General features: G+C 42.0%; 2 protein-coding genes across 2 annotated transcripts; one reads left to right on the top strand and one right to left on the bottom strand.

The window, feature by feature from the left end:
• Positions 1 to 30,446: 30,446 nt before the first annotated feature.
• Positions 30,447 to 58,836, top strand: LOC132392179 (NXPE family member 3-like). The gene is made up of 7 exons (XM_059966025.1): positions 30,447 to 30,502; positions 32,447 to 32,641; positions 33,210 to 33,270; positions 42,704 to 43,491; positions 52,017 to 52,090; positions 56,356 to 56,565; positions 58,283 to 58,836. Exons 1-7 carry the CDS (start codon positions 30,447 to 30,449, stop codon positions 58,834 to 58,836), a joined length of 1,938 nt encoding a protein of 645 aa, XP_059822008.1.
• Positions 58,837 to 59,758: 922 nt separating this feature from the next.
• Positions 59,759 to 128,334, bottom strand: LOC132392178 (uncharacterized). The gene is made up of 5 exons (XM_059966024.1): positions 123,714 to 128,334; positions 110,513 to 110,796; positions 73,544 to 73,774; positions 69,527 to 69,567; positions 59,759 to 59,807 (listed from the first exon to the last, which is right to left on the bottom strand). Exons 1-5 carry the CDS (start codon positions 128,098 to 128,100, stop codon positions 59,759 to 59,761), a joined length of 4,992 nt encoding a protein of 1,663 aa, XP_059822007.1. The 5' UTR covers positions 128,101 to 128,334.
• Between the last annotated feature and the right edge of the window lie 15,845 nt (positions 128,335 to 144,179).

Here is a 144,179-nt window from a genome sequence, read left to right as displayed (position 1 = left end):
TCAGTGAATATTACACTAATTATGGAACGGTTGCTTCTGTATTTTTCTGGAAATTCATACTTTCAATGCAAGGTGTCACACTTTTGACATTATTTTTATATTTGTGAAGTTCATAGCGAGTTCACTGCAATTATCTTGGTAGCTGTATAGATCACCCTTCCCCCCACCCGGCTAATGCTGACAAGACACTGCATGAGGTCTGCAGTGCCATCAGTGACTTTCAAATAAAACTGGTGATTTTAACCATGCGAACCTAAAGACAGTTCTGCCTCAAGTCCACCAGCATGTTGATTTAGCTACCAGAGGTGAAGATGCATTACCTGGTTTACAGTACCATACTAGGTGATAGGAATCAGTCCTCCAACCCCACATTGGAATCTCAGATCACTGATCTGTGACGTTATCATTCTAGATGGCGCTGCGTACGGCGGTCGTGTTGCGAGCTCTGTTCCAACTTTACAGTATGCTGCTAATTTCTGTGATTTCATTCGCATTTCTTGTTCAGGATGCTGATAGGCACATCAGATATCATAAACCGATTCTTCAAAATATCCGGAAGAAGGCGCTTACCAACCATGTGATCCTTTTCTACATTGGGATCCCTCCTGGAGCGATCAACGGGAGGCTCAGATGTTAGGACTGTATCACTGCCTGGTATGAGAACTGTACCTCCTTTCATCGCAGGGCTCTGCAGAGTGTGGTCCGGACAGCCCAGCGCACCTGTAGTTGTGAACTTCCCTTGACTCAGGACATTTACAAAGACAGGTGTGTACAAAGTATCATTAGGGACCCAAGTCACCCCAACAACAAACTGTGCCGTCTGCTAGCACCCCAGAAACGGTACCGCAGCATAAAATCCAGGACCAACAGGCTCCGGGACAGCTTCTTCCACCAGCCCATCAGACTGATTAATTAATGCTGCTACAACTGTACTTCTCTGTTATATTAACTGTCCAGTTGTAATATTATTTATAATAAATTGCACATTGCACATTTAGATGATGTAAAGTCAAGGTTTTTACTCCTCTTGTATATGAAGGATGTAAGTTATAAAGTCAATTCAATTCTATAATTCCAGCATGAAAACCAGTGAACGAATGGGACAAACGAGTTCTAAAGGAGGTGAAAACCTGGCCTGAGGGTGCAGTCTCTGAAATGCAGGTCTGCTTCAATAATATGAACTGGAGAATATTCGGGGAGCCTGTTACCTTTGGCAGCCTTGTTAACATCGAGGAATATCTGGATTTTGTGACCAGCTACATACATAGAGAAGTGTACTGAGGATGTTACTATCACAAAACGCACACGGGTGAGGGCAAATCAGAAGGCATGGCTTTCCGCAGGGGTCTGTTCATGGCTGAGGGATCGTGATGTTGCTTTTAGACTGGGAGATGTGACATCTCTCAGGGAAGCAAGAACTGTGCTTTCCCGCTCCATCAGGAAGGCAAAACGTGAGCATTCTAATAGAATTGACAACCACATCAGCAATACCAGAGTCTCGTGTGGCACGTGGCAGGGAATTCACAGGATTACGGTCTACAAGTCTACACTGCACGCCAGTGACCAGGAGGCTTCACTCGCTGAATGGCTGAGTGACTTCCACGCCCGGTTTGATGTACAGAACAAAGTGTTGGCGAGGAAGGCACCCCTTCCCCAGGGGAGCAGAAATTCTGTCCGGCTGAAACTGCGGTGAGGAAGACCCTGGCCAGAGTCAACCCTCGCAAAGCTGCAGGGCCGATAATTGGGTTCTGAAAGACTGCGCGCCGCAGTTGACGGATATATTTCACATCGCTCTGAAAGAGTCCACTGTCCCCTCGGTTTTCAAAGCAGCAAGCATTACTCCAGCACCAAAGAGGAAGGCAGTAATCTGCTTAAATGGCCGTTCTCTAGTGGTATTAACAACAACCGTTATGAAATGCTTTGAGCGGCTGGTCATGGAGCACATTGAAGCTTTTCTCCCGGCAACACTGGACCCTTACCCGTTCGCCTATTGCTCAATTTATCCCCTGATGATGCAGAAGCCTGTCCCCTCCATTTACCCTGTCCCACGTGCAAAATGCGGTCTCATATGCCAGACTGATGTTTATAGAATAGAGTTCCGTGGTCAACACCATCATACCCCAGAAACCGGTGGGGAAACTGCCTTCGCTGGTTCTCAACACCTCCCTCTGCAATTAGATATTGAACTTCTCAACAGTATGGCCACAGTCCATACTTGTGGGAGAGATGTCGCTTGTTGCTTTACGCTGCTCTCTAGCCGCATTTACCCAAGGTTGTGTGCTCAGCCCACTGCCGTTCACACTGCTGACGCGTGACTGTGTCACAGGATTCAGCTCAAACCGTGTCATCAAGTTTGTGGATGCTGTAACAGTGGTTGGCCTTCTCAAGAACGTTGACGGGGTGGAGTAGAAAGAGGAAGTAGAGCGGTTGGTGGATTGGTGCGAGAAGAATGACTAAATCCTGAATATGGAGAAAACATAATAAATCATTGTGGACTTCAGGAAGGTGCACATAATCCATCCACCCCTGTGAGTACATGGCTCCTCCGTGGAGAGGGTTAAGTGCACCGGGTTCCTGAGAGTTCACATCATGGATTACCTCACCAAATTCCTCAATAATATTTAATTATTTGGTATGATTAACTTATTATGATTTAATTATTTATGGTTTTATATTGCTATATTTCTACACTATTCTTGGTTGGCACGGCTGTAAGGAAACCCAATTTCCCTCTGGATCAATAAAGTGTGTCTGTCTGTCTCTCTTTCTGCCTGTCGGATATCACCTTCATACCATCGCAAGACTTTGGAAACTGCACCCCAATCCGCTCATTTCAGTATCGGGAGACTTCAACCATATCTCTCTTTCAACAAACCTACCCACATTACATCAGATTGTCGAGGGTTATACAGAGGAAATAAAGCACCAGCTCCCTTGTATGCAAATCATAAAGATGCATAGAGCACCATAACCCTCCCACAACTGAAATATCAGATCACATTCCGGTTCTCTTCCTACCCTTGTCTAAGCCCGAAGTACACCAACTGCTGCCTACTATAAAGGTATTAAAGAAATGGTCTCCAGAGGACACCAAGGCTTTGAAGGGCTGCTTTCAGGTTGCTGACTGGAATGTGCTTTGTGAACCTTATCCGGAGGACACCAGTGGACATTAATGAACTTACTGGTTGCATCCCTGGCTACACAAACTTCTGTTTGGACACTGAAATACCATCAAGGTCTGTTTGCTGCTTCGCCAACAGCAAACCATGGGTCAGCAGTGATCTGAAGGCTTTTCTCAATCACAAAAAAGCCTTTCGATCAAGAGAGAGTTGAAACATTTGCTGGGAGAGTCGAAGGAGAAGATTAAAGTGGCTAAAATTCAATACAGGAAAGAGCTGGAGAACACGCTTGGTCAGAGTAGCAAAGAAAATGTGTGGTGGTGGGTAGCTGTTAACAATGACCAGGCGAACATACTAGGTGATGGGAAATAGTCCCCCAACCCCACATTGGAATCTCAGGTTGCTGATCTGTAACGTTATCATTCAAGTTGGTGCTGCGTACGGCGGTCGTATTGCGAGCTCCGTTCCTACTTTACAGTGTACCGCTAATTTCTGCGATTTCCTACGCATTTCTTGTTCAGCTAGCTGATAGTCACATCAGATGTCATAATCTGACTCTTCTGAACATCAGGAAGACGGCATGTACCCATCATGTGTTGGCTTTTCTTCACTGGGATCCCGTCTTGCATGATCAATGAGAGGATCAGTTATCACACCGCCACCACCTTGGAATCGGCATCGGAGGCGAGGGTAAATGGCCGGCGTCCTGGTGAGCTTGAGATGGCGTGCTAATTGGCTGTCGCTCCCTATACTACTCCTGGCTAACGTTCACACCCTGGGCAATAACTTGTGCAAACGTAGAGCCAGAAACTCCCATCAGTGTGAAAATTAAAAAAAAAATGTAACATTTTGTGCTTCGTGGAGACCTGACTGATGGATGTGATATCTGATCAAGCTACGAGTCCTCTGTGTTTATTCTCTTCCGGGAGAGCAGGTCAAAAAACCTTTCTGGGAAGAGTAAAGGGGGTGGGATATGTTTCATAGTCAATACTGCTTAGTGTGACCCCCAGAACGTGCATCCTTTGTTCCCTGGATCTGTAGTGCCTTGTGCGACTGTGTAGATAGACCTTTCTGGCTAGCTAGGGAGTTCACAGCTGTTATTATCACAGCTGTGTATATTCCACCACATGCTGATACTGAGGTGGGTCTCACGGAACTGTATAAGACCATCGGCATCCTGAACATCTGCAGGCTGCCTACATTGTCGCTGGAGACTTTAATTGAGCGTCACTGACTGAAGTCTCTCCGAAGTTTTGCCAGCATATCCAGGTGAGAACACGGGGAGATAGCATACTTGAGTACTGCTACTCTCCCTTCCACAATGCTTACAAAGCACTCCTCCACACACTGTTTGGAAAGTCGGATCACTCCTCCATCCGGCTACTGCAGAAGTAGAGGCAGAAGTTGAAACAAGAGGCGGCCACAGTAAAAACCGTTCACTGTTGGTCCAACCAACCAGCCTCCATGCTACAGGACTGCTTTGATGACATCGACTGGAATGTCTTCCATGATGAGGATATCTCTGAGTTCACGGACGGTTCACGAGTTTCATCCAGAAGTGCGTCGAGGATGTTGTCCCCCAGAAATCAGTCAGGGTCTATCCAAACCAAAAACTATGGTTTCACATTTACGTGCGAGCAGCACTTATTGCACGACACGGAGCCTACATTGTCAGTAACCAACAGGAACTCAAGAAATGCAGCTACGATATGCGCAAAGTCATCAAGGCAGTGAAACAACAATACAGGTACACGATCAAGACACAACTCTCCATTAACAGCACACACAGCTTATGGCAGGGTCTGAACACCAACGCAGTCTTCAAAGCTAACCGCAGTGGAGTTTCAAAAACCACTGCCTCTTTCCAAGATGAGCTTTCCTCTTTTGTTCTCAGTTCTATATTCCCAACGCTGAGCCCCCGCGGGGAGCCGCTGAAGACACCTGCAGCTTATTCATCTCTGAGGCTAAAGTACGTAGGTATTTCCAACGAGTAGACAGTCACAACGCTGTGGGATCAGACAGCGTCCCAGGGCAGGTACTCAGGATGTTCGCGGCACAAATGGCAGATGTGTTTACAGACATTTTTAATCACTCCGTCTCCCAGTGTAGAGTGCGCTCCTGCCGCAAAACTTCCACCATTGCACCTCTTCCTAAAAAACAGCAAGGTATTGTCTCTGAGCGTCTGGCCTACTGGGGTACTCACCTCAATAATAAGCAAATGTTTTCAGCTTACAGCTGCAGCATGCAACCACCCACACTGGACTCCCTACAATTCAACAAAACTGATCAACAGATGACACAATAGTTTTCATCTTCTTCGGTTGTCTATCGGAATCCGTTGACAACTTCCACTCCTTTAACGGTGAGATCTTTGATGACTATCCAGTCCTATTCTCGCCCCACAAGTTCTATTGCAAATGGGACAAGTATATGTGGTAGTGGTTCTAGTGATGGCAAACATGGCGGCATTTCTCCTCTCGTCTGCTGTCTTCTGGTTGTTTTTTCCATCTCCAGAATACGAACCCCGTCCCTACACAGCTGTCGCCAAGTGTTATGGTCGGCAGCAACATCCTCCAGGTCCTCAGGTATGATCTTGGAATTCATTAAAGCATTCTTCATCTGATCCTTATAGCGATTATTCTGCTCTCTAGCTGAGCGACGACCATGATGTAGGTGGCCGTATAACACTCTGCGGGGTAGCCAACATGAGGGCATCCGTATCTGGTGCCCCAGCCACTGCAGCTGACGCTGGGTGATCATGGCCTCAATACTTCCGCAGTTGGTCTTTATAAGTATTTTAGTGTGAGGCACCCGCTCACGCCGGGTAATTCCCTGAATGCGCTGAAGGCAGCTTATGTGGAAGCGCTCCAAGGATAGGATGTACCGGCTGTGGGTTACTTAAGCTTCACAGCAATAAAGGAAGGTAGTGACACAGACCGCTTTGTATACAGCGACCTTTGTGGAGGGACGAAGGCTCCTGTTCTGAAAGACACTACGCCGAAGTCTCCCAAAGGCAGCTGATGCCTGTTTAATGCGGCTGCAGATGTCGCGTTCAATGTCGCTTTCCTCAGACAGAATGCTCCCCAGTTATTCGGAAGATGGCACTACTGACAGCTTTTCATCACCAACCGTGAAGGCAGATAGGATAGGTGGGATAATGGTACTCCATCCTCAGGAGTATGGGCTACAAGAGTACAGTCATCTGCATACTGCAGCTCCAGGACCCGTTCTCCATGGAGTTTGGTGGTTGTATGAAGACTCCTGATATTAAAGAGTTTCACATCTACTCTGACGTCCACTGCCACACCGCTGCAGTCTTCAATCTCTTTGTGGAGAAGCTTAGTAACATTCAAGATGAAGTTGTTCAAGAGCACTGGCGCTAGCACACACCCCTGCCTCAGCCCCATGCGTACACGGAACTGCTCGGACTCTTGTCCTCCTCTGGTCACCCAAGCAGTCATCCCATCGTGGAACTGGCGGAGGATGGTAACAAATTTATTGGGACAGCCCAACCTGAGGAGGACATCCCATAAGAGCTCTCTTTGCACAGTGTCGAATGCTTTGGAGAGGTCGACAAAGGCCATAAGCAGGTCTTGATGCTGCTCGCGGCACTTTCCCTGAAGCTGCCGGGTAGTGACGATCATGTCGATGGTGTTCCTGTCCTTCCTAAATCCACACTGCGATTCAGGCAGCATTGACTCGGTGATGTTGATGATGAGCCTCTGAAGCATCACCTTAGTCTGGATCTTTCCAGCAACAGAAATGACTGACATGCCCCTACTATTTCTCCCTTTTTCTTATAAATGACAACGATGTTTGCATTTCTCCATTGCTGTGGGATGTCCTCATCAGTCCAGGCCTTGGTGATGTACTGGTAGAGGTTAAAAGTACAATAGCCACAGCTCTACACACCATACTTACATATCTGGAGAAGAAGAATGCTTATGTGAGAATGCTGTTCTTGGACTACAGTTCAGCATTCAACACCATAATTCCCTCTAGACTCCACAAGAGGCTCAGAGACCTCAGTCTTCACCCTGCCTTGGGCAGCTGGATCCGGGACTACCTGTCAGATTGCCAGCAGGTGGTAAGAGTGGGCTCCCTCAACTCTGTCCCTCTGACTCTCAAAATATTTGGCCCTCAGGGCTGTGTCCTAAGACCCATTCTTTACTCTATGTATACCAATGACAGTGACGCCACTCACAGCTCCAATCTGCTAATTAAATTTGCAGATGATACTACATTGCTTGGTCTGATCAGAATTAATAACAAGGCAGCCTGCAGACAAGAAGTCATCACCCCAGCACAGCGGTGTCAAGAAAACAACCTCTCGCTCAATGCCGCAAAAACCAAGTAGCTGGTTGTTGACTATAGGAGGAATGGAGACAAGCTAATTCCTATTGACATCAATGGATCTGGGGTTGAAAGGACGAGCAGCTTTAAGTACCTTGGTATACACATCACCGAGGATCTCGTGATTTGCACATACTGGCTGTGTGGTGAAAAAAGTACAACAGCACTTCTTTCAACTCAGGAACTTGAAGAAGTTTGGTACGGCCACCAAATTCTAATAACTTTCTGCAGGGACAAAGTTGAGAGCATCCTGACATGGCTGCATCGCGGCCTTGTATGGGAACTGTACCTCCCTTAATCACAGGACTCTGCAGAGACTGGTGCGGATCCCAGTGCATCTGTGGTTGTGAACTTCCCTTGATTCAGGACATTTACAAAGAGGGGTGTGTAAAACTATCTTTGTGGACGCATGGCACCCCAACCACAAACTGTTCCAACTGCAACCACCCTGGAAATAGTACCGCAGCATAAAATCCAGCTCCAAAAGGCTCTGGGACAGCTTCTTCCACCAGCCCATCAGACTGATTAATTCATGCTGATACAACTGTACTTCTCTGTTATATTGACTGTCCTATTGCAATACTATTTATTATAAATTGGACATTGCACATTTAGATGGAGATGTAACATCAAGATTTTTACTCCTCTTGTATATGAAGGATATAAATAATACAGTCAATCCAATTCAATAATTCCAGCATGCAAACCAGTGATCAAATGGGTCAAATTAGTTCTAAAGGAGGTGAAAACCTGGACTGAGGGTGCAGTCTCTGCATTGCAGGACTGTTTCGATAATTTGAACAGGAGAATATTCAGGTCGGCTGTTATCTGTAGCAACCTTATTAACATCGAGGATAAAATGGATTCTGTGACCAGCTACATAGAGAAGTGTACTGAGGATTTTGTCATCACAAAACGCACACGGGTGAGGTCAAATCAGAAGGCATGGCTTTCCGCAGGGGTCTGTTCATGGCTGAAGGATCGTGATGTTGCTTTTAGACTGGGAGATGCGTCATCTCTCAGGGAAGCAAGAACTGTGCTTTCCCGCTCCATCAGGAAGGCAAATTGGGTGCATTCTCAGAGAAATTACAACCATTTCTGGAAAACCAGAGTCTCGTGTGGCAAGTAACAGGGAATTCATAGGATTACGGACTACAAGTCTACTCTGCGCACCAGTGACCAGGAAGTTTCACTCGTTGAAAGGCTGAGTGTCTTCCACGCCTGGTAGAAACAAAGTGCTGGCGAGGAAGGCACCCCTTCCCCAGGGGAGCAGAGATTCTGTCCGGCTGAAGCAGAGGTGAGGAAGACCCTGGCCAGTGTCAACCATAGCAAAGCCGCGGGGTCGATAATATGCCAGGTTGGGTTCTGAAAGACTGCGCACCGCAGTTAACGGATATATTTCACATCTCTCTGAAAGAGTCCACTGTCCCCTCGGTTTGCAAAGCAGCAAGCGTCATTCCTGTCCCAAAGAAGGAGACAGTGACCTGCCTAAATGACGGTCGTTCAGTGGCATTAACAACAACCAGTATGAAATGCTTTGACCTGTTGGTCACAGAGCACATTAAAGCCTTTTTCCTAACTGCACTGGACCCTTACCTCTGCCTCTGCCTCTGCCCTCCATTTGCCCTGTTCCACATGGAAAAAGGTGTCTCATATGCCAGACTGATGTTTATAGACTAGAGTTCAGTGGTCAACACCATCATACCCCAGAAACCGGTGGGGAAACTGCCTTCGCTGGTTCTCAACACCTCCCTCTGCAATTCCATACTGAACTTCTTAACAGTAAGGCCACAGTCCATCCTTGTGGGTAGTGATGTCGCTTGTTCCTTTACGCCGAGCTCAGGCCGCGATGTCTCTTGTCGCATTACACTGAGTACTAGCGGCATTCCCCCAAGGCTGTGTGCTCAGCCCACTGCTGTTCACACCGCTGACGCGTGACTGTGTCACAGGATTCAGCTCAAACCGTGTCATCAAGTTTGTGGATGCCGCAACAGTGCTTGGTCTTATCAAGAACGTTGACGGGTTGGAGTAGAGAGAGGAAGTAGAGCGGCTGGTGGATTGGTGCGAGAAGAATGACTAAATCCTGAACATGGAGAAACAAAATAAATCATTGTGGACTTCAGGAAGATGCAGATAATCCATCCACCTCTGTGAATACATGGCTCCTCCATGGAGAGAGTTAAGTGCACCGGGTTCCTGAGAGTAGACATCATGGATTACCTCACCAAATCCCTTAATATCTCCTTCATACTATCGCAAGACTCTGGAAACTAAACCCCAATGCGTTCATTACAATATCGGGAGACTTCATCCATGTCTCTGTTTCAACAACCCTACCCACATTCCATCAGATTGTCGAGTGCTATACAGAGGAAATAAAACACCATCTCTCTTGTATTCAAATCCTATAGATGCATAGAGCACCACAGCATTCCCCCCGCCCCCACACCGCAGAAAGATCAGATCTCATTCCGGTTCTTTTCTTGCCCTTGTCTTTTTTTTTTCAATCTTTTTATTGAATTTCATATATATATATAAAGAGAAACATAACATAATATAAATTGGTTATAAATGCATTAAATTTAAAGTTAAATTTATAATAGGATAACAATATCTTATTAAATATCAACCAAAGAAAAAACTTAGAATAAACAATCAAACCTATTTTGATTGAACATGAAAAAGGATAAAAATAGTCATCAAAAGAAAAAAAAGTAAAAATGCACGAAGAAATGTATATTAAAAAAAAAACTAAACCTAGACTAACATGGGCAATAATACCAGTTTATATGAGTATGATAGTGTCAAAAACTCCGGAACTCCATACCAGAACAAGAATATAAAGAGAAAAGGTCTGGAAGAGGCCAAATTAATTCATATGAAATTGTCGAATGAACGGTCCCCAAGTTTCTTCAAATTTAATTGATGAATTGAAAATAGTACTTCTAATTTTTTCTAAACTCAGACAAGAGATAGTTTGAGAAAACCACTGAAATGTGGTAGGAGGGTTTACTTCTTTCCATTTTTGTAAGATAGACCTTCTGGCCATTAATGTTAAAAAGGCAATCATTCGTCTAATTGAAGGGGAAAGTCGACTATCATCCTCATTTGGTATACCAAAAATTGCAGTAATAGAATGAGGTTGTAAATCAATATTCCAAATTGAGGACATGGTAGCAAATATGTCCTTCCAATATTTATGTAAAGTGGGACATGACCAAAACATATGGGTCAATGAGGCCACATCTGAATGACATCTGTCACATTGAGGGTTAATATGAGAATAGAATCGAGCAAGTTTATCTTTAGACATATGAGCTCTATATACGACCTTAAATTGTATTAAAGCATGTTTAGCACATATAGAAGAAGAGTTAACCATTTGTAAAATTTTTTCCCATTTTTCTGTTGATATATTATATTGAAGTTCTTTTTCCCACTCTTGTTTAATTCTACCTGATATTTCTGGTTGTATCTTCATAATCCTATTATAAATAAAAGCCACTAATCCTTTCTGACAAGGATTCAGGGTAAAAATCATGTCTGAAAATCTATCAAAGTTGAAATGGGAAAGGATGGTAAAACTTTATATAAAAAATTTCTAATTTGTAAATATCTAAAAAAATTAGATTTAGGTAAATTAAATTTGTTGGAAAGTTGGTCAAAAGACCTCAAACTACCTTCAAAAAAGAGATCACGAAAACATATTATACCTTTCCTTTTCCATATGCTAACAGCTTGATCTGTTAAAGAAGGTTTAAAAAAGAAGTTAAGTAAGATAGGGCTATCAAGAACAAAGTTTTTCAGAGTAAAAAACTTACGAAACTGAAACCAAATTCGTATTGTATGTTTGACAATAGGATTGGATATCTGTTTATTGAGCTTAACTAAATCAACCGGAAGAGAAGAACCAAGAATGGAGAATAAAGAATATCCTTGTGCAACATTACATTCTAAATTTACCCACTGTGGGCACAATGGTGAATCCAAATCTAGTTTCCAATATATTAAGTTTCGAATATTATTCGCCCAATAATAAAATCTAAAGTTAGGTAAAGCTAAACCACCATCTTTTTTAGATTTCTGTAACTGTCTTTTACTTAACCTAGGATTTTTATTTTGCCACACAAATGAGGAAATTTTTGAATCAATGTTATCGAAGAAAGATTTAGGAATAAAAGTTGGTAAGACTTGAAATAAATATAAAAATTTCTGTAAAATCATCATTTTAATAGCATTAATCCGACCAATTAATGATAAGGATAAAGGAGACCATCTAGTAGTAAGTTGTTGAATTTGATGAAGCATGGGTAAAAAATTCAATCTGAATAAATCTTTATACTTCTTAGTAATTTTTATACCTAAATAAATAAAGTTATCAGTAACAACTTTAAATGGTGTCCTGTCATTCAATAAAGTTTGCTCATTTAAAGGAAATATTTCACTCTTATCCAAATTTAATTTATAACCAGAAAAACTACCAAATTGAATCAACAAAGATAGGATAGCGGGAATAGACCTATCAGGATCAGAAATATATAACAACAAGTCATCAGCATAAAGTGATAACTTGTATAACTTTTCATTACAAATAATACCAAAAATATTAGGAGATCCACGAATAGCAATGGCTAAAGGTTCTAATGCAATATTAAATAATAAAGGACTTAAGGGAGAACCTTGTCTCGTACCACGAGATAATTGAAAAAAAGAGGATCTATAATTATTTGTAAGAACAGAAGCAACAGGTTTATAATATATTAATTTAATCCATGATATAAAATTAGAACTAAAATTAAAATTTTTCAAGGCATTAAATAAGTATATCCATTCAACTCTATCAAAAGCTTTTTCAGCATCTAATGAGATAACACATTCTGAGATTGTGGGTGAAGAAGTATAAATTATATTAATCAATTTTCTAACATTAAAAAAGGAATACTGATTCCTAATAAAACCAGTTTGGTCTTCTGAAATAATCTGTGATAATACTTTTTCTAACCTAATAGCTAAAATTTTTGTAAGAATCTTAGAGTCTACATTTAATAGCGATATAGGGCAATAAGATGCACATAAAGTAGGATCTTTATCTTTTTTAAGAATTAGAGAGATAGTAGCTTCATAAAAAGACAGGTAATCTCTTCTTAGTAAATGCATCATTAAAGATTTCACATAACCAAGGGGAAAGCAAAGAAGAAAAAGTTTTTAAAAATTCTATAATATAACCATCAGGACCAGGAGCTTTCCCTGAATTCATTGATGAGATAGCCTCTCCTACTTCGGCCATAGAAATAGGGGCATCAAACACACTTCGATCTTCATCTGTCAGTTTGGGAATAGTTAAATTGTTAAAAAAATTATCCATCATGGACAGATCGCCATCAAATTCTGATTGATATAAAGATTTATAAAAATCTTGAAAAGTATTATTAATTTCTTTATGATCAGTAGTCAGATTACCGTCTTGTTTACGAATTTTAATAATTTGTCGCCTAGTCGAAATAGCTTTTAATTGGTTAGCTAACAATTTACCAGTTCGATCACTATGAATATAAAATTGAGCCCTGGTCTTGATTAATTGATTCTCAATTGAAGAAGATAATAATAAGCTATGTTCCATTTGAAGCTCAACTCTCTTTTTCTTTGGTAGGAGTAACGGAATAAATCTTATCAATTTCTTTAATTTTATCCACCAATAAAGCTATATCTAAATATATATTTTTTTTCTTTTACCAACGGAATATGAGATAATTTGTCCACGGATAAAAGCCTTGAAAGACTCCCAAAGTATTCCTCTGTCAATCTCTTCGGTATAGTTTGTTGAAAAAAATAAGTCAATTTGTTGTTTTATGAAGGTAATAAATTCTGGATGTTGAAGCAAAGTAGCGTTGAGTCTCCAAGATCTAGTATTAATGGAAAAGTCCGAAATCTTGATAGATAACTTCAAAGGTGCATGATCCGAAATGGCAATAGAATCATATTTACAATCAGTAAAATCTGTTAATAAACGATGATCAATAAGGAAATAATCAATTCTAGAATAACTATGATATACATGTGAAAAAAATGAAAATCCTTTATCCTTAGGGTTCAAAAACTGCCATATTTCAGTAATTCCCGAATCAACCATAAAAGAATTAATAAGTAAGGCTGATCTATTCGGAAGAGTTCGAATAGGTTTGGATCTATCCATCAAAGGATTCAAACAACAATTAAAATCTCTACCCATTATCCACATATATTCATTTAGATTAGGAAGGGAAGTAAATAAACGTTTAAAAAATTCAGGGCAGTCAACGTTTGGAGCATAAATATTAACTAGAACCACTTTTCGATTAAAAAGTGAACCAGTAATCAACAAAAATCTGCCCTGTGGGTCAGAAATAATTTCATGATGTGTAAACGAAATTGAGGGGTCTATAGAAATAGACTCACCCCTAATTTTGGCGGTGCAATTCGAGTGAAATTGTTGACCCTACCAGAACCTAAAAAAACGTTGATTATCCTCCCTCCTAATATGGGTCTCCTGTGCAAAGATAATATTAGCATTCAGTCTATGGAATACTTTAAATATTTTTTTACGTTTAATTGGATGATTTAAACCATTAGTATTCCAAGAGATAAAATTAATAGACTTATCCATTGTGTATATCATAAAAGGTTAAGAAGACACATAACCCATAATTCAGGAAGAAGAAAAAATGATTCAGGAGCAACTGGAGAAAATGACACCTCAACAATATTAATAATTTAAAGTTGGCCCATAAACTAAAAGCAAAAAAATAAAAAGCAAAAGCATGAGAAAAGATCCCTACCCCCTCCCCCAACCCCTCGAAAAAAAGCCAAGCGGCAGGCGCACAAACTAATACTAATATTACCCCCATTTCAAGATGGCAACTCCATGAAAAGATAAAAAGAGATTATAAAACACCCAGATTTAAATACAGGGTTGCAAAAAAAAGAATATATATCAATCAAAATGAAAAAAAAGTATTTTAATAAAGTAAAATATCGTTAATTAAAAAGGATATACGTTAAAGTTTGAACAGTGTAATATGTCTTTAAAAAAAGATTCCATATTGAAATACAGAAAAATGACGTTTCAAAAGCAAAGACTTATGGGAAGAAGAAACAACATTTTGAAAAAGCCATATTACAAAATATAAATGTAAATTCACCAATCTATTAAAAAAAAGTTTAAAAAAAGGTTATCAAAATAGAATTAAAAAAGGATTCAATAATCACTACAATATAAAAAAAGGGTCCAAAAATCCAAAACCTTCGTCCCATTCTCAAGTACAAGCAAACAAATGAATGCTTACAGAAAGCAAAGTCTTATGGGAAGAAGAAACGACATCTTAAAAAAAAGAAATCATTATTATAAAATATAAACATGTATATCCAATTCAGAAAAAAAACTAAGAAAGAAGACATTATAGTAAAATTAAAAGAGCATCTATAAACGATGATAGTAAAAAAAAAACAGGTCTACAGACCAAATTAAAAAAAACTATAACGCAGCTTCACAAGTTAAAGCCCAAAACGAAATGGCATCTTCTCTCCAAAAATTCTTCAACATAACACATAGTTCAGCTTATACTGGAAGATCGATGTTCTTCAACGAATTTCTTCGCTTCTTCCGGAGTATTAAAAAAGCGCTGAGTGTCGTCACTCAGCGTAACTGAGATTCGCTGGGTATCTTAAAGCTTGTTTAAATCCAATCGAATGAATCTCTGCCATCACCGGTTTAAAAGCGATTCTTGCTTTCATTACTTCAAATGAATAATCTTCAACAATACGAAATGTGTTGCTTCTATAAGAAATCATACCTTTCTGACGAGCTAGTCGGATTAAAAGTTCTTTCTCCCGAGGATAATGGAGACAAACAATCATAGCTCGTGGCTTGTCTCTTGCAGCCGAAAATCTCGAAACTCTATGGGCACTATCAATAGTAGGTTTAGCTTTCAAAACATCAGCGCCAAAAACTTCCCATAATAAGTTAGAAAAAAATTCAGTTAAGTCACCAGATTCAACATTTTCGGGAAACCCGATGATTCGCAAATTCTGTCTGCGAGATCGGTTTTCAAGATCGGTGATTTTAAACTTATAATGCTCTACGGTTTTAGCAGTCGACAGTACCTTCTTCTCCAGTGTTTCGATTGTACGTATTTTTTCTCAAATTAACTTATCAAGAGCTGAGAACTTTTCTTCATGTCGTTCAATATCTGCTGCCTTGGTAACTTGGTATCAAACGATCTAACGACTTCTTCGAGCCCAGACGTTTTTGCAGTAAGCTTATTTATTTGCCCTTGTCTAAGCCCGAAGTACTGCAAATGCTACTTACTATCAAGGTAGTTATTAAATGGTCTCCAGAGGCAATCAAGACCTTGAGGGGCTACTTTCAGGTTGCTGACTGGAATGTGCTTTGTGAACCTTATCCGGAGGACACTAATGGACATAAATGGACTTACTGATTGCATCCCTGGCTACATGAACTTCTCTATGGACACTGAAATACCATGAAGGTCTGTTTGCTGCGTCGCCAACAACCAACCATGGGTCAGCAGTGATCTGAAGGCTCTTCTCAATCACAAAAAAGAGCTTTTAGATTAAGAGACAGGGAGGAATTGAAACGTGCAGGGTAAGTTGAAGGAGAAGATTAACGTGACTAACAATCAATACAGGACAGAGCTGGAGAACACGCTTGGACAGAGTAGCAAGAAAAATGAGTGGTTGTGGGTAGCTGTTAACAAAGACCAGCCTTCCCTTTCCTACCCAGCCCCTATCTGATACACATACCTTGAAATACTGAAACCAAATATCCCTGGTTATTCTGATTGACAATAATTTCCTGTTCTTTTTCATTTCTTTAGGCGTCTGTCATGGCTGGATAAGTAGGCAGTGAGGTGAAGAGGAAGGAAGGATCTGTACCAGCAAGAGTCCAATTTGTTCTAAATAGAAGCAAACAACCTCTACAATGTTTGATGTGGGTACATAAGCCGGAAGACACAGACTCTGCATTTCAGGAACAACTTCTTCCCCTCTGCCATCTGAGTCCTAAATGGACATTGAACCCTTGAACACTACCTCACTTTTTAAATATATATTATTTCTGTTTTTTGCATGATATTTCATCTATTAAATATACGTGTCCTGTAATTGAGTTCCTTGTTTTCTATTGTCTTCTTTCTCTTCTTTATTATGCTTTCTGTTGCACTGCGCTGCTTATTTAACAAATGTCACGAATAATAAACCTGATTCTCATTCTGAGAATTGATATATTTCTTCTAACTTAACTTCCCAACGATTGCTTCTGTTGCTTTCTAATTGCATATGTTTGGTTGGCATCCGTCTGTCTCAAAGGAGAATGAGTGATGACGATCATCATCACAAGCCTGAGTGGAATGTATGGAGATCCCGAGATACCCAATGTACAAGATCCCTCTCTGTCTGTCTCACCCGTGTAGTCCAAAGGAAACCTTATGAAGCAATACGTTTGGCACCAGCTTGTACGCAGGAGCTGCCCATTTCAGGGGTTTCATTCCATATTTAATGTCTAGGTTTACTCCTATAGCTTTCGTCACTCCCGAGACTGCCACAATGCAATTGCATATATACGTGAATTGTTAAGTGAATATTACACTAATTATGGTACAATTGCTTCTGTATTTTTCAGGAAATTCATACTTTCAGTGGAAGGTGTCACACTTTTGACATTTCTTTTATTTTTATGAAGTACGGGCTGTTTTATGTACAGAGGGAGTTCACTGCAATTATGTTGATAGCTGTATATATCACCCTCCCCGCCCCCCGCCCCCCCCCCCCCGCATGAGGTCTACGGTGCCATCAGTGACTTTCAAAGGAAACTGATGATTGTAACCATGCAAACTGAAAGACAGTTCTGCCTAAATTCCACCTGCATGTTGATTTAGTTACAAGACATGAAAATAGTGTGACTTTCGTGTGTACCGCTAAGTTCTGCGATTTCCTTGGCTTTCTTGTAGAAGTAGCTGATAGTCAATCATGAACTGATTCTACTAAACATCAGGAAGACGGCATGTACTCACCATGTGTGGCCTTTTCTACACAGGGATCCCCACTTGCGCGATCAATGGGAGGCTCAGTTACTACACCACCACCACCTTGGAATTGGCGTCGGAGGCGAGGGAGAAGGGCCGGCGTCCTGGTGAGGTTGAGGCGGAGTGCTAATTGGCTGCCGCTCCCCAGCCTACTCCTGGCTAATGTTCACTCCCCGACAATAATTTGTGCAAACTGAGAGCCAGAACCTCCCATCAGTGGGAAATAAAAGAATGTAAAATTTTGTCCTTTGTGGAGACCTGACTGATAGATGAGATATCTGATCATGCCACGAGTCACCTGGGTTCATCCTGTTCCGGGCAGCCAGGTCAACAAACATTTCTGGGAAGAGTAAAGGAGGTGGGGTACGTTTCATGGTCAATAATACTTGGTGTGACCCTCAGAACAAGCATTCCATCAAATATTTTGTTCTCCGGATCTGTAGTACCTTGTGCTAACGTGTAGGCAGACATTTCTGGCCGCCTGGGGGGTTCACAGCTGTGTACATTCTACCACATGCTGATACAGATAGGCAGACAGACAGACATACTTTATTGATCCTGAGGGAAACTGGGTTTCGTTACAGTCGCACCAACCAAGAATAGTGTAGAAATATAGCAATATAGAACCATAAATAATTAAATAATAAGAAGTAAATTATTCCAAGTGGAAATAAGCCCAGGGCCACCCTATTGGCTCAGTGTGTCTGACAATCTGAGGGGGGAGTTGTAAAGTTTGATGGCCACAGGTAGAAATGACTTCCTATGATGCTCAGTGTTGCATCTTGGTGGAATGTGTCTCTGGCTGAACGTACTCCTGTGCCTAACCAGTACATTATGACCTGGATGGGAGACATTGTCCAAGATGACATGCAATTTGGACAGCATCCTCTTTTCTGACATGGTTCTCACGGAACTGTATAAGGCAGCGGCACCCTGAAGACTGCACACCCAGAGGCTGGAACGTCTTCCACGATAAGAATGTCTCTGAGAGCACGGAAGGGGTCACGAGTTTCATCCAGAAGGGCATCGGGGATGTTTTGCCCCAGAAATCGGTCAGGGTCTATCCAAACAGAAACCCTGGGTCAGCATTTACATGTGAGCACACTCATCGAACGACACAGAGATAATATTGTCAGAAACCAACAGGAACTCAAGAAATACAGCTACCATCTGTGAAAAGTTATCAAGGCAGTGGAACAACAATACAGGGAAAAGACCCAGACACCACTCTCCACCAAGAGTACACACAGCTTACGACAAGGTCTGCACAATATCACAGTCTTCAAAGCTAAACACATTGGAGTTTCAAAACCCACTGCCTCTTTCCCAGATGAGCTAAATCTCTTTTGTGCTCAATCGGATATTGCCAACGTTGAGCCCCAGTGCAGAGCCACTGAAGACACCTGCTGCTTGGTAATCTCTGAGGCTGAGGTACGCAGGAGTATCCAACGAGCAGACAGTCACAACGCTGTGGGATCAGACAGCGACCCAGGGCAGGTACTCAGGATGTTCGCGGCACAAATGGCAGATGTGTTTACAGACATTTTTATTCTCTCCGCCTCCCAGTGTAGAGTGCGCTCCTGCCGCAAAACTTCCACCATTGCTCCTCTTCCTAAAAAACAGCAAGGTATTGTCTCTGAGCGTCTGGCGTACTGTGGTACTCACCTCAATAATAAGCAAATGCTTTCAGATTACATCTGCAGCATGCTACCACCCACACTGGACTCCCTACAGTTCAACACAACTGATCAACGGATGACACCATAGCTTTCATCTTCGGTTGTTCTTCGGAACCCGATGACGACGTCCACTCCTTTAACGGTGAGACCTTTGATGACTATCCAGTCCTATCCTTGACCCACAAGATCTATTGCAGGTGGGACATGTATATGTGGTAGTGGTGGTCGTGATGGCAACTACGGCGGCATTTCTCCTGGCTCTCTTATACTGTCTTCTGGTTGTTCTTTCCATCTCCAGAATTTGAAATCCATCCCTACACAGCTGTCGCCAAGTGTTACGGTCGGCAGCAACATCCTCCAGGTCCTCGGGTCTGATTGTCCACTTCCTTAAAGCATTCTTCATCTGACCCTTACACCGGTTCTTCGGCACTGCAGCTGAGCGTCGACCGCGATGCAGCTGGCCGTATAACACTCTGTGTGGTAGACTACATGGGGAGGCATCCTTAACACATGCCCCAGCAACTGCAGCTGACACTGGGTGATCATGGCCTCAATACTTCTGCAGTTGGTCTCTACAAGTATTTCAGTGTGAGGCACCCGCTCATGCCAGGTAATTCCCAGGATGTGCTGTAGGCAGCTTATGTGGAAGCGCACCAAGGACTTGACGTGACGGATGTAGGTTACCAAAGCTTCACAGCGATAAAGGAAGGCGGTGACACAGACCGCTTAGTATACGGCGACCTTTCTGGAGGGACAATGGCTCCTGTTCTGAATGACACTACGCCGAAGTCTCCCAAAGGCAGCTGATGCATGTTTAATGCGGCTTTGAATGTTGTTGTCCTCAGAGAGAACGCTCCCCAGATATTCGGAAGATTTCACTACTGACAGCTTTTCGTCACCAACAGTGAAGGCAGGTAGTGTGGGTCGGACATAGAACATAGAACATAGAACAGTACAGCTCATTGCAGGCTCTTCGGCCCACAATGTTGTGCTGACCCTCAAACACTGCCTCCCATATAACCCGCCACCTTAAATTCCTCCATATACCTGTCTAGTAGTCTCTTAAACTTCACTAGTGTATCTGCCTAAACCAGTGACTCAGGCAGTGCATTCCACGCACCAACCACTCTCTAAGTGAAAAACCTTCCTGTAATATCGCCCATAAACTTCCCTCCCCTTACCTTAAATCCATGTCCTCTTGTACTGAGCATTGGTGCCCTGGGGAAGAGGCGCTGGGTGTCCACTCTATCTATTCCAATTAATACCTTGTACACCTCTATCATGTCTCCTATCATCCTCCTTCTCTCCAAAGAGTAAAGCCTTAGCTCCCTTAATCTCTGATAATAATCCCCTAGTACTCAATTGGCAAACCACTTCTGTGTTGGTGTATTGACAGTCAGTCCCATCCTGCTGTACGCTCTTACAACCACAGCATTTACAGTCTGAAGATCCTCTGCAGTATGGGCCACAAGTGCGCCATACTGCAGCTCCAGGACCTGTTCTCTATGGGGTTTGGTGCTTGTGTGAAGCATCCTGATATTAAAGAGGTTGCCATCTAATCTGACGTCCAGTGACATACCGCTGCTATACTCAATCTCACTGTGGTAACACACAAGCGGAAGATGTTAAAGAGAACTGGCGCTAGCACACACCCCTGCCTCACCGGTGTGCGTACAATGAAGGTATACGGTGACCTTTCTGGAGGGACAATGGCTCAGTCATCCCACTGTGGAACTGGCGGAGAATAGTAACATATTTATTGGGACAGCCGAACCTGAGGAGGACATCCCATAAGAGCTCTCTTTGCACAGTGTCGAATGCTTTCGTGAGGTCGACAAAGTCCATTAACAGGTCTTGATGTTGCTCCCGGCACTTTTCCTGAAGCTGCCGGGCAGTAAAGATCACGTCGATCGTGCTCCTGTACAATACCGTACAAAGTACAATAGCTTCAGCTCTACACGCCATGCTTACACATCTGGAGAAGAAGAATGCTTATGTGATAATGCTGTTCTTGGACTACAGTTCAGCATTCAACACCATAATTTCCACTAGACTCCACATGAAGCTCAGAGACCTCAGCCTTCACCCTGCCTTGGGCAGCTGGATCCTGGAGTATCTGTCAGATTGCCAGCAGGTGGTAAGAGTGGGCTTGCTCAACTCTGCCCCTCTGACTCTCAAAACAGTTGCCCCTCAGGGCTGTGTCCTAAGCCCCATCCTTTACTTTCTGTATACCCATCACTGTGTCGCCACTCACAGCTCCAATCTGCTAACTAAATTTACAGATGATACTACATTGATTGGTCTTATCTCAATTAATAACGAGGCAGCCTACAGAGAGGTCATCACCCTGACACAGTGGTGTCAAGAAAATAACCTCTCCTTGAAAGTCGCAAAATCAAAGGAGATGATCGTGGACTACAGGAGGAATAGAGACAGGCTAATTCCTATTGACATCAATGGATCTGGGTTTGAGAGCGTGAGCAGCTTTAAGTTCCTTGATATACACATCATCGAGGATCTCGTGATCAGTACAACAGCACTTCTTTCAACGCAGGCATTGGAAGAAGATTGGTATGGGTCACCAAATTCTAAGAATTTTCTGCAGGGGCACAGTTGACGATATCCTGACATGGTTGTATCACTGCCTGGTATGTGAACTGTACCTGCGTTACTCGCAGGACTCTGCAGAGAGTGGTGCGGAGAGCCCAGCGCATCTGTAGATGTGAACGTTCCATAATACGGGACATTTGGAAAGACAGGTGTGTAAAAAGTAACATTGGGGACGCAAGTCAACCCAAGTACAAACTGTTCCAGCTGCTATCACCCCGGAAACAGTAGGGCAGCATAAAATACAGGACCAACAGGTTCCGGGACAGCTTCTTCCACCAGCCCATCAGAATGATTAATTCATGCTGATAAAACTGTAATTCTCTGTTATATTGACTGTCCTGTTGTAATATTATTTATTATGAATTACACATTGCACATTTAGATGGAGATGTAATGTTAATATTTTTACTCCTCTTGTATAGGAAATATGTAAGTTATAAAGTCAACTCAATTCAATCATTCCAGCAAACAAACCAGTGGTCAGGTTGATCAAACTGGTGTTGAAGGAAGTGAAAACCTGCCCTGAGGGTGCAGTCTCTGCACTGCAGGACTGCTTCAATAATATCAACTGGAGAATATTCAGGGAGGCTTTTACCTTTGGCAACCATGTTAACATCGAGGAATATGTGATTCTGGTACCCGCTACATACAGAAGTGTACTGAGGATGTTGCCAATGCAAAATGCACACGGGTGAGCACAAATCAGAAACCATAGTTTCTGTGGGTGCCTGTGCATGGCTGAGGGATCGTGGTGTTGCTTTCAGACTGGAATATACGACATCTCTCAGGTAAGCAAGTACTGTGTTTTCCCGCTCCATCAGGAAGGCAAAATGGGAGAATTCTCAGAGAATGTAGAACCAATTCTGCAAAACCAGAGTCTCATGTGGCACGTGGCAGGGAATTCACAGGATTACGGACTGCAAGTGTACTCTGCACGCCGGTGACCAGGAAGTTTCACTCGCTGAAAGGCTGAATGTCTTCCATGCCCGGTTTGATGTACAGAACAAAGTGCTGGTGAGGAAAGCACCGCTTCCCCAGGAGAGCAGAGATTCTGTCCGGCTGAAGCTGAGGTGAGGAAGACCCTGGCCAGAGTCAACCCTCGCAAAGCTGCGGGGCCGGTAATATATCAGATTGGGTTCTGAAAAACTGCGCAATTTAACATCTCTCTAAAACAATCCATTGTCCCCTCGATTTTCAAAACAGCAAGCATCATTCCAGTGCCAAAGAAGGGGACAGTAACCTGCCTAAATGACCATCGTTCAGTGGCATTACATCAACCATTATCAAATGCTTTGACAGGCTGTTCATGGATCACATTAAAGCCTTCCTCCTGGCTACACTGGACCCTTACCAGGTCGCTTAACTAGCAAATAGATCCCCTAATTATGCAGTCGTCTCTACCCTCCATTTGCCCCCTCCCAACTGGAAAAAGGTGTCTCATATGCCAGACTGCTGTTTATAGACTAGACTTTAGTGTTCAACACCATCATACCCCAGAACCCGTTGGCGAAACTGTCTCCGCTGGGTCTCAACACCGCCCTCTGCAATTCGATACTGAACTTCTTAACAGTAAGGCCACAGTCCATCCTTATGGGCAGCGATGTCTCTTGTTCCTTTACGCAGAGATACTGCTGACGCGTGACTGTGTCACAGGATTCAGCTCAAACCATGTCATCATGTTTGTGGATGCTGCAACAGTGCTTGGCCTCAAAAAGGACTGACTGTGTGGAGTAGAGAGAGGAAGTAGAGCGGCTGGTGGATTGGTGCGAGTATACTGACCAAATACTGAATATGGAGAAAACAAAATAAATCATTGTGGACTTCAGGAAGGTACAGATAATCCATCCACCTCTGAGAGTACATGGCTCCCCCGTGGAGAGGGTTAAGTGCACCAGGTTCCTGAGAGTTCACATCATGGATTACCTCACGAAATCCCTTATCACCTTCATACCATCGCAAGACTCTGGAAACTACACCCCAATCCGCTCATTTCAGTATCGGGAGACTTCAGCCATATCTCTCTTTCAACAACACTACCCACATTCCATCAGATTGTCGAGTGTTATACAAGAGGAAATAAAACACCACGTCTCTTCTATACAAATGCTGAAGATGCATAGAGCACCATATCCCCCACCACAACCCACAGCTGAAAGATCAGATCACATTCCAGTTCTCTTCATACACTTGTATAAGCTTGAAGTACACCAACTGCTACCGACTATTAAAGGTAGTAAAGAAATGGTCTCCAGTGGCAATCAAGGCCTTTTAGGGGCTGCTTTGAGGTTGCTGACTGTTATGTGCTTTCTGAACCTTATCCGGAGGACAATACTGGTCATTAACGGACTTACTGATTGCATCCCTGGCTATATAAACTTCTCTGTGGAAACTGAAATACCATCAAGGTCTGTTTGCTGCTTACCCAAGAATAGACCATGGGTCAGCAGTGATCTGAAGGCTCTTCTCAATGACTAAAAACCTTTAGATCACGAGACAGGGAAGAATTGAAACATGTGCAGTAAGAGTTGAAGGAGAAGATTAAAGTGGCTAAAATCAATACAGGAGAGAGCTGGAGAACACGCTAGGACAGAGTAGCAAGGAAAATGTGTGGTTGTGGGTAGCTGTTAACAAAGACCATGATTCCCTTTCCTACCCAGCCCCTATCTGGTGTTAACTGGATGGATATCCTAGCAGAAAATGCAGTGAAGCAGCAATGGCAGGTATTCTTGGGAATAATGCACAAGGTGCAAAATCAGTTCATCTCCCGGAGAAGGAAGGATTCAAAGGGGGGAAAGGGGCCACAGTGGTTGACAAAGGAAGTCAGAGATTGCATAGCATTAAAAAAAAAAGGAAGTATGACAGAACTAAGGTGAGTGGGAGGACAGATGATTGGGAGATTTTTAAGGAAAAACAGATCTTAACTAAAAAGGCAATACGGGGAGAAAAAATGAGGTACAAACGCAAGCTAGCCAGGAATATAAAGGAGGATAGCAAAAGCTTTTTTAGGTATGTGAAGAGAACGAAGGCAGTTAAGAACAATGTAGGGCCCTTGAAGAATGAATTGGGTGAAATTGTTATGGGAAACAGCGAAATGGCAGAAGAATATGATAAGTACTTTAGATTTGTCTTCACTAGGGATGACACAAGCAGTCTCCCAGAAGTATGGATGGGCCAAGGACACAGGGTAACAGAGAAAATGAAACAGATTGACATTAGAAAGGAAACGGTGATGGGTAGACTGATGGGACTGAATGCTGACAAATCCCCAGGTCCAGATGGTCTGCATCCTAGGGTACTAAAGGAGGTGGCTCTGGAAATTGCGGATGCATTGTTAATAATTTTCCAATGTTCCTTAGATTCAGGATCAGCTCCTGAGGATTGGAGAATGGCTAATGTTATCCCACTTTTTAAGAAAGAAAGGAGGGAGGGAGAAAACAGAGAACTATCGTCCTGTCAGCCTAACATCAGTAGTGGGGAAGATGCTAGAGTCCATTATTAAAGATGAAATAGTGACATATCTAGATAGCGGTGGTAGGATTGTACCGAGCCAGCATGGATTTACCCAGGATAATTCATGCTGGACTAATCTGTTGGAGTTTTTCGAGGATGTAACCAGGAAGTTAGACAAGGGAGATAAAGTGGATGTAGTGTACCTCGATTTTCAGAAGGCATTTGATAAGGTCCCACATAGGAGATTGGTGGGTAAAATCAGAGCTCATGGCATTGGGGGGAAGATATTGACATGGATAGAAAACTGGTTGGCAGATAGAAAGCAAAGGGTAACGGTGAATGGGTGTTTCTCAGAATGGCAGGTGGTGACTAGTGGGGTGCCACAGGGCTCGGTATTGGGACCACAGCTGTTTACGATTTACATCAACAATTTAGATGAAGGAATTGAGAATAACATCAGCAAGTTTGCTGATGATACTAAGCTGGGTTGCAGTGTGACATGTGATGAGGATGTTAGGAGAATTCAGAGTGATTTGGATAGGCTGAGTGAGTGGGCAGATACTTGACAGATGATATTTAATGTGAATAAGTGTGAGGTTATCCACTTTAGGAGTAAGAACAGGAAGGCAGATTATTATCTGAACGGTGTAGAGTTAGGTAAGGGAGAAATACAAAGAGGTCTAGGAGTCCTTGTTCATCAGTCACTGAAGGTGAATGAGCAAGTGCAGCAGGCAGTGAAGAAGGCTAATGGAATGTTTGCCTTTATTACCAAGGGAATTGAGTACAAGAGCAAGGAAATTCTTTCGCATTTGTACAGAGCCCTGGTGAGACCACACTTGGAGTATTGAGTACAGTTTTGGTCTCCAGGGTTAAGGAAGGACATCCTGACTGTAGAGGAAGTGCAGCATAGATTCACAAGGTTAATTACTGGGATGTCCAGACTATCTTACGCAGAGAGGTTAGAGAGACTGGGCTTGTACACACTGGAATTAAGGAGATTGAGAGGGGATATGATTGCAACGTATAAGATTATTAAGGGATTGGACAAGATAGAGGCAGGAAATATGTTCCAGATGCTGGGAGAGTCCAGTACCAGAGGGCATGGTTTGAGAATAAGGGGTAGGTCATTTAGGACAGAATTAAGGAAAATCTTCTTCTCCCAGAGAGTTGTGGGGGTCTGGAATGAACTGCCTCAGAAGGCAGTGGGGGCCAATTATCTGGATGCTTTCAAGAAGGAACTAGATAGGTATCATATGGATAGGGGAATCAAGGGATATGGGGACGCAGAAACCGGGTATTGATAGTAGATGATCAGCCATGATCTCAGAGTGGCGGTGCAGGCTCGAAGGGCCGAATGGTCTACTTCTGCACCTATTGTCTATTTGATCCACATACCTTGTCATACTGAAACCAAACATCACTTGTTATTCTGATTGACAATAATTTACTGTTTCTTTTTAATTTCTGTAGTTTTCTGTCATGGCTGGATAAGTGGGCAGTGAGGTGAAGAGGAGGGATCTGTTCCAGCAAGGCTCTAATTTGTCCTAAATGGAAGCAAACAACCTCTACAATGTTTGATTTGGGTACAGAAGCCTGAAGGCACAGACTCAGTGATTCAGGAACAGCTTCTTCCCCTCTGCCATCTGACTCCTAAATGGGCGTTGAACCCTTGTACACTACCTCACTTTTTAAATATATATTATTTCTGGTTATTTTGCATGATCTTTCATCTATTAAATGTACGGGTACTGTAATTGATTTCCTTGTGTTTTATTTTTTCTCTTATTTATTGCATTGCACTGCTGCAGCTAAGTTAACAAATTTCTCGACTCATGCTGGTCATAATAAACCTGATTCTGATTCTGAGAATTGATATTTCTCTTGTAGCTTAATTTTCCTACGATTGCTTCTGTTTCTTTCTAATTGCCTATGGTTGGTTGCCATCCGTCTGTCTCAAAGGACAATGAGTGATTGTGATCATCATCACAAGCCTGGGTGGAAAATATGGAGATCCTGACATCCCCACTCGTCAAGATCTCTCTCTCTCTCTCTCTCTCTTGGTTTCACCAGTGTAGTTCAAAGGAAAGCTGATGAAGCAAAATATTTGGCACCCGTTTGGCCGCAGGAGCTGCCGGAAGGACGTTTAGCCACTTTAGGGGTTCCACTCCGGAATTACTGTCTTGGTTTACTCCCATAGATTTCATCTTCCCCGAGGGGGTCCACAAGGCAATTGCATATATACGTGCATTTCTCAGTGAATATTCTACTAAATATGGTAAAATTGCTTCTGTATTTTTCTAGGAATTCATAGTTTCAGTGGAAGGTGTCACACTTTCGATATTTCTTTCATTTTTGAGAAGCACGGGCTGCTTTATGTACAGAGGGAGTTCACTGCAATTATGTTGTTAGCTGTATATATCACACTCCCCACCAATCCCCCAACCCCAACACAGCAGCTAATGCTGAACGAGGAACTACATGAGGTCTACAGTACCATCGGTGACTTTCAAAGAGAACTGGTGATCTTGACCATGCGAACCTAAAGGCAGTTCTACCCAAATTCCACCAGCATGTTGATTTAGCTACCAGATGTGAAAATACACTAGACCTAGTTTACACTAACATACTAGCTGATAGGAAATAATCCCCCAACCCCACATTGGAATCTCAAATCACTGATCTGTAATGTTATCATTCAAGATGGCGCTGCGTACGGCGGTCGTATTGCGATCTCGTTTCCAACTTCACAGTGTATCGCTAATTTCTGAGATTTTCTTCGCATTTCTTGTTCAAGTAGCTGATAGGCACATCGGATACCATAAGCTGACTCTTCGGAACATCAGGAAGACGACATGCGATGCGTTTTATGCATCCCTGCTTGCGTGATCAATGGCAGGCGAAGTTATTACACAGCCACCACCTTGGAATCGGCGTCGGAGATGATGGAGAATGTCCGGTGTCCTGTTGAGGTTGAGTTGGTATGCTAAATGTCGGTTTACTCCTCCATCCGGCTGCTGCCGAAGTACAGGCAGAAGTTGAAACAAAAAACAGCCACAGTTAAAACCGTTCACTGTTGGTCCAGCCAATCAGCTTCCATGCTACAGGACTACTTTGATGACATCGACTGGAATGTTTCCATGATGAGGATGTCTCTGAGAGCACGGAAGGGGTCATGAGTTTCATCCAAAAGTGCATCCAGAAAGTTGTCCCCCAGAAATCGGTCAGGGTCTATCCAAACCAGAAACCCTGGATCAACATTTACGTGTGAGCATCACTTATCGAACGACACAGAGCTTACATTGTCAGAAACCAACAGGAACTCAAGAAATACAGCTACCATCTGCGCAAAGTCATCAAGGCAGTGAAACAACAATACAGGGATAAGATTCCGACACCACTCTCCACCGACAGCACACACAGCTTATGGCAGGGTCTGAACACCATCGCAGTCTTCAAAGCTAAACGCAGTGGCGTTTCAAAAACCACTGCCTCTTTCCGAGATGAGCTAAATCTCTTTTGTGCTCAATTCGATATTGCCACCACTGAGCCCCCGCGGGGAGACGCTGAAGTCGCCTGCAGCTTAGACATCTCTGCTGAGGTACGCAGGCATTTCCAACGATAAGACAGTCACAACGCTGTGGGATCAGACAACGACCCAGGGCAGGTACTCAGGATGATCGCGGCACAAATGGCAGATGTGTTTACAGACATTTTCTATCCCTCCGTCAGAGCAAGCTATTATGTCTGAGCGTCTGGCGTTCTGTTAAATTCACCTGAATAATAAGCAAATGTTTTGAGATTACACCTGCAGCCCGCTACCCCACACTGGACTCCCTACAATTCAACACAACCGATCAACAGATGAAACAATAGCCTTCTTATTCATCTTCTTCGGTTGTCTATCGGAATCTGATGACGACGTCCACTCATTTAACGGCGAGACCTTGAATAACTATACAGTCCTACCCTGGACCCAAAAGTGTATGTGTACATATACTGTATGTGTGTATATATATGTATGTATGTATGTATGTATATATACTGTATGTATATACTGCATATATATGTGGTGGTGGTTCTAGTGATAGCAACCATGCCAGCATTTCTCCTGGCTCTCTTATGCTGTCTTCTCGTTGTTCTTTCCATCTCCAGAAGACGAACTGCATCCCTACACAGCTGTCGCCAAGTGTTACGGTCAGCAGCAACATCCTCGAGGTCCTCGGGTCTGATCGTCCACTTCCTTAAAGCATTCTTCATCTGATCCCTATAGCGATTCTTTGGCCCACCAGCTGAGTGTCAACTGTGATGTAGCTGGCCGTATAACACTCTGCAGGGTAGCCGACATAGGGATAGCCATAGATCGTGCCCCACCCACTGCAACTGACGCTGGGTGATCATGGCCTCAACACTTCTGCAATTGGTCTTTACAAGTATTTCAGTGTGAGGCACCCGCTTATGCCAGGTAATTCCCAGGATGTGCTGTAGGCAGCTTATGTGGAAGCGCACCAAGGACTTGTCGTGACGGATATAGGTTACCAAAGCTTTACAGCTATAAAGGATGGCGGTGACACAGACCGCTAGGTATACGGCGACCTTTCTGGAGGGACAATGGCTCCTGTTCTGAAAGACTCTACGCCAACGTCTCCCAAAGGCAGCTGATGCCTGTTTAATGCCGCTATCCTCAAGAGAACGCTCCCCAGATATTCGGAAGATGGCACTACTGGCAGCTTTTCATCACCAACAGTGAAGGCAGGTAGGGTGGGTGGGACACTCGTACTCCATTGGCAAACCACTTCTGTCTTGGTGGTATTGACGGTCAGCCCCATCCTGCTGTGCGCTCTCACCGCCACGGCAAGCACAGTCTGAAGATCCTCCGGAGTATGGGCCACAAGAGCACAGTCGTCTGCATGCTGCAGCTCCAGGACCCGATCTCCATGGAGCCTCCTGATGTTAAAGAGGTTGCCATCTAATCTGACTTCCAATGCCACACCGCTGCTGTACTCAGTCTCATTGTGGAGAAGCTTGGTAACCCAAAAGAGGAAGATGTTAAAGTGCAATGGCTCTAGCACACACCCCTGCCTCATCCCTGTGCATTCAATGAAGGGCTCGGACTCTTGTCCTCCTATGGTCACCCAAGCAGTCATCCCATCGTGTAAATGGCGGAGGATGGTAACAAACTTATTGGGACAGCCAACCCTGAGGAGGACATCCCGTAAGAGCTCTCTTTGCACATGTCGAATGCTTTAGAGAGGTTGACAAAGACCATAAACAGGTCTTGATGTTACTCCCGGCAATGTTCCTGAAGCTGCCGGGCAGTGAAGATCATGTCGATCGTGCTCCTGTTTTTCTTAATCCACACTGCCATTCAGGCAGCATTGACTCGGTGATGTTGATGATGAGCCACTGAAGCATCACCTTAGCCAAGACCAAGCAACAGAAAGGAGTGATATGCCACTTCTATTTCCGCAGATGGGTTTGTCACCCGTGTTCTTTAAGTGACAACGGTGTTTGCATTTCTCCATTGCTGTGAGATGTTCTCATCAGTCCAGGCCTTGGTGATGTACTGGTAGAGGTTAAAAGTACAATAGCTTCAGCTCTATAACCCATACTTACACATCTGGAGAAGAAGAATGCTTATGTGAGAATGCTGTTCTTGGACTACAGTTCAGCATTCAACACCATAATTCCCTTTAGACTCCACAAGAAGTTCAGAGATCTCAGCCTTCACCCTATCTCGGTAGCTGGATCCAGGACTACCTGTCAGATTGCCAGCAGGTGGTAAGAGTGGGTTTGCTCAACTCTGCCCCTCTGACTTTCAAATCAGTTGCCCCTCAGGGCTGTGTTTTAAGTCCCATCCTTTACTGTCTGTATACCCATCACTGTGTCGCCACTCACAGCTCCAATCTGCTAATCAAGTTTACAGATGATACTACATTGATTGGTCTTATCTCAATTAATAACGAGGCAGCCTACAGAGAAGTCATCACCCCGACACAGCGGTGTCAAGAAAACAACCTCTCCCTCAAAGTCGCAAATACAAAGGAGCTGGTTGTGGACTACAGGAGGAACTGAGACAGGCTAATTCCTATTGACATCAATGGATCTGGGGTTGAGAGGGTGAACAGCTTTAAGTTCCTTGCAATACACATCACCGAGGACCTAATGTGCGTTTGTGCATACTGGCTGTGTGGTGAAATAAGGAGAACAGCACTTCGTTCAACTCAGGCATTAGAAGAAGTTTGGTAAAGGCCCCCAAATTCTAAGAACTTTCACCTGGGACACAGTTGAGAGCATCCTGACATGGCTGCATCACTGCCTGGTATGAGACCTGTACCTCTGTTAATCGCAGGACTCTGCAGAGAATGTTGCGGACAGCCCAGCGCATCTCCAGTTCTGAACTTCGCATCACTCAGAACATATACAAAAACAGGTGTCTAAAAAGTATCCTTGTGGACCCAACTCACCCAAACCACATACTGTTCCAGCTGCTACCACCCCATAAACAGTACCGCAGCATAAAATCCAGGAATAACAGGCTCTGGAACAGCATCTTACACCAGGCCATCAGACTGATTAATTCATGTTGATACAACGGTATTTCTCTGCTATATTAACTGTCCTGTTGTAATATTATTTTTTATAAATTGCAAATTAAACATGTAGATGGAGATGTAACGTCAGGATTTTTACTCCTCTTTCACATGAAGGATGTAATAATTAAGTCAACTCAATTCAATGATTCCAGCATACAAACCAGTGGTCAAATGGGTCAACCTAGTTCTACAGGTGGTGAAAACCTGGCCTGAGGTTGCAGTCTCTGCACTGCAGGACTGTTTCAATAATATCAACTGGAAAATATTCAGAGAGCATGTTATATAAGGCAACCTTGTTAACATTGAGCAATATGTGGATTCTGTGACCAGCTTCATAGAGACGTTCACTGAGGATTTGACCATCACAAAACAAACACAAGTGAGGGCAAATCAGAAACCATGGTTTACTGCAGGGGTCTGTGCACGGCTGAGGGATCGTCATGCTGCTGTTAGACTGGGAATGCGACATCTCTCAGGGAAGCAAGAATTGTGCGTTCCCGCTCCATGAGGAAGGCAAAATGGCAGCATTTTCAGAGAACTTGCAACCACTTCTGCAATACCAGAGTCTCGTGTGGCATGTGGCAGGGAATTCACAGGATTACAGGCTACAAGTCTACTTCGTGCGCCAGTGACCAGGATGTTTCAGTCGCTGAAAGGTTGCGTGTCTACCACGCCCGGTTTGATGTACAGAACGAAGTGCAGGCGAGGAAGACACCCCTTCGCCAGGGCAGCAGAGACTCTGTCCATCTGAAGCAGAGGTGAGGAGGGCCCTGGCCAGAGTCAACCCTCGCAAAGCTGTGGAGCCGAAAATATATCAGGTTGGGTTCTGAAAGACTGCGCACCGCAGTTGACGGATATATTTCACATCTCTCTGAAACAATCCATTGCCCCCTTGGTGTTCAAAGCAGGAAACATCATTCCAGTGCCAAAGAAAGAGACGGTAACCTGCCTAAATGACCGTCGTTCAGTCGCATTAACAACAACCAGTGTGAAATACTTTGACCGGCTGGTCACAGAGCACATTAAAGCTTTACTCCTGGCTACACTGGGCTCTTAATTCTGCCTCTGCCTCTGCCCTCCATTTGCCCTGTCCCACTTGGAAAATGGGGTCTCATATGTCAGGCTGTTGATTATAGAATGGAGTTCAGTGGTCAATACCATCATACCCCAGAAAACGGTGGGGAAACTGCTTTCGCTTCTCAACAGTATGGCCACAGTCCATCCTTGTGGGCAGCAATGTCGCTTGTTCCAGGGCAGGTACTCAGGATGTTCGCGGCACAAATGGCAGATGTGCTTACAAACGTTTTTATTCTCTCCGCCTCCCAGTGTAGAGTGCGCTCCTGCCGCAAAACTTCCACCATTGCTCCTCTTCCTAAAAAAGAGCAAGGTATTGTCTCTGAGCGTCTGCCGTACTGTGGTATTCACCTCAATAATAAGCAAATGCTTTCAGATTACATCTGCAGCATGCTACTACCCACACTGGACTCCCTACAATTCAACAAAACTGATCAACGGATGACACCATAGCTTTCATCTTCGGTTGTTCTTCGGAACCCGATGACGACGTCCACTCCTTTAACGGTGAGACCTTTGATGACTATCCAGTCCTATCCTTGACCCACAAGGTCTATTGCAGGTGGGACATGTATATGTGGTAGTGGTGGTTGTGATGGCAACTACGACAGCATTTCTCCTGGCTCTCTTATACTGTCTTCTGGTTGTTCTTTCCATCTCCAGAATATGAAATCTGACCCTACACAGCTGTCGCCAAGTGTTACGGTCGGCAGCAACATCCTCCAGGTCCTCGGGTCTGATTGTCCACTTCCTTAAAGCATTCTTCATCTGACCCTTACACCGGTTCTTCGGCACTGCAGCTGAGCGTCGACTGCGATGTAGCTGGTCGTGTAACACTCTGTGTGGTAGACGACATGGGGAGGCATCCTTAACACATGCCCGAGCAACTGCAGCTGACACTGGGTGATCATGGCCTCAATACTTCTGCAGTTGGTCTCTACAAGTATTTCAGTGTGAGGCACCCGCTCATGCCAGGTAATTCCCAGGATGTGCTGTAGTCAGCTTATGTGGAATTGCATCAAGGACTTAACGTGACGGATGTAGGTTACCAAAGCTTCACAGCTATAAAGGAAGGCGGTGATACAGACCGCTTGGTATACGGCGACCTTCCTGGAGGGACAATGGCTCCTGTTCTGAAAGACACTACGCCGAAGTCTCCCAAAGGCAGCTGTTGCCTGTTTAATGCGGCTTTGAATGTCGTTGTCCTCAGTGAGAACGCTCCCCAGATAATCCGAAGATGGCACTACTGACAGATTTTCATCACCAACAGTGAAGGCAGGTAGGTTGGGTGGGATACTAGTATTCCATTGGCAAACTACTTCTGTTTTGGTGGTATTGACAGTCAGCCCCATCCTGCTGTACGCTCTCACCACCACAGCAAGGACAGTCTGAAGATCCTGTGCAGTATGGGCCAAAGGTGGGTCATACTGCAGCTCAAGGACCCGTTCCCTATGGCGTTTGGTGCTTGTGTGGAGCATCCTGATATTAAAGAGGTTGCCATCTAATCTGACGTCCAGTGACATACCGCTGCTGTACTCAATCTCTTTGTGGTAACACACAAGCGGAAGATGTTAAACAAACTGACACTGGGACACACCCCTGCCTCACCCCTGTGCGTACAATAAAAGGCTCGGACTCTTTTCCTCCTATGGTCATCCGAGCAGACATCCCATTGTGGAACTGGCGGAGGATGGTAACAAATTTATTGGGTCCGCAAAACCTGAGGAGTACATCCCAGAAGAGCTCTCTTTGCACAGTGTCAAATGCTTTGGAGGTGTCGACAAAGGCCGAAAATAGGTCTTTATATGGCTCTGGGCACTTTTTCTGAAGTAGACGGTCTGTGAAGACCATGTTGACAGTGCTCCTGTTCTTCCTAAATCCACACTGCTATTCAGGCAGCATTGACTCGGTGATGTTGATGATAACCCTCTGAAGCATCACCTCAGCTAAGACCTTTCCAGCAGCAGAAAGGAGCGATATGCCCCTACTATTGCCACAGATGGCCTTGTCACCATTGTTCTTTTAATTGTCAACGATGTTTGCATCCAACGATGTGGGATGTTCTCATGAGTACAGGCCTTGGTGATGTACTGGTCGAGGTTAAAAGTACAATAGCCACAGCTCTACACACCATACTTACACATCTGGAGAAGAAGAATGCTTATGTGAGAATGCTGTTCTTGGACTACAGTGCAGCATTCAACACCATAATTCCCTCTAGACTCCACATGAAGCTCAGAAACCTCAGCCTTCACCCTGCCTTGGGCAGCTGGATCCGGGACTTCCTGTCAATTTGCAAGTAGGTGGTTAGAGTGGGCTCCCTCAACTCTACCCCTCTGGCTCTCAAACAGTTGCCCCCCAGGGCTCTGTCCTAAGACCCATCCTTTACTTTCTGTATACCCATGACTGTGTCGCCACTCAGAGCTCCAATCTGATAATTAAATTTTCAGCATGTCTTTGTGACGGTGATTGCCGACGAGAGGTTTTCCAGCCTCCTTGACACAAAGGATTTTGCAGTGTACAGAAAAGTCACTTAGCCCATTATAATTCTTCTGTCAGTGAGATCTCGTCATTTTGTGCCTTTCTCCCATTTCTTACATATATCCTTTTCAATTCTTCCTATCCAAATGTTGACGCACTTCTCTTCCTAAAACATCTTTTTTTCTTAATTTTTCTTCAACTATTGTTTCATGTCTCTGTTTCCGCAGCCTCCGTATTTGGGATTGGCTATTAGGACCGAATCATTGGACTTCTCAATCCCACATGAAGACATAGATTCCATTTTCATTTAAAACAAAGATAGGTAGATTCTTGAATATTTAGGGAAGTTTAACTTTGTGCTTGCTTCTATCTTTGACTTGAACTGTTCAATGGATTTACAGTATAGATGGTTTTCTATTTCTATTTTTGTAGTTTCTTTGCCAGCAGCTGTATCACTGTATCACTTTGTTACTAAAACTGTTGCATGGACTATTCTTATCAAAGACATTTTCTTATATGTCAAGTTTGAGCTAGTTTTCAATACGAGATTGCCACAAGTTATTTGCTATTTTTCTTTTGAACCCTTTCTTTGTTTCTTAGTGTTATGTGTAAAGTGAGTTAGTGTTATGAACAGCTAATACAATGACTATCCACATGATATGCATCTCATTATTGAATGCTGAAGAATTCTCTAGACAATATTATCTCTAGATCCAACAGAAAGGAACGTCAGAACATTTGGATATGGTCCAAGTGTGGAAAGGCAGGCAGACACTGAAGCAGGTCAAAATAATAGAGTCATAAAGATTACAGCACAGAACCAGGCCCTTCAGCTCATTTAGCCCATGCCAAAACTTTTAACCTGCCTACTCCCACTGACCTGTACTGGGACCATTGCCTTTCATTCCCCTACCATCCATGTACCTAGCCAATCTTCTCTTAAATGTTGAAATCAAGCTCACATGCACCATTTGCACTGGCAGCTCATTCCAAACTCACAAACCTCTGAGTGATGAAGTTTCCCTTCATTTTCCCCTTTCACCCTTAACCCATGACCTCTAGTTGTAGTCCCACCCAACCTCAGTGGAAAATGCCTGCTTGCACTTACCTTATCTATACCAATCATTCTTTTGTATACCTCTATCAAATCTCCTCTTGATCTTGTACATTCCAAGGAATAAAGTCCTAACCTATTCAATCTTTCCATATAACTGAATTCCTCCAAACCCAGCAACATCCTTGAAAATTTTCTATGCATGCTTTCAACCTTATTTACATCTCTCCTGTAGGTCGGAAACCAAAACCACACATAGTACTCCATATTAGGCCTCACCAATGTCTTATACAACTTCAATATGACATCCCATCTCCTGTACTCAATGCATTGATCTATGAAGCCAATGTGCTAAAGGCTTTCTTTACGACCCCATCTACCCGTGACGTCACTTTCAATGAATTATGGACCTGTATTCCCAGATCTCTTTTTTCTACCACACTCCCCGGTGCCCTGCGGTTCACTGTGTAAGACCTATCCTCCTTGGTCCTACTGAAATGCAACACTATGCACATATCTGCATTAAATTCCATCTGCCATTTTCTCAGCCCACTTTCCCAGCTGATCCAGATCCTGCTGAAAACCATGATAGCCTTCTTTGCTGTCCACTACACCCATGATCTTGGTGTCATCCACAAATTTGCTGATCTAGTTAACCCACATTATCTTCCAGGCCATTGATATAGATAATTATACAATAATACAAACAATAATAGATACAGCTCCGATCATTACAGTACTTCACTAGTCAAAGGCCTCCAGTCAGAAAGGCAACCATCTACTACCACTCTCTGGCTTCTTCCACAAAGCCAATGTCATATCCAATTTTCTACCTTATCTTGATGCCAAGTGACTGAACCTTCTTGAGCAAACTCCCATGCAGGTCTTTGTCAAATGCTTTGTCAAAGACCACATAGACAACATCCACTGCCTTGCTTTCATCAGCTTTCCTGGTAACTTCCTCAAACCCTATAAGACATAACCTACCATATACGAAGCCATGCTGACTATCCTTAATCAGTCTATGCCTTTCCAAATACATATATATTTGATCCCTTACACTGCGTTCCACTTTCCCCCTTGTTGATGTCAGGTTCACTGGTTTATTTTTAGAGCCTTTCTTGAACTGCTCTATCCTCCATTCTCTGGTACCTCACCTGGCACTAAGGATGATTTATATATCTCAGCGAGGGCTCCAACAATTTCTACACTTGCCTTCTGCAGGATCTGACTGAAACATTTTGTCAGGCTCTGGAGATTTAACCACCCTAATATGCCTCACAACAGCGAAGCCTTCCTCCTGTAATCTGTACACGTCCATGAAGCTGATGACACTTTGCCTCACTTCTGGACTCTGTATCCATCTCCTGAGTAAAAACAGGTGAAAAAAAATTCATTTAAGATTTCCCCCATCTCTTTTGACTCCACAAATGAATTACCATTCTGATCTTCCAGATTTTGTCCTTTGCAGTCCTTTTGCTCTTAACACATCTGTAGAATTCCTTAGGATTCTTCTTCACCTTGTCTGTGAAGGCAACTTCATGCCTTCTTTCAGACATCCTGATTTTTTACTTAAGTGTTTTCTTGGATTTCTGATTCTCCATAAGCACCTTGTTTGTTCCTACCTGCCTGTACCTGCAATGCACCTTTTCTTTTGTATAAGAACGTTCGGATATGGCCCATGTGGGGAAAGAGACTGACTGAAGCAGATCAACAGTTCACTGACTTTAACGAGAATTGTTGCAGAATTTGAAAGAAAGGAGGAAGAAAACAATAAATGCTAGGCCAACGGAACTGTTAAGTAAAACTCAGAAACTGAAAGCCGAGTGCCAACACTGTGATACCTGAATGCTAAATGAATACTACACTTCCACAGTGTGTCAAAACGGTGGTTCTCTTCCCCAGACATGGACGAGGGTGAACAGAGAGTGTAACATCGCTAGGCCAAGTCAAAAGAAAGAAGTTAAATACCACTATAATGAAACAGTGATTAGCTGGAATGTACATACTCACAAGCGCATTTGCCAACTCCAACCCTAGGGCTTAGCCTGCCTGCAGGTGTGCAAAGACCCTGCAGCAGAATACATGGTTGTGATAGGGACAGAGAGAAGGGGAACTACTGACCTGTCAGCCTAACGTAATACCTCACATGCTCTTCATCATTTCATTTCGCTGGCCCTGACCCCCTTTCTTCAATATGGACATCCAATCCCTATAGACTTCTGTTCCCCATCAGGAAGACCCCAAGGCTTTGCAAACAACAGACCTAAACAGTTCCATTTTACCATCACTATCCTCTGTTTAGTAGAACTGATTCTGACACTCAACAATTTCTCTTTGAGCTCTTCCCACATTCTCCAAGCCACCAGTATCACCATGGGCACAGGTATGTCTACCTTTTCATTGACTATGTAGAACTGTCCATGTCCCAATGTTCCTCAAATCTTATTCAACTACATTGATGCTGCTTCATGCACTCATGTCGAGTTTGCCATTTTAATCAATTTTGCATCCAACTTCTACCCCACCCTCAAATTTACTTGGTTCATCTGTGACACATCTCTCTTCTTTCCTGATCTTTTGTTCTCCTTCTCCAGAGACAGACTATCTATGGACATCCTTTACAAATTCATGGACTCTCACAGTTATCTTGACTATACCTCTTCCCTCCCTGTCACCTGAAAAATTGCTGATCCCTTTTCTCAGTAACTCTGCCTCCACCACATCTATTCTAGAATATCAAGGATTTGTTGTTTATCAGAAAATGGGGCTTCCCTTCCACCACTCCACTATCAACGCTGCCCTCACCCATATCTCTTTGATTTCACCTGTGTCTGACTCCATCCATTCCACAACTTGTCATTACAAGGATAGGGTTTCCCTTGTCCTCACATACAGTAACACCCCACATGCCTCCGTATCCAGCACATCATTCTCTGCAAATTCTACAATATCTAATAGGATCCTACTACCAGGCACAACTCTCTCTCCTACCCCATTACTCCCTCCCCTACTTCCCACAGAAAACACTCTCTGTATGAATTCCTTGTCTACTTGTTGCTCTCCATAGACCTCCATCCCGGCACTCATCCTTGCAACCATGACAAATGCTACACTTGCCCCTACACCTCTTCCCTCACTACCATTTAGAGCCCATCCAGGTGAAGGAACTCTTCACCTGTGAATTTCTTGTGGTCATTTATTGTATCAGCTGTAACCTCCTCTACACTGATGAGACCTAATGCAGATTGGGAGACTGCTTCAACAAGCACATTTGTTCTGTCCTCCCCAAATTCCAGTGACACCCATTTGAATTTGACACTGCTATTTCCATTCCAGCATGTTGGCCTATGAACTCCTGCCATGACGTGGCCAAACGAAGTTGCAGGAGCTACAGCTCAAACTCCTGGGTAAACCACCACATCGATTTCTCAAACTTCACCATGATTCGCCGGTTTTATTCCCCTTTTTTATTTCCATTATTCTGGTGCCTGACTTAATCTGTTGCTTCCGCATTTTATGTGTGCCAATGTCACTTCATGATTTTCAGTTACCAAGCCACACCTCCTCCTAACCCCTTTCTTTTCCCAATTTCTATCCAGCTCCACAGTAGCATACTCATCTCTACCACCACAGTCACCCCACTGAAAAATAATTAGCTCAGTTTATCATCCCATTCCCACAGTTTCAGCAAGGAAGAAAGCCTATCCCTCTACCCACTTATGAATTGTGAGATATTTGAAGATATAAACATATTCATAGTTTAAAAAAAATCCCCACCATCATGTCCCACTGCTGTACCATTGCCTTTTGAAGACTCTCCTTTACTTTACTTTACTTTACTGTCACCAAACAATTGAAACTAGAGCATACAATCATCACAGCGATATTTGATTCTGCGCTTTGCGCTCCCTGGAGAACAAATCAAAGTAAATATAATAAAAATTTAAATTATAAATCATAATTAGAAAATAGAAAAGGGAAAGTAAGGTAGTCAAGTCAGGTCCAGATATTTGGAAAGTACGGCCCAGATCCGGGTCAGGATCCTTTCAGCAGTCTTATCATGGTTGGCAAGAGGCTGTTCCCAAATCTGGCTGTATGAATCTTCAAGCTCCTGAACCTTCTCCAGGAGGGAAGAGGGACAAAAAGTGTGTTGGCTGGATGGGTCGTGTCCTTGATTATCCTGGCAGCACTGCTCCAATGGCATGCATTGTAAAGTGAGTCCAAGGATGGAAGATTGGTTTGTGTGATGTGCTGGGCTACGTTCACGATCTTCTGCAGCTTCTTCCGATCATGGACAGGACAACTTCCATACCAGGTTGTGATGCACCCTAGAAGAATGCATCTATAAAAATTAGTCAGGGTTTTAGGGGACAGGCCAAATTTTTCAGCTGCCAAATTTTTTCAGCTATATTCTTTCCTCATATATTGTATTTGCTTTTATCCATACTACCTTGATTGATGGAAAATTAGCAGAATTACCATGGACATTCCTTTCGATGGTAACCAGATTCCAGTCCTCCAGAAGAACCTTATTTGGATCTGTGGAAAATATGGTCAAAGTTTTCTCTTTGAATGGAGTGGAATGGAAGAAAGTAGCATCCATCATTAGGTTCCTCCACCATCAAGGCTATGCACTTTTCTTATTATTACCATCGAGCAGGAGGTACAGGACCCTCGGGTCCCATACCACCAAGTTCAGGAACAGTTATTGGCCTACAACCATCAGGCTCCTGAACCACTGTGGATATCTTCATTCACCTCAATGCTGAACTGATTTGACAACCTACCGACTCACTTTCAAGGACACTACTCCTCACGTTCTCAGTATTATAGTTTTATAGTTTTTTATTTGCACAATTTGTCTTCTTTTGCCCATTGGTTGTTGTCAGTCTTTGTTTATGTATAGTTTTCCATAAATTCGAATGTATTTCTTTGTTTTCCTTTAAATGCCTGCAAGAAAATGAATCACAAGGTAGTATATGGGGGCATGCATGTACTTTGATAATAAACTTAATTTGACGTCAAAGCCGTCAGGTTGAAATTGTTTGCCTTAGATTTATTTGAATCATTTAAATTTCAGATTTGCTGAAAGGAAGTTTTAAACAGACCGATGGGCAAGGGAGCACAGCAACCTTCCAATATGAATGACCAATGTAAAATCAAAGTGCCTCTTTACTTCAATTCCAAGCAGCTCCTTTACATGTTTCTGGTATCGCTGACACTGCTTGTGGTAATTATAAACTTTCAGCTCATCAAGGTGTGTAAAATGGTATTCTGAAAAATCGATTGAGTAAACTGAGCATGAAGGAACAATATTTAAAAGCTTTTCTTTATAACATCAGATCCAAGAGGAAAGGATCAGATTGTTCACAGTTCTGTTGTAGCCATTATGACCAGGAGCTATGTTTCTCCCTGTTCACCTTGGTGGTTTATGAGAGCAGGGAGAGGTCCCAGATGCTCTTTTGGAGCATCTACCAAGAGATGTATGAGAATGTCATGCCCTTTTACCGCATTCCTTTTTAATTATATTTCAAATATAGGCATTTCAATGTCTCATTGGGATCTGGGTAGTGAGGATACGTCTTCCTGCTGAGCGTTGAAGCATTAGTGGGAAGCAGGCATTTTGATTCATGGTCCCCATGTCCTTTGGTTTAGCAACTAAGGGCAAGTGAGCTAATTTTATTGTCCTAAGATTATCCAGTTTTAAATCTCTTAAATAACACAATTGTAACCTTGACTATACTTTCAGGTCACTTGACCAGTAACGTGGTGTCATCATAAAGCCCCACCCTGTTGTTTTTTTACTTTTGCCATACAACAGAAGTTATTGAGCAGTGATCAGGTATAGAAGCACTGTGTAGATTGTTTTCTTTTCTCTCACCAACTCTGGAATTCTGTAATACCTTTACCCAGACAGGAACTCACTCTGGGGCACCTTCAGTCTGATAAATTTTCAGAAGTGCCACATTACTTGAGATGGGTGTTTCTTATGGATGCTTCAATCCTCAAAGGAAGGCACAACTTCAGTAACCCTGTTCTTCTCTGGTCTCAATGTGACTTCATCAAGAAGACAGTGGGATTCATTTCTCTGGATAGTCTCTCTGAATTCCCTTGTGGTTGACAGTTAAATCTCCTAGGAACAAACTTACTCCCTAATCTCAGATGCCAACATAAAATATTCAATACTGAATTATTTTTCTTTCCACAGTCAGATATACATTCACTTTCTCAATCAGACTCCCAATGGAGCAGGTATCCACCTCGAAAGAATTATTCTATAATACAGCAATACATGGAAGTGCTGAAGCCTGATTGGACACACAAGCTGTTGCAGTACGGCTACCAGAGTCACAGCTTTACCCCTGAGGAAAGATCAGAAGGTGCAGCTGTATTGAAAATGATTGAGTGGCCAAAGCCTTCGAACTCCAGTGTGCCTTTCCGGAAAAGCAGCAACCCATCACTTACACATTTTGTTATTTTGAATTCTGGAAAGAATTTCTATGTTGGAGATCAGCTGCAAGTGATGGTGCGTATGTACGATTTTGAAGGAAATCCGAAGCAATATGGGGGTGACTATCTCCAAGCCCGGATCCACACTCCAGAGTTGAAAGCCGGTTCAGCAGGAACGGTTATAGATCACCAAAATGGAACTTACCACATCAATTTTACTTTATTCTGGCCAGGAAAAGTCCAAGTGTCTGTTTCACTGGTTCATCCCAGTGAAGGGATCCAGGTACTTTGGAGACTTCGTGAAGAACAGCCATTTAGAGTGCTTTTGAGAAGTCACTTCAAATATGGGGCTATTTCAGAGACTACAATATGCAATGCATTTTTACCTCAGACTAAACCACTTTGTAACTTTACTGACCTCAGGACTGGAGAGCCTTGGTTCTGTTATAAACCAGAAAAGCTTTCCTGCTCTTCTCGTGTCAACTATGACAGAGCAGGATATGCAAAACTGAATGTGAAAGGGGAAGATATTAAATTTTTTCAAAGGTATGTTATTTATTTCCTTTCAATTATAACTTAGTTTCTTGATTTAGTAAAACTGTAGCAAGATTGCTATGCTGACAATTTTTCTTTTTGGTCGTGTATAATCTGGATCAGTGGATAAATGTGCTGAAAATGGCAAATGTAATTTAATGCAGACAAGTACAAGATGTTGCACTTTGATATGACCATCGAGGGTAAGTCTTGCACAGAGAAGGGTAGAGCACTGAGGTGTACAGTAGAACAAAGGGATCTGGGAATACACGTCAATAGTTCTTTGGAAGTGCTGTCACAGGTTGATGGGGCTGTAAGATAAGCTTTTGGTACATTGGTCTTCAAAAATTGTAGTATTGAGTACAAAGTATTGATGCTATGTTAAAGTTGTATAAGATGTTAGTGAGGCCTAATTTGGAGTACATTTGCAATTTTGGTCACCTACCTATAGGAAAGATGTAAATAAGATTGAAAGAGTACAGAGAAAATTTACAAGAATGTTGCCGAGTGTAAAGGATCTAAGTTATATGGAAAGATTGAATAGCTTAGCACTTTACTTCTTGGAACGTTTGGAAATTTGATAGGGATATATAAAATTATAGGGTAATAGTTAGGATAAATGCTAGCAGGCTTTTTTCACTGAGGTTGGGTGGGATAATGACTAGAGATCATGGGTTAAGGGTGAAAGGTGAAAATTTAAGGGGACCTTCTCTCAGAAGGTCATGAGAATGTGGAACAAGTTGTCAGTGCAAGTATTGCATGCAAGCTTGATTTCAACGTTTAAGAGAAGCTTGGATAGATACATGGAAGGTAGAGATATGGAGGACTGTGGTCCCAGTGCAGGTCAAAGGAAGTAGAGAGTTTAAATGGCTCAGCATAGGCCAGATGGGCCAAAGGGCCTGTTTCTGTGCTGTACTTTTCTATGACTCTGACTAATTGATTCTCAAAGATTTAACCTCGATGAAAGCCTGCATCTCCAAGTCACCACCCAGCTAACAGGAGTCACCTGCTACACATTTCCAACTCATCACCTGCAGCCTATTTAAACCCAGCTCTCATCCACAGTCCTTATTCACCCATCGAATCAGCCAGTCACAACCAGCTGCTCCTAGTCACTGTAACCTTGTTGCTTTGTTGTGTTAAGTATGGGTTCCCTCTTGTTTTGTGGCCCCTCATAGCTTGTTATTTTGCAGGAAAAGTTATCGCCCACTGCTAGGTCATCTCTGCTGCTCTGCATTTCGGTCAATCCTCCTGTATATTTCGTGACAGATGAGTGAACCAGTGATTGACCTGCAGAGCTTGCTATCCTAAAGAAAGTAATCTGTTGACAGGCACACGCAATCCTGAAGCAGCAGGAAGCTATTAACACTATATTTCTCCATTTCAGTATAACAATCCCACGACACTCAACCTCCTCCCTGATTCCGGTGCCTGAACATTTCAGCTGATCCCCAATGCCAAGCTGCGACTTCCTGTCCCAGCTGACCCTGCATTTCAAGCTCCAGCTTTCTCTGTATGTTACAGACTGAGCCAAGACTGCCCTTGTGTTTCTCTCATGATTAGGTGAGCTCTGACCTGCACTGCTGTGAATTGGGACAATAAAACCCCCGTTCGCAATGAATGTGAAGATTTCACAACCTGAGATGCGCTGGATTCTCAACCATCCATGAGGTACTGGTTGGATGCTTCGCATGCACCAATGCTCATGCTCAGTTCTGTGGAATTTAGGAACCTCGTGGCAGAGTGCGGCTGGAATGCAGAAGCGATGCTGGCAGACTACCATTACGGCCTCTCAGAGCACTTGAAAGAAAATCTTACTACCCAAGAAATGCCCACTAACATCAAAAGCCTCATCACTCTGCCTCTTCTAATTGACAAGTGTCTTATGAAGCAACTCTGCAGATAATCAGCTAGAATCTCAGTTCCATTCCCAGAACCATTTCAGGCTGCAGGACCTTCTTTACCAAAGCCTCCAGAAACCAGGTAGTTAGGGAGAGCTCCCTTAACCCTTACCTGCCCCCCCCCCCCCCCCAACCACCAACAGTGTGAGCATCGGCAGAGAAACAAATTGAGCATTTACTGCGGTACTCCCAATCACCCATGCATCAAATGCCTCCTGCATCTAGGAAGATTGAACCACCAGGAAGGGACAAGGGACGTTCTAAACGTTAAGCTCCCTCCAGTCCTTTGTTCCTGCACATTAGTATGAGCTCCTGCAGACATTGGAGAGCATCCTGAGTCCACCCAATACCTCCTGATTGACTGACCCAACACTCCTCTCATCTTGTTACCCTGGCTCTCCACTCATGACCCTCACTTCATCTAGTCATCGGGTTTACTGCTGAGCCGGAGACCCACCTGCCTGCCGCCTTAGTTGACCTTTCCCTACAAATCCTTGGCAACTTCAGACAAGTTTTCCAGGATGACCTCCAGTGGACTGTTGGAGAAAATAGAAATAGTCACCATAATTATCAGACTTGCCTTCAATGCTATTCTTGAAAGCCCTCATAAATGGATGATAAATGAATGCAATATGTTGTATCATAAAACTTGTTATTTCCTTTCGGGTTCTTATGACCTCCAGTGTGGGAATTAGACCTTTATCATCTCAAACGCAAGTGTCTTCACACTGTAAATCAATGCCCTCAAAGCACCTTGTGTTATTGGACATGGCTTAGGTTCAGAGCATCTCCTTGCTGCAGGCTGAGTGTGAACACACTGAACTACCCTTTGGGACTCAAACTCATGACTCATAGACATTTGTTCTTCAGATGTATCCGCATTAGTATCAAGTAAGTTGGCCTTTTTCTGCTCCATGTCAATATAGGGATTCTCACCATAGAGCTGTTCTGCTGGAGAATGTTTAGCACTTGAAGCCCTTAGCACTTTGGCCATCTTGGCTGCTATTTCTTCTTGCAACTTAAGCTGCTCCATATTTCTTTAAAGCTGTTCCACCTGTTCTTCCAGAGAGTGCTTATCTCTCAATATTTGCTGTCTTGTGTCTCACTCAGCTAAATCAGCCTCCATTTGAATGTGTACAAATGTGGTGTCAGATGCATGGTTATATGCTGCACACACTTCAGGTGTGCTGAATTCAATCTTATACATGGTCACAGCCTGTCCTGAGGCTTTGTAAATATTCTCATTTCCTCCAACAAATTGACCTTCAACATCGCGGGTTTGTTTAATTTCTCTTAGTCTTGGCTTCAAGGACACTGCTTCCAGCTGGACTCATGTTGTTTTCCAAGTGTGCAAACCAGACAAAACAACATCAAATTCAATTCAGCTTTTCAACAATGGAAGCAATTCAATTCTTCAACTTTTCAACTGAACCAAGTGATCAAACTCTTAATACAAACACCACTACACAGCTTACAACTTTATTTAGTCCAACTGGACAGGCAACACTGGCCATTTGAAACAGTGTTTCAAATCCAAACACACAGCATATATCAACAAAAGGTCATTACTTGCCATAAGCTGTCCCAGGCTGCAGTGATCCTAACTTCTTGGATACATTTGAATGCTGATGCATAGAATCAGAGAGGACAGGAAAATTTTTAATTGGGGAAGGGCAAAATATGAGGCTATAAGGCTAGAACTTGCGGGTGTGAACTGGGATGATATTTTTGCAGGGAAATGTACTATGGACATGTGGTCGATGTTTAAGGATCTTTTGCAGAATGTTAGGGATAAATTTGTCCCAGTGAGAAAGATAAAGAATGGTAGGGTGAAGGAACCACGGGTGACAAGTGAAGTGGAAAATCTAGTCAGGTGGAAGAAGGCAGCATACATGAGGTTAAGGAAGCTAGGATCAGATGGGTCTATTGAGGAATATAGGGTAGCAAGAAAGGAGCTTAAGAAGGGGCAGAGAAGAGCAAGAAGGGGGCATGAGAAGGCCTTGGCTAGTAGGGTATAGGAAAACCCCAAGGTATTCTTCAATTATGTGAAGAACAAAAGGATGACAGGAGTGAAGGTAGGACTGATTAGAGGTAAAAGTGGGAAGATGTGCCTGGAGGCTGTGGAAGTGAGCGAGGTTTGACTATGAAGGAGGTAATCGATAAATTTACTTTTTAACCGGATTAACTTTCAGCAATTCATCCAGCTGCAAGTCTGAAGGACACCATATGTTGCTGATTATTGTCGTCTTAAGTTGTATGTAATGTTGTTCATAGAGGGAGTGAGCATGATTATACTGCATTTGTGAATTGCATACAGTAAACAGTAAGTGCAAACAGTAACAGTAATTAAAGAGAACACAAGGGAACAACAATAGAAAATGATTAAGTGAAATTGCAGGAACAAAGTTGATAAAACTTCATGCAGGTAATTGTACATTGGAAATAAGTATTGAAAGAGATTATATTTATGGAATGTGGTACAATTTTAGAAATCCACAGGAAAAGCCAGATCCTTGCTTATACAATGGATTTGGTTATATAGTTAATTTGCTGACATTTCATGGAAATATTTGAAAAGGTATAACTGAGTAACAAGTATATATTTTAAAAATATATAGAACAAATTAGAATGCTACTAACACTACTACACAATGAAACTATACTGTATCAGTTCCTAACAATTATTGACAGAGGAATTCATCCAGTGTATGCTGCTGTTTTCTTTTGATTGACCATAAATGAACAAAATCAGCACAGATACCTAGTGTGGATAGTGGATAGTGGATTGCCTTTCTGCACCTTGGCAAGGATCTTAATTTTTTTTAAAAGGCAGAAGTATCAAAAATCACTGCTTTTAGAATTGGTTTACATCAGCACAAATGCATAACATAACACAAGCATTCGCAACTGATGCTATTTGAAAACTGTTCACACTAAGTATGGTGTAACGGTGAACAAGTGCACACAACTGACACTAGTTGGAACCTGTTCAGCAACAATTTCCTGTCCCAGTTAAGTGGCAGAGTGTCCCAAATAAACAAAGGGAATCCCAGCTACTTTCTTGGTTAATTTTTGTTCTTTAAGAGTTGTCCCAAATAAGGGTCTGCCCCATTTAACTGTCGGCCCATTAACTGGACTTAGAATCTAAAAGTGGCAGGTCACGTTGAGAAAAATGTTCAATGGACAAAGATAATCCTAGGCATAAAAATAAAAGAAGTTCAACTAATATTTTCATAAATTATGATTTTGGCCTCAATTGAAGAACCGAGTCCAATTCTGGGCTCAAGGGTTTGCTGCTCCAAAGCCATGTGAGCCACATTAGGTACCCAGAGAGATAGTGACAGGAGAGGGTGCAGCTAAGAATTAGTAGAGATGATAGAAAAATAAGCATTTTACAGATTAAATGAGAAGAAAAGTTTGCCTTTGTTGAGGAATTGGCAATGGAATGTGAAGGTTCAAAACAACTGGCAAAAAGGCCACAAATACCTTGAGAAAAATATTTACCTGCAGAATGGCTTTAATGCACTGCCTAAAAGAGTAATGGTACAAAAATGTCAAAAGGAATTTGAATATACAGTATAATTAAAGTGAAAATATTGCTGAGCTGGTGGCTAAAGCATAGATAGGGAATTTACTGAATAAGTCTTTCAAGTAGCCCGTATAGATATAGCTTGTTTTGATAACAGTAGTAGTGAGGTGGGGGATGGCATTAAACTGGAAATTAGAAATGCATACAATAAAGGAACAGTAGTTATAATGGGTGACTTCAATCCAGACATAGATTGGATGAACCAAATTGGTAAGGGTACTGAGGAAGAGGATTTCTTGGAATGCATACGGGATGATTTTCTGAACCAACATGTCAAGGAAACAACTAGAGAGCTGGTTATTCTAGATTGGCTATTGAGCAATGAGGAAGGATTAGTTAGCAATCTTGTTAGCAACCTTGGGTAAGAGTGACCATAATATGGTGGAATTCTTCATTAAGATGGTGAGTGACATAGTTAATTCAGAAACAAAGGTTCTGAACTTAAAGAAGGGTAACTTTAAAGGTATGAGACCTTTAAAGGTTTGAGGTATGAGGTATTAGCTAAGATAGACTGGCAAATGATACGTAAAGTGTTGATGGTCGATATGCAATGGCAAGCATTTAAAGATCACTTGGATGAACTACAACAAGTGTTCATCCCAGTTTGGCAAAAGAATAAACCAGGGAAGATAGTGCACCTGTGGCTGACAAGAAAAATTAGGGTTAGTATCAATTCCAAGGAAAAAACATACAAATTAGCTAGAAAAAGTGGCACACCTGAGGACTGGGAGAAATTCAGGGTCCAGCAGAGGAGGACAAAGGGCTTAATTAGGAAAGGGAAAAAAAGATTATGAGAGAAAGCTGGCAGGGAACATAAAAACTGACTGTAAAAGCTTTTATAGATATGTGAAAAGAAAAAGATTGGTTAAGACAAATGTAGGTCCCTTACAGTCAGAAACTGGTGAATTGATCATGGGAAACAAGGACGTAGCAGACCAAATGAATAACTACTTTGGTTCTGTCTTCACTAAGGAGGACATAAATAATCTTCCAGAAATAGTAGGGAACTGAGGGTCTAGTGAGATAGAGGAACTGAGGGAAATACATGTTAGTAGGAAAGTGGTGTAAGGTAAATTGAAGGGATTAAAGGCAGATAAATCCCCAGGGCCAGATGGTCTGCATCCCAGAATGCTTAAGGAAGTAGCCCAAGAAATAGTGGATGCATTAGTGATAATTCTTCAAAACTCCTTAGATTCTGGATTAGTTCCTGAGGATTGGAGAGTGGCTAATGTAACCACACTTTTTAAAAAAGGAGGGAGAAAGAAACCAGGGAATTATAGACAGATTAGCCTGACATCGGTGGTGGGGAAAATGCTAGAGTCGGTTATCAAAGATTAGGTAACAGTACATTTGGAAAGAGGTGAAATCATCGGACAAAGACAGCATGGATTTGTGAAAGGAAAATTATGTCTGATGAATCTTATAAAAGTTTTTGAGGAAGTAACTAGTAGAGTGGATAGGGGAGAACCAGTAGATGCGGTATATTTAGATTTTCAAAAGGCTTTTGACAAGGTCCCACACAGGAGATTAGTGTGCAAACTTAAAGCATACGGTATTGGGGGAATGGTATTCATGTGGATAGAGAATTGGTTTGCAAACAGGAAGCAAAGAGTGGGAGTAAACGGGACCTTTTCAGATTGACAGGCGGTGACTAGTGGGTTACCGCAAGGCTCAGTGCTGGGACCTCAGTTGTTTACAATATATATTAATGATTTAGACGAGGGAATTAAATGCAGTATCTCCAAGTTTGTGGATGACACAAAGCTGGACGGCAGTGTTAGCTGTGAGGAGGATGCTAAGAGGATGCAGGGTGACTAGGATAGGTTAGGTGAGTGGGCAAATTCATGGCAGATGCAATTTAATGTGGATAAATGTGAGGTTATCCACTTCGGTTGCAAGAACAGGAAAACAGATTGTTATCTGAATCGTGGCCGATTAGGAAAAGGGGAGGTGCAACGAGACCTGGGTGTCATTGTACACCAATCATTGAAAGTGGGCATGCAGGTACAGCAGGCGGTGAAAAAGGCAAATGGTATGTTGGCATTCATAGCAAAAGGATTTGAGTACAGGAGCAGGGAGGTTCTACTGCAGTTGTACAAGGCCTTGGTGAGACCACAGCTGGAGTATTGTCTGCAGTTTTGGTCCCCTAATCTGAGCAAACACATTCTTGCCATAGAGGGAGTACAAAGAAGGTTCACCAGATTGATTCCTGGGATGGCAGGACTTTCATCTGAAGAAAGATTGGATCGACTAGGCTTATACTCGCTGGAATTTAGAAGATTGAGGGGAGATCTTATTGAAACATATAAAATTGTAAAGGGATTGGACAGGCTAGATGCAGGAAGATTGTTTCGCATGTTGGGGGAGTCCAGAATGAGGGGTCACAGTTTAAGGATAAAGGGGAAGCCTTTTAGGACCGAGATGAGGAAAAACTTCTTCACACAACGAGTGGTGAATCTGTGGAATTCTCTGCCACAGGAAACATTGGCTACATTTAAGAGGAAGTTAGATATGGTCCTTGTGGCTAAAGGGATCAGAGAGTATGGAGAGAAAGCAGGTACAGGGTTCTGAGTTGGATGATCAGACATGATCATACTGAATGGGGGTGCAGGCTCAAAGGGCCGAATGGCCCACTCCTGCACCTATTTTCTATGTTTCTATGATAACAAGAACACACACCTGTGGCATTCTAGTGTGAGGACATTTTGTAACTGCACTGGGTTCATGGTGAATACTTGCTTGCCTAAAGATTGGAACTCACCATCTTTTGGTGTGCTGAACTTGTGCCATCTACAACACTGACATTTACCTGGATCTCCTGATAAGTTCATGAAATTAGACAATTGCTGTTAAAAGCAACACAATGTGAATCATGAGACCTGTGTTGTTCATTATGGGGGATGTACAAGAAACCCTCAACTACCTTGTTAGTGTCACTGCAGATTAAAGTAAGAGAATAGTCAAACATGTTTTTGAGCTATATCTAGTAAGCATTCCCTTTACGTATTGATGCAATGACTTATTCTATGAAATTTTTCCATTTACAGTAAAGTCAATCTCAAGAAGCCTTTACTTCCCAGTACCAGAGATTATGTAACTGTAAAACCTTCACCTCAGGCACGTAAGATTATTTTTATTCATTACTATTAAGTTAATACTTTGGTAAGAACTACAAGTCCTCAGCCATTCCAAACAAAATATAAATATCCATGTAGTTATTTCCTGAATTCTTTTAGCATTTTATGTTCAGCTTGATTAAGGCATTTAAAAATTATTCAGCCAAATATATTTATGAATTCACATAGGATTTAAACTGAGGCAAAATTTCTGTTCTATACAAACCATTCAGCAACATGAATTATATTAAAGACATGGTTATGAGGGTGTATTTTACGAATTTTACTTAGTATTATTTATGATGGATTGGTTTGATTTCTCATTGGACTCCAGGATGTAACATTATGCTCTGTGTATTTAGAGCCAGATTTCCCCAACCTTTGTTGCAGCTACAAAGAGGGTGAGAGATGGATGGATGTAGACCATCTCCGTGCTCTACAGCAAGCTTAAATGTCACTTCTATTGACTTGACCTGATCACTTTGACAAAATCAAGCATTTTGCAAATCCAAATATTGAATTCAAGAGGAAGGAAATATCAGCTTGGAGGCTACCCAGACAGAATATGAGGAAATGCTCCTGCACCCTGTGTTGGGTTCCTCATGACAGTCATGTCAGAATGGGAATGGGAGTCCAAACTGAAGTGGATGGCTGCCTTTTGTGGTGGACAGAGCAAAGAGATGTAATGGTGCCCCAGTTTATGTCAGGTCTCACCAACGTAGAGGAGGCTGCACCAGGAGCACCTGTTACCATAGATAATCCCTGACATTAGAAACATAGAAACCCTACAGCATAATACAGGCCCTTCAGCCCACAAAGTTGTGCCAAACATGTCGCTACCTCAGAAATTACTAGGCTTACATATAGCCCTCTATTTTACTAAGCTCCATGTTTCTATCTAAAAGTCTCTTAAAAGACCTTATCATATCTGCCTCCACAACCATTGCCGGCAGCCCATTCCACGCACTCACCACTCTCTGAGTAAAAAACTTACCCCTGACATTTCCTCTGTACCTACTCTGCAGCACCTTAAACCTGTGTCCTCTACTGGCAACCATTTCAGTCCTGGGAAAAAACCTCTGACTATCCATACGTTCAATGCCTCTCATCATCTTGTACACCTCTATCAGGTCACCTCTCATCCTCTGTCACTCCAGGGAGAAAAGGCTGAGTTCACTCAACCTATTCTCATAAGGCATGCTCCCCAATCCAGGCAACATCCTTGTAAATCTCCTCTGCACCCTTTCTATGGCATCCACATCCTTCCTGTAGTGAGGCGACCAGAACTGAGCACAGTACTCTAAGTGGGGTCTGACTAGGGTCCTATATAGCTGCAACATTACCTCTCGGCTCCTAAACTCAGACCCACGATTTATGAAGGCCAATGTACCATACGCCTTCTTAACCACAGATTCAACCTGCGCAGCTGCTTTGAGTGTTCTATGGACTTGGACCCCAAGATCCCTCTGATCCTCCGCACTGCCAAGAGTCTTACCATTAATTCTATATTCTGCCATCATACTTGGCCTACCAGAATGAACCACTTCACACGTATCTGGATTGAACTCCATCTGCCACTTCTCAGTCCAGTTTTGCATCCCATCATTGTCCAGCTGTAACCTCTGATAGCCCTCCACACTATCCACAACACCACCAACTTTTGTGTCATCAGCAAACTTACTAACCCATCCCTCCACTTCCTCATCCAGGTTATTTATAAAAATCACAGAGAATAAGTGTCTCAGAACAGATCCCTGAGGCACTCCACTGGTGACTGACCTCCATGCAGAATATGACCCATCTACAACCACACTTTGCCTTCTGTGAGCAAGCCAGTTCTGAATCCACAAATCAATGTCCCCTTAGATCCCATGCCTCCTTACTTTCTCAATAAGCCTTGCATGGGGTACCTTATCAAATGCCTTGCTGAAATCCATATACACTACATCTACTGCTCTTCCTTCATTAATATGTTTAGTCACATCCTCAAAAAATTCAATCAGGCCTGTAAGGCACAACCTGCCCTTGACAAAGCTATGATGACTACTCCTAATCATATTATACCTCACCAAATGGTCATAAATCCTGTCTCTCAGGTTGTTCTCCATCAACTGACCAACCACTGAGATAAGACTCACTGGTCTATAATTTCCAGCGCTATCTCTACTCCCTTTCTTGAATAAAGGAACAACATCCACAACCCTCCAATCCTCTGGAACATCTCCCGTCCCCATTGATGGTGCAAGGATCATCAGCAGAGGCTCAGCAATCTCCTCCCTCACCCCCCATAGTAGCCTGGGGTATATTTTGTCCAGTCCCGGTGACTTATTCAACTTTCTGCTTTCTAAAAGCTGCAGCACATCCTCTTCCTTAATACCTACATGTTCAAGCTTTTCAGTCCGCTGCAAGTCATCACTACAATCACTAAGATCCGTTTCCATAGTGAATCCTGAAGTAAAGTATTCTTTATGTGCCTCTGCTGTTTCCTCTGGTTCCATACACACTTTCCCACTGTCACACTTGATAGGTCCTATGCTCTCACATTTATCTTCTTGCTCTTCACATAATAGTAGAATGCCTTGGGGGACATTCTTGCAGGTGAAATGTCATCTCACCTGGATGGATTCTTTAGAGCCTTGGTGGTGAGAGAAGAGGTACAAGGCAGGTTTGACATTTCTCATGTAAGCACCAGAAGAGGGATCTGTGGGGATGGGTTGAGTGAACAATGAACTCATACAGAGAGCAATCACTGCAGAAAGTGGGCAGGGAGGGAAGGAGAGTTGTGCATGACGGAGGACCTGTTGGAGATGTCAGAAGTTACAGAGAATGGTGTTTTGGATGCAGAGGCTCATGGGGTGTTAGGCAGGGACAAGGGGATCCCTATCTCTGTTATGACTAGCTGGAAGAGGTAAGAACAGATGTGTGGAAATGGGAGAATGTGTGAATGTAGCATTGATAGTGGTGGAAGGGAAGACCATTTTCTGAAAAACAGGCAAATCTTGATGTCCTAGAATGGAAAGCCTCATCTGAGAGCAGATGTGGAGGAGTCAGAGGAACTGAGAGAAAAGAACAGTATTTTTACAAGTAATAGGGTGGAAAGAGGTTCAGTCAAGATAAATGTGAGTGTCAGTGATTTGTATAATAGATAATTTGTCTCCAGAAGTGGAAACTGAGAGATCAAAAAAGAGGGAAAAGGAGTCAGAGATGGACATTTAAAGGCAGTGTGGACGTTGGAGGCAAATATGATGAAATTCATTAGATCAGCACCAATGCAGTCATCAATGTAGTACAGATTGAGTTGGGGAACATTGCTGGTGTAGACTTGGAACATGGACTGGTCCAGGTAGCTGACAAAAAGGCAGGCATAGCTGGCTTAGAGAAAGTGAGAGGAGCCAAAAGAGAGATTATTGAGGGTAAGTGCAAGTTCCTCCAAATGGAGGAGGGCGGTATTGGAGGAAAACTGATTAGGTCTGTTTTTCAGAAGGAAGCAGTGAGTTTAGGAGCCTTCCTAATGGGGAATGGAAGTGAATGGGGATTGGACAGCTATATTGAAAATAATATGGTCAGGGACATGGAACTGATCAAGAATATGTGAAGTGTCTCAGATGTAGGTGGGAGGGACTGAACCAAGGGAAAGAAAATGGAATCAATGTATGTGGACACAAGTTCAATGGGGTTGGAGTAGACAAAGTCAAAGGGCTTATCAGGGCAGTTAGGTTTGTGAATCTTGAATAGGAGGTAGACATGGGCAATGCGGGATATGGGAGCTGTGATGGCAGTAGATGGGAGCTCTCCAGTGGTGAGGGGAGTGAAGGGCAGTACATTCAGAAGGGATGAGGTTTGAGTAGGTGAATGGAGTTGTATAGTCAAGATGGATGATGTCACGTACACAGTTAGAGATGGAAATCAAGTGTGCCTAAGGCCAAAGTGGAACGTCTAAGAGAAGGAAGTGGGTTGAAGAAGGAGAAAGGGGTGGGGAATCCTTGCCCAAGAAGTAGGCCCAGAGATGCAAGTGATGGAAGAAGAGCTTGGTGTCATCACTAGGTCTTCACCAACATCTCAAGTGAAAGATGGGTGAGCAATAAATACTACCCGCACAGAGAATCCCACCACCAGTCAATGAATAAAACCAAACTTCGTGGTAACTGCTAAATAAACTTCTTGGAAGATGTCACTGCCATTGAAACTGTGACTAACCAATTATGGTTGCATTACTAGTCCAATGTACATTACACCGCAGTGTCTGTACTTCTGTTCACTTTATTCTTAGCTGCAGTTCCTGGTAAATGTGTCCGGGGAAAACCAATGATATCACCATCTGGCTTTTATTACAAGAACCAGTGGATGTCATCAAGCTGCAAAATCCGTCGTTTTGACACTGCTGTAAACACTACGGACTGTCTCCGAGGGAAGAAGATGTATCTGATTGGTGATTCCACAATGCTCCAGTGGTTTACATACTTGACTCGATTTCTTCCAGGTTAATCTGACTATCATATTTTGGTGGATAATACATTGAATGCATATGTTATATTTGAGATTGGTCTCTGATATGGCAGGTTATATGGGAAATGCTAGAGATACAGGCCATTCAGCTCATCGGTTCACTGTGGTGATAATACTCATACTTGTGTCCTCTCACAAAAATCCATCAACAGAAACTTCTGCACCCTTCACCCTCATTTGTTTGTCCAGTCCCTCATTCAACGCATCTTCTACCTTTTTGAATCACTCCCCATTCTAATTTTTCACAACTCTGTTGCCAAAGAAGTTCCTTCTGAATTCCCTTTGAAATATCATGTGACGATCTGAGCAGAGTCTCAGAGAGGCAGCCCTTAAGGCCCTCCAGCACCCAGGCCATGCCCTTTACCTCACTGCTACCAACAGGAAGCGGGTACAGAAGCCTGAAGGCACAAACTCAGCTATTTAGGAACAGCTTCTTTCCTTCTGCCACCCAATTCCTAAATGGGCATTGAACCCTTGAACACTACCTCGCTTTTTTAATATATGTTATTTCTGTTTTTTGTGATAAGTAGGTGAGAAAAGGCCAGAGTGGGGAAAAGAGGAAGCAGGGAGGAGGAATTTGTTTTTTTACCAGAAGGAAATATCAATAATCATGCCATCAGGTTGGAGGCTACCCAAATGGAATGTAAGATGTTGCTCCTCCATTCTGAGAATGGCCTCATCTTGGCAACGTGTCCAAATGGGAATGGGAATCGAATTAAATTGTTTGGCCATTTTAAGTTCCACTTTTGGCAGATGGAGTGGAGATGCTCGACAATGTGTCCCCAGTTTACGACTGATCTCACCAATGTAGAGGGGATCAAACTGAGAGCATTGCACACAATAGACAACCACAGTAGAATTGAAAGTGAAGTGTTGCCTCACCAGGAAGGACTGTTTGGGTGCCAAATGGAGGAGAGGGAGGAGGTGAGTGGGCAGGTGTAGCACTTAGGCTGCTTATAGGGATAAGTGACAAGAGGCTGGTTAGTGGGGAGAGATGAATGGACAAGGGGACCTTGGAGGGAGTGATCCCTGAGGAAAGAAGTGTGGGGGGGGGGGGAGGTAAAGATATATTTAGTAGTAGGATCCGTTTAGAGATGCCAGAAGTTGTGGAGGATGATGTGTTGAATGTGAAGTCTCATGGGGTGATAGGTAAAGGCAAGAGGAACTCTATCACTGTTCAGGCAGTGGGAAGATGGAGGCAGTGCAGATGTTTGGAAAATGGAGGAGATGTAAGTGAGGTCAGCATCAATAGTGGAGGCAGGGAAGCCTCGTTCTTTGAAGAAGGCGAACATCTCTGATGTCCTGGGAACAGATGTGGTGGAGGCAAAGGAATTAAGAAAAGGGCATAGCATTTTTTTTTCAAGAGATAGGGTGGGAAGAGGTATGGTGAAGACTGCTGTTGTATTTGGTAGGTTGATAACAGATGTCACTTCATAGTTTGTCTCCAGAAATGGAGACAAAGAGATTGAGGAAGGGGAGGGAGCTGTCATTATTATATGTCTCTTACTACCAAATGCAAGGATCCTATGCCAGGTTAGTATCTCTCAGCTCCTTAATTACATTGACAAGGTGTTAAGTCATTTATTCTATTTGGTGCTGTAAGCCTGAAAATCAAGTGTGTTGTCCATTTACATGTGTATACATTTTACTAAATGATGGCCAGCAAGTTACATTTATTTTATTCCTTTTAGGTCTGAAAGTATTTGACCTTGGCTCTTCTGGAATTGCCGGCCCTCTCCTTGCTGTGGACAAAGAGCACAACATCATGGTGGAATTTCGTGTTCATGGACCCCCAATCCAATTCTACAATATTTGGAGCCAGCTATTGCGGTACACTTCAAATAAAATAGATGAAGTTAGAGGAGGGAAAGATACAGTCATAGCAATTACCTTATGTGTCCATTTTGCCTCTTATCCAATAGAAGTGTACATTCGGAGGCTGCAGTACATCCGCAGGTCAATCCTATTGCTTTTGGGCAGGAGTCCAGATACAGTAGTGGTAATAAAGACGGCTAATGTACGGGCCCTTACACCATCCTTCAGTCTACGCCAGAGTGATTGGTTTTCCTATCAGCTTGATTTAGTATTGAGGAGGATATTTGCAGGCATGAATGTAGCATTTGTAGATGCATGGGAAATGACCATAGCCCACTACCTGCCCCATAACATACACCCTCATCAACTTATTATAAAAAATGAAATGGATGTATTTCTTTCATTTGTCTGCCCATCTGAAAAAGGTTGATAGACATTTGAAGAATATATCAATGTTTGCTTTAAGATAAATCATCTTTGAATTTTCCACAGATAGGGAGTATGTACTGGATACAATCAAACTGTTTTGTTATGTATAAATAATCCTATGTTCTTTCATGTTCCAGTATTAGTGGGAATTCTGTATGGAACTCAATACAATATGCAGGCATTGTTTCCATTGGCTATCCACTTATCATCAAATAAAAATGCTTTGCTGTGCATTCCCAATGTTTTCTGTTTTAATTTCAGATTTCTGACTCAGCAATTATTTGGTTTTCACACATTCTAATGAACTAGTTTGCTACTAGGGAGGATTCAGAGTAGATTGACAGAGTGGTGGAAACCAGAGTAGCAGGACAAAGGGATTGAAAGGAAGAGAGATGGCTAGACATGCAAGATCAGACAGGAACAAGTTTATAGACTCAATAGGACAGACTGATTGAAATGTTTCTGTTTTAATGCTAAGAGTATTATGACTGAAGGTGATGAACTTAGATTTTAGATCAGTATATGGAACTATTTTGTTTTAGCCATTAAAGAAACTTAGTTGAGTGAGGGATAAGAATGGATATGTAAAGGTCCAGTGTTTTGGTGTTTTATAAAAGAAAATAAAAGCAGATGGGTGAGGTGACAGTTGTGCAATTAATGAGGGACAACATCACAGCTGCACTCGTAACGGAGGGCTCATCCACTGAGTCTAAATGCAATCACACTACTAGATTATATTACCTACCTTTGAATAGTCATCAGGACATTGAGGATCAAATATGCAGGCAGATTAGGGAAAGATGTGAAACAACAGGGTTGTTGTAGTGTGCGACCTCATATCGGCTGGGATATCTTTAGTGTAAGAGGTTTTGACAGGGCTGAATGTATTAGGTGCATCCAGGAAGGCCCAACAAGGAAAGAGGTCAAAGCACATCTGGTGTTGGATCATAGAAGCCCGACGAGGTGACGGACCTTAAGTGGGAGAGCAGTTACCAGTTACAAAACTCCTTAAGCTTTAAGATCGCCATAGATAAGTACAGATGTCCTGAGACTAGGGATTTAATTGGAGCAGGAGAAAATTACAAGGGGATTAGGCAGGAACTAAGGAGTTAATTGGGAACAGCTGTTTTTGGGCAAGGTCCCATCTGGCAGAGTGTTTAAAGACCACCTGCACAGAGTACAGGACAAGTGCATAAGTTCCAGTAAGAAGGATGGCAAGGTAAGGGAACCTTGGATCTTGAGAGAGGTGTTGAATTTTGTTAAGTAGAAAAAGGAAATGTTTCAGGCTTAGGAAGCTAAAATCAAATGGTACCCTTGAGCACTTGAAAGAAACCAGAAGAGAACGAAAGAAGGGAGTTAGGAGAGCCAGGAGGGGCCATGGAAAGCACTTGGCAAGTAGGTTTAAAGAGAATTCCAGGGCATTTTATGCATTCTGTACAATCAAGAACAAGAGGATATCTAAGAAGCAGACAGGACCACTCAAGGATAAAGGTTGAGGCACAGCATACATGTGAGTTCCTATTTTCCATCAGGATGTGGAGGATAGGGAGATCAATGTAGCATGTGTTTATTTTCTAGAACTTTGAGATGAAGGAGGTAGTTTTGGGTCTTGTAAAGAAAATCAAGATGGATAATCATCTCAGTTTTGTTAGGATATAGAAACATAGAAAACCTACAGCACAATACAGGCCCTTCAGCCCACAAAGCTGTGCGGAATATGTCCTTACCCTAGAACTATCTAGGCTTACCTATAGCCCTCTATTTTTCTAAGCTCCATGTACCCATCCAGGTCTTAAAAGACCCTAACGTTTCTGCTTCCACCACTGCCACTGGCAGCCCATTCCACGCACTTCCCACTCTCTGTGTTGAAAACTTACACCTGACATCTCCTCTGTAACTACTTCCAAGCACCTTAAAAAATGCCCTCTCATGCTAGCCATTTCAGCCCTGAAGAAAAGCCTCTGACTATACACATGATCAATGCCTCTCATTATCTTGTGCACCTCCATCAGGTCATCTCTCATCCTCTGTTGTTCTGTAGTGAGGCGACCAGAACTGAGCACAGTACTCCAAGTGGGGTCTGACTAGGGTCCTATATAGCTGCAACATTACTTCTCAGCTCTTAAACTCAGTCTCACTATTGATGAAGGCCAATGCACCATATGCCTTCTTAAGAATAACAATATGCCCCATGTTATTGAGAAAGGCAAGATATGACATTGCAGGGGCCTTGAGCAATATCTTTGTGTCCTCCCTAGCTACAGAACAAGTCCCAGGGCACTGGCAAGTAGCTAATGTTGTTCCATTATTTGAGAAGAGAAATGGGGTAATCTTGGAGACTAAGGACTGGTGAGTCTCAGATCAGTAGTAGGGAAGTTACTGGAGACGATTCTTAGAGGTAGGATTTATGAGCATTTAGAAAACCATGGTTAGGGACAGTTAGCATGATCCTATGTGGGTTAAGTTGTGTCTCAATAACTTGATTGGATTTTTCAAGAAGGATGAAGTTAAGGTTGTGGATTTTATTTATATGCATTTAGTAAGGCTTTTGACAAGTCCCTCATGGGATGGTCATCCAGAAGATTAAAATAAATAGAATATATGGAGAATTGGTTGTTTGAATTCATAATTTGCTTGCTCATAGAAGACAGGGCAGTAGTCAATGGGTTTATTCCAGCTGGAGTTCAGTGACCAGTGGTGTCTCACTGGGGACCTCTACTGTTTGTGATATTGTTCTATATCTGACAGCAAACTTCTCCACTATCCACAATACCACCACTTTCTATATTATCTGCATGAATATAAGATAGTCTGTAGAAAAGCTATGCGACAAGTATCATCACTCTCATCATTGGGAAACAAGTGTGGGTCACTATGAAGGACTATTTGTGAGCTAATTATTTTTCAGTTCTAGACAAGTGAGGGTGCGTTGTTGAAGATGAAATCCCAAATGAGACAGCCCTTACTCTTGGAGCACAGTTTCACTTAGTACGATAAATTTATATTGGTACTATTATTTAATTCTGTGTTATGTATTATAAGCTTTTTAATAATCAACTAGTACATCTCAGGAAATATCAGTAGATAAATATCATCAGAATTGATGTGAGATCTTGCATTTAGACCAAACTGTTGCCTACAACATGTAGATAGAATTAGAGTCATAACATCATGAAGAAGTACAGCATAGAAACAAGCCCTACAGCCCATCTAGTCCATGCCAAAACCATTTAAACTGCTTACTCCCATTCACCTGCATTGGGGCCATAGCCCTCCATATCTGTACCATCCATGTCTCCATCTAAACTTCACTTAAATGTTGAAATTGAGCTTGCATGCACCATGTGTGCTGGCAGCTTATACCACACTCGCATAAATCTCTGAGAGAAAAAGTTTTCTTTCACGTTCACCTTAAAATTCTCACCTTTCACCCTTAACCCATGAACTCTGTTGGAAGCCCACCCAACATCAATGATAAAAGCCTGTTTGCCCTTACCATGTCTACACCCCTCCACCCTCCATAATTTTGTAAACCTCCATCAAGTCTTCTTTCAACCTACATCCTAAGGAACGCAGTTCTAACCTATTCAATATTTCCTTATAACTCAGGTCCTCCAGACCTAGCAAAATTTTTGTAAATTTTCTCTGCACTTGTTCAATCTTATTTACATCTTTCCTGTAGATGGTGACCAAAAGTGCACATGATATTCCAGATTAGGCCTTACTGATGATATATACAACTTCAACAAGGACTTTGTCAAATGCCTTACTAAAGTCTATGTAAACATGCAATGGCTTGCCTTCATCCACTTTACTGGTAACTTCCTCAAAATCTCTATATGGTTAGTTAAATATGACACACCATGTCTATCCGCATACTTATATACCCATTCCTTTAGAATGCTTTCCAATAACTTCCCACAACTGATGTTAGGCTCATTTGCCTATAATTTCTTGGTTTATTTTAAAACATTTTTTATTTTTGTTTAAAATTTTTTTTGAAGTTCATCATCAAATAAACATTTCCATAAGTTATTTCAGATATTGTACATATATATCATATAATCATATTTGCGACAAATCTCCACATAATATTTATCTGAGGTATAAACTTATAGAAAAGACAAGAAAGAACAAGCAAAAGGAGAAAACTATGTACAAGTAGGGAGTGATCTTTTTTTTAACAACATATTCATTGATTTCTGAGAATAAAATCAGGCGTGTGAGGTGTTATGTAGTTAAACCATTTTTCCCAGTATGAATCAAATTGTTCCAACTTATGATTAACAGATAGTGTTATCTTCCCCATTTTGTAAATGTCCATTGTAATTTCCATCCATGCATTTAAAGTTGAGCTCTCCTGTGATAACCATCTCCTGGTTTTTAAACAGCGGAGCACCACTGGCTATCCTCCAGTCCTCTGGTACCTCTCCTGCGGCTAAGGCTAAATATCTCTCCCAGAAATTTCTGCACTTGACTCCCTTAGGGTCCAAGGGAAAACCTTGCCAGGCCTCAGGGTAGCAGTTTTGTGTGCAGTTTTGGTCACCGAATTACAGGAAGGATATTAATAAGGTTGAAAAAGTGCAGAGAAAGGTTTCAAGGAAGTTACCAGGACTTGAGAAACTGAGTTACAGAGGAATGTTGACTAGGTTAGGACTTTATTCCCTGGAGCGTAGAAGAATGAGGGGAGACTTGATAGAGGTATATCAAATTATGATGGGTATAGATAGAGTGAATGCAAGCAGGCTTTTTCCACTGAGGCAAGGGGAGAAAATAAAAACAGAGGACATGGGTTAAGGGTGAAGGGGGAAAAGTTTAAAGGGAACATTGGGGGAGTGGTTTCTTCACACAGAGTGGTGGGAGTGTGGAAAGAGCTGCCGGATGAAGTGCTAAATGTGGGCTCACTTTTAACATTTAAGAAAAACTTGGACAGGTACATGGATGAGAGGTGTATGGAGGGATATGGGCCAGGTGCAGGTCAGTAGGACTAGACAGAAAGATGGTTTGGTAAAGCCAAAAAGGGTCAGTGCTGTAATGTTCTATGGTTCTAAACACCTCCTCCTCTGTAATCTGCACTGGGTCCATAAAGTTGATGCCGCTTTGCCACATTTTTATTGGCTCGGTATCCATTGCCTTGGTAAACACAAATGCAAAGATTTCTTTTAATATCTCCCCCATCTGTTTTGGCTCTGCACGTGGATTACCATTTTGGTCTCCCAGAGGACTAATTTTGTCCCTTTTAGTCTTAACATATCTTCACCTTGTCTGCTGGAGCAACTTCATGCTTTCCTGCTCTCTTTCTTAAGTGCTCTCTTGCATTTCTTATACTTCATAAGCACCTCATTTGTTCCTACTTGGCTAATCATGCGGTGCACCTCCCTTTTTCTTTTAGCTAGGGCCTCAAAATCTCTTGCAAACCAAGGTTCCCTACATGTGTTATCTTTACCTTTTATTCTGACAGGCACATAAAAGCTTTGAACTCTCAAAATTTCACTTTTGAAGGCTTCTCACTCTCTTCATACAGCTTTGCCAGAAAACAGTCTGCCCCAATTGACACTTGCCAGTTCATTTCTGATACCACCAAAATTGACCTTTCTCCAATTTAGAATCTCAACCCACTCCAGATCTATGCTTTTGCATATTTACATTGAAATTAATGGTATTGTGGTCATTGAATGCAAAGTGTTAAACTGCACAAACTTCTGTTACCTGCTCTGTCTTATTCCTTAATAACAGATCCAGTATTGCACACTCTCTTCACGAGACATCTGTGTACTGATGAAGGAGTCTCTATCCCATCTAGTCCTTTTCCAGTATGGGATTCCCAGTCAGAATATGGAAAACTAAACTCATCTACTATAACAACCCTATGTTTCTTGCAACAGTCTGCAATCTCTCTACAAATTTGTTCCTCTAAATCCCCAGCACTGTAACAGCCCCATTTACTTTGTCATAACTTTAATATTTCTTAGTTCCACTCATAATGCCTCACTAGTCAAGTTCTCCAGTCTGACCTGATGGAGCAAAGCTGTGACATTTTCCTTGACTAGTAACACCACCACTCCTCCTTTAATCCCTCCTGCTCTGTCACATCTAAAACAACAGAACCCCAGAATACTGAGAAGCCAGTCCTGCCCCCACTGCATCCAAGTCTCACTAATGGCTACAATGTCGTACTTCCAGGTGTTGATCAATGCCCTGAACTCATCGGCCTTTCCTTCGACACTTCTCACATTGTTATATATGCAGGTCAGGACACTCGTCGCACTATGCTCAACATTTTGATTTCTGACGTTGTCTGCGGTCATACCAACGTCTGCCTCCATAACCTCTTCACAAACTGTTCTGGCACTCTGTGCCCATCCCCCTGCAATTCTAGTTGAAACCCCACCATGCAGCGTTAACAAACCTTTACACAATGATGTTTGTCCCCCTCCAGCTCAGGTGCAAACTATCCCTTTTGTACAGATCCCACCTTCCCCAGAAGGGAGCCCAATGACCCAAAGAGTTTTATGCCCTCCCTCCTACACCAACTCCTTAGCCGCATGTTAAGATGAATAATCTTCCGAGTTCTGGTCTCACAAGCACGTGGCATGGGTAGCAATCCTGAGATCACTACCCTGGATGCCGTACTCTTTAACTTAGCCTTAAATCCCAGAACTCCCTATGCAGAACCTCATCACTCATCCTACCCATGTCATCGGTATGTTCATGGACTATGACCTCTGGCTGTTCACCTTCCTACTTAAGAATGCTGTGGACTTGATCTGAGATGTCCCAGACCCTGGCACCCGCGAGGCAATACCATCCGGGAATCTCGTTCTCACCCATAGAACTTCCTGTTCATTCCCCAAACTCAGGGGTCGGCAACGTTTACCACTAAAAGAGCCAATATGGACCCATTTCCCACAGAAAAGAAAACACTGGGAGCCACAAAATGAAATAACACTGCATACAACGGGTTTTTTTTTGCCTTTATGCTATGTATAAACAAACTATAATGTGTTGCATTTTTGAAATTGATGAACTCCTGCAGAGAAAACGAAATTACATTTCTGCATGCAACAAAAACATTTTGAACTCCGAAAAAAAGACGTTGGGTTGAAGGTTACTACATAGGTAGCTTACCTTGGATCGAAGAATTAAAAGAATGCGCGCACTGGCGGGTGTCAGGCATTGGCAGTTGTGATGTATATTAATAGCGATAAAAAACACGTTGTAGCGGTGTAGCGCTACACGCAGCGCTAAAATAAAGACTGCAGTCAAAGGTAACTTTATTCGAACTAAACAGCCTTGCTTTAAAGCCTCCCTCAACCTGTCCCCGTGGGCGCGGATGCTCCAAAAGACACGTACTCACAAACCCCCGTAGGCTATCTCCCTTAGTCGGAACGGTGGCTAATTGTGAGCCGGTTCGGATGTGCCAGGAAACGGTGTCTCCGCAAAGTTTTCATATTGTACAAGATCACCATAATCTTCAAATTTTGAATTACATTTCAAAAGCTAACAAACCACGGGGAGCCGCATCACAGAGATCAAAGAGCCGCATGTGGCTCTGGAGCCGCAGGTTGCCGACCTCTGCCCAAACTGATGAATCCCCTATCACCACAGCATGCCTCTTCTCCGTCCTTCCCTTCTGAGTCACAGAGGCATACTTAATGCCAGAGACCAGACCACTGTGACTTTCCTCTATTAAGTGATACCCCCCAACAGTATCAAAAATTGTATACCTGTTCTTAAGGGGTTGGCAACAGGGGTACTCTGCACTGGCTCCTTAAACCCTTTTCCCTTTCTTGTACCTTGTGTGTAACTATCTCTCTATATGTCCTATCCATCACCCCTTCAGCCTCCCGAATGGTCCGGAGTTCATCCAGATCCAGCTCCAACTCCTTGACATGGATTGTTAGAAGCTGCAGCTGGATGCACTTCTTGCAGATATAGTCATCAGGGATGCTGGAGGTCTCGCTGCCTTCCCACGTACTGCAAGGGGAGCATTCAACTATCCTTACTTGACACAAAATGTAGAGGAGCTGTGACCCAAATACAAAACAGTGGAGATGATTTAGTGGTGAGTGGCTAGTTTAATAATAAACTCCAAAATGAGAAATCACAAGGGGCCACGAAACAAGAGGGGTACTAAACACAACAAAGCAACAAGGAAACTAAAGAACTGGAGCAACTGGTTAAGACTGGTTGATTTGATGGGTGATTCCGGACTATAGATGAGAGCCGGATTTAAATAGGCTGTAGGTGATGAGTTGGAAACAAGTGGCAGGTGACTCTTGTTACCTTGGTGGAGACTGGGAGCTGCCTGCCTGTGGAGGCCTGACAGGACAGACAGGACACATCCCCTCCTAGGATGCTCAGCATCCCAGGACAAAGCCAATAGGTCTGTTGGAACTCCTCGATTAGGATGGATCCAAGATGAAACAGGACAGCATCCAAGATGTTTCATCTGGCCAGTCAAGCAGGTAATGCACACCCCATCCACGATGACATGAATCCATCAACCAGTGAACTGTATACACTGTATCACCTTCCACCATTCTAGTTTCTTGAAGCTCTGCTCCCCTCCTCAATGTTTTTTCCGTTGAGGATCATATGATGGGTTGCACCAACAGATCACAGCTCTCAACTCTGCTGCAAAATAATAATCTCCAAGAGAAAGTAGACCTCATCCACCCTTTTCCTTGGCTAATTGCAAAGTTTTGAGACAAACTCTAGGCCATTTACCTAGCCAAATATATCTGGGTCATATATAAAAAATAAAATCGAAGCAATAGTGATCAGTGTGGATGCTGAAAAGGTATTCGATTCGGTTAATTGGAATTTTCTTTACAGAGTTTTACATAGATTTGGTTTCCATGACACAGTTATTAAAGTTATACAGGCACTATATGATAACCTACTGCTAGGATTAAAATCAATGGATATTTATCTGTTATGAATGTACCACAGCTCTTGAGGGGCCAAAGTGTGCGGGGTAACCCCCTTCTTTGTGAGAATCGCAAGATCACTATTGAGTCAGTTCAGGAGACCCAGGAAATGAGAGAAGGACATGCAGAATCCACAAGGCGTTGGAATGTGTCTTGTTCTCTGAGAGGCGGACCCATTGATGCCGGCTATTGTCTCTTGGAGACCAACTTGTTATTGCATCCTGTACGGTGCATCGACGCCCCAGGCAATGAACCGAGGGGGAGATTGGTGGAGGGATTGCATCATCCCAACCTGATTGACATCTGAGACCCTGTGAGTCAGGATAAAAGAGGGTCTGTGGGAACAGCCCCTCAGACACACCAGAAGAAACGCTAGCGATCCCATAATAGCAAAAGCCAGTGGGAAGGCCACGTGCGTCCGTTTCCATTTGCCCCGGAATCAGTGTGCCTTGACCATGAAAGAACGGTTTTTAGCTAACAATGGGGAAATCAACTCCCAACGACTCTCGAAGGATTGACATCATAAACGGACTGGGCAGGTTTTAACCTGTCTTTCTCTCAAACCAAAACGCTGCAGCTTGAACGAATTAAAAGTGACTTTTATATTTCCATTGGACAATACATTAACCCCTAGACAACGATAGAGCTATTTCTTATTGATTATTATTATACCCGCGCTTTTAGATTTAGTATTGACGACGTATATTATCTGTATGTTTGCATTGATATTATTTTGTGTATTTTAATCAATAAATACTGTTAAAAATAGTACAATCAGACTTCAACGGACCTCTCTATCTTTGCTGGTAAGTGACCCAGTTACGGGGTATGTAACATATCAAATAGTTTTACCATAAAAAGGGGCAAGAGACAGCGTTGTGCATGGTCACCGCTACTCTTCGCATTATATCTGGAACCATTAGCTCAATACATCAGACAAAATGAAGATATCAGGAGAATTACTATTAAAGGGACAGAGCATAAATTGGCCTGTTACGCAGATGACATTTTTGATCTATCTAGGGCAGTCAACATACTCTTTACCTAAATTGATGCAATCCTTTGAACAATATGGTCAATTATCAGGATACAAGATCAACATAGATAAAAACCCAATTACTTTCATATAATTATAGCTCACCAAGAGAAATTGAAAGTAATGATTGGTAGGTGACTCCTGTTAACTGGGTGGAGGCTGGGAGCTTCCTGCCTGTACATCCCTGACACTTACTTTGATAATCTAATCCTGTAGAAATGAATGCCAACATTGCATTCACCTTCCTTACCAGCAACTCAACCTGCAAGTAAACCTTTAGGAAATCTTGCACAAGTACACCCAAGTTCCTTTGTAGCCCTAGTTTCTGAAATTTCTTCCAGTTTAGAAAACAGTTTAAACCTTTATTCCTTCTACCCGGGTGCATGGTCATATATTTCCCTGCACTATATTCCATCTGCTGCTTCTTTGCACATTCCCCTTGTCTGTCCAAGCCCTCTGCAGACTCCCTGCTTCCTCAAACACTACCTGCACTTCCAGGCATTTTCATATTCTACGCAAACTTGGCCACAAAACTATCAATTCTGCCATCCAAATCATTGACAAATAACATGAAGAGAAGCAAACCCAACACTAGTCCCTGTAGAACACCACCAGTCACCAGCACCCAACCAGAAAATACTCAATCCCACATATTGCCTCCAGCCAATCAGCCAATATTCTTTCCCTGCTGTTCTCTTTCCTGTGATCCTATGGGCTCTTACCTTGTTAGCAGCCTCATTTCTGGCACGTTGTCAATGGCCTTCTGAAAATTCAAGTACACAACAATCACTGACTCACCTTTGTCTATCCTGCTTGTTGTTTCCTCAAAGAATCCCAACAGATTCGGCAGGAAAAAATTCCCTTTAAGGAAACCATGCTGACTTTGGCCTATTTTATCATGTGTCTCCAAGTACTCTGAAATCTTATCCTTGATAATGGACTCCAACATCTTCCCAACCCCTGAAGTCAGGCTAACTATTCTATAATTTATTTAATCCTGCCTCATTCCCTTCTTAAAGTGTGGAGTGGTATTTGTAATATTTTAGCCCTCTAGAACCATTCCAGAATACAGTGATTCTTCAAAGATCATTACTACTGCCTCCACAATCTCTTCAGCCACCTCTTCAGAGCCCTGGAGTATAGTCCATCTGGTCCAGGGGATTTACAGTATCTACCTTCAGATCTTTCAGTTTCCCAAGCATCTTCTCCTTGGTAATACTAAACACTCACTTCTGCACCCCCTTCGATCTTGGATTTCTGGCATACTGCTAGTGTCTCCTATGGTGAAGATTGACACAAAATACACAATAAGTTCTTCCACCATAGCTTTGTCCCCATTACTAACTCTCCAGCATCATTTTCCAGCAGTCTAATATCAACTCTCATCTCTCTTTCATTCTGTATATACTGTTCCTGCAATAAAACTTTGATATCCTGTTTTATATTATTAGTTGGCTTACATCCATATCTTATCTTTTCCTATGGCTTTTTAGTCGCCTTCTATTGGTCTTTAAAAGCTTCTAGTTTCTGGATGAGGATGGATGAGATTTTATGGTGTATTCGGCCCAGAGAAGCTGCTGACTCCACACAGGTTGGTTCTGGGAGACCGGACAATGCAATACAGTCTCTAGCTATTGGTTGGCGCGTTCAGTCTGGCCATTGGTCTGTGGGTGGAATCCTGAAGACAGACTCACAGAGGCACTCAGAAGATTACAGAATGCCCTCCAGAAGATGGATGTGAATTGATGGGACCAATATGGGATCAGAGTCTCTTGGGATAGACAGGGATTGTAACAGGCTAGTAGGTAACTGGTTAGAGTTCTTGTCTTGAGCACAGACCGAGCAGATTGAGATGAAGTTGCAGATGTCATCTCCTAAGGAGGGCCACCAGAACCGCCAACTGATGAAGGCCTGAGTATGCTTGGTTCCAGGGTGACAGGATAACCGGGAAAAATGACCTCACTTCAATACCTGTGAGCGGACAGCTGGGAACATAAACACGGTTAGTGGGGTATTGAGAAGGGGCCGCCTCGCTCTGTTGAGCAGCTGTCGTGGTTTTTCGTGCCTCACAAATGACCAGGAGACACAGAAGATTCTTCAAGAAGGGTTAAACTTTAATTTGCAAATCAAAGCTGAGACAGTCAGTGAGCTAGTCGCTGATTGCCCACCGATCCTTGGACACAGCATTTTTTATAGCAAAATCCTGGTCCAGTTTCACAGGTACGTCCCATTGACTTAATCATGTTCCAATCCACATCTCCCAGCTGTCTCTCACCAACACACCATCTTCTACATTCTTAAGATTTCATTCTCCTACTAAATTGGGTACATGCATAGCAAACAGCAAGTTCAAATTACATAATCTACATCAAGTCTGACTACATAGTTTTGGTTACACAGCAAAGGAGTTCAAAGCAAAACATCTCTTTGTTACCTCTCATTACCACACCATTGTCTTCTACATTCAATTGGATACATGCATAGCAAATAGCAAACTTCAAAGCTGACTACATCTCTTAGCTACCTTTCATTAACATATATTAACACACCATTGTCTTCTATATTCCTAGCATTTCATCTTGGGTACATGCATAGTAGATAACATTTCTTTAGCTACCTCTCATTAACATACTATTGTCTTCTACATTCCTAAGACTTCATTCTACTAAATTGGGTACATGCATAGCAGACTGACTAGTTACACAGCAAACGATACAAGTTTTATACTCCATAATATTTTTATACTCCAATACTCCAATATATCCCCCCTTTGAGACCCAGAGGGACTCACACAGAGACAGAAGACTAAGAGTCCGCGCACAAAAGCCCAAATAAACTCAAGCATTTATTCCCAAATCTCGGGTTAAACTATAATTTTCTGTGCCAAGACCTTAAAGTATTCTCTCCCTGTTACCCTGGGCCGCTGAGCCAAAAACCTGTCCCTTTGTACCCGAGACAGGGAAAAAGACTCAGAAGCCCTTACAATCTACTCCCACACTGTCGTTTTGCTCTTGTTCATCCTGCAGGTGTTGTAGGCTGTAACGATACATTTTCGGTGTTTCTTTCTCCACTAAGCTTGCTTCAGTAATTGCCAAGAGCATCGGAAATTGTTTGGTTGCAGCGCGCACTACAAGAGATTTGAGACAAGGAAGAAAACAGCACAGCACAAGCGCACAGCTCAACAATACAATACTGACAGTTATTGCTATTTTAGTCAGCCATGCTCCGCACCCTCCGAGTCTACTTTCTAACCAGTCAAAAAACTGATGTTCAAATCCTGCATTCTGTTTGACCTCCGTCTGCAGATTCTTTAATTTATTCATTGCTCTGGTGAAAGACCCTTCTGGGCTATTATTGTTCGGTATGAAAGTGCAGCATTGTTCTCCAAACATTACACACACCCCCCCTTTTTCTGCCAAAAGCCAATCCAGTACCTGTCTGTTTTGCCACGCCATTCTGCTAGTTGCATCTAGCTGTTCCCCTCAGGCCTCCAGTGCATCATCGGTGTAGTTGATGAATCTCTGCTGATTATAGTATATCCATTCAACATTTTTGCTTACCCCTATCACAGGTATGATAGCTTCCCAGCCTGCAGCAATCTCATTTCGTGCCTTGAATTCGTTAGGTATACCTCTCGGCTGCTCTATACTGTCAATCCGGAATGTTGGGTCCGGGTCATATTTTCTCTTCTGCCGTAGCAGCGTCCGCTGCTCAGGCAAGTTAGCATTGGACTGTACTTCAGGGGACATTATAACTTCCCAAAGCAGCATGACACGCGTACATGTTCCTTCCCACCTGAGGGGGAGCGTAGATACCAGACCACCTTCCTGTCCACACAGCCACCATGTGTCTGCTAAATGGATAGTCTGAGAGTCCATTGCACCCTCAGGAGGAGGGGAACCCGTCAAGTGTCTTTTACCTGGGGTTACATCCCACGTCTGAGTGCAGTTGCCTCGGAAGTGGCCAACCGGGTGAGTGCCCACCCGGATGAAACATTCATAACTCAGATGGTCCTGCATTATAAGCTGTTGCAGTGTAGGTGTCTGGCTTCTTTTATTTATAGCCCATGGTCTGCTGTAATTGCATTCAGAGGCAAGCTTGCTTTGATCAAACTGCGAGGAAGCCTGATATAGCATACACCAATAGGGGCACATTGGTGCATTGTTCAGACAGTTTGGATAGCAGGGATCTGCTTTAAAGCAAATCCTCATGAAACAAGCCCTAACCGGACCTGGACACTGTCGTTCGCATTGTTCCCTGTGCTCCCTTCGCCACCGCGTGCAAGTAGAGGAGTTATAAGGCATGGGAACTACATGCTGAGTGGGGCTTTCCCTTGAGCACAGGTAACAATTTTGTCTCTTCATCATTCCTGCCATGTATGTTGTCCATTGTTACCACTGATTAGTACGTGTCTTTAACCATGGTGAGGAGGTAAGTGTCGTGCTCCTTTTACTTCTTTTCTGCAGGTAATTAGTCCCATTCCATATCTGCCCCACTAATGGTTCCCAAGTCTGCACTGGAGTATATGGGTGCTCTGTCCCCAGGGACACAACTGGTCGTTCCCAGCTCATCCCCATTATCTGAAGAAGCCCTACTATCCACCACCACATCCTGAGGGTCTTCAGACCCATCCTCAGAATCAAAAAGCTCCCTTACTAATTGATCAAACTCTTGCGGTGCAGTGTCAGCTTCTTGTTCCCTCGTCTGTCTCCTGCTAACTGCTCTTCCGCATCACTTACCTCGGACACTTCACCTGATTGCCCTTGTAGGACTGCCCTCGTGCAATGGTTCAGATGGTACCAGGTGGAGCGGCCTTCTACCTGAACTGCGGTGGGTGGTGCCTTGGTCACCGTAAAGGGTCCTTCCCTTCTTGGCTCGTTCCACTTTCTCCGAAAAACCCGCATGTAAACCTGGTCTCCTGGTTTGATCGGTCCTTCCCCTTGTATGGTCTCCAGCTCTTCCTGTTTTTCCTGGGCATAAATAGACCTATGTATCATAGTTAACTGCTGCATGTATTGTTTCAATTCTATTTCCAATTGTTCCAAACTACGTCCCTTATACGGCCCTCTTCGCTGGGGCACTGGCATGGGCCTCCCAGTGAGCATCTCATGCTGTGTCAGGCATGTCATTCGATTAGTTCGCATGCGGTAACTCATCAATGCTAACGGTAAAGCAACGACCCAATTAAGTTTAGTGTCGAATACTTTGAGGTCTTGGCACAGAAAATTATAGTTTAACCCGAGATTTGGGAATAAATGCTTGAGTTTATTGGGGCTTTTGTGTGCGGACTCTTAGTCTTCTGTCTCTGTGTGAGTCCCTCTGGGTCTCAAAGGGGGGATATATTGGAGTATTGGAGTATAAAAATATTATGGAGTATAAAACTTGTATCGTTTGCTGTGTAACTAGTCAGTCTGCTATGCATGTACCCAATTTAGTAGAATGAAGTCTTAGGAATGTAGAAGACAATAGTATGTTAATGAGAGGTAGCTAAAGAAATGTTATTTGCTATGCATGTACCCAAGATGAAATGCTAGGAATATAGAAGACAATGGTGTGTTAATATATGTTAATGAAAGGTAGCTAAGAGATGTAGTCAGCTTTGAAGTTTGCTATTTGCTATGCATGTATCCAATTGAATGTAGAAGACAATGGTGTGGTAATGAGAGGTAACAAAGAGATGTTTTGCTTTGAACTCCTTTGCTGTGTAACCAAAACTATGTAGTCAGACTTGATGTAGATTATGTAATTTGAACTTGCTGTTTGCTATGCATGTACCCAATTTAGTAGGAGAATGAAATCTTAAGAATGTAGAAGATGGTGTGTTGGTGAGAGACAGCTGGGAGATGTGGATTGGAACATGATTAAGTCAATGGGACGTACCTGTGAAACTGGACCAGGATTTTGCTATAAAAAATGCTGTGTCCAAGGATCGGTGGGCAATCAGCGACTAGCTCAATGACCGTCTCAGCTTTGATTTGCAAATTAAAGTTTAACCCTTCTTGAAGAATCTTCTGCGGCTCCTGGTCATTTGTGAGGCACGAAAAACCACGACACAGCTTGCACCATGGCTTCAATGTCCCATTGCACTGCTCCCACGAGACAGTGAGCAGGGAGGATGACATCAGGTACCTCAGGGGTCTCAGAGGAGGGAAATCTTCAGGAGAGGCCACCAGGCTTTCCATTCTTGGAACCAGGGCGGAAGGCCAAGCTAAGATAGAATCTTGAGGAAAATAGGGACCAACGAGCTTGATGAGACACTTGGCCGTACAGATGTATTCCAGATTCTTATGATCAGTCCAGATTAAGAATGGCAGTTTTGCTCCCTCCAACCAATGCCTCCATTCCTCCAGAGGTAGCTTCACAGCCAGCAGCTCCAGTTTTCCGACATCGTAATTCTGCTCCGTGGAGGTGAGGCAGTGAGAGAAGAAGGTGCAGGGGGTGCACTTTCTCATCCTTGGCTGAGCGCTGAGAGAGAACGGCTCCTACGCCAATGTCAGACACATCCACCTCCACAATGAACTGCTGGTCGGGGTCGGGTTGAATCAGGATGGAGGCAGAGGAGAGACATTCCTTCAGGTCAGTGAATACGTTTTCAGCAGCAGAGGGCCAGGAGAATCTGACAGCCGATGAGGTAAGAGCAGTGACAGGTGCAGCCAGTGTCCCGATGCACCAACCACTCTCTGAGTCAAAACCTTCCTCTAATATCACCCTTGAACTTCCCACCCCTTACCTTAAAGCCATGTCCTCTTGTATTGACCAGTGGTGCCCTGGGGAAGAGATGCTGGCTGTCCACTCTATCTATTCATCTTAATATCTTGTATACCTCTAACTTATCTCCTCTCATCCTCCTTCTCTCCAAAGAGTAAAGCCCTAGCTCCCTTAATCTCTGATCATAATGCACACTCTCTAAACCAGCCAGCATCCCGGTAAATCTCCTCTGTACCCTTTCCAATGCTTCCACATCCTTCCTGTAGTGAGGGGATCAGAACTGACACAGTACTCCAAGTGTGGTCTAACCAGCGTTTTATAGAGCTGCATCATTACCTCGCAACTCTTAAATTCTATCCTGCGACTTATGAAAGCTAACACCCTGCAAGCTTTCTTAACTACCTGTGAGGCAACTTTCAGGGATCTGTGGACATGTACCCCCAGATCCCTCTACTCCTCCACACTACCAAGTATCCTGCCATTTACTTTGTACTGTGCCTTGGAGTTTGTCCTTCCAAAGTGTACCACCTCACACTTCTCCGGGTTGAACTCCATCTGCCACTTCTCAGCCCACTTCTGCATCCTATCAATGTCTCTCTGCAATCTATGATAATCCTCTACACTATCTACAACACCACCAACCTTTGTGTCATCTGCAAACTTGCCAACCCACCCTTCTACCCCCATCCAGGTCGTTAATAAAAATCACAAAATGTGGAGGTCCCAGAACAGATCCTTATTGGACACCACTAGTCACAACCATCCAATCTGAATGTACTCGCTCCACCACAACCCTCTGCCTTCTGCAGGCAAGCCAATTCTGAATTCACCTGGCCAAACTTCCCTGGATCCCATGCCTTCTGACTTTCTGAATAAGCCTACCGAGTTGAATCTACCATCTGTGGGTTATGAATGTCTGAGTTATGGACAGAGGAGCCCCCATAACATTATTAAGTACAAAAGTCAGATGAACATATTTTCATTCCACATCAGATACAGAATCAGAGTCCGGTTTATCACTGGCATGTGTCATGAAATTTGTTAACTTAGCAACAGCAGTGTAATGTAATACATGATAATATAGAATGAAAAAAAGTAAATCAGTTACAGTAAATATATATATTAGATTTAAAATAGTGCAAAATAGAAATAAAATATGTATATTAAAAAGGGAGGTAGTGTTCATGGGTTCAAAGTCCATTTATAAATCATATGGCAGAGGGGAAGAAGCTGTTCCTGAATCGCTGAGTGTGTGCATTCAGGCTTCTGTATCTCCTTCCTGACAGTAACAATGAGAAGAGAACATGTCCTGGATGATGGTGTGAAGCATCATACGGGAGGCGGGCGAACGATAGGCTTTTATTAGCAGCAGAAGTGACCACAACATCTTGGAGACTGAGGGAGGAGCAGTGCCTCCAATCGCCTTTATACAGGGGTCTGTGGGAGGAGCCACAGGAGCAGTCAGCAGAGGGGCGTGTCCAGACAGGTATACACATAGTTTACCACATTCACCCCCCATTTGTTTTAAAAGAGAGTCCCCACGGGGCAAAGTTTCTTACAAGTATATTTACAGGTTAAGTCTATCAGGTGGTCGAGTCTGTCACTGCGATCTACGTAGCACCGGTGGTGATTGTGACGGTGGTTGTGCTGGCTCTGTCCTGACTTGAGGTGCCAGCCCATTAGGCGTCAGTAACCCCTCATGCGTGTGTGTGGCGCCCAGTATGCGAGTGTCGTGAGGAGACTGCGTAGGGCTTGGTGTGCGCGATGTCTCGTAGGTATATACATCAGTGGGTATGGGGTTCATAGTCACCGTGGAGTGTTCGGGGTAGGGGTCTGCTGCTCCTGCAGGCGCCAGGTCGTGGATGGGGACCGTGTCCTCCCACCCATCAGGTAAGACCACGTAGGCATACTGGGGGTTCGCATGAAGTAGGTGAACCCACTCGACCAGCAGGGAGTATTTATTGCTCCTTGCATGTTTCCGGAGCAGCACTGGCCCTGGGGACGTCAGCCAAGCCGGTAGGGTGGTCCCAGTGGCAGACTTCCTGGGAAAAGAAAAAGTCGTTCATGAGGGGTGGCATTGGTGGACGTGCATAACAGAGAGCGGATGGAGTGGAGTGCCTCGGGGAGGACCTCCTGCCAGTGAGAGACTGGCAATCCCTTTGACTTAAGGGCTAAAAGTGTGGCCTTCCACATGGTGGCATTCTCCCTCTCCACCTGTCCATTCCCCTGGGGATTATAGCTCGTGGTCCTACTAGTAGCAATGCCCTTAGCCAGCAAGTACTGGCGCAGCTCGTCACTCATAAACGAGGACCCTCTATCACTGTGGATATAGCAGGGATATCCGAACAGAGTGAAGAGCTGGCACAGCGCTTTTATGACGGACGTGGCAGTGGTATTGGGGCAGGGGATGGCAAAGGGGAACCGCGAGTACTCGTCAATTATGTTGAGAAAGTAGACATTGCAGTCGATGGAGGGAAGGGGGCCCTTAAAGTCGATACTCAGTCACTCAAAGGGGTGGGTGGCCTTGATAAGTTGCGCCTTTTCAGGACGGTAGTAGTGCAGTTTGCACTCAGTGCAGACTTGACAGTCCCTGGTCATCGTCCTGATTTCCTCAAGGGAGTAAGGCAGGTTCCGGGCTTTCAGGAAATGGTAAAGCCGGGTGACCCCCGGGTGGCAAAGATCTGCATGGAGGGCGTAAAGCCAGTCAAACTGTGTGCTGGCACACGCTCCCCAGGACAGGGCAACAGGGGGCTCATTGAGCCTTCCAGGCCAGTACAGGATATCATAGTTGTAGGTGGAGAGTTCTGTTCTCCACCTCAAAATTTTATCAGTTTTGATTTTGCCCTGCTGTTGGTTGCTGCACACGAACGCAACTGAGTGCTGGTCGGTCAGCAAGGTGAACCTTTTGCCGGCGAGATAGTGCCTCCAGTGCCTAATAGCTTCCACTATGGCCTGGGCTTCTTTCTCCACCGCGGAGTGCCGAATTTCAGAGCCTTGAAGGGTATGAGAGAAGAATGCTACTGGCCTTCCTGCCTGATTGAGGGTAGCAGCCAGCACGAAGTTGGAGGCGTCACTCTCTACTTGGAAGGGAATGGTCTCGTCCACCGCATGCATCGTTGCTTTGGCAATGTCCCCTTTAACGCAGCTGAAGGCTACACGGGCCTCGGCAGAGAGGGGAAATGCGGTGGACTTGACCAGGGGGCAGGCCTTGTCTGCGTAGTGAGAGATCCATTGGGCGTAATAGGAAAAGAAGCCCAGGCACCGTTTGAGGGCGCTGAGAGTGGTGGGAAGTGGTTCCACCAGGGGGCGCATACAGTCGGGGTCAGGGCCAATGACCCCGTTCCAACACAGACTTGTCCCTGTTATAGGTGAGGTTAAGAGCTTTGGCCGCTTGAAAAAATTGTTGGAGGTTGGTGTCATGATCCTGCCAGTCGTGACCACAGATGGTGATGTTATCCAGATATGGGAACGTGGCCTTCAGTTGGCACTGGTCCACCATCCGGTCCATTTCCCTCTGGAAGACAGACACCATTCGTGACACCGAAGGGGAGGCGCAGGAAGTGATAGAGCCTGCCTCCTGCCTCGAAGGCGGTGTAGGGGCAGTCCTCCGGGCGGATGGGGAGCTGGTGGTAAGCGGGTTTCAGGTCTATGGTCGAATACACCTTGTACTTGTTCTGATTGACCATATCTGCGATGCAGGGTAGGGGGTATGTATCAAGCTGTATGAACCTATTGATGGTCTTGCTATAGTCCACAACCATCCTATTCTTCTGCCCGGTCCGAACAACAACCACCTGGGCTTGTGCTTGGCTCAATGATCCCCTCCCTGAGCAGCCGCTGTACCTCTGGCTGAATGAAGGCCACGTCCCCCACATTGTACCTCCAGCTTTCAGTTGCCACAGGTTTACAGTCGGGGGTCAGGTTGGCGAACAGCAGTGGGGGAGGGATCTTGAGGGTGGAGAGGCTGCAAGTGGTGTCAGTAGCACAGCCATTGGCATGGTGTTGGGTGGGATGTGCAGGTCGGTGTGTGTGTGTGTGTGTGTGTGTGTGGTCAGTAGCGGGGTATATGACGAAGTCCCACAGAACTGAGGATTTCTGACAGGTGGGAGGGGCCCGTCATACTCCATTGTCACACTTTTCAGGCAGCACTGGAAGTCGAGCCCCAATAGCACAGGGGCACACAGTTGAGGCATGACCAGTAACGCAAAGTTCTGATATTCTGTGATCCAGAAGCCATGGTGACCTTCTGGCTTACCAGCTGTGTCACGAGTCTGCTGCATTGCACTGTGTCTGGGTGAATAAAACTCTCAGTGCTGCCCGTGTCAAACAGGCAGCTAGTCCTGTGCCCCTCCACCAGGATGTTCATCATTGACCTCGCGAGCTGGTGTGGAGCACTTTGGTCGAGGGTCACGGAGGCCAGAGTTGCATCGCCGTCTTGTTGCCTGGTTAGCATCCGTGGGTCGGAGGCGGGGAGAGATGGTGCCGACAAAGATGGCCGCCCCCATGCTTTGCACGAGGTGGGTAGGCATGATGGCGGCAACCAAGATGGCGACCCCCATGCCTCGCACGTGGCGCTGCTCGACCCCGCTCGTGGTTTGGACTTACAGGCCTTGGCGAAGTGGCCTTTCTTTCTGCAGCTGGAGCACGTAGCTTCTAGGGCCGGGCAGCGTTTTCGGGGGTGCTTTTCGAGTCCGCAGAAGTAACTCTGCACGGACCTGCGACTGGCAGCAGCCGAGGTCGATTCAACGGCGGATTGCGGGGCCTGCAGCATCCATGGGGCCGGCGGGAGATTGCGCACCTGGACAGCATCAGCATTGTGCAGCGCAGCCTCCAGCATGTCGGCCAGCTCCATCGCTGAATGTAAGGTAAGATCGGCGTGTTCCAGCAGTCGCTGGCGCACGTACACTGACCTGATCCCCATAACAAAGGCGTCTCTTACCAGCAGCTCTGCATGCTGTTCCACTGTCAGTCCCCTGCAGTCACAGGCCTGCACGAGTTTGTCTGTAGTTTACCACATGGTGGTCCTTAATAATGGCTGCCACCTTTCTGAGGCATCGCTCCTTGAAGAAATCTTGGATACTATGGAGGCTAGTACCCAAGATAGAGCTGACTCATTTTACAACTTCCTGTAGCTTCTTTCAATCCTTAGCAACCCACCCCCCCCCCTTACCACCACTCCTTACCACCACTCCTTACCAGACAATGATGCAGCCTGTTAGAATGCTCTCCATGGTAAATCTATAGAAGTTTTCGACCATTTTAGGTGACAAACCAAATCGCTTCAAACTCCTAATGAAACATAACTGCTGTCTTGCCTTCTTTATAGCTGCATCAATATTCCTCTCCATAGTTATTGCCTGACCTGCTGAATTCTTCCAACATTTAGTGTCTATCACTCAATTTTAATAGTTTAGAATTGAAATTATCTTATAACCATTGTACTGATTTGTTCAATATGTCTTCTCCTTTCTATGCCATTGAAATATTTGCTGGTGTAGTGTTTATTTCAGGACCTATTTTGGTTGGAAGAATAGCTTCTGTACTGCATTGTTTTATGTAGATATGTTACCAGCAACTTCTACAATGTTAGTTGCTATTTGACAAAAGAGCAGCCCAAGCATTTTATGCACTATTTACAGAAGGAGTCAGACTCAGTTATATATATGTTGAAACCTCCAATGTAACTACCTCAATTCTGAGCAGCTAATTTAAACTGTTCCAGCTTTTGTAGTAATGTAATTTCATTTTATGAACTATTATGGCCAAGAGACCATTTTTCCTTAGTTTATCATTTGATCGTTGATGTCTCTAGCAATGCAATATTTGCTATGGACATAGTAATCTTTGTAGAAGATCAAAGCCACAAGAAGTGGTCGCAAGTTTCCAGAATCACCCCACAAACTATTCACTCACACTCTTTGGAGCATAAAAGGTTTTGTAGTTTTGATGAGCCTCTGTCCCTTCTCTGTATGTCAGAGGTTATACAAAAACATTAATATTCAGGGAGCAGCCAGAAAATTTGAACTGAATTAAGCATCTCTGTTTGCATTGTACGAGTGTGCCTAAACAGTGTGTATTTCTAATACACTGCAGGATTAAAGACTAAAATTACAAGATGAAAAATGACCCAAATATGGAAAAATAAAATGAGTGAGAAGAGTGTGGAACTTTTAATAATTCAATTTAATAATCATCAAATTTAGATCATGAGCTAATTGATTGGATTATTTCATGAGGGTTAATCTCAACATATTCACTGTACAAATAACCTTATGGTAGTCATTAAAACATATTCCAGATGCCAGAAATCTGAAATAAAAATGACCATTTAATTCTCATGTTATTGTCTTCTTCACAACCAGATACACTCTGTGTTCACTTTACTTGCACATCTACATTCACGATATGGTAGTTATGGGGAATTTCAATGTGCAGGTAGAAACACAGAAAACCTACAGCACAATACAGGCCCTTCAGCCCACAAAGCTGTGCCAAACATATAGATCGGGAAAATCAAGGTGGTACTGGATCTCAAGGGTGTATTTCTAGAATGCCGATGAGATGTTTTTTCAGAGCAGCTCATGGTTGATTCTCTGAGGTTCTGAAAGAGGTGGCTGGAGGTTGTGGAAGCATTAGTAATGATCTTTCAAGAATCAATTGATTCTGGCATGGTTCCCAAGGACTGGAGAATTGCAAATGTTGCTTCACTTTTCAAGAAGGGATAAAAGCGGAAGAAAGGAAACCATAGTCCAGTTAGTCTGACTCCAGTGGTTGGGAAAATGCTAGAGTCAATCGTTAAGGATGAGATTTTGGGGTACTTGGAAACACGTGATAAAATAGGCCATAGTCCCCATGGTTTCCTCAATGGAAAGTCTTGCCTGGCAAATCTGTTGGAATTCTTTGAAGAAATAGCAAGCAAGATAGACAAAGGAGAATCAGTGTACTTGGGTTTTCAGAAAGCCTTTAACAAGCTGCCACACCTGAAGCTGCTTAACAGTTAAGAGCCCATGGCATTACAAAAAAGATACAAGCATGGATAGAGAAATGTCTGATTGTCAGGAGGGAAAGAGTGGATGGGAGAGGTCTGGAGGGTTATGGGTGCAGGTCAATGTTAGAATTCATTTTGAGAGGACTAGAATATAAAAGGAAGAATGTAATGTAGAGGCATTATAAAGCACAGGTGAGGTCTCACTTGGTGTATTGTGAGTAGTTTTGGGCCCTTTATTTAAGAAAGGATGTGCTGATATTGAAGAGGGTTCACAGGAGGTTTATGGAAATGATCCTGGGATTGAAAGGCTTGTTGTTTGATGGCTCTGGTACTCCACTCACTAAAATTCCAAAGAATAATGGGTAACCTCATTGAAACCTATCAAATGTTGAAGGGCCTTAAAATAGTGGACATGGAGGGAATTTTTCCTATGGTGGAGGAGTCCAAGACGAGAGGATACAGTCGCAGAATAGGGGGGTATCCTTTTAAAATAGAGATGAGAGGAATTTCTTTAGCCTGAGTGTGGTGAATCTGGGGAATTCATTGCCTCAGGCGGCTGGCTGTAGAGGCCAAGTCATTAGGTGTATTTAAGGCAGAGGTTAATAGATTCTTGATTGGTCAGGGCATGAAGGGATATGGGAAAAAGGCAGAGAGGAAAATGGATCAGCTATGATGAAATGGAGGACAGACTCAATGGGCTGAATGGCCTTATTCTGCTCCTATATCTTATGGTCTTACTCAGAGTGAAAGATTGCCAGTAACTTTAACTCCCAAACCAGCTGTCACTCGTATCGGTCTTTACACTATTCCAGTGAAGTCCATAATAACGTCAATGAACAATATTCCATGTATTCGCTGTTTTGGCTATGTCTGCTGATGTGTGGGACTGGTTAACGATTGGGTGTAATGAACTCGTTAAGATATTGATAATCACCACTTGGGATTTAAGGACCATATAGAAGGGCAAGGCCTGGGGCCATTTGACTTGTATATAATGCCAAGCTTTTCCATATTGGCAAACTCAGACTTGGGAGTTGCCAGCGTTTCTGGATGCAGTCTCCGGGAGAGGGGAGAGGGGGGCATTGACAGATGGGTCAGTTGTGGGAATGTGGTGCTCGACCCCATGCTTTGTGGAGAATGTGGGCTTGGTGAGTTTTAGGAAATCACCCAGCAGTCGGGTGAACTCACATGTGGTGTTACATGCACTTGACAGAGTCGTTGTGGGGAACTTACTGGAGGAATAGTAAAACAACTCAAAGTCCTTGACATCCACAAGCTGGCAGGTCTTAAGATCAACTAACAGTCCTTGTGGATGTCGTGTTCTACAAGTCTAGATCCTGCTGCCATTGGCAACCTCCAGGAGGCTTCTCTTGCCTTCTGATCAATAGGCAATGCTGGCAGCACATTCACTTGAGCACCCGTGTCACACAAGAAGGGTCACCCTGAAAGGGTGTCCATAATGAACAGTAGACAACCCAGCAGCTGGACTCCACCATGTTCACAGACCTCTGATGTCCCAGTGCACCGGCACTGTCAAAGCTGCAAGGCACTTCCTGGCATTCATACCAAAACAAGCATAGTAAAAAAAAACTGACCCAGCATTGTTTTGTTTTTTTTGCATCTGCAGACACATGTGTGTTGGAGGCCCTGCTGACCAGGCATATTGAGGCAGGGAAAGGAAGAGAAATCATGTACCTCTACCTGGCTGTGATGTTGAGACTTTATAAAGCACTGGTGGGCCTCACTGTTGCAAAGACAAGGCTGAGGACAAACCCAAGTGCAGTATACAGGTGTGGAGGCAGAGTCGTGAGGCATTAACACCTTCACAAACAGGGAACCGGTATCCAAGAGAGTCTTTACCCAGAGACAAGGTTTACTTAGAGTATCCAGGAAATGATGCAGAGCTTCAAACTGCCAGTTCTACAGAATCAGGAAACAAGGTTTACTCACACTAGAGTCCACCAACAAATTGGCAAAGCATGGCTGTGATGCCGGAGTTTTATCCTATCTTCACTAATGGGAACCAGGTGTGTTGTAATTAGTGGAACTGGGAATGATTGGAAATCAGACAAGGGGATTAAGGCCCAATTAAGGAGGTAATAGCAAGATAAGGAATTGCCAGACAGGACCATGACACTCACTTAGCATATTGTGAGCAGATATGAGCCTCTTATCTTAGAAATCTGTGCTGAATCGGGAGAGGTATAAAGGAGGTTCATGAAAATGATTCCAGGATTAAACAGCTTGGTGTACGAAGTGCATTTGATGACTTGGAGCCTGCATTCACTAGAATTCAGAAGAATGAGGTGTGACCTCGTTGAAATCTATTGAATAGTGAAATGCCTTGGTAGAGAGGATGCGGAGAGGATATTTTCTCTAGTGGGAGAGTCTAAGACCAGAGGACACAGCCTCAGAACAGGGAAGCATCCTTTTAGAACAGAGATGAGGAGGAACTTCTTCAGCCAGAGAGTTGTGCATCTGTGGAATTGTTTGCTACAGGCAGCTGTGGAGGTCAAATCTTTATGAATAATTAAGATGGAGGTTGATAGATTCTTGATTGGTCAGAGCATGAAGGGATATGGGGAGAAGGCGGGAGGTTGGAGCTGAGAGTAAAATTGGATCAGTCATGATGAAATGATGGAGCAGACTCGATGGGTCCAGTGGCCGAGTTCTGCTCCTCTGTCTTATGGCTGAGTGCGGACTATCAGCCATTTTAGCAAGCTCCCTATAGTCCTCCACAGATGCATTAGCGAGGGCTATGTGAACATCATCAGGCATTTGCTGCATAGACAGTGCTTTGAAAATAAAACAAGGATGGTGAGTTCCCAAAATAGACATCATGTGTCCATTAGCTCTGAAGGCCTAGCTTCCCCCCGGCAGGGTAAGGAGAGCAACTGTTTGGTTCACTTAGACTTAGATAGTTCAAAATCTGTAAAAGGTGAGTGTTCAGCAGGCGATATTTTGCACTACTTGTTCAATTTAATTTTTATATTTTTTAATTGGTGTAGTGTTTTAATGTATTACACAGCAACCACCGCCACAAAACAAACTTTATGATACACTCTGCATCAGGCACCAGTTCAAGTGGTCCATGTTTAGGAGGCATGAGAGTTGAATAAATGGGTTCCTGGGATGCAGGTTTGCCACAGAAGGAGCAATTTCACTGACTTTAGAAAAAAAAGAGAGTTCACTTCACTATAATCCAAAAAAATCTCACTAGAGCTGACAGTAGATTTCCCTGTCTGTAGAATCCTGATCTCTTCAGCTGTTGGATGGTGAATATTTTTCCAGGAAAGAGGGCCATGGAGGATCAGATGTTGACTATGTTCCAAACTGCATTTAACAGGTGTTTAAGTATCAAGGGATACTGGTTAGTGCAGGAGATGACACTAAGGTAGAAGATCAGCTATACTCTGGTCTAGTAGACTATAGGTGCAGGAGTAGGCCATTCGGCCCTGCTAGCCAGCACCGCCATTCACTGTGATCATGGCTGATCATACACAATCAGTACCCCGTTCTTGCCCTCTCTCCATATCCTTTGACCCTGCTATCTATAAGAGCTCTATCTAACTCTCTCTTGAATGCATCCAGAGACTTGGCCTCCACTGTCTTCTGGGGCAGAGCATTCCACATATCAACCTCTCTCTGGGTGAAAAAGTTTTTCTGCATCTCAGTTCTAAATGGCCTAACCCTTATTCTTAAACTGTGGCCTCTAGTTCTGGACTCACCCATCAGCGGGAACATGCTTCCTGCCTCCAGTGTGTCCAATCCCTTAATAATCTTGTATGTTTCAATCAGATCCCCTCTCACCCTTCTCAATTCCAGTGTATACAAGCCCAGTCGCTCTAATCTTTCAACATATGACAGTCCCGCCATTCCGGGAATTAACCTTGTGAATCTACGCTGCACTCCCTCAATAGCAAGGATGTCCTTCCTCAAATTTGGAGACCAAAACTGCACACAATACTCCAGGTGGGGTCTCACCAGGGCCCTGTACAGCTGCCGAAGGACCTCTTTACTCCTATACTCAATTCTTCTTGTTATAAAGGCCAGCATGCCATTAGCTTTCTTCACTGCCTGCTGTACCTGCATGCTTGCTTTCATTGACTGATGTACAAGAACACCTAGATCTCGTTGTACTTCCCCTTTTCCTAACTTGACTCCATTTTGATAGTAATGAGAGAACAGGTGTGAGAGGCTGAATGGCCTTCTCTTTTATCTGGTTCTTGTACTCTTTTGTTGACATTTGAAAAGGAAGCAGCTTTGCAGCCAGCACAGGATTAATGCTGCCTCATTGTGTGTCTGTTGGACTGCGTTCCTGGGAAGGTGGTGCCTTGATCCTTCAAGCATGGGTGGTTAGATCTCTGCCACTCTCGCAGATATGGTTCCATTCTCTCCCATCTCCAGGCTGATAAACTAATTCAGCTGTCAGCTGCTGAATGTCCATTTGATATTAATGATCTTCTCCAACATTGGAGTTTCTAGCTACTGCTCGGCACACCATGATGATGAAACAGCAGCAATTTCACAAGTGGTTAGGCTCTCACTCTTACACTGTTCCTGTTGTTAACTCTGTTCCAGCCTCCAACTACTTGTCTCAATGTTCCTCACTCCTCTGTTGGTACTCTGGATCTGAGGGTGTCCATTCTAAACACTTGACGCAGGATCAGCCTCAAATTCATAATTGATCCCAATAATCTTGGCATTCTGGTTATCTATCCTTTAAGCAGCTCATGGAATTGCTCTTTTCCATGACTTTGTATTCATCTCAATGCAGGAACTCTACAGTTAACTCCACATAATTGCTTCATCAGTGTACTGGAATTGGACCGGTTTGTAATTGTCACATGTGCTAAAAATAGTAAATTTTATTACAATTTTCCCTGACTTCCTTTTCCCAAGGAGAATAGTTTGGACCTGAATGATGTTCAATCCTTCTGTACCCCTATCCTGCATCTAAGGTAGAACTTATGATCTTGTGTCTGGTGCCAATGACTAATGCCTTGCCATTTCCTTGTCTGTCTGTCGGTGTTTAGTTTGAAGTATTTCCCTCTAACTTCTCACCTTTCAAACTCCAAACGCTGTCAACTGTCTTCATTTCTTCACTCTGGGCATACCTGTTCTCACCCACACCTCTATTTGCATTAGAGTCCGGTGAGAATTTGGATAATAGGTCTTGAAACATCCTGCAATGCTACATAAGACCATACGAGGGGTGATTGAGAAGTTTGCGACCTAAGGTAGAAGGAGTCAATTTTAGAAAACCTAGCACATTTATTTTTCAACAAAGTCCCCTCCTACATTTACACCCATTCTCCATTTTGTAGCATAAGTAAGTCGCATAAAAACAGATCCCTTATTATTCCTACCGAAGGATTTATGACTTAATTACAGTGGCCGAAAAAAGTCATTCTTGCATTGAACTGCGAAGCAGCAAGACTTTTCCTGAAATGGAGCAAACGGAACAAACCAAGAAAATGGAGGAATCTGTTACACTAGCAAGAATATTTTCTTCAATACAAGACATGAAATCGGAATTCGGATCACTTAATATTAAAATTGATAAGCTGGCCGGTTCAAAGGGGAAGCTTGAAAAAGCTATTTCTACGATTCAAGACTCTTTGAAAAACTTGGACTCTCAACTTCAAACACTTCAACAGACTACAACCTGAATCGAGAGTGAGCATGATCTATTCAAGCAAACTATTAAAGATCAAGGAATGAAGATATCTTCAGTGGAAAAGAAAATCAATGAAATTACCTCAGAACTACCTAAAACGAAGAAGATTTAGATAGTAGAGGGTGTCGGAGGAATCTGCGTATTCTGGGACTGCCTGAAAATACTGAAGCTGGCGATCTGTTAAAATTCTTTTCAGGTATGTTGTACTCACTTTTCAATGAGTCCCTCGAAGCTAGCCCCTTAATTGACAGAGCTCACAGAATTCCATTTTCTCGGCATTCACCCAAATTACATCCTCAAGCAGTTGTACTTTCTTTGCATTATTATACAACTAAACAAGCTATTCTTCGAGTAGGCAGAAAGAAGCGGAAATTATTCTTTAATTCAACACAGATTCATATAGTCCAAGACTATTCTTCCGAGATCTTTGCCGGAAGAAAGAATTATCGAGAAGTTATGAGTGAAATGTAGAATTAGATTTAAATCCCTCCCTTCGCTTTCCAGCAAAGCTGATAATTTTTCCTGAAAAATCTCAATCATTGAGAATCTACTCTCCTCAGGAGGGATGGGAGTATATTAAAAACCTTAAAGTTAAGCCTACTGAATAAAATATTAAGGTTATTCCAATTACTCAATTGGCAGTTTTGAAGTATTTGCTATATGAGTTGTTTATGGAGCTTCTGAGTTAAGTACATTCTATACCTTTTCATTCTTTGGTATGGGACGTGGCTGATTTAATTTTTTTACCTTATTAATAATTACTACATACATATCCGTCTTGTAGGGAACCTTTATAGTATTGTACTTTAATGGTCCGTGTAGGACCTGTTGTGTATTAATCTTTTTATTTCTTTTATTTGTTTCAAATATTTGTTGTTGATTATCTTTTTATTAATGTTAGACACAACATTATAATAGTTGAATTCTGTTTGTGCCTTTTATTATGGGAATTTTGCTTTATTTTTATTATACGAAGCTGCAAGATGGAGAACAGGATTAAGGGTTATTAGTTAGCATGGGACCAGCCTATTGGTTCTTTAATTCTTATCTTTTGGGTAGCGGGAGGGGGGAAGGGTCTATTAGAGTAGGTTCTTTGATGGATTTCTCTTTCGTAAATGCGTCACTCCTTCTGGTTATACCCGCGCCTTTTGGTTTAATCTGTACTTGCATAACATTTATTTTATATAATATTAAATTCAATTTTAAACATGGATGTTAATAAAATCTTGGAATTGGAACGGTGTCAATCACCCCATTAAGCGTAAAAAGATTTTTAAGAAATTAAAAACACAATGCAGATATTATTTTTGCGCAGGAAAATCGTATACGAAAACAGGATGAGGACAGGTTTTTCCGCTTCTGGAAAGGACCTCTATTTCACTTGCTGTCGGATAGTAAAATAAGAGGCGCTTCTATATTTCTTAGTCCCAAAATCCCTTTCGTGCACTTTAATACTACTACAGATTCAATTGGAAGATATTTAATTGTTACTGGTTTATTATGCGAGCAAAAGGTAGCTTTGGTGTGTGTATACGCACCTAATGTAGATAATTCTGATTTTTTTAAGAAACTTTTTTCAGAGTTACGGAATCTTAATGAATATAAGCTGATCATGAGTGGTGACATTAATTGTTGCTTAAATCCGGCGATTGATAGGTCATCAACCAATCCATCACTTCCTAATAAAGCGGCAGCTTGTATTAACTCTTTTTTATTAGAATATTTGTCGATATTGTCGATATTTGGAGATATAAACACCCCAATGATAAAGATTTCTGTTTTTTTTTTCACACATCCATCACAAGAAATCTCGAATTGATTACTTTTTTTTCAGATACATGTCTGTTAAATTCCATTGTGGAGTGTGTGTATGACATCATTGTGCTCTCAGATCACACGCCTTTAAAGTTAACCCTGAATTTTTCTGACAGATTTTTGAAAATCTCACAGTGGAGATTCAACCCCGTATTGTTACAGGATCCAGCTTTTGTTAATTTTATTAAGGAGCAAATGTCTATATTTCTTGAATTTAATACAACTGAAGGAATGTTAAATCTGGTTATGTGGGACACCTTGACATCTTTTCTTAGGGGACAGATAATTTCATATTCAGCAGCCTTGAGAAAGAAAACTAAAGTGGAATTGTCAGTGCTTATTAATAAAATTAAACAGATAGATAATGTGTATTCAGTTAAACCTACTGAAGACCTATATAAAGAAAGGGTCGAACTTCAATTACAGTATTATTTGCTTCTAACCTTTCCCATTGAACAGCAAATTTTTAAATCTAAAAGTTTATTTTATATACATGGTGAAAAATCTGCTAAACTTTTAGCAGGTCAATTAAAGGCTGGTTTGGTCAGAAGACAGATTTTAAAAATTCGCCAACCAGATAGAACAGAAACTTTAGATCCTTATGAAATTAATAAGATATTTATGGACTTTTATTCTAATCTTTATAAATCTGACTTCTCTGATAGTACTATTACTATGAATAGATTTTTGCAAAGGTTAAACATACCTCAAATTTCAATTCATCATGTTGATATGTTAGATGTACCTATTAAACAAGAGGAGATAGCCAAGGCCATATCCTCTATGCAATTAGGTTAAGCTCTGGGACTTGATGGTTATACAGTAGAATATTACAAGACTTTTCATGAAATGCTTATACCACATCTTCATCAAACGTTTACCCATTCTACATCCTCTGGGAACCTTCCTAAAACTTTTTATGAAGCACTAATTTCATTGATTCCAAAGAAAGGAAAAGACCCACTGGAATGTGTATCCTATAGACAACAACACACACAAAATGCTGGTGGAACACAGCAGGCCAGGCAGCATCTATAGGGAGAAGCGCTGTCGACGTTTCGGGTCTTGACGAAGGGTCTCGGCCCAACACGTCGACATTGCTTCTCCCTATAGATGCTGCCTGGCCTGCTGTGTTCCACCAGCATTTTGTGTGTGTTGTTGTTTGAATTTCCAGCATCTGCAGATTTCCTCGTGTTTGCTCTTGTGTATCCTATAGACCTATTTCTTTTCTGAATGTAGGTTTTAAAATCCTCTCTAAGATTCTAGCAAATAGGCTTGAGAACATCTTGCCTAATATTATCTCAAACGATCAAAGAGGATTTATAAAAAATAGGTACTTGCATTTTAATATTCGAAGATTGTTAAATATCATTTATTTCTCCTCAGCCAAAGAATCTGAATGTATTGTATCTTTGGATGCAGAGAAAGCCTTTGACAGGGTGGAGTGGCCTTATTTATTTCAGGTTTTGAAGAGGTTCAATTTTGGTCCAGGATTTATTTCCTGGATTAAATTGATTTATCATGCCCTGGTAGTTGCGGTTCTAACTAATAATCAAAAGTCTCCTTATTTTAGATTATATAGAGGTACCCATCAGGGTTGTCCCCTCAGTCCTTTATTATTTAATTTGGCTTTAGAACCACGTGCTATTGATCTTAGGGATTCTAATTCTGTGCAGGGTATTAGGAGAGGGGATAAATTACATAAGGTTTCGTTATACGCGGATGATTTATTAGTTTACATTGCAAATCCTAGGAAATCTATTCCTTTTATGTTATCTACATTTATGGAATTTGGTAATTTTCTGGATATAAACTTAATTTAAATAAAAGTGAATTATTTCCTATTATTAATTATTCTGATTATTATGATCAAATACCTTTTAATATTGGCAAAAACCATTTTACTTACCTTGGTATCAAAATTACAAAAAATTTTAAAGACCTATATAGGTATAATTTCTCCCCTTTAGTTGAATATACTCAACAGGCGCTTTTTAAATGGTCACCTATGTCGATGTCATTGATAGGTCGAATAAATGCTATAAAAATAGTTATTCTACTGAAATTTTTATATATATTTCAAGCAGTTCCCTCTTTTGTTCCAAAAACATTTTTTGATAAAATAGATTCTCTGATTTTGTCTTATGTTTGGAATAATAAAAGCACTAGAGTGAATAAACTTTTATTACAAAAATCAAAAAAAAAGATGGAGGACTGGCTTTATCAAACTTTAGATTCTATTATTGGGCAATTAATATTCATTATATTACTTTTTGGACGTGATATAGATGACCAAGTTCGCCCTTCATGGTTACAGCTGGAGGAAAATTCAGTAATGGGGTTTTCGTTGGCTTCTTTATTAGGAGCTCCTCTTCAGTTTTCACTCTCCAGAATAGGTAGACAAGTTCTCAACTCTATTGTTAAACATACTTTAAAAATTTGGTTTCAATTTCATAGATTTTTTGAATTAAATGATTTTCTACTTTCTAGTAATATTTATTCTAATTTCTTTTTAAACCATCAACTTTGGATAAGGCTTTTTTAACATGGAAAATTAAGGGAATAAAAACTTCTTTAGATTTGTTTTTAAAAGACTGTTTAATGTCTTTTTCACAGTTAATGGATAAATATGATATCTCTAATACACATTTTTTCAGATACTTACAGGCTAGGAATTCTTTACGTGATTTTTGACCAAATTACCCCTCGGCCTGCTCTTTAAATTTGGTTTATGTTATTTTTCAGATTAAAGCTTTTCAAAAACGATAAATAGCTATCATTTATAAACAGTTAATGAATGCTCACATGTCACCTAATGATAGGGTTCAACGCACCTGGGAAGTAGAACTTCAACATTCACTTTCAGATCATCAATGGAGTAAAATTTATTATTTAGTCAATAATTCATCTATCTGCGCACAGCATATCTTAATTCAGTTTAAGATAGTACACAGGGTCCATTTGTACAAAGATAAATTGGTGCATATTTTTCCTAATATAAGCTCTATTTGTGACAGATGTAACGCAGAAGTGGCTACTCTAACTCAAATGTTTTGGTCATGTGTAAGTTTAAATAATTTTTGGAGTGATGTGTTTGGAATATTATCTAAAGTTATAGATATGGATGTTCAACCTAATCCACTTAAAGCAATTAGGATTATTCCAGAGGATGCAAGCAAAGTGTCTGCTTCCGCCTTTTTCAACTTTACTGGCTAGGAGAGCTATTTTGCTACACTGGAAAGAATCTAACCCGCTGACTGTTTTCTATTGGCTCTCCTCCATTATGTCATGTCTACTCTTAGGGAAAATTAGAAGCCGGACATTTGATACATCCTTTAATTTTGAACAAGTCTGGCAACCCTTTATTCAATATTTTCACATAATTTAATTTATTTTTATTTATTTATTTTTCTTTATTCTCTTTGGGGAAAATCCTTATCCATGAAGGTTCGGAGATGACTGGAAGGATGTGTATTTTGTTGCTCTCTTTTTTTCTAATTTTATCCTCAATTGGACCACCCAATCTTTCTTTTTCTTTCTTTCTTTCTTTTTCTTTCTTTCTTTTGTTCCAGTTTAGTTAGTGGGTTTTTTTATCAATAAAATTTCCAATTTTTTTATGATTGCTATAAGGAGTTGTAGTTTTTTTTACCATTGTATATAAAACAGCATAATATTTTACCTATTTGATTTTGACATTATATAATTTTCTGTTTTTATTATTGCTGTTTATATGTCTTTTATATTATCTTATTTGCTAAACTCCTCCTCTGATTTGTATATTTTTTACTTGAAAATGAATAAAAAGATTGAAAAATGAAATTGAACATTTACACCCTTAGTCCAGCGGTCATGGAGCATACGGATCTTGGACCTCCAAAATGTGTCCACAGCAGGGGTGATTGATAAGTTTGTAGCCTAAGGTAGAAGGAGATGAGTTGCACATCTCTCGTTACATGCACATGCAGTTCGACTGACTATGCAGAAAGTTTGAAGTTAATCCCTTAATCCTTTTCACCCTCCTAACTGTTTCCCAGTTTCCTGTGTCATAGAACCATTGAACACTATAGCACAGTACAGGTCCTTCAGCCATCCATGTTGTGCCGACCCATATAATGCTTTTCTTTAAATTTTTTTTCATTGAATTTTCAAATAGGTTACCGAAAGAAAAAACAATTATCAACCCTTCCCCCCTCCCCTTAACCCCTCTCCCCTAACATATCCCTATAGAAAAAAAAGAAGAAAAAAGAAAGAAAGAAAGAAAGGATGCCTGGATATCAGAAGATCCCCACATGCTCCATGGAGTTCATAATAGCATTAATATGTATATTTATTTCTTTCCCCAGTACAAAGGTCAATTCCATGTTTACAAAGTATAGACAATGCTTTCTTTTGAAACTACATGCAAACTTCACACCTTCTGATTCACATCCACCCCACTGATGCCAGCATCATCTGGACTGGGATTCACAGCTTTTAGAAATGCATTGTTCCAAATTATATCCACAATACATTTTGAAGGAACAGAAGACTAGTAGTCAAAACAATTTCTAAATGTAAATGACCTAAACCCAAAAATCACTCGTAACAGGCCCTCATGGACAAAATAAATGCGTACTAGGAAAGGCCAACCTCGGCGGACCTACTCAAATAGGGCAGCAAAATGCACTGCCTTGAAATTCCACCACCCCCCCCCCCACAGTTTTGTGTGCCTCAATATCTTATTGCTTAGCATTCCCTAACCGCTCCCTACCAAATGCTAAGCAGAGAGGACATTTGAACAAGTCTTCTTTAGTGTGCCTGTTGGCTCTTCCCCCGCAGGCCGATTGCAGCTTAATCACATTCCTTGTCTTCACTCCTTCAATCTCTGGTCGCTAAAACTCTCTCTTTCCAGGGGCACCAGCAAGATAAGTGCACTAGGCTCACAGGCCCTCTCATTGATGTACAGGATGGGGGTTGGGGTGGTCTCTATGTCAATGTGATCTGATTGGCAGTCAGATTGGTCACACAGGGCACCAACGGGGTGAGAGTTGGCGCATGTGCTGAAACAGTCACCTGTTTTTCTTTCCTTTTTTGGACACTGCTTCTAACCATGACCCAATAGGCCGTACCCAGAGCATATCAATCCTTTACCCTCCCACATCTTTTCCAGTAGTTCCTTGCTTCATGTCCTGGTCGCCGGCAAACAAAACAAACTCTCTGGGACATCACAGCAGCTGCATCCACTTCACCATCTCTCTTGCACTTTCTTCGTTCTATCTCACTGGCCCACGAAACTAAGCAGAGTAGGTTGACCCCACTGTTATGTATACATCTAAAACTTCCTGGTGGGCAGGAAGACTTGGTCGTTCCCTCCCTGGATTATCCAACCTGGAATACTTCTCATAGGATCAATATTTACTTTATGCATAATCCATGGCTGTCTCATCTGCTTCTTGATTCACTGCCATTATCATTCCCCAGTTACACTCACCTCCCCCCAGTCACTGCCTCACTCCTCCTTCAAAACGATATCTTTGTTCATTGCTGGCGTACCCCGTAGTTGCCCAGGTACCGTCTCGCACCCCTGGGCCATCCTGTCCCACGTATTCCTCGGGCATTTCGCTTTTACCAACATGTGTATATCTTTAGGTTGCATCTGGTGAATTTCAACCATTTCCTCAAGCTTATGCCAGAATTCCAAATTCCCACATGTGACTTTAAGTCAGGGCAACTCTGACAAAATTCTCTGATTCTCCTCAGGGGTGAAGGGCTTATGAATGGTCATAATCAAGGTCAAGGTCTGGCTCCGATCATCAGGGTTCTCAACCTGACGTTGCCTGACCTCAATAGATGCCATTCTGCCAGATATTTCTGGGTAAAACCTCTCCCTGAGATATCTCCACAATAATTCCCACACTGTACAAATATAAAATATAAAAGACGGGTACCAGTTAAGCAGTACCTACTTAAAACTGCAGTCTTAAAACAATCTGTCACTTTTGAGCACCTGAACTCATGATGCCTGCATTATCCCTTTGCATCACACTTGCAAAACATGTACGCTTAAAATCCCCAAATGAGTATACACCCCCCGCCTCCAGTGTCCCGAACCGTCGGTAACCACCCTTAGCAACTGGTGGCTCCATCTCAGCAAATTAAAACCAAAATTTCTTCTCTTACATAACCACACATGCACACGCACACATTACTTTTATATTTACCAGTTCAGCTCTCCACGCTTGTGATACCTCGTTTTCCTGTTTACCACCGGCCCGAACAGATCCAAATGTAAGTGCTATTTAAGAAAATACTCACCCACTTAGACTGCTAAGATTGCTGGCCACACGATGGGTCATGAAGTCATCCCACTTCTGACACCGAATGCTGTTGTATGAATGAAATCGCCAGAGAGAGAGATATTGGTAGATACAAAGCAGCTTCTTTATTCAACAAAACAAGGTACAGCAGGCATCATATGGAGATGCTTTCAGTGGAAAGGTCTGCTGACTCAATGTGAGGCTCGATATTATGTGCTAAACACAAAGGATAATCCCATATTTACAAAGTATAGAGAATGATGCTTTCTTTTGAAACTACATTCAAACTTCACACCTCTTGAATCGCATCCATCCCGCAGACAGCAGCATCATCTAGACTGATATGCACAGCTTTTAGGGATGCTTTGTTTCAAATTATATCCACAGTACATTTTCAAGGAACAGAAGATTGGTAGCCAAAGCCATTAACTAAATATAAATGACCTAAAATCACTCGAACAGGATGATCAAAAGGTTAGGTTCTCCCAACTAATGCCTGGAGAATGAGTCCTCATAAGGAATTTGGGGCTACCTGGAAGCATAGATTGGCTAACCGCTGGGCTGCTACGTCTGATGTAGTGGAGATTTATAATGTCCAACATACCAGTTTCCTGGGTGAAACCAGAGGATGGGAATGAGCTTGTCAAGATTCTCCATCAGAACCAACTTCTACCTCTGGGGCAAGAGGTATGTGTTGACCCAGAGCCTGTGTGTGACCCAGAATCTACACCTAGTATGAGGGCTCTGTGGTGATGCAGGGCAGCCAAAGGACCAGCAACGGGTAGGATTAGACTGGACCCCACCCTTGAATGAGATACGGGCTCGAATGATGAGGAAATGGGGGTGTGGTATATGCCGCCCCTTTGCAAACACCCCAACAACTGATGGAGGTTCCCAACCCTTCTCACACTGACGCAGGTGAAATGAAACAAACTAGCAGTGGGCAGGCAGGTTTATGGTTAGAAAATGATGGGAGGCTGGACTCTAAAGTAACTGGGCATGAGGATGAGTTCAGACAAGTGACGAGGGAACATGAGTTGTCAGGAGGCATGAGTAATGGACAGGCAAGGGTTTTCCCATATGGGTAGGAAAGAGAGTCTGAAGCTTGAAGAAATGGATGAAGGGGTAAGGAGGTCTCCAGACAGACTGGCCTATGTTGCACATGGGAAAAAGTGTGTGGTACTTATCTCCTTGGGGAGCTATGTCACTACAATTTACACCTAGATTGCACTTTGTGCTTTGAATGAAGGGGTGACAAATTATCTCAATGTCATGAGGACATGACTAATTTTGGTTTGGGGGGGGGGGTGTAACACCCTGGGAAAGGTTTCACTGATAATGCAGTGGTTTCTGTGTATAAGTGGTGTCTGGGTTATGGTAAGAGATAACAGGAAATTTGGAATGTGAGCTGAGTCCTTTGTTCGGCAAGAGATGGAGAGAACCGATCAGAGGATTCGACCCGGTGGGGGACCGTGATTCGATGGAGAATGTGCTGCAGTTGACTGAGGATTGGTGAATATTACTTTTGGAAGAGTTGAGCTCCAATCTGTGCACTATTTACTGTTTAATCATACAGTAATGGGCCCTTTTTTTGTTTCTTTTTAACTAACCCTTTAGCTAAAATTCATAAATATAATTCTTTTAATCGTATGCAGCGTACTATCTGTTATTTCTTGGCACTGAGTTGCAACAGGGTACTACATCATACAGTACTTCAAGGCACTGCCAACATCTGAACTCCAGAGGAACTACGGGATGGGTGTGACTTGAGCTCTACAGCAACCTCCAGTAACTCGAGTGAGGATGGCAATGATGAAAGAATATGGTTGGCAGTCATGTCACTGCTTGCCAAATAAAGGAAGCAAAGAAATACAGGACTGGAAATAAAACCTATGAAAGGAGGCAGATGGCTTTCTACCAGCCACCTGAACTGGAAAAGATTGATAAAAGGTTTCACATTCTAAAAAAGGAGTTTTAAAGATTTAGGCTGAATTTAAACTTAATAAGAACATATACAACTTACACCCATATGATGGCATCCAAATTTTGTCTGCCTTGCTAGCTCAATATGTCATGGTCTGGTCCATGAGATCTGCATTCCGGTTCACGGTCCGGTCCAGGTTCCTTACTCCAGGTTATCTGGGTTTCCCTGGTTTCTGTTGAGGCAGCTGATTCTCGTTTGGGCTGGCTTCATAAATAGCTTCTGGATTCAGCCTCTGACTGCTGGATTGTTCTTGTCCAAACCCCTTGTTTGTATCCCTTTCTGCCTGGATCCTTGCCTTGCCCTGCCTCTGGAGCCATGCTTTGCCTCGCCCCGCCTCTGCCTGGAACCTTGTCTTGCTTCGCCCTGCCTCTGCCTGGAGCCTTGCCTTGCCTCACCCTACCTCTGCCTGGAGCCTTGTATGTGCCTCGCCCAGCCCAGGAGTACCTTGCCTGGCCCGGTGCTGGGATTCTCTCGTCCTGTGCTGGGGTTCCCTTGTCCTGTCCGGGTGTCTCGTGTCCAGTCGTGTTGCTTCTCCTTGTCATGTATCCAAGTCTTGTCCTTGCCTGGTTCTGGAGTCCGGGCCTGAGTCAAGACCCAGGTTCTGGGTCCTTGTCCAGTCTCTGGCTCAGAGTCCAAGCCCAGGATCCTAGTTCTCAGTTCCATGTCCTTGTTCCGCTATCCTTGTCAAGTCCTAGCCCAGGCATGGAATCCTTGTCTCGTCTGGGGCCTGTGTCATGTCCAGCTTCCTTTCTTCCTCACTTCCCTTGCTTCCTTCTCACGCCTAGTCCTGTTCCTGGTAGTCCAGTGTCTGTGTCTTGCATTTGGGTTCTCTCCCAATGCCCACCCTATGACACAACAGCAAATCAGGCAGTTTGTTCGTAGAGTTGACAACAACATAGGAAATGACAAACAAGACCTACAGCGTGGCTGGGATGCTATTAAGAGCTGGATGGAAGAACAGACTCTGATAGAGACTGATTTGAAATAAGTGGCTGAGTGCATGTAAAAAACACTTAGGAGGATGTTTCTTAACATCTGGAACACTGAATATGAATGTGTTTGAGTTGATCAGGAGTTCCAGGAATAGATAAGGAAACATGGAGGAATCTACATATAGTACCTTGAAATCAGCTTTTATAGACTTCTGGAAACCAAGATGATTAAGCTGACAAAATTGAAGTGGAATTGAGCTAGCATTCCATATAGTGAGTTAGTGTAAGCTGCCAAGCAAGTGGAGCAAGATATCAAGCTCCAAGAAAGATTATTACATGTGGGATTGTTACCTGTTGATTAACAACCAATGGTTGCAAGCTAATAGCCGCATTTATTGCTGTTGAGTCAACAGCCTATACCTGTTGATCAACTCATTGTGAAAAAGCAAGAGTGGTGTCCACCATGTTCCTTGCAGCAACTTCAGTCCGAACCACACTGCGGAGACCAGCCCCTGAAGTAATATATTAATATTGTAGTAATAGAGAACACTATAATAGAAGCTGTGGCATAGGAAACAAGATGGACAACAGAGACAGGCTGAACGATGAGTTTAAGCAGCTGCCCCATGAATGTTGGAAGATCCTAACCTGACAACATGGATTCATCAAGCAGTTTTGGATGTATTGTTGAGGTAAAAAATGACTAAGCCCTTCCATTCAGCACCTACTTGTCTTGACAAAGCAAAAACCAGATGGCTTATGTGTTAACTTACTGATTAGAAATGAATGTGTTGAATGCTTATTGGATGCAGAAACTGACATAAGGTGCATAACCAAACCTATTATCAAAAAGTTCAAAATACCAATATCTAATATCTCCAAATAGTGCTGAAGAGCAGAAAAATATGCTAATCAAGAGCTAATCAGTTGAAGTACAGCTTGGTCCTCACCTACAGGAAATTCAGTTCTAGTTAGGAGATGTCTTGCAACCTCTTCCTAAAGTAGATGTCTTGTTAACTTTAAGCTCTATTCTTAAGTTTATGGAGGGTAAAGTCATCTGGAGTCTTATGCGGTTGACCATATCTGAAATAACCATTCATCCCACATGATTAAAAGATGAAAATGACTGTAGTCTGAGTCTGCTGAAAATAAATCCTTTTAACTTTACTGGGAAGATGCCACCATTATCCTCTGAGCAGTACAACTAGAGAAGAAATTTTACCTATTGTCAACAAGGGTTTCTTAATACAGTCCATTGAACAGTCTTGTCTGGCCTGTTAAGCAAGTGAATTGCACCAGCATGAACATGAATGTGCATTATTTAATCCATTATCTATTCTCCAATAGTCACAAAGCAAATTTGGGCAAGGCACAATTGGAGCAAAAATAAGTTTTTACTTGCTACAGAAAATTTCCCAATGTAAATAGGAAATTGCTGAGGATTACAGGGTTTCTAATTAATGTCTCAGCATGCTAACTACTCTAGTGGCTGATCCATCAACCATTTTCAATGCACTGAAGCTGTCACACAAGAAAGTACATTATAGTTGTTGATATGACCAATTGATTCTGGTCTGTACTACTGGTGGGTAAATGTCAACTGTGGTTGTCTTTTACAGCTAATGGGTAATAACACCTGTGGTTGAGGCTACCACAAGGGCTTGACAACTGTCCCACTGTCTACCACATAGCTCTGAGATGACATCTGATGGACTTACCAGCTGTTAATTCAACTATCATACTGAATGTGAATGATGTCTTGATTGCATCTAAAGTTGTAGAACAGGACGAACATGATGTGCTATTAAATCACATCATTCCAAAAACTCTGATTATTTCTGGGTTTGTGTAATTACAATAGAGCATGTGTCAATTCATGTACTGAACAATCTGGGCGGTTTTGAATGTAGTAGTTAAGTGTTGGCATCCTTCTGTCTTGAGAGACCATGGGTCTGCGCCTGGAGTTTCCAGGGTGCAGCTCTGGGCAGGGTTGTATGGGAGACCAGTGGTTGCCCAAACTGTAGGCCTTCCCCTCTCCACGCCACCGATGTTGTCCAAGGGAAGGGCACTAGGACCCATGCTTGGCACCAGTGACGTCGCAGAGCAATGTGTTGTTAAGTGCCTTACTCAAGGACACAAACATGCCTCAGCTGAGGCTCGAACCAGTGACTTTCAGGATACTAGTCTGATACCTTGACCACTAGGCCATACGCCAACACATTGTACTTAAATACCTGACAAGTTTGATCATGTTGATAAAGAAGCAACCAAGGTACATCAATCTGATGGAGAGGATTTATTTGACTGGATTGAATTGAACCTAGGAAGCCGGGGATACTTGATATAATGAGTAATAATATTTATCCTGAGGCAACACGAGTGAATCTGCAGATGCTGGAAATAAATAAAAACACATGGCAGAACTCAGCAGGCCAGACAGCATCTACGTGTTTTAATTTATCCTGATATGCCTTATCATATATTATATTGCAATTATTTGTATAAGGCTATGGAAACATGTATTGAACTTTGTATTTTTTGTAACCATTTGATGTGAGGAATGGAGTTGCACAAACCCCAAAATGCTAAACAGTATATGTATTATTTGTGTCTACAAGAAACGTACTTACTAAAGAAACTTGTGATGGCAAGCATGACTGAACATTGTGCAAGAATAAGGAAGCAGCAGAAATCAATTAACCACGGATGGCAGACTACAATCTGTCAGAAAGTCTAAGCACTCTAGAAATAATAACTTTGTCTCTATGTATAAAAATGCTTCATAAACAGTGTGTTGGAAGTCCCCTATCATCCCTGGTGGGTATGGAGGTGAACTTTCCCCTTGCAATTATTTAAGGCACTTGATAACAATCCACTCAGCGGTGGTCTCGTGTTTGCGAGATTTTGGGGAGAAATACTTGACATGGCCGTCATTAATAGCCCAAACTCCTGTAGTGTACCTACTTATAAGGACAATTCAGCTGAGAATGAGAAAATCCTTTGAATACGCTTTGATGTTTTTATACCTTGGGATGAATTTTTGGTTACTTTATACCTAATGCAGACACTGCAAGCTTCTCTGCCTTTGAGTTTTCAGATATAATGACTCTAGATGTATGATTTAGAATTGAAAGGGCACATGTTGGATTACTGCATAGAATTGTCATTTTTCTTGTAATTTAACTTCCCCCTGCTTGCTTGCATTTTTATATAATCACCTAAGTAAATTTAATTGTTCAGAGAATTTTCCACTCTTTACAGTATGCTTCTGTCTTTTTCTAGAAACTTCTTCATTGTCAGTAGCAGGTATCACACTACATAAATCTGACTATTTTATGGGTTAATTGTTATCACTGAAATTTTTATCTCTGGTTTGAGTATGAGATGACTATAACTCCATAACTACTTTTTCCCTGATACATCTTTGTTCTTTCAGCTCTCTTGTTTGCTTTCTTTCTTGTAACATTTAATAACGTGGTCATAATCAACAACTTTCATGCCTCAAACTTGACTTCCAATGAACCTTTGGATCACAAAAGTATCAGTATCCTCATATCCATACTGGATCTTTTTGACCATTTGACTCAGTTACTCAGGAACTTTCATCTTTAGGGTCTGCAAGCAAAATGTAACGGCTACAGAGAAAATGCCGTGCAGGTAAACCATAAGGTGCAAGATCATAACAAGGTAGATTGTGAGGTAAAGAGGTCAACCTATTGTACTAATGGAATTACTATTGGTACTAATGGAAGAACTATTTAATAGACTTAAAACAGTGGGATAGAAACTGTCGTTGAACCTGATAGTACATGTTTTCAGGCTTTTGTATCTCCTACTGATGGGAGAGGGGGAAGCGAGAATCTCTAGGTGGGTGGGGTTTTTGATTATACTGGCTGCTTTACTGAGGCAGTGAGAAGTATAGATACAGTTAACAGAAATAAGGCTGGTTTGCTTGATATGCTCAGCTGTGGCCACAACTCTCTGCAGTTTCTTGGGGGTTACGTTCAGAGCATTGACATTCCAAGCTTACCCCTGTAGTGTGAAAACAGGTCTACCATATGCTAACATGAGAAAAATGATTCTGCTTTTAATTTACACAGTACCTGTGTGCTGAACAGCAACTTTGATATCATTGTGATCCTTGAGTTTGATGGTCTTTAGCAAGAATTGAAATATCAGGTTCAAGTTGTGACAGCAAACGCCTTAAGTCCCCGTGCATAATAATGCCCTAGCCATTTCTGTTTTTGTGAGTGTGTGGTTCACTGCACTGAAGCCTCTTTTGACAAGGTAGGAGATGGAAATGCAATGAAGAGCAGTTTGGCTCTTCATCAAAGATCAAGAAACTTTATATGGCAGAGTAGCCACATACCACAAGTCTGACATTTTTGAAAAGCATTTTTGCTTACGATTCTGAATTTTGACACTTCTTGCAAGCTCTCTTCTTATTCTTCCGCCTTGCAAAGAAATGGGTTAATTACCTGGTCTGGAATTTCCAGAACATTCAAATCCTTGAATCGATTCTGAAAATCCTTTGGTGATGGCAGGTGTAAGCAGTACTCTTGCAAATCACCGCCTGTGAGAGAGAGTGTCAAACTTTCCATGCAGGGTAACAGTGAGAACATTCTTCTCCCGATGTTTAGTTTATATATTTCTAATTTTCCAATAAAACTGGACATTGCACCTTTTGTCTGATATTAAATTGAAATTCTCACTCTGCAAGTTCATATTTAGAATGTTCATTTTGTCATTCAGATCAGTTAGGCATGACACATTTTTCTTGTAATTTATTGTTTATTGAAGTATATCAAACAAGCATTTTCCTAAGATGTATTTCAGACATTGTACATATATATCATATAATCATATATATCACAAATCTCCACAAAGTATTTATCTGGGGTACCACTTAGAGAAAAGAGTGGAAAGCAAAAACAAGCAAAAGGAAAGAACTATACAAGTAGGGAGTGATCTTTTTTTTTTACAACAGAATCATTGATTTGTGAGAATAAAATCAGGCCTATGAGGCATTATGTAGTTAAACCATTTTTCCCAGTATGAATCAAATTGTTCCAGTTTATGATTAACAGACGCTGTTATCTTCTCCATTTTGTAAATGTCCATTGTAATTTCCATCCATGTATTTAAAGTTGGGCTCTCCTGTGATAACCATTTCCTAGTAAGAGTCTTTTTACCAGCCACTAACAGGATATTCATTATTTATCTCATTTCAACCATTCTTGAGGTATATATCCAAAATATATGGTCTTACTCTCTAAGGGTATTTCACATTCAAAGATGTCTTGTAGGACATTGTGTATCCCCCTCCAATAATTTCTGATAACAGGGCAGTCCCAAGAAATATGATAATGATTTGCATTTTGATGTCCACAATTTCTCCAGCAAACAGGGAGGTTACTATCATAATGGGATTTCTGAGAGGGTGTAATAAAATATCTTATTAAGTTTTTCCATCCAAACTCCCTCCATTTCTGTGAACTGGTACACTTCCATTGATATCTCCATATTGTTGTCCATTCTTCCTCAGATATAATTATCCCTCCTTCCTTCTCCCATTTTGTTTTAATGTATGAAGTCAAATGTGTTTTAAGATTTGACAACCCTTTATACATGAAATGAAATGATTCTAATACCATTACCTGGATTATATGCTTTTCTAAAGAGCTCTATCAAGCATGTATTTGCCTTGGTTACATTTTTAAGCATCTTATTAACATATTGTTGCATCTGTAAATACCGATAAAAAATCTTGTTTTTCTAATAAGTGTTTCTCTTTAAGCATTTCAAAACTGAACAGTGTTCCTTCTTTCATTATGTTGCAAAGAACTGTTATTCCTTTAGCTGTCCAGTCCTTAAATCTAGCATCCAATTTATTTGGTGTAAATTCCAAGTCATATGCACACCATGTAATTATCAGCCTTTATATAAAAAATTAAGGAAGATCTGGCAAGATGGAACCTGAATTATTTTTATAATTTTTTTAATTGAATTTTCAGATAGGTTACAGAATGAGAAAAAAATGATCAACCCTTCCCCCTGCCCCTTAACCCCTCCCCGCCTAACATATCCCTATAGGAAAAGAAAGAGAAGAAGAAAGAAAGAATGAAAGAAAAAGAAAGAAAGAATGCCTGGATATCGGAAGATCCCCACATGCTCCATGGAGTTCTTAATAGCTTTAATATGTATATTTATTTCTTTCCCCAGATAACCAATAATTTTATATTCGCAGCACCTATATATTTAATCCTATCTTTTGTAAATAAGGGCACCAAATTTTCAGAAATATTTCATGTTTATCTCTTAAATTATAAGTGATTTTTTCAAGTGGAATGCAGCTAAACATTGCATTCGTCCAATGACCTATACTTAAGTATGAATCCAATTTCCAAGTAACTGCAATAGCTTTTCTGGCTACTGCCAATGCAATTATTATGAATTCTTTCTGATATTTATTCAATTTGGATTTCAATTTTATCCCTTCAATATCGCCTCATAAAAATAATTTTGGATTATGTGGAAGTTGTAATCCAATAATTTGTTCCAGTAAAACTCTTAAATTTGTCCAAAAAGGTTGAATTTTAGAACAAGACCAAGCAGAGTGTAAAAAAATACTAATTTCTTGATTATATCGAAAACATTGATCAGATAAATTTGAATTTAATCTATTTATTTTTGTAGTGTAATATATATTTGATGTAAAAAGTTACATTGTACTAATCTTAGTCGAACATTTATTGTATTTGTCATACTGTCAAGACATAATCTTGACCAACTTGTTCATCAATTTTAATATTCAAATCAGTTTCCCATTTTTGTCTTGACTTATGAATTCCTTGTTTAATTGCCTGTTTTTGAATCAAATTATACATACCAGTAATATTTTTTTAATTTTTTCTTTATGAATTAAAGTTTCTATTTCATTAGGTTTTGGCAATAACATTGTTTGACCCAGTTTATGTCTTAAATAAGCCCTTATTTGGAAATAACAGAAAAGAGTGTTATTTGATATTTTATATTTATTCTTTAATTGGTCAAATGACATTAATATACCTCCTTCAAAACAGTCTCCTATATATCTAACCCCTTTGTGAAACCAGTTATATAAAAGTTGATTATCCATTGTAAAAGGGATGTTTATTTTGAATTAAAGGTCTCTTTGCTAATAAAGATTTCTTTATCTCATCATCAACATTTATCTTATTCCGTTAATCAATCAAATGTTTTAGTATAGGAGATTCATTCTTTTCCCGTATCCATTTAGATTCCCATTTATATATAAAATTTTCTGGTATATTTTCTCCTATTTTGTCTAATTCTATTCTAATCCATGCCGGTTACCTTCATCAAAAAATGATGCAATAAATCTAAGTTGATTTGCTTTGTAATAATTCTTAAAAGTTGGTAATTGTAACCCTCCTAGATCAAACTTCCATATCAATTTTTCCAATGATATTCTTGACATCTTACCTTTCCAAAGGAATTTCCTCACACATTTATTTAACTCTTGAAAATATTTCTGCAATAATTGTATTGGTAGTGTTTGGAATAAATATTGTAATCTAAGGAATATATTCATTTTTACAGCATTGACTCTACCTATTAATGTTATTGGTAACATCATCCATTTATCAAGATCCTCTTAACTTTTTTTCAATAATGGCAAATAATTTAATTTATATAAATTCTTTATATCATTGTCAACTCTTATACCTAAATACTTTATACCATTTACCGGCCATCTAAATTGAGTTATTAATCGACATTGACTATAATCTCCTTTAGTAAGGGGTAGAATTTCACTTTTATCCCTATTTATTTTGTACCCTGATATTTTCCCATATTCTTCCAATCTAGAAGATAATTTCTGCAACGAATGTAATGGGTTAGTTTAGTTAGATAAATCAGAACATCATCAGCAAATAAGTTAGTCTTATATTCCTCCTGATTAACTCTGAAACCCATAATATCTGAGTCAGTTCTAATTAATTCAGCTAACGGTTCTACCACCAACACAAATAAAGGAGGTGACAATGGACAACTTTGTCTAGTTGACCGTGTTAACTGAAATGATGTTGAAATTTGGCTATTTGTCACCACTTTAGCTTTGGGGTTAGTATTTAAGTTTTTAATCCATTTTATAAAAGATACTCCTAATCCATATTTTTCCAATACCTTAAAAAAAATCCCATTCTAATCTATCAAATGCTTTTTCTGCATCCAAAGCAACTGCCACACTCATTTCTTCCCTCTTTTGTGCCAAATGGATTATGCTAAGTAACCGAGTTACATTATCTGCTGATTGTCTATTTTTAATAAATCCTGTTTGGTCCACGTATATTAATTTTGCTAAGTATTTAGATAATCTATTAGATAAAATCTTTGCTATTATTTTATAGTCCATGTTCAACAAAGAAATAGGTCTATATGATGTTGGCTTTAAAAGATCTCTGTCTTTTTTTGGCAATACTATTAAAATAGCTGTCGAAAAAGATTCTGGAAGTTTGTGTGTTCTTTCCGCTTGGTGTACTAGCTCCATAAAAGGAGGAATTAATAAATGTTTAAACTTTTTGTAAAATTCAGGCGGAAAACCATCTTCCCCGGGAGATTTATTACTCTGAAGTGATCCTAGAGCTTCTTCGACCTCTTTTAATGTAAAAGGCACATCTAATCCCTTCTGTTCTTCTGAATTCAATTTTGGAGGAGTTATTTGTGATTAAAACCTTTCTATCTCAACAATATCATTTTGTGATTCTGATTGATACAGTTCAGAATAAAAAAATTTAAAGTTTCATTGATTTCTAAAGGTTTATAAGTAATCTTATTTACCCTTGTTCTAATTGCATTTATCGTTTTGGAAGCCTGGTCTGTTTTTAACTGCCAAGCAAGAATCTTCTGTGATCTTTCATCTAATTCATAATATCTCTGTTTAGTTCTCATAATTGCTTTTTCTGTTTGGTATGTCTGAAGTGTATTATATTGTAGTTTCTTATTAACAAGTTGTCTTTGTTTTTCTTCTGTCATATATCTTTGAGATTCTTTTTCTAATTTTGTAATCTCTTTCTGCAATTGATCTATTTCTAATGCATATACCTTCTTAATTTTAGAAGTGTAACTTATTATCTGGTCTCTCAGATATGCCTTCATCGCTTCCCATAATATAAATTTATCATCAACTTAATATGAGTTTGTATCTAAATAAAAACTGAATCTGTTTTTTCATAAAATCACAAAAATCTTGACATTTTAATAATATTGAATTAAATCTCCATCTGTAAATCAATTCTTCCTTTTCCATCATTGTCATTAACAAGGGGGAATGATCTGACAATATTCTTGCTTTATATTCCATACTTTTCACTCTGCCTTGAATATTCGCTGATAGTAGGAAAAAATCTATCCTTGAATAAGTTTTATGTTTATTTGAATAAAATGAATAATTTCTTTCTCTTGGGTTAATTCTTCTCCATATATCAATCAAATTTAAATCTTTCATCAATGATAAAGTTAATTTTGCTGCTTTTGGTTTTGTAACAACCTTTGTTGACCTATCTAAAACTGGGTCGAGACAAAATTTAAAGTCTCCACCTATTAATATTTTGTCATGTGCATCAGCCAAATTCAAAAAAGCCTCTTGTATAAATTTTACATCGTCTTCATTTGGTGCATAAATATTCATAAGAGTCCATAGTTCTGAAAAGATTTGACAATGTATAATTACATATCTTCCTGCAGAATCAATTAATACATTTTGTATTTTAATTGGTATAGTTTTGTTGACCAAAATTGCAACTCCCCTTGCTTTTGAGTTAAATGAAGCTGCTATAACATTTCCGACCCAATCTCTCTTTAATTTTTGATGTTCTATTTCTGTTAAATGTGTTTCTTGTATAAAAGCTATATCTATTTTCATTTTCTTAATGTATGTTAAAATTCTTTTTCTTTTCACCGGTCCATTAAGCCCATTAACATTAAAACTTTTAAAAATTCAGTAAATTAATCATTATTTTTAACGGGGTTACTCCAGTCCATAATAACACATAATATTTCAACTCTCATAGTACTTTGGGGAGTTATTTTAAAATTCCTCATGTTGCTATGTGTCCCCCGTCTGATCATCCAGGCAAAGAAAGAAAGATAAAAAAAATAGATTATAAAGGAAAAAAACAACCCCCCCCCCCGCTGATGTTGTGAATGAAAAAACACAACATTACCCCCCTCCGTTGTGCGGGTCATGGCAAACGCCATGATTACACACGTGAATCCCGTAGCGATTGATCCGAAGTTCCCCCAGCTCCCCCATAACATGAAAAAAGTATATATGAGAAGAAAAAAATATCACTACTCTCAATTAATATTTCTCAAATTTTTACCTTTCTCCCCATTTCGTATAATTAAAAGAATATTTAAATATTCTTCAGTCCTTAATATCCATCAACTCACTTCACTGTCTCCGTTTTCATCTTTAATCTGTTTCACTTTTAAATCTTTACTGTGTCAAGTGAATATTTGGGAGTTCTTGTGCAAACTCCTCTGCATCCCGATGATCAGTAAAAAATCTTTTTTCCGTCATCCAAAAAAGTTATCAGTGTTGCCGGGTGGTGCAACATAAATTTATAACCCTTTTCCCATAAAACTTTTTTCGCTGGGTTAAATTCCTTCTTTCTCTTCAAAAGGATGGAAAAGAACTACTTTCCCTTCTATCATCAATGGCTCATTTCTCTTTCTGGCACACTGGGCAGCCGCCTTCAGGATCTTTTCTTTATTCTTGATACCTTAAGCATTTTATCAAGATTGGTCGTGGGTTTTGATCAGGTTGAGGTTTTTGTCTTAAGGCTCTGTGGACCCTTTCGATTTCAATCAACTGGGTTCCCTCTTCCATTTCCAAATTTTTCAGGATTCATTTTTGAAATTTTTTTATTGTATTCTCTCCCTCTATCCCTTCTTTAAGACCAACAATTTTAGTATTATTTCATCTACTAAAATTTTCAAGCACGTCTATTTTTTCCAACAGTCGTTTTCCTTCTGATGTCCAGGCAAGAATATTATCTTTCATTTTATTCACTCTATCAATAATGTCTCCTGTTATTTCTTCCAGCTTTTTAACTATCTTGTCCATTTTTTCCTGTTTTTTCACCATTTTATCAAACATAGTCTTCATATTTTTAATATATTTTATTATTTTTAATGTTTTTAATTATTTTAATTCATGCATTATTTGCACCAAAGCTTGTCTTATAACTCCAGAATATCGTCCACCTCCAACTTCTTCCTGTTGTTCTACTTTTACCTCCTCATTTTCATCTGTATGTTCCAGAGAATCTGAATCCTCTTCGGGTTCATTTTCACTTCCGCTTCCAATCGTAGCTGGGATTTGTAATTCAAATTGCTCATGTTTGCGCATGCCCTTTTCTGCGCGCACGTGCAGTTCCTGTTGTTCCTTCTTGGAGACTGTTGAGGATGCCACCGATTCCTGTTCTGTATCGCCGGAGGTAAGGTGCACTTGAGTCCAAGGCTGCTTCATGGTGGCCGGACCAGCTTGTACTGTCTCAAAGTAGAAGTTTTCTTCTTTGTCTGTTTAGGAGGCATATCTAAACAAAATCCTGAGTAGTTTAGACGTAGCTTTTAGAAAATATTTACTAACTTTTCTTCACTTAAACATTAATTTATTAGTTTTTTTACGAGGGAGCTGGATTTCCACGTCTTGATCCTATGTCATCATGTGATGTCCCCCCACCCATATAATCCTTTAAAAAAAGTACTAAACCCACACTACTCCATAACCCTCCATTTTTCTTTCATCCATGAGTCCAAGAGGCTCTTAAATACCCCTAATGTTTTAGCCTCCACCACCATCCCTGGCAAGTCATTCCAGGCACTCTCAATCCTCTGTGTAAAAAACGTACCCCTGATGTCTCCCCTAAACTTCCATCCCTTAATTTTGTACATATACCCTCTGGTGTTTACTATTGGTGCCCTGGGAAACAGGTACTGACTATCCACCCTATCTATGCCTCTCATAATCTTGTAGACCTCTATCAAGTCTCCTCTCATTCTTCTACGCTCCAAAGAGAAAAGACCCAGCTCTGCTAACCTTGCTTCATATGACTTGTTCTCCAAACTAGGCAACATCCTGGTAAATCTCCTCTGCACCTTCTTCATAGCTTCCACATCCTTCCTATAATGAGGTGACCAGAACTGAACACAATACTCTAAGTATGGTCTCACCAGAATTTTTTTAGAGTTGCAACATGACCTCTCTACTCTTGAACTCAATCCCCCTGTTAATGAAGCCTAGCATCCCATAGGCCTTCTTAACTACCCTATCAACCTGTGCAGCAACCTTGAAGGATGTATGGATTTGAACCCCAAGGTTCCCTTGTTCATCCACACTCTTAAGTAACTGACCATTAATCCTGTACTCAGACTTCTGGTTTGTCCTTCCAAAATGCATCACCTCACAGTTGTCTGGTTTGAACCCCATCTGCCATTTTTCTTCCCAACTCTGCAGCCTGTCTGTATCCTCTTGTAACCTTTGACAACCTACAGCTCCATCCACAACTCCTCCAATCTTCGTGTCATCCGCAAACTTACTCACCCATCCTTCTGCCTCCACATCCAGGTCATTTATAAAATTCACAAATAGCAGGGGTCCCAGGACAGATCCCTGCAGCACCCCACTAGTTACTGACCTCCAGGCAGAATACTTTCCTTCCACATCTACCCTCTGCTTTCTTCCTTTAAGCCAATTTTTAATCCAAACAGCCAAGGTTCCTCTTATCCCATGCCTCATGACTTTCTGGATGAGACTCTCATGAGGGACCTTGATGTCCTGCATCTTGGGGTAATTATCTCTCTAAATGTCCTGTCTATCACCCTTTCAGCCTCCTAAATGATCCAGGGTTCATCCAGTTCCAGCTCCAACTCCAACTCCTTAACGTGGATTGTTAGAAGCTGCAGCTGGATGCACTTCTCACAGTTGTAGTCGTCAGAGACACTGGAGGTCTCCCTGCCTTCCCACATCCCACAAGAGGAGGATTCAGCTGTCCCGCCTAGCATCTCTACTGCCATAGCTTAGCAGATATGAAGAAGGGAAGGAAAGAAAACTTAACCTAGAGCTTTCCCTTTCTATGATTTCTCTGACTGAGGCCTCTCTTCGCTGAAGCCTTGAAGAGCCAAAGCCTCAAGATCACCACTCTGACTCTGTTCACTCAGACAACTGCGGCTGCACTTGCCCTTGCCTTCCTTTGGTTCACTCTTGCTTACTAATCTCAAGTGCTGACTGGTTGCTGGTCAAAGCTGGTTTTCACTGCTGTGACCCACTGCTGCATATCTACTCGGGCAGTGGGCCTGATTGAAATCGACTCCTCTCAAATCTTCCAATGTCCAGATTGGTCGCTAGTCAAAACTCTATCTCAGAGTCATATAAATGTCTGTAATTTACCTGCTTCTACCACCACCCCAGGCAGTGCTTTCCATGCACTTGCCACTCTGTGTTTGGGGAAAAAAACTACCTCTGGTATCCCCTTTATTTGTTTTTCAGTTGTTAAGTCGAGACGGATTCTTTGTGATCTCATGGACTGCTGCACAGCAAGCCTCCTTGTTGGAAACTGCCTCTCTATGATTCCCCAGGTTCATATGCATTGTCTGAATAATATTATCTATCCACTGTTGCCTCTGTTGTCCTCCCCTACTTATATCTTCTGTTTTAAACTAACATGAGCGTCTTCTCCAAAGGATCCTGTCTTCTCATGATGTGCCCAAAATATTCCTCCTTGTACTTTCCTCCAATCACCTTAACACTGTGTCCTCAAGTTCATGTTCAAGTTCAGTTGATTGTTATTCAATTGTGTTCATATGTAACAACCAAACAAAACAATGTTCCTCCAGACCAAGGTGCACAACAGTCCATATAACTCACACACACAATACATAGAGTAATATCAAATTAACAAACAAGGTGCGTTTATGACACAAGTTAAAAAGTGAACAGTATAACGCTACTGGTGCTTTATATGTGATGAAACCTAAATGGAAGAACGGAGTTCAGAAGTCTTATGCACTAGGGTAAGAAGCTGTTTCGTAACAGTTCATGTCATAATGTTGTAGCATCTTCTGCCTGATGGTAGGCTGGAGGGGATCAATGAAATTGTTGGAGGGATCACTGAGAATGCTAAGGGTGCTGTATACACTCAAATATCTCTGAGTGGAAAAGAGACCCTGATGATCCTCTCAGCAGTCCTCGCAATCCTTTGTGGGGACTTGCGTCAGATGCCTTGCAATTCCCATACAAGACACTGGTGCAGCTGGTGAGGACACTCTCAATGGTGCTCCTGTAGATGTTGGTCTGAATGGGGAAGGGAGGGGAACCTAGTTTGCCATAATCTTCTCAGGAAGTGGAGATGCTGCTGTGCTCTCTTGACTAATGAGGTGATGTTGAGGGACGAGATGAGATCGTCCATTACATGCACTCCCAGAAACTTGGTGATCCCAACTTTCTCCACAGAGAAGCTGCCTACATGCAGTGAAGAGTGATCAGACTGCACTTCCCTACGGTCCATGATCACCTCCTTGGTCTTGTCAATGTAGAGACTTAAGTTGTTGGGCTCACACCATTCTCCACCCCCACCCCCATACGCCATCTTATCATCATTGTTGGTGAGGCCAACCACTGTTGTGTCATCAGTGAACTTGATGATTCTGTTTCAACTGGATCTAGTAGTGCAGTCATGCATTGGCAGCGTGCTGAGCTCGCAGCCCTGGGGGGAGCAGGTGCTCAGTTTGATGGAGCTGGAGAAGTTTTTGCCAGCACAGAATGGCTGGGGCAATTTTGTCAAGAAGTCCAGGATCCAGTCACACAGAGAGGTGTTGAGACCCAGCAAAGACAGTTTACCCACCAGCTTCTGAGGGATGATCATATTAAATACTGAGATGAAGTTGATAAAGAATATCCTGGTATATGAAGCACATTTTCCAGATGGGTCAGGATGGATTGGAGTGCAGAGGCTACAGTATTATCAGTGGATCGACTTAAGTGATAACCAAACAGGAAAGGGGCCAATGTAGCAGCAAGATGGGATTTAATGTGATCCATAACCAACTGTTGAAAACATTTCATGATTGTGAGGTCTGTGCCACTTGATGTTAGTCATTAAGTGAAGTTCTTTCACTCTGTTGGGCAGCTGATAATGGTGGCCGTTTGAAGCCTGTGGGAACAGTGGACTTTACCAGAATAATGTGGAAGATGTCTGTTGGAATCTCTGTTAACTGACCTGCACAGTCCCACAGCACCCGACCAGCTATGTTTCAGGTCGCGTAGCTTTACATGTGTTAAAGTTGGCTAGCGTCTTCCTTACTGTACATCAGTTGTAGCCATACTGAATGCCTGCTCCTCAGGGGAAGGTTCTCTACCTTTCTTGTCATCCAATCTGCTTGCCCTTCACTCTGGTATAAGCTACTTCTGCCCTGGGGAAAATACGCTGGCTGTCCACTCTATCTATGCCTCTTATCATCTTGTACACCTCTATCAAATCACATCTCATTCTTCCTTGTTTCAAAGAGAAAGGCCCTAGCTTACTTAACCTTTTCTCATTCCATTCTTCAATTTTTTATTGTAGTTAACATGATGGAAAAAATATGCCAAAAAAAAACAAATTAGAAATAAAAAAAACTAAACTAAGCAAACCTAAACTAAACAAAGCTGGACTATTATATTACAACAGATATAATCAATAATGTCAATAACTCCGCTCCTCAATCCAAATATTTAAGGATAATAAAAAGGATTCAGAAAAGGTCAAGTTACATAATATGAAAGTGTTGAATAAATGGTCTCCAAATTTCTTGGAATTTAACTGAAGGGTCAAAAATGACACTTCTGATTTTTTCTAAATTGAAACAAGATATTGTTTTGGAAAACCATTGGAATTAGTAGGAGAATTAATCTCTTTCCAATTCAATAAAATGGATCTTCTGGCCATTAATGCAACAAATGCAATCATCCGATGAGCTAAAGAGATAAATAACTATTTTCCACCATTGGTAAGCCAAAAATTCCGGTAAATCACAGGTAGGATTTACGTGGGAGTAAAAACGAGCGAGCTTGTCTTTGGACATGTGGGCCCTATGCACCACCTTGAATTGTATCAGCGCATGTTTAGCTCATATAGAGGAGGAGTTAGCTAATTGGAAAATTCTCTCCCATTTCTCTGTAGGTAAGAATAGTTGAAGTTCTTTTTCCCATTCATTCTTAATTTTATCTGATATACGTGTCTGTATTTTCATAATCATATCATAAATAGTTGCTATTAAACCCTTTTGATAAGGGTTTAACCCTAATTTTTTTCCATGATATCAGTTGGGTATGAATTTGGAAAAGTCTGTAACATATTATTCAGAAAATTTCTAATTTGTAAGTATCTAAAAAAATGGGACCTAAGTAAATTATATTTATTAGACAACTGTTCAAAAGACATGAAACAGTTATCCAAGAATAAGTCACAAAAACATATTATACCCTTCGTTTTCCATATCAAAAAGGCTTGATCCATAACAGAGGGTTGGAAAAAGAAATTAGATATAATAGGGCTTGAAAGAATAAATTTATTCAAGCCAAAAAATTTATGAAATTGAAACCATATTTGTAATGTATATTTAATTATTGGATTAACCATTTGTTTACTCAATTTAGAAAGGGCAAAGGGAAGTGAGGTCCTTAAGATAGAAACCAATGAGAACCCTTGTACAAATTTACATTCAAGGTTTACCCATTGTGGACTTTGAATTACATCCAAGTCCTATGTCCAAAATATTAGATATCTAATATTAATTGCTCAATAATAAAATCTTAAATTCGGCAAAGCTAAACCACCATCCTTTTTAGACTTCTGTAAATATTTTTTTACTGAACCTAGGATTTTTATTCTGCCTTATATATTAAGGAATTTTAGAGTCAATGATATCAAAAAAGGATTTAGAAATAAAAATTGGTAGTGCTTGAAATAAATATAAAAATGTAGCTAAATAATCATCTTAATAGCATTGATTCGACCAATCAGTGATAAAGACAATGGGGACCATTTAGAAAACAATTGTTTCACCTGATCAAGTAAAGGTAAAAAATTTAACCTTGAATGGACTCCACACTCCGCATATGGACATGTAAGACACGATTTCTTTATGTTCGCCTTTAATCTCTCCCTTTTCCGACTTAAACTTTGAAATTTCAACTTTACTCAGTTGGATCTATAGAGTAACAGTTATAATTATGGCTACTCTCAGAAGCGCCGAAAGAAATCCGGTCGCGGGCAATGGGAAGCCCAAAAAAACTGATGAATTCTCGGAGGAACCCCCCAGGGTGAAGAGACTAGAGTCTCAAATCAGGTTTCAGCATTGAAATAACGCAATTAAAAGAGAAATTTTAAGGAAAAATTGATTCTCTGAGCCTTGATCTTAAAGAAGTTAATCGAAACGGTGCTGACCTTTCTTCTCATTTGGAAAAGGCTCAACAACGGATCGTCGATCTCAAAGCTCGATCACATCAGAATATTCGAATTGTTGGATTAAAAGAGAAATCAGAATCGGCCGACACACTGGATTATTTTGCAAAAATGTTTCAGTCTTTATTTCTGCAGGTTTGTTCGCTGCCTCCGGATATCGAAATGGCTCACAGAATCGGTACTTTAAAACTTTTGGATCAAGGTAAAAACAGACATATTGTTGTGCGTTTTCTCCATTTCAGAGACAAAGGCCGTATTATTAAGCTTGCGAGGAAAAAAAGGCTATTTCAGTATCAAGATTCAGAGATTCGCTTTTTTAAAGATTTCCACGCGAAATTGTTAAGAAGCGTGCTGGATTTGCATTGGCTATGAAATTAGCATATCAAAAAAAGCTTTTGCCACTGCTTCAGTATCCAGGTAAATTAAGGCTTTGTTGAAAAGGTCTGGCGCTCATATTTTTGATGACCTAGCCGAAGCATTGCATTTAACTCTTCCCCGGATGAATTTGATGACGAGTCTGAAGCCTGAAGCTTGCATGATTTATGATGGCTTGATTGGCTCACTGTAAAGAGTGATGAGATTGGAAGATTTGATGGTTACAGAAAGTCTTTACCTTAAAATGCATTTTTATCTCTGAAAAAGACTGGTTTGGATGGTTTTAACCTCAGAAGACATAGAGGGAAAATTGTTGATAGACTGTAGATAAGTTTGAACCATCTAGATTTTTTTTCTGCAGCACTTAAATGAAATAATTGTTCTTTTTGTTCCATATGCTTTAGTAAAGATCTTTTAAGTAATTATTTGGATTTCCTTATGTTTTAAAGATAGTTTGGACAATTTAAAGATGACGATTGTTTTTCTTTTGTGCAAATATTTCAAGAATTGTTTTGGATGTGTTTTTCTTCCCTTATCTAATATTATGAAGGTTACTTTCAAATTGAAGGTCATTTTGTTTTACAAGAAAAACACTTAACTTCCAAGTTAATTATATTGAGATATATTTTGACTGTAATGAGTTTTATGTTTGGTAGAGGGAAACAGAGATTACTTCTTTCACTTCTCTTATAACTTAAGTAAACGGAGTTTGTATCTGCATCTATGCTTTTCTTGGGGCTTGCGTTGATTGGTATTGACTTGTTTCTGGGCTTTATAGTTTGGGTGGGTTTTTTTTTCTTTTTTTATACCCATTATGGAATCCCGTAGCATACGCTAATTATTTTTACTGTTGTTCATCTCCGCCATTTTCGACTACCTTATCCTGACATGCGTCTAACTACTCTTTTTAGATACAAAGTTTCATGATGATATCTAAACAGTTAAATGTTTTAACTTGGAATGTTCACAGTTGGAATCATCCTATTAAGCGTAAGAAAACATTTAAAGTTATTAACAGATACCAGCCTGATATAATCCTTGCTCAAGAGAGGCATATCAGGTTATGTGATAAAAATTGATTTTTTTTTATTTTGGAAGGGTTCTCAGTTTCATGCAAACTCCCAGAGTAAAACTAGATGTGTCTCTATTTTTATTGATTCCAATATCCCTTTTAATCAGGAGGATATTATAGCTGATATTAATGGTAGATTTTTGATTATTACAGGAATAATTTTAATAGGAAAATGGTTTTGGCTAATATTTCTGGACCAAGTGTTGATGATCCCTGTTTTTGCTCTATTACCTGATTTAAATGAATATATGCTATTAATGGGTGTTGATTTTAATACTTGTCTAAATCCTTTAATGGATAAGTCATCATCCAAACATCAACTTCCTAATCGTTCTGCATCACTTATTAATTCCTTTTTAATTAATGATGGTTTAATTGAGATCTGGAGGCATATGCACCCTAGTGATAAAGAATTCTCTTTCTTCTCACATGTTCATAATAAATTTTCGAGATTTGACTATTTTATAGTCGACCCTCAACTTTTATTTAATGTTCGGAAATGTGAGTATGATGCAATTGCTATCTCTGATCATGCTCCTTTAAACTTAATATTTGAACTGAAAGATCTTGTTTCTACCAGACCATTTTAGTGCTTTCCAGAACATTTCCAGAACATTCCAGAACAAAGGTCAAAATTTGTTGAGTTTATTGAAACTCAGATAAAAGAGTTTTTTCTCTTTAATAATACAGAAAATGTTTCAAAGTTAGTAATTTGGGATACATTAAAAGCTTATTTATGTGGTCAAATTATTTTGTATATAGCTAAATTGAAGAAACAAACAAAAATGGAATTAGATGAAATCTCTGTAAACAAATTAAAGAATTGGATAACATCAATGCAATCTCTCTAAATGTTCTTTCATTTAATAGAAGAGTAGAATTACAATCACAGTATAATTTATTACTAACATCGTATTGAAGGATATTTGCTTAAATTGAAAAGTCAATTTTATATCTTTGGGGATAAAAATAATAAGCTCTTAGCTTCCCAATTAAGAGCAGCTAGAGCTAAAAGACAAATTTTAAAGGTTTGTAAAAATAATGGAGATATAGCAAGTAACCATGAGAATATTAGTAATACTTCTCAAGATTTTTACTCTGATCTTTATAGATCTCAATTTCCTGCAGATTCCTCCAAAATGAAGGCTTTTTTACATAAGATTAAATTCCCACAAATTTCTGTTGAAGATCAACAGATGCTTGATGCTCCAATTACTGAGCATGAAATTCAGAAAGCTATTTTATCAATGCAATCAGGTAAAGCTCCTGGACTTGATGGTTATTCGGTGGGATTTTACAAAAAATCTGGAAGATTATTTTCTCCGTATCTTTTGGAAATATTTCATGAATCCTTTGAGAAGTGTAATTTACCACCTTCTTTTTATGAAGCATCTATTTCCTTAATTCTTAAAAAAGATAAAGATCCTGTAGAATGTTCATCATATAGACCTATTTCGCTATTAAATGTGGATGCAAAAATTCTCTCTAAAATAATGGCTAATTGTTTGGAAAATCTTTTAACTAAAATCATCTCTATGGATCAAACGGGCTTTCTTAAAGGCCGTTACTTTTTCTCTAATGTTCAGAGATTGATGAATATTATATATTCACCATTATCTAAGCAAGCTCAATTTGTTCTCTTTCTCGATGCAGAAAAGGCATTTGATTGAGTTGAGTGGTCATATTTGTTTAAAGTATTAGAAAAATTTGGTTTTCATAATAATTTTAATAGGTGGATTCAAATTATTTATAAGAACCTTATTGCCATGGTCATTACTAATAATTACAGGGTTTTTTTCACTTTCCAGTGGTACTAGACAGGGATGTCCATTAAGCCCTTTATTATTTAATCTTGTATTGGAGCCTTTAGCTATAACATTACATGAAGCTAAAAATATTCACAGTATCTCTATGAATGGAACCAAAGATTTCTCTTTATGCAGATGATCTTTTGATTTTTATTTTGAATCTTGAGGAATCAATTCTTAATCTTTTGGAAATACTTAAAGATACTGGTTAAATTTTTAGGATATAAGCTTAACTTGAATAAAAGTGAATTGTTTCCATTAAATGCCCCTGTTAGAATATATAATGATATTTCTTTTAGAATTGTTAATATATTTAGATATTTAGGTATATAATTACTAAAAAATATAAATATCTTTATAAAGCTAATATATTTCCTTTAATGGACTCCATGAAACAACTATTTTCTAGATGGAATCCACTTACTCTTACTTTAATAGGTCATATCCATGCTGTGAAAATGATGATTTTACCTAGATTTTTATAAATTTTCCAAAATATACCTATCTTTTTAACTAAAAAATTTTTGATCAAATTGACTCTGTTATTACTTCCTTTATTTGGAACAATAAGAAACCAAGAGTTAACAGGTATCATTTAGAAAAATACAAAAAAGATGGTGGACTTGCACTTCGTAATTGAAGACTGTATTATTGGGCTGTGAATATTAGACAATTATGTTTTTGGTTATACTGGCTTGATGAGAGCCAAAAACCATTATGGGTTGATTTGGAATTAACAGATGTTAAACAATTTCATTTATTTTCAATATTAGGAGCTCCATTACCTTTACAGCTCTCTAAAATTCCAAATTTAAATCTTTACCCAATTAATAACCAATCTCTTTGGATTTGGGTTCAGTTTCACAATTTTTACAATTTTAAACAATCTATGTTGTCTAGTTTTTAATATAAAAAATTTTCACTTAAATCTTCAATAACCGACCCCATTTTTCTCCTGTGGAGAAATAAAGGGATCCATTCTTTTACAGACTTATTTTGTGATGGTCGATTGATGACTTTTGAAGAGTTAATTAACAAATATTCTCTCCCTCATACACATTTTTTGCAATATTTTCAGGTTAGACATTTTTACAACAGTATTTACCCAAGTTTCCATATTTACAAGAATCTGATTTGTTGGATACCATTTTGCAGTTCAATCCTTTAGTGAGAGGTTCCATTAGCAGAACTTATAATTTATTTTTGTTACAAAAGGAAAACCTACCACTAAAGATTAAGCAAGATTGGGAGGGTGAACTTAATATGACCTTTGTTAATGAAGATTGGCTTTGAGTTTTGAAAAACATAAATTCTTCTTCTATATGTGCCAACCACTGTTTAATTTAATTTAAAATTGTTCACCGTTATTACTTAACAAAGGAGAGACTATCTAAAATATTTCTTGGTATAGACAACTACTGTGATAGATGTAAAACTAAAGTAACTACTTTGTCACATATGTTCTGGTCATGTTCTTCATTAAAAATTGTTTTGAAAATCTTTATTTTCTACAATTTCTAAAGCTCTGAAAATTAATTTATAACTTAATAGATTATATTCTATTTGGAATAGTTTCGCATCCTATTCAGATCAACATGTAATTGCATTTGTTACATTATTGGCAAGAAGGGCTATTTTAAAATGGAAAGATATCTCTTCCCCTACATTAATTGAATGGTTTTCTCAAGTAATGTTATGTTTCAGTTCGGAAAAAATTAGTAGAACTTTCGATCCCCAATTCAATTTTGAGAGAAGGTGGGGTTCTTTTGTCAAATATTACCATTTAATTCGAATTATTCTATATGGTTTTCTTCCAATTTTATTTTTTTATAAATATGAATTGGTGGTTAATGACTCTTTTTCTTTATATATTTAGATGATGGTTAAACGTTTTGCTCTGAGGGGTTGATTCCTAACAGTTCTTTTTCCCCTTTTTTTTGTAGTCAGTGTTTTTTTTTCCGAGTTAGACAGGATTCTTTTTTTCCTCCTTTTTCCTATATATAAAACATTGTTTTCTACTTTTATATATGATGATCAGCTTTCTTTCCTTCAGTTTTATTAATTGTATATATATTAATCTTGAAGTTTTGTATCATTTTATAGCTGCAGAAGATTATGTACCAATAAAAAGATTCTAAAAATGAAAAAAAAATAACCTTGAATAAATCTTTATGCTTCTTAGTAATTTTAACACCCAAATAAATAAAATTGTCTGTGACTATTTTAAATGGTAAATGTTTATAAACTGGAAGTTGTATGTGTAACGCTTACCCACAGGCTGGTATATGTCTAGGGGAAAAAGGGATCCAGCCACTCTCCAACCCACCTCCCGTACACGCAGGTGCTGTGAGAATCGAGTTTACGCCTCGAGCCCGCCAACAGTATCAAATCCACAACAAATACCGTTATGAAATACACTTTAAAGAGTTTACTAAAATTAAAAAGAGTAGTAAGCAATACAATATATATACACAAGGAAAAAAAACAAAAGGCGCCACTTATCAAAGTTCAGTCTGTTTAGTGCACTCGTTGGAGCTCAATCAACGAACCAATCGACCCATCCGGCCGTCGCACCTGGGACCACCCCGGTGGTCTTACGAGCAGTCCAGCACACGTCCACCTTCTTCCATGTCTTCCTCGGCCTCCCCCAAAAAACCCGCGAAAAACCCCTCCCCCAAGTTCCCAGCATCACAAGACACAATGACATTCCCCATTGATTAACAAATGAATACAATTACCATATCAGCCATTCTAAAGTGAAACAACGGCTAGAGAAACACTTATCCGACAAAGAAACATTCCTACTTGTAACAAACCAAAGAGGCCATTTTGAGTAACATACCCAGGACATTGTACATTCTCTCCCCACCAGCAAATGTCATGCCCTCATGGCATTACTAGAGGTCCCCAAAGCTTCTCGCAACACACAAAACCCAACCCAGGTGCAGAAGGCAATGACATAACTACCCAGAGCAGTAGAAATCACACTCGGTTCTCCCGGTACCACATATGTCAACCGCTCCGGGGGGCGCCTAATCCTCTGAGATCTCCATACCCCTTCTGCCCCACTGGGCTCCCTCGTCACCTGCGAACCCACTGTCTCGGACACCCCAGGTCTACCTGACAGACCCGCACCCCCTTCCTCACAGGGGTCCTCCCTCACCCGAGATCTCCCCGGCTCACGCTCAGATTCCACCCTCTCTCCCACCAATGTAGTCTGCCTCTCCATCTGACCCTCAAGACCTTCCCTCCTCTCACCCAATTCAGTATGGGAAGGGCCAGGAGCCTCCTCTCCTGGTACTGGAGCACTAGCGAATGGGAACAGGACCCACTCATCTGAGTCGTCCTCCTCTGAATCGGTAGCCATTCCCGAGTGAGGGACCCGTCCCCGCTCTTCAGCAGCGGGCTCTTCCCGTTCTCCGCTCCCTCGCAGAGTCCTTGTACTGGGCGTAACCTCCCACTCGGGCTCCTTATCCACCTGCACCGCTTGACCCAGTGGCAGCAGGTGATTCCTATGGAGTACCTTGATAGGCCCTTTTCCATCCTCGGGTTTCACCCGGTAAACTGGCAGGTTCGGCATCTGGCTCTCTATTACATAGGGGCTGGCCGCCCATCGATCTGCCAACTTGTGCTTACCAGGGAGTCCCAAATTCCGTAAAAGGACCCGGTCGCCCGGTAATAATTGTACAAACTTCACCTTTCGATCATACCGCATCTTATTCCGCTGATTAGCCGCCGCCTCGGCCAACTCGTACGCCCGCTGTAACTCCCTCTTCATGTCGGACACGTACTTTAGATGGGACTTCCCGGGAAATTCACCCACTCCACCTCCAAAACACACGTCAATGGGCAACCTCGCTTCCCGCCCAAACATCAGATAATAGGGTGAATACCCTGTAGCCTCATTGCGAGTACAATTGTAACAGTGAACCAATTGTCCAATATGACGACTCCACCTGCTTTTCTGCCCAATCTCCAGCGTCCCAAGCATATCCAACAGGGTCCTGTTGAATCTCTCTGGCTGAGGATCTCCCTGTGGGTGGTAAGGGGTAGTCCTGGATTTCTCAACCCCAAGCATAGTCAGTAATTCCTGGATAAGGCGGCTCTCAAAGTCCCTCCCCTGATCACTATGGATTCGCCTGGGAAGGCCGTAATGCACAAAGTACTTCTCCCATAGCACCTTCGCCACTGTCGTCGCCTTCTGATCCTTGGTGGGAAATGCCTGAGCATAGCGAGTGTAATGATCGGTGATGACTAATACATTCGCGGTGTTGCTGGTGTCAGGCTCAATCGACAGGAAATCCATACATATCAGGTCCAGAGGTCCCGCACTCTGCAAGTGCGACAGTGGAGCCGCCAACGCTGGCAGGGTCTTCCTCTGGATGCAACGACGGCATCCCCTACAGTATTCTTCGACGTCCCCCCTCATCCGGGGCCAGTAGAACCGGTCTTTGAGTAATCCATATGTCTTTTCCACCCCCAAATGTCCAGAATCATCATGTAAGGCCTGGAGTACAGTCTGGTGATACTCCTCTGGCAGGACCAGTTGCCAACAGCGGGGTTGGTCCGGAGGCGTTGTTACCCGGTACAAGATTTTGTTCTTTAACTTCAACCGAGACCACTCCTTCAACAACAGAGGCACATATGGGTGTTTCGCCTTCTCAGCCAACGCCCCATCCCCCTTCTCGACCGCTCTCCACACTGTGCCAATGCCCGGGTCATTTTGCTGAGCAGTTGCCACTTCCCCCGGACTCAGTTCCGGCAACTGTTTAGTCCCCAGAGCGGTCAGGTCACAGTAAACTAGGGGTATGGCGTCGTCAAAAACCCCCAAATGGTCCACGGCTCGTTCCAGCCTCCCTCTTCCCTCGGCCTTCACGGTGATAACAAACTGACACATCGCCTTCACTCCAGGGGCAGGGACACTCTCCCACTCCTCGTCCTTCTCCTCCTCCCCCGGCTCCCGACGAGACAATGCATCCGCATCGATATTCTTGCTTCCGGGGCGGTACCTCAGGCTGAAATCATATACCGACAATGCCGCCAGCCACCGATGTCCTGTGGCATCCAGCTTCGCCGAAGTCAAAATATAAGTGAGAGGATTGTTATCCGTTCTCACCTCAAACTTGGCTCCGTAAAGGTAATCGCCCAGCTTGTCCACCACCGCCCACTTCAGCGCCAGGAACTCCAACTTGTGAGTGGGATAGTTTCTCTCCGATGGCGACAAGCTTCGGCTGACAAAGGCTACCGGCCTCAATGCTTTGCCATGCTCCTGGTACAGAACAGCCCCGAGACCCTCTCGGCTGGCATCCGTGTGCAGCACATATGGCTTCTGGGGATCGGCAAAAGCCAACACCGGGGCCTGGGTCAGTGCCCTTTTCAAAGATCGGAACGCCTCTTCACATTGATCATCCCATCTCGAGCCAAAAGGTTCCGCCGGGTTCCAGTATCCTCCAGCATCCTGCCTCTGGTTCCCCGTCCTCTTCTTCCCCACCGGGGGATAGCCACACAACAGCTGAGTTAACGGGTGACACACTTTGGCGTATCCTTTCACAAATCGCCGGTAATACCCACAGAACCCCAAAAATGAGCGCAGAGCACCCACTTTCTGGGGTCTCGGCCAGGTGGTCACAGCCTCTATCTTGGTTGGATCAGTAGCCACTCCCTCTCGCGAAATGATATGGCCAATGTAGTTAACCGACGACTTGCAGAACTGGCATTTGTCCAGGGAAAGCTTCAACCCTTCTTCATTAAGCCGGCCCAACACCTTCAACAGTCTCTCCTCATGTTCCTCCAAAGTCGATCCAAACACTATCAAATCGTCCAGGTACACCAGCACCTCCAACAGATTCATATCCCCCACAGTTCTCTCCATGAGCCTCTGGAAGGTGGCTGGGGCTCCGGATATGCCTTGGGGCATTCGTTCGAACTGAAAGAACCCCAGTGGGCAGATAAAAGCGGTCTTCTCTTTATCGGCCGCACTCATCGGGATCTGGTAATACCCACTTCTTAAATCCAGCACACTGAACCACTTTGCACCGCTCAGGCAGGCCAACGCATCCTCGACTCTTGGGACAGTATATTGATCAGGGACAGTTCGCCGATTCAACGTCCTGTAGTCAACACACATGCGCACTCGCCCATTCTTCTTCCGTGCCACCACTATTGGGGACGCATAAGGACTTCGAGACTCAGCTATGAATCCGGCCTCCTTCAACTTGCACAAGTGCTGTCGCACGTCCTCAACATCTGCCGGAGCCAGCCGCCGGGATCTCTCTCGGAACGGGGTGTCCTCCGTCACCCGGATGGTGTGGCGAGTGCTTTTGGAGCAGCCAACATCAAACTCGCCCCGAGAAAAAACAGCTTCCATCTTCAGCATCTTCTCCACTAGCCTGCGTTTCCACTCCGGCGACACTGGGGAATCCCCGAAGTTAAAGGCTTCAGCGGTCAGCTCCCTTCGATGCTCCGATCCCTCCCCGTTAGGGGTCCGCACTGGTGCGCTGGACATTACCGTCACCGGGAACAGATGTGCCAGCGGCATTCCCCTCTTAAAGGTGATTTCTCTTGCCGTGGTGTTCCTGACACTTATAGCTATACGCCTCGCATGTACCACCCCTGGTCTCTGCACTTCGGGCCTCACCAGCGCCCCCGCCGGAAATCGTGTCTCCCCTTCAAGATCGTCTGGGGCATCTACTAACAGGGCTTCTCCTGTCGGCACTCCTGGGAATCTGGGGGTCCCCATCACTAGTGCTACCTCCCCTGGTTGGATCACCTTGGGCCTCGCCTGCGTACACCACACCGTCCCTCGTTTACACTCCGGGTCCAGCCCTTGGGAGGCAACCCCTTCTTCGAACACTGCTCGAAACACTGGATGCACCGAGAGGGTCTCCAGAAAGTCTTCCCCCCCTTTCTCCTTACAAGCTCCCAGGAGCCGTCGCACAACTGGGGAGTTAGTCCCCACCAGGAGGGCAGCACCACCGGTTTCCACCGGGTCAGGACACACCAACACCAACGTCTCAATAGCTTCCGACACTCCCACATCGCCCTCCGAGAACTCCAATCTCACCGATAGGTACCCATCGTACGGGTAGTCACCCTCGCTCACACCCCAAATCTGCAGGGCGTCAAATGGTGTTACGGGCAAATGCTTTAGATGTTGATTGTAGAAAGACCGGTACAATAAGGTCACCTGCGATCCAGTATCAAGAACGGCTTTTGCGTAAACTCCCTCTATCCGTAGACCCACACTGGCACGGGGTCCTACCAGCCCATCCGGAACAGAGGCGTGGGCACCCGGTGGTCTTCCGGCTGATCTCTGGGAACGTGTTCCTCCAGAGGCTCCAGTCCATTCCCTCACTGAGCCTCTCCTAAGTTTCCCCGACACCTCTCCCTTCTTAGTCGCAGGGGGGCTTGTCCTCCGCGGGACTCCTTGTCTCTCACAATCCCACCTAAAGTGACCCTCCTCTCCACAGCTATAGCACACACTGCCGGCTGCCCCTCCTCTCCCAGGACGGCTCCTGCTCCCAATCCACTGCACTGATCGCCCCTGAGAGTAGGTACCTCCCCTGTCCCTCCCCTCCAAAGGGGGTTCCCTACTCCCCGGGGGTTTGTCATTCCTCCACTCAGCCACCACTTCCTGTATCGCTGAGGATCGCTCCCGTAGGCCCGTGCCCCTTTTCCGCCCCAATGCTCTCTCTTCCTCTCGCACCTCTCTAATCAGTGGCCCGAAGGATGGAGGGGGACCTTTCCTATAAGCCTGCCGGATAGTCCACGCCACCTTGTCCTCCTCCAGAGAGCCACTGAATAGCTGACTCATCCTCACGCTAGCCACGTCAGTCGCCTTCACTACCCCTCGGCGCCGCAGCCCCGAGAGCATCCCCTCCATCCTAAATATATACTCGGAGAGCTTTTCCCCTCTCCATTGTTCCAGGCGTTGAAACTCTGCTAAAAGCAGCCAGGGTTCCCCTGACAACCCAAACGCTCCCTCCAAAACTTCTAGGCAGTCTTCCACTGAGGCCCCAGGCTTCTCAGCTTTCAACTCCCGGATGGTTGTGGCTGCTAAACCCCTCAAACTTCCCAGCAATCGCTGCCTCTTCTCCTCCTCTGAACCTGGCCACTCCTCTAACATCAAAGACGTATGCTCGATCCAGGTCTCATAGTCCACCTCCCCATCCGGAGTAGGCTTGGCTCCGGAGAACACCCCCAGCTTCAGCCGTGGCCTCTCGGCCACCCCCACCAGGGAATAAAGTGCGGCTGCCAGCTCCGAGGCTTCCACCCTACCTGGGGAGCGGGGCTTAGTCACGACTCCCTCCTCCCACCTCCCTTTACTAGTGCCGGGCACCTCTCTGGGGTCCACCTCTAGCTCTAACTCCTCAGCCTCATCCTGGTAGGAGTGGAGCCCCCACGGCCCCTCCTCCCCCAGTACACTGACCGTCGCCGGCAGTTCCACCGTCCTGACTTCAGTACTCGTACGAACCAACACCCAGCTAGACCCCACCTCTTTACCACACCGTCTAGCTACCAATTCTACCTGCCCAATACCCTTCACCGAACTTAAACCCCGCACTATCACGTCTCCTGAAACTCGAAAATCCACTCCGCTCACTACGCATGCGTACTGTACCGGTACATCTTCAAACTGGCACCAACAAACAAACTTATCTCTGTCCATCTTCCTCTGCTGCCTGCGCGATTCCACAGCCCCTGACAATCCAATCCCGGACGAGCCCCCACAAATGTAACACTTACCCACAGGCTGGTATATGTCTAGGGGAAAAAGGGATCCAGCCACTCTCCAACCCACCTCCCGTACACGCAGGTGCTGTGAGAATCGAGTTTACGCCTCGAGCCCGCCAACAGTATCAAATCCACAACAAATACCGTTATGAAATACACTTTAAAGAGTTTACTAAAATTAAAAAGAGTAGTAAGCAATACAATATATATACACAAGGAAAAAAAACAAAAGGCGCCACTTATCAAAGTTCAGTCTGTTTAGTGCACTCGTTGGAGCTCAATCAACGAACCAATCGACCCATCCGGCCGTCGCACCTGGGACCACCCCGGTGGTCTTACGAGCAGTCCAGCACACGTCCACCTTCTTCCATGTCTTCCTCGGCCTCCCCCAAAAAACCCGCGAAAAACCCCTCCCCCAAGTTCCCAGCATCACAAGACACAATGACATTCCCCATTGATTAACAAATGAATACAATTACCATATCAGCCATTCTAAAGTGAAACAACGGCTAGAGAAACACTTATCCGACAAAGAAACATTCCTACTTGTAACAAACCAAAGAGGCCATTTTGAGTAACATACCCAGGACATTGTACATATGTTTAATGGGAGTAGTTCACTCTTATTAAGATTCAGTTTGTAGCTGGAAAAGCTACTAAACTGAACAAGGAGAGATAAAACTGCAGGAATGGATTAATCAGGAATGAATTTATCAGGATCGGAAATATATAGCAACAGATCATCTGCATATAGTGATAACTTGTATGTCCCATTCCCACAGGTAATGCCAAAAATGTTGGGTGAATCATGAATTGCAATAGCTAAAGGTTCCAAAGCAATATCAAATAATAAAGGACTAAGAGGACAGCCTTGCCTAGTACCACGAAACAACTGAAAAAAGGAGATCTTTGATAATGGGTAAATACCGAAGCCAAAGGGGTATAGTATATCAATTTAATCCAAGATATAACTTTCAGACTAAAATTAAAATTCTCAAGTGTACTAAGTAAATATGGCCATTCAACTCTATTAAATGCTTTCTCTGGAGTTCTAGGTGAAGGAGTGTAAACTATATTAATTAATTTCCTAATATTAAAAGATGAATAATGATTTTAATAAAACTAGCCTGGTCAAGAGATATAATTTGAGGTAATATGTTCTCCATTTAGTTGCCAAAATTTTTGAAAAAATCTTAGAGTCCACATTCAGCAAGGATATGGGCCTATATGATGTACATTCAATCGGGTTTTTATCTATTTTAAGATTTAGGGAAATAGAGGCTTCGTAAAAAGATTGTAGTAGTTTACCTATGGTTAATGCCTCCTTAGAAATTTTACATAAGCAAGGAAAGAGTATAGTAGAAAAGGATTTTTAAAATTCTACTGTGTAACCGTCCAGACCAGGTGCTTTAGCTGAATTCATTGAAAAAATAGCCTCTTTTATTTCTTCTTCCATAATAGATGCATCTAATTTTAAACATTCATTGGATGATAATTTTGGAATATTCAGTTTCCTTAAAAATTCATGCATTATAGTAGGATCATCAGGGGATTCTGACTGATATAAAGAATTGTAAAATTCTTGAAAAGATTTGTTTATCTCATCATGATCAACTGTCAGGGTACCATCTTGCTTACAAATCTTTATAATCTGGCATTTGGCTGAAGCAATTTTCAATTGATTAGCCAGTAACTTAACAGATTTATCACCATGAATATAAAACTGGGTCCTAGTTTTACTTAATTGATTTTCAATCAAAGAGGTTAATAATAGACTATGCTCCATTTGAAGTTCAATTCTCTTTTTATAAAGCTCCTTGTTAGGAGCCATAGAATATTTCTTATCAATATCTTTAATTTTGTCAACCAGCATAAGTATTTCACTATTGATTCCTTTTTACAGTCCAGCAGAATATGAAATAATTTGTCCACGAATATATGCTTTAAAGTATCCCATAATATTCCTTTGGAAATTTCTTCTGAAATGTTTGTTGAAAAGAAAAAATCAATCTGTTGTCTAATGAAATTGACAAAGTCTGAGTCCTGAAGTCGAATAGAATTGAACCGCCATTGTCTAGCACTAGAAAATGTATCCATTATCTTCATAGATAGTCTCAAGGGCACATGGTCTAAGCAAAATCACAGAAAAAGAAAAAGAGTGTTTACCTAGACATACAAGAAATACCTACACTACCAACTGAACATTCTTCAATTTTTGTTTTACTTTCATTATTAATGTTCATTTCTTATACACTACTATCCCCATTCAGGAAGGCCTTAAAGTTCTTACTTCTTTCTGGACAACAGATCTAACCAGTTTCCTACAGCACAAATCCCCTGCTTCAGACAGAACTAGTTCTCACCCTCAACAATGTCCCTTTTGGATTCTTGCCACTTTCTTCATGGGTTTCCCCATGGCCTCCTGAATGGTCCCCAGCTATGCTTGCCTACTTATCAGCTACATGGACCAGCCCATGTTCCAAGCTTAGACTAGTAATGCTCCCCAGCTCTCTACACTACATTGACAACAGCATTGGTGCTGCTTCCTGCACCCATGTTGAGCTCAACAATTTCATCAACTTTGCCTCTAACTTACACCCTTCTCTCATAGTTACTCGGTCATTCACTGACACCTCACTCTCCTTTCTCACTCTATCTCTATCTCTGGAGACATGCTATCTATTGGCATTCTCACACTTACCTTAAATAAACCTCTTCCCACCCTGTCATATGCAAAAGTTTGATACCATTTTTGGACTATTGTCAGCATTCAACACCATAATTCCCTGCAGCCTTGACAAGAAGCTCAGAGACCTTGGCCTTCACCCTACCATGTGTAGCTGGATCCTTGATTTCCTGTCAAATCACCAGCAAGTGGTAAGAGTGGGCTCCCTCAACTCTGCCCCTCTGACCTTCAACATAGGCGCCCCTAAGTACTGTGTCTTAAGCCCCCTCCTTTACTCTCTGTATACCCATTACTGTGTTGCCACCCGCAGCTTTAATCTGCTAATTAAATTTGCGGATGACACTACATTGATTGGCCGAATCACAAATAATAATGAGGCAGCCTACAGAGAAAAAGTGGTGTCAGAAAACCAACCTCTCCCTCAATGTCATTTAAAAAAAGGAGCTGGTTGTGGACTACAGGAGGAATGGAAACAAGCTCACCCCTATTAACATCAATGGATCTAGGGTTGAGAGGGTTAACAGCTTTAAGTTTCTTTCATAAACATCACTGAGGATCTTATGTGGTCTGTACATACTGGCTGTGTGGTGAAAAAGGCACAACACTGCCTCTTTCGCCTAAGTTGGTTGAAGACATTTGGTATGACTCCCCAAATCCTAAGCACTTTCTACAGGGGCACAGTTGAGAGCATCCTGACTGGCTGCATCACCATCTGGTATGGGAACTGTACTTCCGTCAATTGCAGGACTCTGCAGAGAGTCGTGTGGACAGCCCAGCCGATCTGTGGATGTGAACTTCCCACTATTCAGGACAGCTACAAAGACAGGTGTGTAAAAATGGCCTGAAGGATTGTTAGTGACCCAAGTCACCCCAACCACAACTGTTCCAGTTGCTACCATCCAGGAAATGGTACTGCAGAATAAAAGCCAGGACCAACAGGCACATTTAGATGGAGACATAACATAAAGATTTTTACTCCTCATGTATATGAAGGATGTAAGTAATAAAGTCAATTCAATTCAATTCAGTCACTTTGTCTCCACGATATCTGTTCTCAGGATTAGGCTTTCCATTCTAACACTTCTTCGCTGTCCTCTTTTTAAAAAAACAACACGTGTTTTCTCTTCCATCACCCTCAATGCTGCCCTCCCCATGCAACTCCTCTTTTTCCTGCATATCTGCCCTTGCCTCTTCCCACCTCATCATAACAGGCCTCCAACACTAATTTCCCCTTGTCCTTGCCTAACATGTCATGAGTCTCTGTATCCAGCACATCATTGTCCACAGCTTCCACCATTTCCAATGGGTTCCTTGGACTAGGCACATTGTCGACTCCAACACCCTCCCCCCCACTGATTTCCCTAGGGAATGCACTCACTACGTGACTCCCTTATCCACTCATTCCACCCCACCCCCCTAATGATCTCCCTCCTGCAACACCTGCCCTTGTACCTCCTCTCTCACCATCATTCAGGGCACCAAGTAGTCCTTGTAGCTGAGGTGACACATCAGCAGCAAGTCTGTTGGGTTTATCTACTGCATCCACTGCTCCCGGCATGGACTCCTCTGCATCGTGAGATAAGATGTCGAGCAACTTTGCTCCATCTGCCACAAAAGACAGGATTTCTACTTCCCATTCCCATTTCGACATGTTGGTCCATGGTCACGATCCTCCTACATGGTCACGATCAGACCACTCTCAGGTTGGAGGAGGAATACTTCATCTTCCATCTGGGTATCCTCCAACCTGATGTCACGAACATCAATATCTCTAATTTCCTGTAACCACATCTCTCCATCTCCCTGTTTTCTATTTTTCCATTTCCTGTTCAGGCTGCTCACTGACCTCTTCTCCTCAGCAGCTCATCACCTCCCTCTGGTGCCCCTCCTTGTTCCCTTTCTCCTGTGGTCCACTGTCCTCTCCTATCAAGCTCTTTCTTCTCCAGCCCTTAACCCCTTCCAACTAACACCTCCCAATTTCTTATTTAATCCTATCTCCCCATCCACCCATCTCCCTCTTGCTAACAGTACACATTCCCTGATGGTTTAGATGTCAGTCATCAGGATCTCAGAACTGTTCAGCTGTGGATTTTCAGGGTCTTACTGCATATCTTGTTGCCAATTCCAAATATCCCCAACACGTTCCCTGTCGTACTCTTGAGTCTTCTGTAAACTTGGAAACCTTTTACTCTGCCTCTTCTCCAGATCATTAATTGAGGGTCAAGAACGGATACTTGTAGCTTCCCACTAGTTATCACATTCAGCCTGACAGAAAGAGGAAAAAATAATTCGAACTCCTTGTGATATTGGTCATCATTCATGTTCAACTGCTCCCCAAATATGCTTGTTTCTTAGGCACTACCCATTTATGAGGCACCTTATCAAAAGCCTTTGATTAAAAAAAATTACAAATAAAATCTATCTAGAGATTTTCCTCTATTGACTTTGCTTGATGCATCCTGTAAGAAGTTTACAATATTGTTTAACTTTATGGACGTATGATTTAACTACATTCACTTAATTTGGCTGCATTAAAGTTCTCTAAATGACTTGCTATTTTTTTTAAATTATGGACTCATTCCAGCAACAGATGTTAAGGAGACAAGCTTAAAGTTTCCAAGCCTTGTGTCCATCCCTTTTTGAGCAAAGGCGTCACATACACATAGCTGAAGGCACTGCCACCCTCCAGGAGTTCCACCAGTTCTGCAGCCACTTTTTTGAAAACATTGGATATGGGAGATTGGGTCTTCCCAACATCTCTGTTTCAGTGCCATTGGTATTTAGAATATTTTGTCCCTTACAACATGGAATCTTATTACTTGAAATCAGTCTGTTTGTCTTCCTTAGAATGTTTACAGTGTCCTCTATCATGAACACACACTGGATTAAATTATCTGCCAATTTCTTGTTTCCTGCGATTAATTCTCCAGTCTCACCTGCCAGAGGTCTCACACTAAATTATCCTCTTCCTTTTTATATATCTACAGAGGTTCCCTCATGTGTGTTGATATTACTTGTCAGCTTACTCTCACAATCACCTTTCTCCCTGATTAATATTTCCGTATTCTGCTGCTGGTTCTGAAAAAAATTCGTAGTACCCTCATCGATATCTAGCTTTTGCTACTTTGTGTACTTCAGCTTTTAATTTAAAGTTTTCTTTGACCTTTTCTGTCAACTCTAGATGTTAATGCTACTCATCGATTTCCTGTTTGCATTTGGATAAATTTCAGTTGAGCATTGTAGAACATTTATTTAAATATCTCCCTTTCCTTTGGCTTACTATCTTAGTCCACTTTGGATGACTCTCTCTTCATACATTTGAATTGTCATTCTTGAAACTTGAACCAGGTGCTCACCATCAAACTACCTGGAATTGTATGACGCTGTGATCACTTCTCTCCTGAGGTTCTTTAACCACAAGATCTCTTATTAATCCTACATCATTGAAATACACAGGACCCCTTATGTTTAAAAACATGAAGTTTCTACTTTCAATTTTCATTATTGTTGAAAAGTCATGTCTGTGTCTAATTCCTAGATCATCATGACATGTCCAAAAATTCCTGGAAGACAAGAAATAACTGATAAACAATTCACGATTGGGAAAATGAAATGCAATAGTCCCATTTTCTACTCTGGGCTAGGATAAATGTAGAAATGATACAATTTAGATACGTTTTGTTTTCTTTTACCTTTCACTATTTTTTTTGTGGTCCGTACATGCTCATCCCCATTGGTACAGTACTCACCCGTGCATCAAACAAGTTATATCTGTAAGGCCAGAAAAATCACAGTGCTTTTGGTGGGTCTCATACTTCAGGCTGATCTCCAGCTGAGAGTCCTCCAGGCTGAGACAGCTCCTCATACCTACACCTTAAAGAGGACCCTACTCCAGCTCATCAGGAAACTGACTTAATTAACTCTGGAGAACTCTCGTCCAAAGTTTCCTTACCCTGCTCTGCTTCTACCTCCTACCAAGATCCTTAAACCTGACTGTCCGGTGGGCCAATTTCTGTACCTGCTTCTGCCCACTGAACTTGTGTCCTCATCCCTCAATTCCATTCTATGCCCTTTTGTTATGTCCTTTCCCACCCACATCCACAACATTTCTCATACTCTCGATCTCCTCAGTATCTTTCAATTCCCTTTCCCTGACCTCAATTTCACCTTGAATGCCCAGTCCCTATCCCCCACATCAAGAAGGGCTCAAAGCTCTATGCTTTTTCTCAACAAAAGAACCAACCAATTCCCCTCCACCACCACCCTCCTCTGTCTGGCAGATCAGGTCCTCAACAATATTTCCCTCAGCTCCTTCCACTTTCTCCAGATTTGAGGGGTAGCCATGGGCCCAAGTTATGCCTGCCTCTTCATTGGCTATGTAAAACAGTCCAAGTTCCAAGCCTTCCTCAGTAATACTCCCAACAATTCTTCCACTACAAAGGTGACTGCTTTGGTGTTGCTTCATGCTTCCAAGCTGAGCTTGTCAATTTCATCAACTTTGCCTCTAAGTTCCACACTGCCCTTAAATTCACTTGTCCATTTCTGACTCCTCCCTCCCCTTTCTCAATCTCTCTATCTCCATCTCCAGAGACAAACTGTCAAATGTCATCTTTTATAAATCTATCTATTCCCCAGTTATCTTCACTATACCTCTTTCCACCCTATCTCCTGTAAAAATGCTATTCCCTTTTCTCAGTTCCTTTACCTCTGTTGTATTGGTTCCCAGGACATGTCTTTCCATTCCAGGATATCAGAGGTATCCTCCTCCTTCAAAGAATGGGGTTTCCCTTCCTCCACTATTGACGCTGCCCTCACGTCCATCTCCATTTCTGGCGGAATATAAGGTGCTGCTCTTGTGTCATGATGAGGCCAGCCTCAGGGTGGAGAAGCAAAACCTTGTATTCTGTCTAGGTAGCCTCCAGGCTGATATTGATTTCACTTTTTGATTAAAGAAAAATTCTTTCCCCTCTTACTTCTTCTTACCTGCCTATCACTTTCCCCGGATCCCCTCCTCCTTCCCTTTCTGTCATGGTCCACTGTCCTCTCCTATCAGATTGCTTCTTCTCCAGCCCTTTCCCATCCACCTGGTTCACCTGTCACCTTCTAGTTATTCCACCTTCCCCTTCCCCCACCTTTTTATTCTGGCATCTTTCCTCTTCTTTTTCAGTTCTGAAGAAGGGTCTCATCCCGAAATGTTGACTGTACTCTTTTCTATACATGCTGTCTGGCCTGCTGAGTTCCTCCAGCATCTATCTGGTGTGTGGCTTTGGAGTTCCACGTTCTGTGGACTTTCTCATCTTTATCATTATTGGTTGACTATTTTCAGCAGTGTCTTGTTCTCAGTGCACCTGTGCCTGTTTTGCTTCTCAATTTACCATACTGTGCAATGTTTTAGGCAACCTGGATTTTTTTTAATACAGTTTCAGATGGTGTGGCCTCCACAGAGCGCTGATCTCCACATCATTGGATTACCTGCAGAGACAGAAGCAAGCGAGACAGCCAGAGTTTGCAGAAGAACTGTGGCCAGTTCTCCTCGATACCTGGAACAACCTATCAGCTGATTTTCTTAAAAACTGCATGATAGTAACCCTAAAAGAAGTGATGTGGTTTTAAAGGCAAAGGGTGGTCACACCAAATATTGATTTGATTTAGATTTTTACAGTTTACTGCTTTTTATAATGAAGCAGCCTGCAGAGAAGAAGTCATCACACTGACAGAGTGGTGACAAGAAAACAATCTCTCCTTCATGTTGCGAAAACAAAGGAGCTGGTTGTGCACTACAGGTGGAATGGAGACAGGCTAACCCCTATTAACATGAATGGATCTGGGATTGAGAGGGTAAACAGCTTTACGTTCCTCGGTATACACATCACTGAGGATCTCACAAGGATCTCACTTGATCGCAGCTGCACTTTTTTCACCTCAGACGGCTGAAGAAGTTTGGTATGGGCCCCTAAATCGTAAGCACTTTCTATAGGGGCACAATTGAGAGCAATCTGATTGGCTGCATCACTGACTGGTATGAAAATGTACCTCCCTCAATCGCAGGACTCTGCAGAGTGGTGCGGACAGCACAGCACATCTGTAGATGTGAACTTCCCACTATTCAGGACATTTACAAAGACAGGTGTGTAAAAAGGGCCTTAAGGATCATTAGGGACCAGAGTCACCCCACCCACAAACTGTTCCAGCTGCTACCTTCTGGGAAATGGTACTGCAGCATAAAAGCCAGGACCAACAGGCTCCAGGACAGCTTCTTCCACCAGGCCATCAGACTGATTAATTCATGCTGATATAATTATATTTCTATGTTATATTGACTGTCATATTGTACATATGATTCATTATAAATTGCACATTTAGACAAAGATGTAACATAAAGATTTTTACTCCTTTTGTATATGAAGGGTGTAAATAATAAAATCAACTCAATTCATGTACCTGGATGATATACTCCTCTTCTCCAAGTCTTACTGTGAACACGTCCGAAATGTTCGAAAGGTCTTTCGTTGTTTATTCCAGAACCAGCTCTGTTGTTAGAATGGAGAAGAGTAAATTCCACGATTACAGTTTCCTTCCTGTAAGAGGAATTTGTACATGGACCCTAGCAAGACCCAGACCTGCAGGGATTTGCCACAACTCCCCAAGATCAAGCTGCTTCGGCATTTTCTGGGATTTGCTAATTTTTACTGGAGATTCATCTGCAACTTCAGTGACATTATAGCTCCACTTACTGCTCTGATTAAGAGAAACCCTGGCCCATTTTGCTCCAAAAGCCAAAGCATCTTTCTAGGAATTGAAGCCTTGCTTCACAACAGTTCCCCTCCTTGTCCTCTCTGATCCAGAAATGCTGTTTATCATTGAAGTAGCAGCCTCAGGGAATGGGGTTGGGCAGTTCTCCCAGAACCACCACTGTCTGACCAGGAACTCCTTCCCTGTACTTTCTTCTCCTGGCAGTGCTCTCCAGAGAGGAATTATAACAGAGAGAATAGAGAGAGCTGTTGGTAGTGAAATTATCCCAGGAGGAGTGAAGCTATTGGCTGGAGATGGCCAAACATTCATTTGTGATCTGAACTGACTGCAAGAACCTGGCCTATATTCAAGAGATAAAGTGATTACACTTGCACTAGGCTTGCTGGTGTTTCCAGAAAAAGCGAAGAGGACCTGAAAAGAGATTTTAGAGAGCTAGGTGGAAAGCTGAGAAGAAGAACCTCCAGGGCAGTACTTTCTGGATTGCTGCCTGTGCCACACACCAGTGAGGATAGAAACAGGATGATTTGTTTCATTCAAAACAGAGATGTGAAGAAATTTCTTTGGCAGAGGGTGGTGAATTTGTGGAATTTGTTGCCACGTGCAGCTGTGGAGGCCAGGTTGTTGGGTGTATTTATGACAGAGATAGATAGGTTCTCGATTGGACATGGCATCAAAGGGTACGGGGAGAGGCTGGGAAATGGCATTGAGGAGGAGAGAAAAAGGATTAGCTATGATTAAATGGTGGAACAGACTCAATGGGCCAAATGGCCTTATTCTGCTCCTATGTCTTATGGTCTTAAAGATCAGTTATGCAACTGTCGATGTTCTCCTCTGCACTTGGGTCCACCTGGTTACGTCTCTCCTGGAAGTTCATTAGTTAACGGTACAGAAGCTTTCCATAGCTTCCCCAGCCCGATGATAGATCGGCCTACTGTGCGGCTTGTGGGCTCCCATTATATTGACAAGCTACTATGATGCCACTAGCAGGACCACGTGGTCTACTGACTTTCTCACCTGTGGTATTTCTAGTCTCACTGAAGCTGAAGTGGGTCCTGGTTTGTTAAAGGTTACTTTCATTGTAGTGTTCTTGCAACGGTTGATCAAAATGTGAGTGGAGAGTGACCGTCCCCAGATGCGGTTCTGAGCTCAGTGTTTGAACAAGTCGAGGGTACTCAGCAGCAAATGGAAGCAGGAATTCTCAGTGTTCCATACCATGTAACTGAGATGAGTAGTGTCCACCTACACTTCTTCATAGGCTTCATCCCAAATGTGGTGCACCCCCTTTCCCACACCATACTGGGGTGCAGATTTGCATTAGACACCTGGGCCAAATTGGTAAAATTAATTAATTAGATCAGCTGAGCCACCTGAAAAACAGTCATAGTTCTCAATCCATACAGGCGTTTGAGAAGACAAAAGCTCACCTCATCCCTGCTAGGAATCCTTGGGCCCTATCTCAGCCTTTTCTTTTCTCTCAGCAAGGATCATCCATCTGAAGTCTTGCAGTCATTTTCAGGCCAAATGCCACGTTGTTTTAACGGTCGGGTAACTATATTCTACTAACCTTAGGAATAACTTGTTTGGCCACTGTCATGCTGTCATCACTGATCTTTTGAAATTAGCAGTATGTCTCTGCTGCCACTGCTAGTTGGCCAAATGCTTACACAGCTGCAGAGAGATAATATCAAACCAGTTCTTGGAATATATCTAAGATAGACAAACAGTGAGATTTGTTTACAGGATGGTTGCAAGGGCCTTTATGATGCAAATAAGATACAAAATTTAAAATAGAATACTGCAAATACTTCTGGTTGTGACAACAAAGGATATGGAAACTTGGAAAGGGTGGAGAAGAATTTCACCACAATGTTATCTGGACAAACTCGAAATGTTCACTCTGAAATGTCAGAGTTTGGAGCATAATGTGACAGAGGTTTAATAACAAGCGTAGATAGGGTAGCTACATGGGCCTTTAACTGCAATATGGAAATGTCAAGTTGTAAGCTTTAACGTAAGGTGTAAGAAAGTTGAAAGCAGCTTTCAGGTTTTTTTTATAAACAGAGTGGTAGTTGCCTGGAATGTGCTTCCAGAGGATGTAGTGGAAGCAGATACAATAGCAATGCTTAAGAGGCATTTAGACAGATACAGGAGTAAGACACAGATCAGAAGGATAGAGTACAAGAAAAGAGGATTAGTTAACTGGCCCCATGGTCAGTGCAGACCTGTGAAGTCTAAGGTCCTGTTCCTGTGCTATGACAGAAGCCTTGATCAGATCAGATTTGCTTCACACAATGTAAAGAAAAGGCTATTCAGCTCAACCAATGATTCGCACAAAATTCATAAAAACTAGCCTTGTTGGTGTTCCCAGAAAAAGCAAAGAGGACCTAAAAAGAGATTTTAGGGAGCTAGGTAGAAAGCTGAGAAGCAGAACCTCCAGGGTAGTACTTTCTGGATTGCTGCCTGTACCACACACCAGTGAGGGTAGAAACAGGATGATTTGACAGATGTGTGGCTGAGGAGCTGGAGCAGGGGGCAGGGCTTCAGATTCTTGGACATTCTGATTACTTCTCGGGGAGGTATGACCTGTTCAAAAGTGACAGGTTGCACCTGAACCTGAGGGGGACCAATATTCTCACAGGCAGGTTTGTTGGGGGAGGATTTAAACTAATTTGGTAGGAGGGTCAGAACCGGAGTGAAGGGACTCAGGATAGGACGGATGGTGAAAAAGTAAAGATAGCTTGCAGTCAGACTGTCAGGAATGGCAGGCAGGTGAAGAGATATTGTCACAGTGAACAGGGTGAATATCAGTACATTAGGAATGCTAAATCAAGGGGTTCTGGTGACATCATCGTCGAGAATGGCAGCTTAAGTCACTAGCAACTCCAGAAAAATGCATATTACGCCCCATTATCCCATCAAATATAATACTTTTCAAAAATATTTGAACTGAAAAGGGGCAAGAATGGGGAAAGAGAATGGAAATAAAAAAGCAACACTGCGGAGCCTGCGGCCGAGTGGAGTGCAGCGAGCAGCTCCCCTACCCGACCGTGTGCTAGTGAGGCGGACGCCGGGCCTCGTTCAGACGAAGCGGCGAATTTCTTCAAAATCCTGAAAGAAATAATGGAGGTCCAGAAAGATATTAAACAGCAGCTCCGTGATATTAAGTCAGACCTCGCCAGCGTCAATCAAAAAATAGCAGTGGCAGAGACTCTAATTGAGAAGGTGGAAGATCGTGTTCAAAACATGGAACAGATACTGAGTAAGACAATAAAAATCATACATCACCAAGAAGGTAAACTGCTTGATCTGGAGGGAAGATCACGGCAGAAAAATATCAGAATCTACAACGCTCCCGAAGGAGCGGAGGGCTCGTCTATGACGGAGTTTATTGGAAAGTTACTGCGGGATGCGTTGGATCTTCCCTCGGCTATGAAGCTGGAAGTCGAAAGAGCCCACCGCGCGTGAGTCCCAAAACCCACCCAGGCTAGAAGGTCATGCTCAATAATAATTAAATTCCTTCGGTACAGCACCAAGGCGGAGATTCTACAAAGGGCCTGGGGTAAGAAGAGAGTGTTTTTTGACGATAAATTAATATATTTTGACCAAGATTACCCTCCCCTCGTGGTCCTGCAGAAACGCAAAGAATACTCTGAGGTAAAGCGAGTACTAAAGCAAAAAAAGATTAGATTTCAAATTCCATACCCTGCTAAACTTCGAGTGTTTTATGACAACGGGACGTGGTTGTACCAGACAGTGGAAGAGGTGACTACAGTCATGAAGGCCAGAGGGTTGCCCGTCAGCATGATCAAAACGAGGGAAAGCCTGACTGAGGAATTATCCGGCTCCGCTTGGGAAATAGTGCGAGAATCAAGAAGGCAGGAGACGGGAGGAGGCCGAGAGAAATATATCAGGAAGAGACCGGGAATTTCCCAAAGACAGTGCTCACCCCCTTCAGAAGAGCCATAAGGTTTGGCTAACTTTAAAAATGTTGAAAAGCTAAACGGAAGCTAAAGTACACGGAGATATACCTATCTCGAGAACTACTTATTATAATGTGGATTTTATATTACTTAGTTGTTATTCTTTATTCGCTCACTTACTCCTTTTTCCCCATCAAAATGAGAATATATGTATGTGTATGTAATATGTGTGTGTGTGTGTGTATATATATGTGTGTGTATATATATATATATATATATATATATATATATATATATATATATATATATAGAGAGAGAGAGAGAGTAAACAGGGAAATCTTTTCTGTCTAATGGAATTGTTCACTGACTTTTATGAATACTGCAATGGGGGACCTCAATTCACAAGTAGGAGGGGTTATCCCCCACAGCTAGATATTTCCTCTAACTCAACGCAGGGTCATCTACTAGAGAACTCAGCCTTGGAATCACACGATCATTGCCATTTTTGTTATTATTGCGTTTCTTGATTCTTATTTGTTCAGGGAGTAGATCAATTAAGTTTTATTCTAATTTCAATGATACATTGACAGATAAATACAGATGGCTAAGGACAAGGTAAAATTCATTTCTTTTAATGTCAATGGGCTGTTAAATCCAATCAAACGTAAGAGAATTTTATCCAATTTGTAACAATTTGATTCATACTGGGAAAAGTAGTTTAACTACATAATTCCTCATAGGCCTGATTTTATTCTCACAAATCAATGAATCTGTTGTAAAAAGAAAATCACTTCCTACTTGTACATCGTTCTTTCCTTTTGCTTGTTTTTTCTTTCCACTCTTTTCTGTAAGTGTGTACCTCAGATAAATACTTTGTGGAGATTTGTGATATATATGATTATATGATACATATGTACAATGTCTGGAATACATCTTATGGAAATGTTTCTTTGATGAAGAACTTCAATAAAAAATAAATTACAAAAATAAAGGAATGCAAAATCAAAAAGGTTAGCAAATACAGGACTCAAGGTGTTGTATCTCAACGCACAGAGAATAAGAAATAAGGGGGATGATCTTGTTGCACTATTACAGATTGTCAGGTATGATGTTGTTGTCATCACTGAATCATGGCTGAAGGTTGGTTGTAGTTGGGAGCTGGAAGTCCAAGGTTACATGTTGTATCAGAGGGATAGGAAGCTAGGCAGAGGGGGAGGAGCCACTCTACTGGTAAAGAATAGCATCAAATCAGTAGAAAGATGTGATAATGGATCGGAAGATGTTGAATCCTTGTGCGTTGAGTTAAGAAACTGCAAGGGTAAAAGGACCCTCATGGCAGTTATACACAGAGTGAGTTTGCTGAATGCCCAAGAGATGGCTTTTCAGAGCAGTTTGTTGTTAAGCCTACCGGGGATCAGCTATACTGGATTGGGTGTTATGTAAGGAACTGGAGCTGATTAAGGAGCTTGAGGTAAAAGAACCCTTAGGAACCAGTGATCACAATATGATTCAATTCATCTTGAAATTTGATAGGGAGAAAGTAAAGTTTGATGTAGCAGTATTTCAGTGGAGTAAAGGAAATTAAAGTGTAATCAGAGAGGGGTTGGCCAAAGTAAATTGGAAGGAGCTGCTGGCAGGATATCAGCAGAGCAGCAATGGCATGTGTTTCTAGGTGCAGGACATGTGTATTCCAAAAGTGAAGAAATATTCAAATGGCAAAATAGTACAACCACGGCTGACAAGGGAAGTCAAAGCTAATATAAAACCTGAAGAGGGGGCATACAACAAAGCAAAAATTAGTTTAAAGATAGAGGATTAGGGAGATTTATAAACCTACAGAGAGCAAAAGTCAAAACAAAGCAAAAATTAACTTGAAGATAGAGGATTCTTTGCAGAGTCCTCTGCAGAATTTTATAAATAATTTTCCTCACTACTTCCATCTGTTATTTTAGTTCTATCGGATTCATTTAAACATTGTACAAACGTTTGTAAATTACCACCATCATTTAATGAGGCATGTATTATTTTTTTAACTGAAAAAGATAAAGATCCAACAGAGTGTTCCTTGTATTGACCTATTTATTTATTAAATGTCGATGTTAAAATTTTGGC

This window comes from Hypanus sabinus, chromosome 4 (genome assembly GCF_030144855.1).
Source record: "Hypanus sabinus isolate sHypSab1 chromosome 4, sHypSab1.hap1, whole genome shotgun sequence".
NCBI classification, from domain to species: Eukaryota; Metazoa; Chordata; class Chondrichthyes; order Myliobatiformes; family Dasyatidae; genus Hypanus; species Hypanus sabinus.
Note: the sequence above shows the minus strand (reverse complement) of the source record. Positions and strands in the feature narration are given on the sequence as shown.

Coding starts and splice junctions, on each gene's coding strand:
- LOC132392179 (XM_059966025.1), top strand. CDS start 30,447: ATGGCGGAGGATGGTAACAAACTTATTGGGACAGCCAACCCTGAGGAG. Junction 30,503..32,446: donor AACCCTGAGGAGGACATCCC/GTAAGAGCTCTC, acceptor CTGCAATACCAG/AGTCTCGTGTGGCATGTGGC. Junction 43,492..52,016: donor GATATTAAATTTTTTCAAAG/GTATGTTATTTA, acceptor TTCCATTTACAG/TAAAGTCAATCTCAAGAAGC.
- LOC132392178 (XM_059966024.1), bottom strand. CDS start 128,100: ATGTTAGAGGAGTGGCCAGGTTCAGAGGAGGAGAAGAGGCAGCGATTG. Junction 69,568..73,543: donor AATCAGGTGAAGTGTCCGAG/GTAAGTGATGCG, acceptor TTGAATTTTCAG/AAGGCCATTGACAACGTGCC. Junction 59,808..69,526: donor GAAATGAGGCTGCTAACAAG/GTAAGAGCCCAT, acceptor CTCCCACTTAAG/GTCCGTCACCTCGTCGGGCT.